This window comes from Podarcis pityusensis, assembly GCF_964106645.2.
Source record: "Podarcis pityusensis genome assembly, chromosome: 3".
Taxonomy (NCBI): domain Eukaryota; kingdom Metazoa; phylum Chordata; class Lepidosauria; order Squamata; family Lacertidae; genus Podarcis; species Podarcis pityusensis.
This window is the reverse complement of record NC_138026.1, coordinates 18,727,442-18,871,620: the sequence shown is the minus strand read 5'-3', so window position 1 is coordinate 18,871,620 and position 144,179 is coordinate 18,727,442. Positions and strand designations below refer to the sequence as shown.

The window sequence follows — 144,179 nt, the reverse complement described above, 5'->3', positions numbered from 1 at the left end:
AGCCGCCCACAGTGGCTGGGGAAACGGGTATTATTATTATTATTATTATTATTAATACCCCACCCATTTGACTGGGTTTCCTCAGCCACTCTAGGCAGCTTCCAACATATATAAAAACATAATAAAACGTTTTTTGAAAGCTTCCCTATACAGGGCTGCCTTCAGATGTCTTCCAAAGATTGTGGAGTTACTTATCTCCTTGGCTCAGGGGTCACATAACTCCATTTTCTTCAACATTTCTCCAGTGAAAATAGGGACACCCTAAGGAAAAGCTGGACACTCGGGGATCAAATCAGAAACCTAGACAGCTTCTGTAAATCCAGGGCTGTCCCTGGAAAATAGGGACGCTTGGAGGGACTGTTGATGCAACTGGTTTTCCTATCGCTGCATGTGGTATGGTGGGATACACCTGTAGAAGAAAAATGAATATGTTTCACAGAAGCAGGGAGAAGAAATGCAGAAAGGTAGCACCAAGTGAGAGAACCATCATGGGGGAAAGCCTGAACCAGCTGGCAGAAGTAAGGGAATCCCCCCATATGTATGAGGGGGATTAAATGTTCTGTCGCTTCATGGACTTTTCCAAACACTTCATCTCTGTACTGGGAAAGAGCATCCATGCACAGAAGCCATGCCAAGCAATGTGAAGGAAGATAATCAGCAGAATCGCCATAAAACAACATTGCTTTCCCTTTGCTGGACATCTGCTGAAGACCCTGAAAAGCAGATTAGGATAGAATTTTCGCAGAACTCATACTACTCAAACCCTTTTTTTTAAAAAACCCAGATCTTTGCTGTGTAAATCCTCTGTACACAGACCTTCCATTTACTCCAAGTTCTGCTTATTCAAGTGCCTTATTATCTGCGTGTTGTGAATCTCCCCAATTACATTTCCGTGGATCTCAATAAATAAGGCTTTTCAATCGGTTTTCGGTGACTCGGAATTTGGGTCCAACTCAAAAAGCCAAGAGGAAAGCATCAACAGCATTGCATTCGCACGCCATAAAAAAGTCATATATGAAAAGTAAATGTAACCACAATTTGTTTTAAAAACAAATTGAACTGAGGAGTGCGGAATCACTTCAAGGGTTGAGGGTTTTCTTTTTCTTTCTTTCCTTTTTTTTTACTTCTCCCTCCAGGAAGGAAAAAATAACCACCATCAAAGCACTCTTTGGGTACAGGTGCAACCAACATTTAAATTGCCACACTGCCAAAATTCCAGCTGGGGTGATGTCAGCTCCATTAACAGGGCACTTGGAAAACAGCTGATGGGAGGACAGAGAGGGGAAAACTAGAAAGTCAAGTTCCAGGGAGTGTGAAATGAAGCGATTGCCTGGTGACTAAAGAAATATCAGGACAGGGCTTCAGGAACAGAAATTAATTAACACCTTAGAAAGCTCAAGCCTATGTAGTTTACTCAGGAGAATACCCTAAATTAGTTCAGCCAAGCTAGAAGGCTCAAGAGAAAGGTAATGTAATTAGTGCTATAAGCACTTACGTATGTAATTTCTCAATGTAGATAAATGTGAAACAGAAAGAAACACGAAAAGAAAAAGTTTCTTGGCAGGCATGCAATATCAGAACCATTTGTCTAGGTTGGTAGTTGCACTGTTTTTAAAAGGGGTCCAGTTCAAGATAAGATACAGTGGTACTTCGGGTTACATACGCTTCAGGTTACATACGCTTCAGGTTACAGACTCTGCTAACCCAGAAATAGTCTTCAGGTTAAGAACTTTGCTTCAGGATGAGAACAGAAATTGTGCTCTGGCGGCACGGTGGCAGCAGGAGGCCCCATTAGCTAAAGTGGTGCTTCAGGTTAAGAACAGTTTCAGGTTAAGTACGGACCTCTGGAACGAATTAAATACTTAACCCGAGGTACCACTGTACCTTGTTGATCCTGGGAGGAAATGCTTTTACTCATGGACTGGCCAGACGCCGAGGAATGGTGTCAGGAACCAGCTGGGGGAACCCCCAAAGGAAAAAGGCTCAGAGCCTGGAGACTGGTCAGAGGGAGAAGATCAGGAAGAGGAGGAGGAGGAGGTATCATAATCTGAAGAGGTAACAAGGTTTAGTGAGCAGGGAGAGTCTGTGACAGAGAGTAATCCGGAAGCAGAAGCCAGAGAAGAGGGAAGCTAAGAGGCAAAGAGGAATTCACTGGGTGAAGAAGCCAGGGTGTCTCCCCCTCCTGCTCTGACAAGCTCCCCTCCCCACTGGTCTCCCAGGACCAAGAGAGGTATGAAGAGGACAGAACAAAGGCAGGTTGCACCGGCGTAGTCTCAGATTGCTTGGGAAGGACCTGGGAATGGAAGAGACTTAGGCAGCTGTGGGAAAGCAGTCAGCACAACTGCCTCACAGGGGCAAAACCTACCAAGAAGAGTTGGGCCTGACACTCCTGAGCAGGCCTTGTTTCTTCTACTAAAGTGTGAACTTCACTTGCTCTGTGTGATTTATTGCTGGCTCGCTCCTGTCATGTAACTAGGGTGGTGTTCTCTGGCATAGGTTACTTCCTTGACCACTGAATTAAAACAAGATGGAACCTACACCTTGAGAACCTGTTATAGTCTGCTTCATTCCACCCACTTAATTGAGGCCATTGTTCTGTTCATTCCTGGGTGTGTGTTAACCCACTAACCTTTGGAGGATTCTCATGCATGCAAATGTGTCCAACGTGTAAGGAAAGGCCCTTGGATTCAGGAAATAGCTATCTGATTAACAGAAAGACATTGACCCAGATCTACATATATGATTTTGCATACAATACTGAGCTGGTAGACATAGACATTTACCAAGACTGTCACCAAGACTGAATCAGGTAGGTAGCTGTGTTGGTCTGACGCAGTTAAAATAAATTAAAAAATTGCCCAGTAGCACCTTAGAGACCAACTAAGTTTGTTCTGGGTATAAGCTTTCGTCTGCATGCACACTTTCAAATTGTCACTATTTTGCAGAAGGGTTTCAATTCAAGCGGACTTAAGTACTCTGGTATTCTTGTGCAACAAACCCTCCTAAAAGGAACTTTTTGCAATAAGGTAACTGATTGGGAAATGCTCGAGAAAGCATGGGATAATGATGCTTTATTGATGGAAAGTCATATGTTCTTCCTACAAACAGATCAGACAGTAAATAGTTGATGTCATATAACCTTCACACAAACTACTCAGAACAAATGCTCAGTAAGTTGTCCAGAAGTGACCCATAGCTGCATTCCTATACCAGCTTATTTGAGAATTAGTCCCCCTGAACTCAATGCAGTTGTCAGCCTTATTATTGATCAACTTTCTTCGGGAGACTGAATTTATTCCTCTGTCTTTTCCACCCCAAGAAGTGATTGATACAATCTCTAGAAACCTGCCTTATGCTTCCTGTTGGTTGCCTACATGGTTTCATATTTCACAATGAATTGTGTAGAATTCTGTTTGTAGAAATAAACCGTCATCCAAAATGCAATATTTTTTCTATTTTAAAAATAGTAACCTTGAAATAGTATACAGAGCTGGAGATTTGTTTCCTAAGCCATTGTTTCATTTGATAGCCAATTCAGTTATTTAACTATTTGTTTGTTTTATATATCGCCCTTCATCCAAAGATTACAGGGCAGTTTACAATATAAACATTAATAAATGTATGCCCTCTTTTGTAGAGGATATCATACATTTGAATACAACATTAGGCCTTACGATTCTTGTGTTGATTTTTGTCTGTTGTGGTTCGAGGGCCCGACCCCCGCGATGTGAAATAAATACACAAGGACACGTGATATAAGGTTAATGGGCATGGAAAGGCCACAACTTTATTGGTTACAGCAGTGAAAAGGTATTGGCTTAGGCATTGGATCTCTAAAACAAGTGGGTTTATTCACCAGTAGGTGGAGCCTGTTGATGCTAATCCAACTATAGGCTCACCCCTGATGTCACCGAGGGTCGTGCCATGGCCTCCCGCCAAGCAGGCATCGGACAGAACACACGACCGCCAGATTCCTTTAACGGAATACCCAAAAATTGAAGGCATAGGCAATGGCCACACCTAGCCCTTCGACACACCACAACACATTATTCCAATGCCTAACCCCCTCCGAGGCACCTGGTTGGATGCCTGCAGAGGGGCGTGGGTGCCAGCCAGGTGAGGTGGAGGCAGGGGGCTATGCCCCCTGCTAGGGGCGGTGCTCGTGCTCCCGCCCACAACCACTCCCCTCTCTTCCAGGGAGGAGAGTCTTTACTTTAAAACAAGTCAAATAATCAGCCTTAACATTTATTTTAATGAGTAGTTAATCTTTAATTGACACATATCACCTTCTTTAAAAATAAAAATAAAAGGAGCACTCTTTTATGAGAAAGCAGGGTGGTTGTTATTGTTGTTTTTTTAATATATATTGAATCATTAAATGACTGTTTTTAAACACTTCCTGATAGCAAAATGTTTCTAATCTATATTATGATTTGTAAGACATGACTATATATGTGTGTGTGTGTGTGTGTGTGTGTGTGTGTGTACATATATATATATATATATATATATATATATGATGGTGTTGTATTTTTTCCAAATTATCTCTGTTTGCAAGCTGCAAGGCTGCCTGATAGAGCTCAGTGTAAATCATCTCAAATGAATGATGTGTAGACTAACAGGTTTCAACCAAAAGTGACTGCTTGAGAAGTGAAGAAGGCTGGAAAATTCATCCTGCCAGGCTGGCACAGCTCAACCCAAACAGCAAAACAATATTTACATGGAAAGAAAAAGCAGAAGAGGAGCCCCGCATGCCTAAAGCAAATATAGCTAAGCAGTGGCACATGATTTGTAAGGTCACACAACGCTAAATGCTTCTAGACAAACACACACAAAAAGAAGGCTTGATTCAATCAACATGCGGTGTGGAAATACATCTCTTGAAGTTGCAGTGGGCCTCTAGATGGAGGCATGAGTGCTTTCTCCAAAATAAAGGCAGAAGATGTCAAGGGAAGGTTTGCACGTAGCAGGAGAACAAAGAGAATCCTGTCTAAATTTTCTTAACATTATCACCAGGGCCAGCCCTATCATTGGGCAAACTTTTTTTAAAAAATGCTCCTTCCCAAAAAAACCTGAAGCCTTCCTGCTAGGAATTATGGGTAACGGAATCCCCAAAAAAGTTCAGGAAAGTCTTTATGTATGTTACAGTTGCTGCCCGAATTCTAATCGCAAAAGGCTGGAAGGGAGAGGATATTCCATCTAAATTAGAATGCCAGAACAAAATAAGAGAGTATTCTGAGCTGGCGAGATTATCAGCAAGATTTAGAGACGTTACAGATGAAAAATTTATCAGGGAGTGGGATATATACAGAGCATATGTAAAAGAACACTGTCCAAAGATCAATCCGTTGGCAAGTCTTGATTGAGCTTCGATGTGTAAGTAGGATAATTTTATAAAATAAAATTTATAGTAAGTCAAATAACATAGAGAAGGTAAAGTTTAAGCGTGTATTTAAGTAACTTAATTTGGGAACACAAGGGGAAGATCGGAGGTCTTTCGTCAAACTTCATCACAAATGGATGTACAAAGCAAGTATTAGTTAAAGAATGAATAATGGTTTATTTTGCATTTCTTGTTTTGCCTGTAACATCTATTGCGTATTTCTGTTATAAAGCTTTCAACCAATAAGGCATTGGGCAAACTTGAGCAGCCAGCAGGTGATGGATGGGAAAACAGAAGCTGGTGGGTGGTGGGAGGGAATCAGATGACTGAATTGTGTGACATGTGACCTGCCATCCACCCCCGAAACTAACTTGCTGTCTCCAGGTGCAAAGGCGGACATTGTCCGGGTTAAAATAAGATTACAGTGGTACCTTGGGTTAAGTACTTAATTTGTTCCGGAGGTCCGTACTTAACCTGAAACTGTTCTTAACCTGAAGCACCACTTTAGCTAATGGGGCCTCCTGCTGCTGCCGCGCCGCCAGAGCACAATTTCTGTTCTCATCCTGAAGCAAAGTTCTTAACCTGAAGCACTATTTCTGGGTTAGCGGAGTCTGTAACCTGAAGCGTATGTAACCTGAAGCGTATGTAACCCAAGGTACCACTGTAATCTGCAAGTCTAGTCAATTTCTATACATGGAATATGAGGGAACCATCTTGACTTGTGCCTCAAGCTGCAAAATTATTTGGGCTGGCCCTTATCTCAGTTCTGCACAGGTAACCAACAAATGCTGTCTTGATGTTGCTGGACTAAAACTTCCACAAGCCCTAGCCGGTGTGGCCAAAATTCGTGAATGACAGGCGTTATACTCTGACAACATCTTGAAGGGCACCATACAATAACTCATGTTTCAATACATATTTTATAAAAAAAAAATTAAATAAAAATGTTTTGAATGAAACATATCCCAAATTAAAGGTAAAGGACCCCTGTCAGTTAAGTCCAGTCACAGATGACTCTGGGGTTGTGGCGCTCATCTCGCTTTACAGCCGAGGGAGCCAGCGTTTGTCCCCAGACAGTTTTTCCAGGTCATGTGGCCAGGATGACTAAGCAGCTTCTGGCGCAATGGAACACTGAAACCAGAGCAGCGCATGGAAACACTGTTTACCTTCCCACCAGAGCAGTACCTATTTAGCTACTTGCACTTTTGGTGTGCTTTCGGACTGCTAGGTTGGCAGGAGCTGAGACAGAGCAACAGGAGCTCACCCCATCACAGGGATTCAAACCGCCGACCTTCCAACCGGTAAGCCCAAGAGGCTCAGTGGTTGAGACCACAGCGCCACCTGCATCCCTATATTCCAAATTACTTACTTTTAATTCATTTTTGAACATTTCTGAGCAAAGAACTGTATTGCAATATCTGGGGAAGTACAAATTTTAAAGTATAAATCTGTTCCAATCCATGGATTCATTTTAGAGGTGTGAATTTGGTCTGTTTGCTCTAAAATGCGGACCGTAGGAAAGTCTCCTCCATCCTTAAATCCTAGCCATGGGTGGAAAGATGCCTGGTCCCATTCCACACATCTCCACATTTTCTTAGGGATCTGCCCTTCTCAAATGCACTCAGAGTTCTCTAGATGGGATTGCTGTGGTGGACCAACACTGACGATCAAGGCATAGTATGGGTGAAAAAAATCTCTTGCTTAGACCCACGGTGACTGCTGCTTCATTACAGAGATTTGAGCCAGTTTGCGGGGCTGGAGCAAGGAAACACAGTCCTCTTTAACTTAGGCCACTCTGTGACCAATCCTACCTATTCTGAGCACAGGTCTCAGCACCATAGTCTGTATTCACTGAAACGTTCAATGTGGAAAGTATTAAAATAACTGTGCAACTTTACCTGATTGGAAGCACATTTTTTTTTTGCTGCAGATATGATCTGTATTACCAACAAAATAAGTATGTATAGGGCCTGTTTTAAATTAAGTTATCCTTTTGTCCTTTTATTCTCTGCTTATTGTTATGTAACAGTTGTGAGGGTGAAATGCGTAATGACTATTCCGGACAGTATGATAGAGCATCATATGGCATTTATATTGGACTGTAAAGCGCGGTAAACATATGAAAGTCATTTACAGTTACAATTAAACTTCTAAACAAAGAACTTCATAAATATTTCATTGGCGGATGAAGCATCAAACAACTACCTGAGGGGTGATGGAACGGGGAGGGCTTGGGTGGTTTAAAAAGGAAAACCCTCTCTCACACACAGCGCACGATAACGGTTTAATAATAATAAAAAAGGCAGCAACTCTGAGCACAATATGTTAACTGCCCTTGACAGTGGGGCCATTAAAATGTATCCTTCAGTCAGTTTCCTCTTAAGCTTTACGCAAAACCAAGGCCGGCCCACCTATGAGGCAACCGCCTCAGGTGGCAGGAACCACAGGGGCAGCAGATCTCAATGTATCAGTGGCGTGCAGTGAAATTTTTCTTTGGGCCAGAGGCACCAGCTTGCAAGGGCGATTCGGTGGGTGCAATGCCACACGTGTGGTGTCCCGATGTTGCACATGTGAGCATTGTGCCTCCCTAAGCCGGGCGTAAACTTCCTGGGCTTTGGGAAGGAGTCACAAGGCCTCTGACAGCATGTTCGAGCCTTCCTGCTTCCTTTCCTAAGCTGGCTGGGTTTTGGGAAGGTGATGGAAGGGCCCTTGGACCCCGTCGGAACATCGCACTTCCCTTCCTAAGCCGGGCAGAAGCTTCCCAGGCTTTGGGAAGGACGCGCCAGACTTTAATACTTTAATATCTAATTTACAGGGACACGGGTGGCGCTGTGGGTTAAACCACAGAGCCTAGGACTTGCCAATCAGAAGTTCGAATCCCCGCGACGGGGTGAGCTCCCATTGTTCGGTCCCTGCTCCTGCCAACCTAGCAGTTCAAAAGCACATCAAAGTGCAAGTAGATAAATAGGTACCGCTTCTGCGGGAAGGTAAACGGCATTTCCATGCACTGCTCTGGTTTGCCAGAAGCGGCTTAGTCATGGCTGGTCACATGACCTGGAAGCTGTATGCCAGCTCCTTCAGCCAATGAAGCGAGATGAGCGCTGCAACCCCAGAGTCGGCCATGACTAGACCTAATGGTCTTTACCTTTACCTTTTTACTCTAAATAAAAAAAATCCTTCCAGTAGCACCTTTAAGACCAACTAAGTTAGTTCTTGGTATGAGCTTTCGTGTGCAAGCACACTTCTTCAGATAACCTTTTTACTCTAATTTACACGGAACATTTAGGGGACTAGCCTAGTCCCCCTAGTCCACTGACCATACACCACTGATGTAGGCCTTTATTTTCCCCTTTTTCCTGATACAGATGTTATTTATTTATTTATTTATTTATTTATTTTCCGCCCAGCTGGCTGGGTTTTCCCAGCCACTCTGGGCGGCTCTCAACAGAATATTTAAAACACAATAGAACATCAAACATTAAAATCTAAACAGGGCTGCCTTCAAATGTTTTCTACAAGTCATGTTGTTGTTTATTTCCTTGACATCTGGTGGGAGGGCATTCCACAAGGCAGGCACCACTACCAAGAAGGCCCTCTACTTGGTTCCCTGTAGCTTTGCATCTCGCAGTGAGGGAACCGCCAGAAAGCCCTTGGCACTGGACCTCAGTGAATGATGGGGGTGGAGACTGGGCCGAGATCTTCACCCGCACCTTTTTCCCTGGTGGGAACATGGCTGCCCAGACCCCCCCCCCCCATTTGCTTTGCACGCTCAGCTTTTGCTTGGAGAGAGCCGTGCTATTTCCAGCTCTCCTGCTACTCTCTCCTTCTTGATTACATCTTTTATATGACAGGTGAGAGACCAGAGCGCATTGCATGGCCAGATGTCATGCCCCTTTGCTTCCCAACCCTCCCATGATTCTCTTTGGACAGACCCACCATGCCAGGACACAGGGAGGGAAGCCAGTGACCTGGACATGTCACAGAGGTCACCTCCTCAGAAAAGGAGACATATATGCATCATATCTGCAAGAAAAGGGCAGCTACAGAACGTAGAAATCTTCTGGGTATGAAGTCAGACCATATTTGTCTACCTAAACTAGTGTTTGGTGCTGGAGGAGACTCTTGAGAGGGACTCTTGAGAGTCCCATGGACTGCAAGAAGATCAAACCTATCCATTCTGAAGGAAATCAGCCCTGAATGCTCACTGGAAGGACAGATCCTGAAGCTGAGGCTCCAATACTTTGGCTACCTCATGAGAAGAGAAGACTCCCTGGAAAAGACCCTGATGTTGGGAAAGATGGAGGGCACAAGGAGAAGGGGACAACAGAGGACGAGATGGTTGGACAATGTTCTCGAAGCTACCAGCATGAGTTTGGCCAAACTACGGGAGGCAGTGGAAGACAGGAGTGCCTGGTGTGCTCTGGTGCATGGGGTCACGAAGAGTCGGACACGACTAAACAACCAAACAACAACAACAAACTAGTGTTGTTTTCTCTTCTGGGTCTCAGTGTGTGTAGGTCTGCCTTCTTCAACCTGGTGCCCCCTGCCCAGTGCTTCAGACCACAGCTCCCACACTCCCTGACCATTGACTATGCTGGCTGGGATTGGTGGGAACTGTAGTCCCAAACATTTGGAAAAGCTTGCATAGGGTCTTTGAGGCTGGAAATGTATTCCAGGGAAGCTTCCGCACGGAGATTCAGATCAGCAGCAGTTCATGAAAGGCAAGGCTGATTGCGCGTTTAATCAGTCTCAAAACACATGTGAAAGGCAACCGTTTGAATTCACAAGGGCAACTTGCTTCTTCTTGCTTTGAAAAAATAAATAAATTCCAGGGCCTATTTTTAAAGGCATGATGGATGGTCCCTCGGCATTGTCCAAACCGCACGTTCCTAGGGAAAAAGCCTTGCCCTCAGTCTAGAGCTCCCTATCAGCTCAATCTTTATATCCGTCCTATTATTTTTTATGGTGCAGTTTGTCCTCCAGATTTCTTAAGCTTCGCCAAACCAATTTGCGAGGACTGTTGAAATAAAGAGTGAACCATTAAATTTGCAACTGCTAATGTTCTTCCCAAAGACGGTGTCGGGATAAGTGGAAGAAGGAACTTTTTGCAAATTTGCGCTGTACTCAGTGGAAGAAAATTTCATAAGGAACCTGTCATTTTTCAGCTACACGCTCATATAATTCTTGTACAACTAATCCAGAATTCGGCAGCTAGACTGGTGACTGGGAGTGGCCGCCGAGACCACATAACACTGGTCTTGAAAGACCTACATTGGCTCCCAGTACGTTTCCGAGCACAATTCAAAGGTGTTGACCTTTAAAGCCCTAAACAGCCTCGGTCCAGTATACCTGAAGGAGCGTCTCCACCCCCATCGTTCTGCCCAGACACTGAGATCCAGCGCTGAGGGCCTTCTGGTGGTTCCCTCACTGTGAGAAGCAAAGCTACAGGGAACCAAGCAGAGGGCCTTCTCGGTAGTGGCGCCTGCCCTGTGGAACGCCCTCCCAGAAGATGTCAAAGAGAAAAACAACTACCTGACATTTAGAAAACATCTGAAGGCAGCCCTGTTCGGGGAAGTTTTTAATGTGTGACATTTTGATGTATTTTTAATCTTTGTTGGAAGCCACCCAGAGTGGCTGGCCAGATGGGCGGGGTACAAATAATAAATTATTATTATTATTATTATTATTATTATTATTATTATTATTAATAGTAATAGTAATATATTACTACTCTATGCCTTCAGGTTCCAGGTTCAATTCCCAGCATCTCTCGATAGGGCTGGGAAAGATTCCCTGTCTGGAAACGCTGCAGAGATGCTGCCAGTCTGTGTTGACGTTCCAGATCTAGAGCTCCTATCTACCACTGCATCCTCTTTGAAGTTCTCTTCTCATTATCTTCCTGGGCAATCATTCCTTGGAACCTTTTGAAATGAGTTGTCGGTTTGACAAGCACATGATTCTCCTGAAAGTACTCTGCAAGAAAGCACCCACATTCCCTGTGTCGTATTATCATCTCCAGGCTCTCAACTGCCTTGTGAATAGAAAAGGGAAATGTCGTTTCCTGCCGCTGTGTTTCAAGTCGTATTCGGACTTTGCTGTACACACCAGAGAGGGGGAAAGGGGTGTCTTCACCCAATGTACATCGCCTGCTTGGTGTCCCCGTCCCTGCACCCCCATAATTCCTATTCGTGAAGCTGTTGTCTGAGCAGGCCGTCTCAAATTTATTTGCTTCAGCTGAACTGCAGAGTTAATGCGGCTTATGTTTTCCTTTTGGACTGAAACCGGTTTGAGGGGAAATGCATCAAACAGCAGTATTTCTCAAGAAACTACGGGATATCTATGGATTGTGGCTAATGGCAAGTGTACATCAGCAGTGGAAGTGCACTTGGGCCAGAGGAAATGTTAATGTGTGCACAGCCTGTTTCTGGACTCTGAATATCCTTGATCACGACATACTGAAGAGGTGCTAACTCTGCCCCTTCTTAGGACAGCAGTAATCTCACTATGTACATCATCTTCTGAACTCGCCAGTATCCACTGAAAACTAAAAATCTCATTCTATATGCATGGCTCCCTACCCCTTGACCTGAATAGCTCCACACAGTTCAATTTCTTGCTCACTGAATGATGACAAAGAGACAAAGCTCAGAAACTGGCTTTATCTGTAAATGCCTGATTCCCCAGAAACTGTTTTTAAAAGGCAAACTCAGCACTTTCTGGATTTTCGGTGCGTTCCATCATATTTCATTCATGGTTTCACATCTGTAAGAAGTCCGGCAATGCATATTCCTTGAATTATGCTGTTTAGAAATAAGCACATGGAAACGATAAACAGTTAGATCATTACTGCACTCATTTCCATAATGCATGCATGCTTCTCCCCAATTTTCCACATGGAATGAAGCTAATTCGTGTAATTTTCTTGGGATCTAGCCTCTGTCTAATTTTCCACATTTTTTCACCAGTTGAGAAGTTGATTAATACTTTTAAGAAACGTATCACAATGGCATGCACTTATGGAAGAAGTTTATTCGGTTTTTGACAACAATTCAGTGAAACCAACAGGATTGTCCTGAATTACATTAGAGAGGTATTTCCACAGGGTTCCCACCTGCTTCAAACTTCAGGTTCATACGCTTCAGGTTACATACGCTTCAGGTTACAGACTGTGCTAACCCAGAATATTACCTCGGGTTAAGAACTTTGCTTCAGGATGAGAACAGAAATCGTGCTCCCGCGGCGCAGCAGCAGCAGGAGGCCCCATTAGCTAAAGTGGTGCTTCAGGTTAAGAACAGTTTCAGGTTAAGAACGGACCTCTGGAACGAATTAAGTACTTAACCCGAGGTACCACTGTACTGTCAATGAATCAGAATTTGGCGCAAGGAAACAAATCAAGTAATGTACATCAGGTGGAGATATAGAAATGCAACTTGAAATACAGAGAAGGAGGGGGTGCTTTTGCTGCCCTTCGAGCCGCTCGTGTGTACGTAGCGTTAGTCTCAGACACAGCTATGGCGAGCAGATAATTATGCAGGGGTTCAGTCATCCTTCCAATTCACACACCTAGTGAAGATGGAGGCCCACTCACATTTCTGATTGGCTGAAAGGGATGTGGTAAAATCTGATTGGCCGTGTGGGTAGGAGCTTCAGCTGAGAACTCACTTTCAAATGAAACAGCCTTAAATGAGCCCCAGCACTGATTATGCCAGTGGCAATTCTACCTTAAATATTCATATTCCTCCCTTCACTGATTTCAGTATCCCTCATAGCAACCTTGTAGGTTGGTGGTGCCAAGATGAAGTGATTGCCCAAGTTCACCCAGTGAGCTCCATAGCTGAGTGGGGATTTGAACCGTGGTCTCCAAGGTCTTAGTCCAACACTCTAACCAAGCTTTTCTCAACCTTCAATCTCCAGATGTTGTTGGACTACAACTCCCATCATCCCTGACCACTAGGTCATGCTAGCTAGGGATGATGTGGGTTGTAGTCCAACAACATCTGGGAACCCAATGTTGAGGAAGGCTGCTTTAACCACTACACCACACTGGCTCAAAAAAAATAGACTAGCCATGTCCTTCTGCTTGTACTCTTTATAAAGACTTGAGGAATCACCCCTCTTTTATTGTCCATTTCAGGTCGCCCAGCCACTGCCACAGTGTCCTTTCTCTTGGCAGATCAAGATGAGCAGGCGACAGCAAAGCTTGCAAGGTTTTTAGCTGGGGCAATCAGAATAAGATCCACTACTTGACTATTGATTCAAAACCCTAAAATGTATTTCATATAATCGACTTTTTATTTGTATTTCTATTCTTTGCATATTGTATTGTTGTTTTATTGCTTTGGCCGATGGCTGACGCAAATAAAGATTCATTCAAATTGGCCAAGAGAGGAAGGAGAAGGCCTCAGCATGTTTTGTTGTGAAAGGATAGGATTCTATTTGCAGGCTGTGGTGAGGCTTGGAGCAGGGCTGAGGGGTGTGTAACTCTCCAAATGCTACTAAACTCCAACTTGCATCAGTCCTGTCCATGGGTAACGGACCCCCTATATCTCTTTTCACTTAATGATCCAGCCAGCTGCCCCAAGTTATCGGCAATGGTATTTGTATATGATCAAACTACTCTTATCCTTGCCGTTTCACATGTTGCCTTCCTTGTGGCTTTCAAGTGTACAAAATGCTCATTGATGTTTATTTTTAGGCCACTGGTTTATTTTCATATGGTAAGTTTTAACGCAGCCCAAAGAATGAATATTTTATATATATATATATATATATATATATATATATATATATATGCCCTTCTTTTCCTGTGATCAAGTGCCAGTGGTCCTCCCAGCAAAGCATTATCTCTCTTCCCTACCATCCCTAAAGATTGTTTCATGAAAAGACTATAAAAATGTCAGCAAGGGGTTAGCTGCATCTCAGGGTTTAATTAACCAATCGGCTGCAAAGGACTTTGCTTTCCGCCTGCAATCGACTCTGCGGTCGCTGCTCCGCTCTCTTCTCCCGGTACTGCGTTTATTAAAGGCTGTGAAGTGGGAATCTGGTCCAGCAGCAGTCCTCAGCGCTGTGGCGAGCCGTTCGGCGCAGGTAGATGGAAACAATCTGACCACAGAGAGCTCCATTCAGGTGTTATGATATCATCCTTCCAAACACATGACCTTAGAAAATGAGGTTATGCAAGTCGCACGCCAACTGCAGCAAATTAAATGTCACATCATATTTTTCTCCTCCCATTTGGTGCCCCTTGCAAACGGGGAGGAAAAATAACCAGGTGTTTCAAGTGCGTTGGATTTTAGTGGACTTTTTTTGCCATTATTAACACTGATATAAACCATGGGCCTTCCCCTTGATCATGGATATGATCGAAGATAGAGCCTTTTATTAAGGATGGGCCTCGATTGATAGCTTCTTCCTGTTGTCTTTAAAAACGAAACAGTCATGTGCGGAATAATATACTTTTAATGTCGACTTGCTGCGCAGGTGAAGAAGCACACACTCCAACGGCGTGTGGATGGCATAAAGAGAAAGGGGTGGTGGCAGAAGGAGATAAAAGCAGTCAGCAAGAAGAGAAAGGAAAGGGGCTGGATGTAGAGAAATGGGAGGTAAAGGTAAAGGACCCCTGGATGGTTAAGTCCTGTCAAACTTGACTATGGGGTGTGGCGCTCATCTCATTTCAGGCCGAGGGAGCTGGTGTTTGTCTGCAGACAGCTTTCTGGGCCATGTGACCAGCATGACTAAACCACTTCTGGCACAAGGGGCACTGTGATGAGCACCAGAGTGCACAGAAACGCTGTTTACCTTCCTGCCGCAGCGGGACCTATTTACCTACTTGCATAAAGGTAAATGTAAAGGGAGCCCTGACCGTTAGGTCCAGTCACGGACGACTCTGGGGTTGCGGCACTCATCTCACTTTATTGGTCAAGGGAGCTGGCATACAGCTTCGGGTCATGTGGCCAGCATGACTAAGCCGCTTCTGGCGAACCAGAGCAGTGCACGGAAATGCCGTTTACTTTCCCGCTGGTGCGGTACCTATTTATCTACTTGCACTTTGACGGGCTTTCGAATGGCTAGGTTGCCAGGAGCAGGGACCAAGCAACGGGAGCTCACCCCATCACGGGGATTCAAACTGCTGACCTGTTCGGCAAGCCCAAGAGGCTCGGTGGTTTAGACCACAGCGCCACCCGCTCCCAGTAGTGGTGAGAGGCACCAGCTGGGGAACCCCCAGGGGAAGAAGGCTCAGAGCCCAGGGATTGGTGGTGGGACAATGATGAGCGGTCAGAGGGAGAAGAGGGAGCAGACTGGGAGGAGGAGGTGTCGGAAACTAAAGAGGCAACAGGGTTTCGTGAGCAGGGAGAGTCTGTGGCAGTTCAGAACCAGAGGCAGAAGCAGAGGCTGGAGAGGAGGCAGAGATGAGTCAGGCAAGTGAGGAAGCCAGGCTGTCTCCCCCTCCTGCTACAACCAGCTACCCTGCTTTCATTACAGTGGTACCTCGGGTTAAGAACTTAATTCGTTCTGCAGGTCCGTTCTTAACCTGAAACTGTTCTTAACCTGAGGCACCACTTTAGCTAATGGGGCCTCCCACTGCTGCTGCACCGCTATAGCACGATTTCTGTTCTCATTCTGAAGCAAAGTTCTTAACCTGAGGTACTATTTCTGGGTTAGCGGAGTCTGTAACCTGAAGCAGCTGTAACCCGAGGTACCACTGTATTATTTGGGAGGTGGGGTCTAGGTGAAAGTTATTTTAACCACAAATTGAAATATTGGTTTAAAAATTAAACTTGCTGACAAATGACATTCACCAAAAATAAGGAGGGGTAATAGATAAGGCCTAATGTGTTGAAGCAGATGTGTGGCGGTGGATTCACCCATCTGATGCATCAAACTGCACATCTCAAGCGCATAGCTCTTAAAAAGAGGGGCAAGGTTGTCTATCACTGTAAAAAATGCACAACTGCCCCCATTCTTTCCAAAGAAAGAAGCCAGCTTTACTGAGATTTGAAAAGATACTTAAGAGCCCAAGGGAGAACAGTGGTTTGATGACATTGTTGTCATCATTGATGGAGTTGCCTCATAAAAGGGGAGTGAGCAAACAAGAGACATTTCAGAGTAAATCTGTTGTGTGGAAACACCTAGAATATGACAATACAATTGAACATACCACGGTAGAATGTTTCTACTAACCTAGGGGAATCAAAAACAAATAAGTAACACTAATATTACAAAGACTTTTCTCCCCTCCACATTAACAAAATGCCAGAGAAAAGAAAACAGCAGAAGAGAATAACACTTCTCTGAGGAATTTTACAGAATTTGTGAGAATTCGTTCATATCTTCCAGTATTTGCCATTTGCCATTAGCACAGTAGATTATGTCTGTGGAAGAGCAGGGGGGGACCGTGACAATTTTATTAGGTGATTGACAGCATTCTGCAGTTATACCTGTTATGAACGCACAAGAAGATAATCACTGTTCTGACAGGAGTTAATTTGCCTTCTGCATCACCCAGATGGTAAAAAAAAATTCTTCCAAGAAACTATGCATTGAGTGGAGTTACGTACATAGACGTTTCAGAACAAAACCTCTATTTTGATTTTAAAGATTGCCTCATTTCTATGCTGAAAGCCACTCTTGTCTTCACTTGGTAGACTCTTCCCTAGGGAGGGAGGTGGAGATTCATTTCAGTTAGCATTTTAATGCAAAACTACCGTGATTTACAATCTGTGACCCAAAATACAACTATCTTTTCAAATTCACACTTTTCCAATTTTTGTGATGCAGTTCTCCATCCAAATAATGCATACATATGGGGAAAGTGTCCACAAAAATGCACATATTAGTAAAAACAAGTCACAAAAAGGGCATTGTGTTGGGTTGAAAATCACGACAGACGAGTGGCAGGTGTCATATGAGAGGCGTCTGCCGGGGCGAGCCCCGGGAACTCTCTTTTATTGAATATTACAAACATTGCCACAGGTGTGCTTGTGGCTGATTGGTTGATACAAACACAAAGCAACTTGTTGCTGATTGGTTAACATAGGTACAAGGCGGGAATTACCTATAACTATTTATCACTGATAGATCAAAGGCTGAGAAACGGAGCTGGAACTAGACAGGCATGAATCCTCCTAATTAAATTATAACTAAAGATTAATATTGAGAGAACATAACATGAAAGAATACAACAATCTTGTTCCGTAGATGTGGTCAGCAAAGCATTAAGAACAGGTCAGCATTAAGAACAGTTCCCATGAACTCAATGGGAACTATTCAGAACATTCTCAGACTCATGTGCAGAGGCAAGAACTTCCCAGAATGCAAGAGAAAAGAAGCAATAATTCTCATAGCAAGACTTAATGCCACAGTTATGTGCAGAAAGAGAACTGCAGAAAGAGAACTTCCCTTTATCATTGCACCAAGGGAAAGAGCTTGCAAAAATGTGTACATTAGGGGGAAATGTGTACTAAAAAAACTGGTGAATTTTTGTGATGATTTTTTTTTTTTAAGTGAAAACTGATGTGGAACTGAATTTAAGATTGGGAAAATGAGAAACAGAAACTGAAACTGGCAGACTCATTCATCCCTGATTTTTCACTAAGTATGGAAAACTGAACTAAGCTATTGTGACTTTTTGCTTTCTTTTCTGATTCTTAACACAAACACTTCCTAAGAATAAACCCTTGTGCATGAGTGCACATCATAAAAATCACAATGGAATCCACCTTCATATTGTGGTTTAATGTTCACTGGCCAAATTCAGAGCAGAAAATCTTGAGTCTATTAAAAAAAAAGTTAATTAAAAATGCAGTAAAATGGCTACATATAATTTCAACAAAACAGAGAATGCAACGCAAAGGAATACATAGTGTAAAAATAGCAGTTCCAAAGCAGCTCAAAAACCAGCCACAAAATATTGATTAAACTCTGACAAAATAAAACAGTTGAGTGTCAGTAGGCAAAGGATGGATGCTTTAGTATGAAGGCTTGGGGAGAAGCTGAGAGGCTCATTTCCCCCTCCTCTATTTTTGTATTTCCCCCAAATTCTTCACATCACTATTCCATATAAGACAAGATAAAACCTGGGAGCCGAGCCTAGATGGGGAAAATATTAAGAGCTCCTTTTTACAAAACCTCCCCTAAGGAAAATATTTCTTCTGTTTATACTGTAGTTTGCATCTGAATAGAGAGCCTATGTTTCCAACAGAAAGGGGTCCAATGATATTAAAAGTTGAGACATTCTGAAAGCTGTTCAGGAAAAGTTTCATAGTCACAGACAATTCATCATGATGATGGCAAAAGATGACTTTCTGCACCTGTTCTGAGAGTCAAGCATAAGAAACCGGGCCAGACATTCTTCAGCAGACCTGCCTTTGCAAGACAAAAAGCCAGTTTTGTTTTATGACACCAGTTATTCATCCATGGCGTGGCACAAGTGTGATACGTATAAAACAAGTTATGTAAACTCTAATGTCACTACACATTACACATTTGCTTAATTCCAACTTCTTATACTGACAGTTTGGGAATGTGGAAAGTCACCTCAAACTCAGTCGAGACAATGGTCCATATAGCTCTTCTGTTGTGTCTGACTCTTCATGACCCCATGGACCGGAGCACGCCAGGCACTCCTGTCTTCCACTGCCTCCCACAGTTTGGTCAAACTCATGCTGGTAGCTTCGAGAACACTGTCCAACCACCTCGTCCTCTGTCATCCCCTTCTCCTTGTGCCCTCTATCTTTCCCAACATCAGGGTCTTTTCCAGGGAGTCTTCTCTTCTCATAAGGTGGCCAAAGTACTGGAGCCTCAGCTTCACGATCTGTCCTTCCAGTGAGCACTCAGGGCTGATTTCCTTAAGAATGGATAGGTTTGGTCTTCTTGCAGTCCATGGGACTCTCAAGAGTCTCCTCCAGCACCATAATTCAAAAGCATCAATTCTTCGGCAATCAGCCTTCTTTAGAAAGCACGCTCAGGATTGCTTCCTGAGGTTACAAGCTAGTTTAAAAGGTAAAGGCAAAGGTACCCCTGACCGTTAGGTCCAGTCGCGGACGACTCTGGGGTTGCGGCACTCATCTCACTCTATAGGCCAAGGGAGCCGGCGTTTGTCCGCAGACAGCTTCTGGGTCATGTGGCCAGCATGACTAAGCTGCTTCTGGCGAACCAGAGCAGTACATGGAAATGCCGTTTACCTTCCTGCTGGAGCAGTACCTATTTATCTACTTGCACTTTGCCGTGCTTTCAAACTGCTAGGTGGGCAGGAGCAGGGACCAAACAACGGGAGCTCACCCCATCGCGGGGATTCGAACCGCCGACCTTCTGACCGGCAAGCCCTAGGCTCTGTGGTTAGGAGCAATTGCTTTTGAACTCAGCAGTTTGAACCATCACCTAGGGGCCCGAGCTCTTGCACCCCAATTCTCCTTAGGAAGCTGGCGCCTCTGGAACTCAGCAAGTCTTAGGTCTGAGTAACTATGCTTGGGATGAGGTAGCAGAAGTGTGAAATGATCCACGACGAAATAAAAAAATTGATAAGGACATCACACACAAAAAAGGCAGAGGCATATCTATTAGGAATTCTAGATAAAGATATCCCAAAAGCTAAAACTAACTTATTTCTATACGCGACAACAGCGGCAAGAATTTTGATTGCTAGCTATTGGAAAGAGGACAGCATCCCAACAAAAAGAGAATGGTTGGGGAAACTTTGCGAGTACCTGGAACTAGCAAAACTGACGGATATAATAAGGAGAAAATCCAAAACTATCGTTATGAAGCAATGGGGGTTCTTAAATGATTATTTACAAAACCAGGGCTCGGTTGCAAAAATCTGGTTGTGTTTAGAATAATCTTGTGCGTAATATAAAAAATACAAAGTGAGACATTAAGGAAATTCAATGGGAAAAAATGAAGAACAGAGGATCTGATGAACGGATTATTAAAAACGCGTGAGGCAAACGGTGAAAGTCTTTTTTAAAAAAACACACACTTTATTTAAGGTAGATAAGGACAAGATGAAACTATACAATTGAATATAAATATAGATGGGAAATGGCTATGTATTGTGAGTACTTATCTACTTTTAAAAAATTTCACCTATGATCTTTTTCTTTTACTTCTTTCTTTTTTCTTTTTTTTGATACCTTATCTTTCATTTCACTCCTTTATTGTGAATAGCATTTTATAGAGGTATAAATAACTGTAAAAATGAAAAGAGACAAAATATTCTCTAATTTTTTTTCCTTGGTTATATGTATTTTCTTTTTCTTTTGTATTTTCTTTTGTTGTAAATATGTATGTTTTCTAATTTTTACTTAATAAAAAGAAGAAGAAGAAGAAGAAGAGTTTGGATTTGATATCCCGCCTTTCACTCCCCTTTAGGAGTCTCAAAGCGGCTAACATTCTCCTTTCCCTTCCTCCCCCACAACAAACACTCTGTGAGGTGAGTGGGGCTGAGAGACTTCAGAGAAGTGTGACTGGCCCAAGGTCACCCAGCAGCTGCATGTGGAGGAGCGGAGACGCGAACCCGGTTCCCCAGATTACGAGACTACCGCTCTTAACCACTACACCACACTGGAAGCCACTGTTTGCTTGTGCTGCCAGCTCAGGCAGGTACTGTCGGTAGAATGAGATAGGCAACCATCTTGCCCTTTGCCTCAGAGAGCAAAATGAATTGGGCCAACCCTAGCTATGTGGCCGACCTACCTTAAAAGTCTGTGGTAATGATTACTGAGATAAATTATGCAAAGCAGGCGCGGGCAAACTTCAGGCTTTTGCATGCTTGTCATTTGTTTTTACTGGAACAGGGAGAGCCAATTAGTATATTTTTTAGATATGTTGTAAGCATCCCAGAGTGGTTGGGGAAACCAAGCCAGATGGACAGGATGTAAATAATGCAATTATTATTAACATATTGCAATAGTGCAATTATTATTCACATATTTCCTAAAACTGAACTGAGGTTGCAGTGTTATCATATGAAAACCCACAACCCGATAACTTCCTCGCTCAGAGGTATAAAGTCAGGGTGTGTCAGTTCCTTGCTGCTGTTACTGTCATGGGAGGAGGAAAACCTTGCCAATCTAGGAGTTCCTTATCTACCTCCTCCTCATTCTGCTGCAAAGCATGCTGAATGTTTAAACAGCTAGCACATGAAACAAAGGAAAACTGGGTTTTCATTGCATCATTGCATACAGCATTTTGTTTTATAGAGATGTTAAATTGATTGTGCTTCTCTTTGTCTAAAAATTAGGAGTGGCAAGGATCCTAATTGCTAAAAATTGGAAAAAAGAAACTGTGCCAACAAAAAAGGAATGGCAAGACAAACTGTTAGAGTATATTGAATTGGCGAGATTAACAGAGGCAATTAGAGATCACACTAGACAAGAGTTTCAAAAAGCATGGGGAAAATGCAGAGAATACTTCACACAACAGTGCCCTAAAATACATACCTGGACTTGTTTCGATTAATGTCTGTAGGAGACTTTATGGATATGTAAGTTATAATTAGAAAAATCTTAATAATTATTCATAAAGGAAGCAGCTTATAAGAAGTAAATAAGGAGGCCAGATACGGGATAAAGGAAGTCTTTTATTTGGTTGTTTGTATTGTTATATGCTATGCTCATTGTATGTTATGGTCACATTTAATGAAGGTGGATTTCTGTATTGGGGGGGTGGGGTTTATATTAGGTTGTAAATAAAATTTCCAATAAAAAATTATTTTTAAAAAACGAAAATGAAAGTTTTCTGTTGCATTTTATTGTGGTGGTAGTGATGCATTTAATTTTTACTTTGTATATTAATATTGCATTTTATTCTTTGCCCTGTAAGGTGCTCAGGGAGGATGGGTTGACTGGCAACATGTGCATGTCAAAGTTTGTTGTTGTTTTGCTTGCTTTTTTGCAGGTGTCCAAGTTGAAATTTGAATAGTCAAAATCACTTGTGAACTTCCTTTTTTTTACGCAGATTATCAGTGCATGTTACTGGTACCATAAAATTCTAGTTAGGATATCCTGAATTTAAAAATCGGGTGCGTGCAAAAGCCAAAAGAAATGCGCAGCCTTCAGTTCACCCTAAAGCACAGCACAATGGCTTGATATGTTCCTTTGAAAAATAAAACAATACATGCTGTGTCCCATCTAAGCTATGGTTTCCACTCCCCCACTCCAGTTGAATGGTTCCCCTGTTTTTCTCTCAAATTATCACTCCATTTCCTTCTTTGTTCATCTCCGTATTGTTTCCATATACCTTTCCAAAGCTGTCTGCAGGGCTACTAATCAAAAAAAGACTGAAGCAAGGAACAGTATTTGATAGCTTGCCCAGTGTATTAAGAAATATGAGTTTGACATCTTGCAGCATGTCTGAACAATTCTTTTGCAAATTACAGCATAGCTAAATACAATTAAATCCATTCCATTGTGCGCAATAACTGTTTCACATATGCGGCAAAGCTTGTACACAGATCGTAACGCTGAACCGTTCTTCCTTTTGAACAGCTGTTATTCTGCAGTCATCTTTAATGTGCTGAGGGCTCATTAGATTTCCTTAGATAAACAGGGATAAGCCAGGATTTGATTTTGTTAGTACAATGGAAGGGAGGAAAGAAACACACACCATGATATATTCAAAAGCGGCATTCCATAGCTAGAGCCCTTTCTTCTATCTTCCGTTAAGTAGGAACCACAGGGTGGTTCAGGATGCTGGTTTTCAAGATCTGTCCACACGTATGAAGTTGAATGCTAAAATGCATATAAAGCTGCAGTATCCAGAACTGGAACTTGGCACATCAAAGAAGTGCTTCAGTTAAATGCGTTGTAAACTTATACATGGAAATCCAGTTGGGAAAGATGGGACTCCACAGTGCCATCTGGTGTCACAGTGTTATATTGCATATAAAACACATATACAATGCTTTTACTTTACCAATCTAGCTGAGTTCCAGGTCTACTATAGCAGGGATGTCCAACTTCCAGTAGGCTGCGATCTACCACCCAGTATAAAAATCTGGCAGTGATCTACACATTGACATTGGAGGAAGGAGGCGTGCGTGTGCGGAAGGAGGTGACTAACTGGACATGGGAGGAGGGAGTTTAAGTGGGGGGGGAGGCAAATGTTCTCTCTCTGAGATGAAGATGTTGGACTTTTTGGAGCTAGCCAACCTGACTGGAAGAATCCGCAACCAGAAAGAAGAGGAATATCAAAAAGATGGAAGAAATTTAAGGACTATTTGAATAAATATTGTAATATAAATAATTAGAAGTCACCTGAAAGTACCAAATAGGCCTAGGATTAAATTAGGATTTGATTGTAAGTAAATTAGATTTAGAATAGTAAGAAATGAGAACAAGATAGTTAATTGCTGGAATTTTTTTAAAAAAATTATTTATTTATTTATTTATACAACAAGAAAAACACACACACAAAAAACACGAATATCAAATTACACACAAATTACAAAAATAACCATAGACACATAATTTTCTTGGCAAACAATAAAACATCTATTGGTCTTAACACTAAAGACCCAACTTCCCGTCTATTCCATATTTCAAATTCATATTACGTATTGCCAATACACATTTTTTTTCATAATTAAACTTATTCTCAATAAATCTAATTTCTTCTATCTACCTAGCAACTATCACTGAAGTTCCTCGAATGCTGCAACAGAATTTAAACTACTATATTTATTTTTCAGATATTCTTTGAAAACCTCCCATTTAGAAACAAATTCCTGTTTTGATTTATTCTTTATTTTTTCTAATAAACCATCTAATTCGGCATATTCTGTCAGCTTTTGGATCCAATCTTGTATAGAGGGGATTTCATTACTCTTCCATTTTGCTACGATCAAAACTCTTGCTGCCGCCGTCGCATATAAAAAGATACCCTTCCTTTTTTGTGGAATATCCAAATCTGTTATTCCCAGGAGATAGGCCTCTGGCTTTTTATTGAAAGAGATCTTTAGCATTTTTTGCAGTTCTGCATGTATACTCTCCCAGAATACCTGTATTTTCCTACATATCCACCACATATGGTAGAATGTTCCTGAGTCTCCGCATCTCCAACAATTACTTGACACATTTTTATACATTTTTGAAAGTTTCCATGGTGTTAGATACCATCGATGTTGCATTTTTTGAAAGTTCTCTCTAATTGTGTAACAGTTTGTGAATTTCCAATTGATCTTCCATAAATTTTCCCATTGGGCCATGGTTATTGGATGGCCAAAATCCTGGGACCACCTCACCATTGCCACTGTTACCTCCTCCTCCTTGACTGTCCAGTCAAGGAGGAGTCGGTAAGTTTTGGAAAGAGTTTTTCTTTTAGAGTTTACAAGATCAGATTCAAATCGGGAAATTTCTGCTGAGAACCCCTTTTGTTTGTCAGATTTAAATTTTTCAAATAACTGATGGTATTGGAACCAGTCTGAAATGTGTTCTCTTATCTCCTCAAAGTTTTTTAATTTTATTTGGTTATCCTCATTTTTTAGAAGTATTTTATATGTTGGCCAGCTTTCCTGAGTATTTTTCTGTTTTACTGCTATGGCTTCTACTGGAGAAGTCCACCACGGAACTTTAGGCTCCATCAGGTCTTTATATTTTTCCCATACAGCAAAGAGTGACTTTCTTATTATATGGTTGGTAAAATTTTTATGAATTTTCGCTTTTCCATATATTAGGTAGGCGTGCCATCCCCAACGGTTGTCAAAACCTTCCAGGTCCAGGAGGTCCGGATCCTGCAACGTGCACCAATTGTTTAGCCAGGTGAAACAGGCAGCCTCGTAGTAAAGTTTTAGATCGGGTAGGGAAAAGCCTCCTCCCTCTTTTATGTCTATTAAGATCAGGTGTTTAATCCTAGGTTTCTTCCCTTCCCACAAGAATTTGGAAATTTCTCTTTGCCATATCTTGAGACAACCTGCTTCACCCAGTATCGGAATCATTTGAAATAAAAAGATTAATTTTGGAAGCACATTCATCTTTATAATGGAAATCCTACCCAGAAATGTTACCGTAAATTTCGCTCTATAACACGCAGATTTTTTCTCCTAAAGAGTAAGGGGAAATGTCTGTGCGTGTTATTGAGCGAATGTGTGGACCCTGGCGCTGACTCGCCGGAGCGCAGGGGCAAAATAGGCAAAAATCAAGCAAAAAAAAGATCGGGCGGGCGGGCGGAGGGAAGGGGGAAGGCGGAAGCTTTCCTGCATTCTGCCTCCGGGTCTTACTGCCCACCGGCTTCTGTTGCTGCGTTTGCTCAAACTCAACAAAGAGCAGGGAATCCCCTGCCCTCCTGGCAAGCAGAGGGTTAAGGAAAGGATCGAGTCCTTCCTTCTAATTCTTTCCTAGTCACACTGCGTGCAGGCTCCAGCCCACCACTTCCTCCTCTCCGTGCTCTAGGGACTCGCAGGCAGCCGAAAAGCAAAAGCATGCAGGTGGGAGAGAGAGAGAGAGAGAGAGAGAGGGCTGGCTTGGGTGGGGGGGGGGACTTTTGCTTTACAATGGTAGGTTTCTCATTTCTTTTCCAAAAGCAGAGAGCCCTGCCCCCAGGCCCCCTCCAAATTACAGCTTCTCCAAGCAATGTACTGCTGGAGGGAGACAGTATGCTTGTTTGGAAGAGAAACCCTGCTTCCCTGCTCGTAAGTAACAGCAGGCTGGATTGCAGAGTGAGACATGGAAATCTCTGGATTTATATGCTGTATATCAAATATCTTAATCTATACTTTCTACACGCGGCTGGTAAATCAGAATCTCCTGAGCCAGGAGGATTACAGCATCTCTCCTCTCCCCTTCATTAAAAGCCTAATACTCTTCTTTGAAGTATAACGTGAGAATGTTTTTTATATATATTTTTTAAAGTTCTTTTCCTCATTGTGCGCTATACACTGATAATTGCTGCCACAATAACAATTGATTGAAAATGGAATTTAGTCTCCCCCCCCCCTAGAGAGCTGTTCTTCAAACGTTTAGCCTTAATACAGTGGCTGATGTAATACCCTTCTGCTTCACTAGGCATTTTATATAGGGACATTAAAATTGATTTTCTATATCTTGGCAGATGAAAAAAAGTGTGTTACATGCCCTATTGCCCAAAAGTGTGCAAGCACAGAGCAAAGGTTGCAGTGACAGAGGTGGCCAAAAAAGAAATACCGTAAATAAAAAAGAAATCATACTTCGTATATCCTGTCTGGCTTGGGGGGGGGGGCTTTTGCTTTCCTTCCCTCCCCATTTAAAACGTGGTGACAAAGCACGGATCCACATGGATCCTCAGGATTTTTGCACTGGGTCACCCCAAATTCACCATCAGATCACATTACATGTCCATGGCTACAGTCTGTACCAAAAAAATCACGCACCCACTGTTGCCTGGGGCTGCAATGGTGCAAAAACGTGGTTACAAAGCATGGATCCACATGGATCCTCAGGATTTTTGCATTGGGCTACTCCAAACTCACTGTCAGATCACATGTCTGTGGCCACAGCATGAACCACAAAAATCATACACCCACTGTTTCATTTAGAATATTTTTTTTCTTGTTTTCCTCCTCTAAAAACTACGTGCGTGTTATGGTCTGGTGCGTGTTATAGAGCGAAAAATACGGTAATTTTAGTTTGCTCCAGATTACCAAGTTTTTTCTAATCTCTAACCAAGTTTTGGTGTAATTATCCTGAAATAAGTTTATGTTCTTGGGGGTAATCCAAATACCCAAGTATTTCGCTTTTGAAGAGATTTTCAGGCCCAATATTTTTTCTAAGTCGTCCTTTTCTTCTGTGGTTACATTTTTAACAAGCATTTTTGTTTTTGTTATATTCAGTTTAAAGCCTGCCACATCTCCAAATTCTTTAATCAATTAATTGCTGGAATTAATTTTAGTTAAGAATGTTATTGGAGAGCTGTTACATGCAGATGTAATGAAATTCAGAAGGGAGGGATCCGAGGAAGTCAATTAACAATGTAAGAGAAATTGGGGTTTTTTTAAGCGATATGTGTTTAAGATCCCATTTTGTTTTTTGTTTTTTTGTTTTTGTTTTAAGTACTTAACCCGAGGTACCACTGTATTTTGTTTCCAGAGGCTGTTCTGTTTCATCACTTGAGGCAAAACTGGAAGCGACTCTCCACCCTGCCACTGGCGTGCCATGCCAATTGAGGGTTGTCATGTTTTTTAAAAAAAATGAAAATCCAGACACAAAAGTTCTTTTGTGTCTGGGAAATTCTGGACATATGGCAACTCTACAAGCCACTGAAACATTCCTTACCTAGGTAGCATGGCAGTGGCGGTGGCAATGAAAGTAGGTTCCAGCAAGATCTAGTGCAGGGTCCCCCAACTAAGGCCCACGGGCTGGATAAGGCCCAAGGGACTCATTTATATGGCCTGCGCGACCCCCACTGCCCGCTCTTACCAGCGCTGCACTGCGCTGCGTGGCTGCCCACTTCCAGGTCGGAGGAGCACCGGAAATAGCTTGTGCGCATGCGCATGCATTATTTCCAGTGCACATCCAGGTCAGAGGAGGACCATGCACAAGAGCACAAGCTATTTCTGGTGCTCCTCCGACCTGAAAGTGCGCCAGAAATAGTGTGTGTGCACACGTATGGGCACGCGCTCCCCTGCCCTCTGGCCCGCCACACGATCGGTGCTGGAGACACCGGCCCGAGGTGCAGTAAGTTTGCTGACCCTGATCTAGTGAGAGCTCACCAACAATCCGCTTGCTTTCTGAAATGAGGTAATGAAAGAGTCCTGGAAATGTGATTGGCTAAAACTGTATTCCTTTGTGTGTAAAACTTACAAAGGACCCCTGGGTTCCAGTCTTTGGGAGTGATCCCACTGGGATGCTTCACTGCGCAGGGAATAAAGCTTTGGATTCTCTCCTCACCTCAACTCGTGTCCTTCCGTACACAGGATCGGCAAGCTTTCTTGCAACATCAAGACAGCCTGTTTATTGAGCCATTGCTCTGATTTGTTTCCAACAATATCAGATAATGCTGGTTCTTTAATTGTCATTCACTTTGATTTGTGTGGCGGGATGCTTAGATGATCTTGCCTCAAAGCAAGTGTCAGCCCACGCTTCCCAGCACAACACTCTTCCTGTTTTGGCAGGAAGTGCATTCGTTGCACAAGACCGACAAATGAACTGTAATTACACAACCTGAATTTCCTGGAACCCCACCAGAAAAAGAGCAGAGGTTTGGGAGCACCCTGAGGCTACATTGTGGGTTAAAGAGCACAGTACAGTGACACAGTTTTGCATGCCTTTCTGTCAGAAGGTGGATAGCAGGCCTGGAAAAAGACCTCTGCATGAGGCCTGCAGAGTGAGACTCAAGCGAGTCACAGTAGCCAAAAAGGCTTAAAGAAGAAAGACAGTACAGTGGTACCTCAGGTTAAGTACTTAATTCGTTCCAGAGGTCTGTACTTAACCTGAAACTGTACTTAACCTGAAGCACCACTTTAGCTAATGGGGTCTCCTGCTGCTGCCGCGTCGCCGGAGCATGATTTCTGTTCTCATCCTGAAGCAGAGTTCTTAACCTGAAGCACTATTTCTGGGTTAGCAGAGTCTGTAACCTGAAGCCTATGTAACCTGAAGCGTATGTAACCCAAGGTACCACTGTACAAGTGGTGGACTTGTACTAAGGTCAAAGCCTTTTGGGACATTATATATAATGAATTGAAAAAGGTATTTAAGTACAATTTCAGTAAAAAAACCAGAGGCTTTTCTGTTGGGGCTAATTGATGAGGAAATTCAAAAGAAAGATGTAAATTTGTTTATGTATGCCACAATGACTGCAAGATTACTCCTGGCCCAGAAATGGAAGCAGCAAGAAATTCCTACAGTGGAAGATTGGCAGATAAAGATGGCTGAGTACGTAGAGTTGGCAAAGCTGACGGGGTAGATCCGGAATCGGCGTGATGAACTGTTTCAAAAGGACTGGAGCAAATTTATATTTTATATGAAAGAAAATTGTAAACAGTTGAAAACGTTTGTAGGTTTGAGTTGAAATGTTTGGTAATGTGAAAATAAGGAGCTGATTTACATATAAGAAGGTGAATGCTAAAAGATAGATACAGTATAAGGTAAAAAAATGGTAATAGAAATGTGAAGAAATTGGTAAAGTGGAAGTCAGTTAGAGGGAGGGAAGGAGGTCGATGCTTTATGCAAGCAATGTTTTAAGTTATGGATTTATGATATGAAAATGTAATGAAACATGGAAAACCTAATAAAAATCATGTTCAAAAAAAAATAAAGAAGAAAGACGGTAAGTAAGGCAATCCCAGTCCTTAGGCAGACAACCTCCAGTGAGGTAAAAGAGCTGTGCTGACCTGCCAAGTGTCCTTATTTTCCAGGGGCAGTCCCAGATTTACAGAAGACGTCCCAATTTCTAAGAACTTAGTGCAAAGTCGGATTCCTCCCTGTGTTTTCAGAAGCACTGGACAAAGCACACACCTCCAGTCAACCATGATTCCCCGAAACTAAAAGGCACCCAATGTTCTATTCAATATGCAAAACCAAAAGCTTAGAAAGGTTAGTAAATTAAAGAAACATGGGGATCCCAAGCTAGCTTTGGAAACGGAAGGAAGTATTATGACATACAATTTTGCAGAACACAGGATGTTTGGACTGGAGGTCTACTTTTAATAAAAGATGGCACGTATTACATGTAATTGCAAAAGCGTTGCATACAGCGCAGGACAATATCATACATAAAAGGTCATGTGCGATCTTTATGGAGAGTTTTTGTAATTTTTCGGATGAGAAACAGATATTTCAGTGATCTCCCGCAACTTTTCTTTCTTTCTTTCCTTTCCTAGCATGAGACATGTTGGTCTGGACCTTCAGTTGATGTCTCTTCAGCACTGGGGAATGGAAATAGTTCCAAAATGTAGGCTGCACCTCAAACTTAGTATGTTTGTCACATGGATTTCAGCAGGAGAGTTAAGGACATTTGGGTTGGATTTACATGAGCCCTTTGGTCCATTCACATGGACAGCTCTGACCTTGAAGTAGCCATTCTTGAACAAAGGAACTTCAGAGAGAGGCTCCAGCATGAAATCGCTGAATTACAAGAAGTTGTATCACCTGTGGCCTGAATAGAGATAACTTGCTTTTTGTTTATCCCACTGTGGGTGTTAATGAACTTACCAATGCTACGATATTCGTGTTATCTTCAATATTTCAATATTTGAATGGTCACTGTAACAATTTTACATACTTTAAAGCTTCAACTAAGAAGAAGAAGAAGAAGAAGAGTTTGGATTTGATATCCCGCCTTTCACTCCCCTTCAGGAGTCTCAAAGCGGCTAACATTCTCCTTTCCCTTCCTCCCCCACAACAAACACTCTGTGAGGTGAGTGGGGCTGAGAGACTTCAGAGAAGTGTGACTGGCCCAAGGTCACCCAGCAGCTGCATGTGGAGGAGCGGAGACGCGAACCCAGTTCCCCAGATTACGAGACTACCGCTCTTAACCACTACACCACACTGGCTCTCAGTGTCTGTCGTTTTTGCATTTCATCCTCCTTGCTTCTTAACCCAACTTGTATAATAAATATTACAGTGGTACCTCGGGTTAAGAACTTAATTCGTTCTGGAGGTCCGTTCTTAACCTGAAACTGTTCTTAACCTGAGGTAGTGGAGTCTGTAACCTGAAGTGTCTGTAACCTGAAGCATCTGTAACCCGAGGTACCACTGTGTAAGCACATTTAGTCAAAAATTAACTTTTACAGCTTCCCCACTGCAATAATACCACAGAACAATCACTCCAATCCTCAGTCCCTCATCACTGTCATGTTGTCTTCCCAAATACTCTTAATAGGAACACAACTACCAATCCGGTTTACTAGGTTATGTGGAGGGGATATATTTGATTGATAATGTCTAGTATAGGGTTACCAGATGTCCCCATTTCCCAGGGACAGTCTCTGAATTTGCGAATAAGTCTCCGGACAAATTCCATCCTCGGAATGGAAACGCAGCAGCAGCGGCAGTCTCAGCAGCCCAGAGCAGTTGGCTCTGGCTGGCTTCAGGAGCTGCTCGGAAGTCCCCATATGATGGTGGTGCAGCTTCCGGGCTGCCTCCACCTTCCCTGACCCAGCAACTAAGCTGTGAAGGGAGGTTTCATGCTGCCTATCAGAGCAGCCTCCCAACTCCTACTTGTGTGCAAGCAGGAGCGGGCAGGGGATCGCTCAGCTGTGAAGGGAGGCTTCACACTGCCTATCGGAGCTTGCGTGCAAGCAGGAAGGGGCAGGGGGCTGCTCTGATGGGAAGGGAGGCATTGCGTTGCCTGAGAGATCCCTGCCCCATCCTGCTTGCACGCAAGTAGGAATGGGATTGGGGCTGCTCCGATGGGAAGGGAGGCATGGCGCTGCCCAAGCCTCACCACCGCCACCACCACCACCACTCTTGGCCCTCCTTCTCACCCTTCCATGCCTGACCCACCACACACCGCTTCCCCACCACCACCACCACCACCGAAGAATCAACAACTCAGGGGCTGCCCAGGCTCATGGAGAAAGGAGATACAGTGGTACCCCTGGTTACGTACTTAATTCATTCCGGAGGTCCGTTCTTAACCTGAAACTGTTCTTAAACTGAGGTACCACTTTAGCTAATGGGGCCTCTCGCCGCTGCTGCCCCGCTGCTGCCGTGCTGCTGCCGCACAATTTCTGTTCTCATCCTGAGGCAAAGTTCTTAACCCGAGGTACTATTTCTGGGTTAGCGGAGTCTGTAACCTGAAGCGTATGTAACCTGAAGCGTATGTAACCCGAGGTACCACTGTAGAAGCCTTGGAGGAAGGGGAAACATGGCGGTTGAGGTCAAGTTGGCGGCCACCCCTCTGCCACCGCCATCGCTGCAGCGTCAACGTCCCGAACGTGTCATATTTCTTTCTTTATTTAAAGTGTCCCCGGATTCATTGGAAAAAATCTGGTAACCTTAGTCTAGTAAACATGGTGCTCCTGATGGAACATGGTGCTCCCCCTTTCTTGAGATGCCATCTGCCTGATCTCAGGTGGCCTGGCACCCAAAAGGCAGCCAAAGTAGGTCACCTCAATGCACAGGCTTATGCAAGCAAGCATTCCTTCCAGCACGTTCAACAGGCTTGGCAGCGGCATGAATGCAGTGGTGAGGGCAAGGGCACTGAGTTGGTGGCCTGGGAAGCCTCGGCAGGTTGTCAGTGGCGCAATGGTAGAGGCAGGGGCAGAACCGCCTCCTGAGGCATCTGACTTCACCTCACCTCGTGCACCTCTGTTAGCTCACTAACACTCACGTGTTATCTCACTAATCTTGTTGTTGTTTAGTCGTTTAGTCATGTCCGACTCTTCGTGACCCCATGGACCAGAGCACGCCAGGCACTTCTGTCTTCCACTGCCTCCCGCAGTTTAGTCAAACTCATGCTGGTAGCTTCGTGAACACTGTCCAACCATCTCGTCCTCTATCGTCCCCCTCTCCTTGTGCCCTCCATCTTTCCCAACATCAGGGTCTTTTCCAGGGAGTCTTCTCTTCTCATGAGGTGTCCAAAGTATTGGGGCCTCAGCTTCATGATCTGTCCTTCCAGTGAGCACTCAGGGCTGATTTCCTTAAGAATGGATAGGTTTGTTCTTCTTGCAGTCCATGGGACTCTCAAGAGTCTCCTCCAGCACCATAATTCAAAAGCATCAATTCTTCGGCGATCAGCCTTCTTTATGGTCCAGCTCTCACTTCCATACATCACTACTGGGAAAACCATAGCTTTTACTATACGGACCTTTGTTGGCAAGGTGATGTCTCTACTTTTTAAGATGCTGTCTAGGTTTGTCATTGCTTTTCTCACTAATCTTACAACAGTTTTATCTCAATATTGCAGGTGACTACATAAGTGAATGCTGTATCCTAAGGCACAAATTGCACAATTCACCTGTTACAAAATAACAACCTGCCTTTCTGTTGCCCTTCACACTTACCTGTCACAGATTTACAGTGGCCATTTGTCTCCACTCCTGAAGTGTTTGGACTTGGTGCTGACGGTTCTGTGGCAGAGATGGGGAAGGCTTCTTAAGTATCTACTGTAGCTGAGCAGATGGTGCCAGAAGTCATAATTTCAAGGCGAATAGGTTTATGACTTACTTTGCGATGTTCCAGACACATAGATGGTCAAGATGCCCTTGGACTGAGTTGGAAGGATCTGTGGCTTCTTTAACTATTATCCTCATTTCTGCACCTGCATAGTGTGTATCAGTTCCATCAGAAACTAACCACACAAACACCACCCAATGATCACCACAGAGAGTCAGGTTTTGTTGGACTATAGAAGTTAGTATCTTTCCTGAGCTGCACTAGATAGAAGCAGTTGTGTACGCATGGACATGGCAGATTTTAAAATCATCTTTTTTCCTTTGTAAAACTGTCATTTTAAGAGGTTTTCTGTTGTTGTTGTTTTAGTTTTTATGGCCGCCTACGACATTATTCTGCACATTTCATTCACTCATTTATATCCTTCCCTGGGAACCTTCAAATTGAAGGGCAGGTTATAAATAACAACGATGTCTATGATGATGAAAGGGAACAATAATGTGCTAAGAAACCGGCTGGAAATTTAATTTCCCTATGCCCAGGGAAAAACCAGACATCACTTTAATAGAGCGATTGCTAACCACACTTGTGGTTTTAAAATTATACTGCCAGGTGGGTTGTGCGATTTTCATCAGCTTCACAGTGCACGGGGAGGGAAGGTTTCAGTCGCCCCTCCTTAGCTACAGTATTGCCAAAAATCCCCCCACCCTTTGAAAAGCTCCTTTTCTTTTTTTCTTTCTTTTACAATTTCTTATTGATTTTCATACAAGTTAACAAATTCTATACAGTATTCCCTTAGTATACTTCCATGATGTAAGAAGTACTAAAAGCTCCCTTTCTGACTGGACTCCTCAGAGCCTATTTAGTTTCTCCGCAATCTCTGAGAGAACTAAATTTCTTCTGGCCTCAACCATGACTTAAGAAGAGCAGATTCTAAACACTGAGGTCAAAGATTTCATTCTGCCCACTTCCAGTGCTTTTGGGGGCAGGGCATTAAAAAAAATGAGGTTTTTGATATATTGATAATTGCCCAAGCACCCACAAGCCCCTGGAGTTAGCTCCTATGGTACAGTGGGTACCAGCACAAAATGGCTGCCATGGGAAGCAAAAAGAAGAAGTGTCAGTACTCCACACCAATAAGTGCTCACTCACATATATACACACATCCTCTGCCTACTCCACAGCTCTATAAATTTACCTTCTAGCTGCATGACCTCCTTCCACTTCCTGGGAAACAAAGCTTCAGCTCGCCTGGTCCTTCCTTGCACAGGTTCCCTGCTTCTGCTCTTCATAATCTCCTTCTTGCTTGAATCTCAAATGCTATTTTATATAGCAGTCACTGCAGCTTGGGTACACTGTTCGTTCCTGGCATCCCACCAACACCCATTTCCAGAATGCTAAGATTTTGTTCCGTTGAAATGACAACTCCTCTTGCAGCTGAACTAGGATTGTCTTTACCCCCCTATGGAATATAGGAAGCTTCCTTGTGCTGTTGGTCCAACTTAGTATTTATTGTCTACACACTGATCAGCAATGGCTAGGGAATGAAACTGGGATCATCTGCTCTCAGTGCTCTGCCACTGATTCCCAGATCAGAACCCTTCTCCAATTCCCAGAGATTAATGGCCTGGACCTTCATTCCACATACAAAAGATGTGCTCTTGTGCTGAATTAAGGCTTGCCCTGATACAATGTCCATGTTTATTATACAGTGGTACCTCAGGTTAAGAACTTAATTCGTTCTGGAGGTCCGTTCTTAACCTGAAACTGTTCTTAACCTGAGGTACCAAGTTAGCTAATGGGGCCTCCTGCTGCCACCGCGCCACCGCCTCACGATTTATGTTCTCATCCTGAAGCAAAGTTCTTAACCCGGGGTACTATTTCTGGGTTAGCGGAGTCTGTAACCTGAAGCATCTGTAACCTGAAGCGTATGTAACCCGAGGTACCACTGTATTTTCTCTGGACAAAATAGGTGATATGTGAGTGCTTTTTTTTGTTTTTTTAATTCAAAAATATTTCAAACCGAGAATTTTCTATTCCACATTTATTGAGAAACAAGTCTTACTCAGAGTTGCAATTGACTAAGACTCTTTAAATTAATTTATTAATTAAGTCATTTTTTTCTATACTACACTTTGTGCAGAAGAATCTCAGAGAGGTGCCCAAAAAACAAATAAAACAGGACATAAAACCAAACATTAATGGCAAAGTTCCACCTATAGAACAATTCAGCACCTATCAAAAGTAACAAAATACAACATCCTGAACTGCCTTTATTGCCTGCATGAACAGATGCCTCTTTAATTCCAAAGGTCATCAGTGGGGGCAGGGTCTGGGGCATTGGCAATCATATCTCCAGAGGAACAGAGTTCCACTGTCATGTGGAAGACCCCATCCCACATCACCATACATTAAGGTGAACTTATTGACGGCACTGCAAGTTGGGACCCTCATGGAAAATTAGGCAGATAAGGTAGGAGACAGTCCTTAAAATATTTGGGCATTAACTCATTTTAGGACTTTCCGTGCTGTTGTCAAATCCTTGAACTGAGCCAAATAGGCTGACACTGATAGGGAAGCGAGTGGCGCTGTGGTCTAAACCACTGAGCCTCTTGGGCTTGCAGAACAGAAGGTCAGAGGTTCAAATCCGCGTGACAGCGTGGGCTCCCGTTGCTCTGTCCCAGCTCCTGCCAACCTATCAGTTCAAAAGCAGTGCAAGTAGATAAATAGGTACCGCTGCAGTGGGAAGGTAAACGGCGTTTCCGTGCACTCTGACTTCTGTCACGGTGTCCTGTTGTGCCAGAAGCAGTTTAGTCATGCTGGCCACATGACCTGGAAAGCTGTCTGTGGACAAATGCCAGCTCCCTCGGCCTGAAAGTGAGATGAGCACCACAACCCCATAGTCACCTTTGACTGGACTTAACCGTCCAGGGGTCCTTTACCTTTACCTTTAGGTTGACACTGGAACTTACAAAAGTTAGGTGTTAGGTATTCCCACATTGCCATTCTATTTGGTAGTCTGGTTCAGAAGCTGCAGTAGCTACAGCCTCTGTACCATCTTCAAGAGCCGTCCCACATAAAGGTCTTGGGCTCACTGGAACATAATCAACACAGTCATGCTATCCCAATCTAGGAAGGGGCACAGCTAGTGAACCAGCCGAGGCTGAAATAATGGCCTCAGATGGCAATGTTCAATCAAGAAGAACTCCCAGGTTGTCTCCTCAACTCCCAGGCCTTAGCAGGATGTACCTTCAGTTTGTTGGCCGCCATCCATCTACCTCATTACTGCGTCCAAACAATGGTCCAGTACTGCTTGCACAACCACACCTGTTTCAGATGGTGTGGAAAGGCAAAGCTGGGTTTCATAATTATTGCAGATATTTTTCTGCAATATTTCAGATATTTTTCTTTCAATTATTGCAACCCAAATATCTTTCACATCAGATATCTTTCCCAATAGCTTCATGATCCAATCAGATACCACCTTAATCTTTTTACATATCTTACACATCTTGGCTTTAGAACTGCTCTTAAACATGCCCACACACTGTTAAGAAAAGAGCGCTTTACCAAGAGGATTTCTTCCCCCCCTGCCCAGTCGCAAATCAACCGACGCACATCCTAGCATCTCTTCTGGAGAGCCTGCTAAAAATCTTTTGCACTTTATGCATAAAGACCTCCTCAAACTCAAAGTAACATGCATGCAGTTGATCTCAAAGGCATAAAAACCAGAAACAACAACTGCACTAGATCAAACTCTGGGAGATGTAATGGGACTAGAAAGGGATATTTTCTAAAAATCAAAGTTTGTATTTCATCTGTGATATTGCTGAAAATTGAAATGCTACCATGTGAAATCTGAGCACATTTTTGGCTAGGGAAGCTACCTTATTTATGCAGTAAGTCTGGGTTGCATTGCTTGCCAGATTTAGATCATGCATAGATTAGGAAGGATTGCTTTTAATGTCCTAATGATCTCTTAATGAAATACATTTATAATCACAAACGTTCATGAGAACTCACTGAACATCTTTCATACCAGAACATACTGTTTTAAGTTTGTTTCTACCTTATGTTTAAGACATACAGTGGTACCTCAGGTTAAGTACTTAATTCGTTCCGGAGATCTGTACTTAACCTGAAACTGTTCTTAACCTGAAACACCACTTTAGCTAATGGGCCCTCCTGCTGCCGCCGCGCCGCCAGAGCCTGATTTCTGTTCTCATCCTGAAGCAAAGTTCTTAACCCGAAGCACTATTTCAGGGTTAGCGGAGTCTTTAACCTGAAGTGTATGTAACCTGAGGTACCACTGTACTCAAAACTTTCCCCCGAATATTATTGTTATAGCCATTATATTTAATGATGTATTCTTTCCCAAACCAACATAGAGTTTCTCTCTCTCTCTCTCTCTCTCTCTCTCTCTCTCTCTCTCTCTCTAGCTAGATGCCAGGAAATCCTAGATGGTTATGGTTGGCTTACACTAAGAATTCCTCTATGCAATCACAAACTTCTAACTTCCTCATAGAAGAGAGAACATACAGAAAAGCAGACCAAAGCAGATCTCCACCTGTGTCATCTGGGAAGATGCAAAATGGCGCTAACATAACAGCAGCAAGCACTGAGTAATCTGGCACATAATAACCAATTCGTCTAATGCTGTTCAGATATAAGTATGATAGATGCTGTATTTATAAGTCTATAAACATCTGATTTTTAAAAGTAAAATGTATAATAAATAGGGCATACCACGTGTCTTAATTCCCAAACCTGAATTTTAAAAAGTCTCTCATGCCACAATTTCCCCACTCCCTTCTCTTGAAACCATCAACCAGCTATACAGAGTATAAACACAGCTATCCTTTGCATTGCTTTCACATCTCCTGAACAAGGCGTCCGCTCACTGAAGGAAGCAGTTCCAGGAGATCTCCCAAATCTAAAGCAGGAAATTCTTTTCAGTACAGCTGTCAGCAACCCAATGACCTGCCAAATTTCTTCCCAAGAGCCTCTCCTGGAAAGTCAGAGAAGTTAATAATATTCTGTGTTCACTCCAGCCAAGCAAGTTGACTCGAACCCACCAATCTCCCTATTCTAAACTAGTAACAATTGCTGGCATGTTTGTCTTCCTCAATCCTACCAGATAACTTTCAAATGTCTGCATAAATGAAGTCCACTGCAACTACTAAATGCCTGGTTTCTAAGCTCACCTGCTGCTTATGGGCTTCCTATAGGCATCCGGTTAGCCAGTGAGAGAACATTATGCTGAACTAGGAAGCCTTTGGCTTGATCCTGCAGAACTCTTCATATAAGAATATGCAACACAGTGACAGCATCCTTCCATCAAATAAACTTTCCATTTTGTTTGTTTCCAAATATATTATTCAAGGCCATTCAGGCTTGAATAGCTAACAATTGTCTAGTACAGTGGAACCTTGGTTCTCAAACTTAATCTGTTCCAGGAGTCCGTTCGACTCCCAAAACTGTTCGAAAATGAGGACACAGCTTCTGATTGGCTACAGGAGCTTCCTGCACTCAAGCGGAAGCTGTGGAAGCCGTGTTGGACGTTCAGCTCCCAAAAAACATCCACAAACCGGAACACTTACTTCCGGGTTTGTGGCGTTGGGGAGCCGATTTGTTTGGGAGCCAAGCCGTTTGGGAACCAAGGTACTAAAAATATATCTTTGGCACTTTTTCTAATCTGCCGGAGGAGTGAAACTGCATCCGGGCCATGCCAAGGAATGTGGGCCTCCCCCCAAATGCTGATCTACTGAAGTGGCCATCCTAAGGCTGCCGCTATAGGCTCTATGGCCCATCTGCCCCAAGCTTGGCTTCTAGAAGAGATTCCATCAAGACTGCAGCCAGTGCCCAGCCAGAAGACAAGGCACTGCCTCTCCAGTGAGTCCTCCAAGTGGCCCATTTTATCTTGACTTTCTGGCAGGGAATCTCTCTTGGTACTTTTGCCAGCCGGGGAATACCTTTACCAGCCAGCCAATCCGTGGGCTTCAGCTGCTGGGGACAGTGAATGGTGTGAAGCAACTGCCGCCCACCTGAGAAGGGTGAGCTGCCATTCACAATGTGCAGAGCTGACTTGAGTCACCCTAAACCAGGGGTAGGCAACCTAAGGCCTATGGGCCACAAGCGGCCCATGGGGGTCGTTTAACCGGCCCATGAGCCTCCCCCGAACTGAGCCACCCGCTTGGCAAGTCCCTGCATGCTGTGCTAAACCATGGAAGCATAGTGTTGTTTCTAAAGCATGCAGCGTCTCGTTTCATTCAGCAGTTCTTTGGTATAAATTCAGAAAAGTTAATATACGAGTTGTTCCAGCACATGCAGCTGCGTTAATTAAACAGCAATCTCCACATAACTTTTTATGCCCCTGGATGCTTTGAAGCACCAAATGCTTCTCTCTACTGCTATTTTATTATGTATTTACTCAGTTCGAGCTCATTCTGCATGTTTCTTACTGCATATGTTCGATTCTCCCCCTGCCCAAGTTGCTTTTAAATTTATTTTCCACACATCCATGGGGCAAGATTAACAAAGAGACTGCCATCTGTGCCCAGATGGAGTTTTCTGTCACAACTGTTGACATGTAAAGGGAATTTTATATTTTGCTTGGACGCCACTTCTGCTTTTTTTGGATTAGGTATTTTGAGCTGGACTATAAAAATAGACTTAAATGTATAGGCTGTAGCAATTAATGCATTATTTACATTACTAAACTACAAACACATAGAGCCTATTGGCCCCCAGATCTTTGGCCAGAATAACCTATCTCCTGTCGATTTGATGCTTTGAGATACTACCAGCAAACTTCTGAAACTGTTCTGTATGCCACTGTGCTGATGGTTTGCTGCCAGAAAAAATACCCCAAAGCCAGGTTGTTAGGACACTGATGTTTCTCATGCCTTCATTGGTAGCGGAGCATTGAAAATGTTCACATCGAGCCCTGCTGACACTGAAGTCATGCAGAAATCCCAGTGGGCTGATGCAGCAGGAGTTGCTGATCAAGGAGATTAGGCCGGTCTCATTTCATTTCTTGTCTAATGCTGTGTTCCACATGGTCGCTGTAGCTTGAGAAGTGATGTGGAGCTCGGTGGTAGAACGAGAGGATAGCTGCAAAACAAGCTATGCAAGAGTGCTGCAGCCATAGAAAAGTGAACCCTGTTGATCTCCTGTCTTCTGATAAAAGCCCTGTTGTCCTTCACACCTGAAGAGATCCAATTTGGGCAAAGCAATACAAAATTATAGAGTCACAGAGCTGGAAGGGACCCTGAGGATCATCGAGTCCAACTCCCAGCAATGCAGGAATATGCAGCTGTTCCATACAGGGATCAAGCCTAGGATCTTGGTCATGCGATCAACACCATGCTCTAACCAGCTGAAATATCTAATTAAAAGCAAACCCCTTTGCTTTCAGTATGACCTACTTCAAGGAAGGAGCAGGATGTGTCCCCCACCAGAGGTAGTACCCCTCCCCTAACATCCTATACACCCTGCACTCAGCTGTCACCTGTGGCTCTTAGAAACTATCAGTACATGACAATGGCCGCACCCTGGGAAATGGCCAGCTAAACCAGGTGAGGGCAGCCTATGGGTCTCAAATCCTCGGTGACTTAGGGACTTCCCTTGCGTGCAAAGACAGGCTCTGGTGGACTCAGCAGATGAGACCAACGGTCAAGAAATTGGTTTCTGCAGATGATGAAGATGGAAGTGAAGGGCAGGTGAGGCTCGTCAACCTAGGAAGGAGAAGCAAAATTCTGATCCTAAACCTCTGCTGCCTTGTGGCTATACTCATTTGTGAGAAAGACTTTGGGAGTGAATCCTGGGGGGGAATCCATACCTCCTGCCTTGCAGGACATCTTTGAGAGAAGAAAAGGCTAAGGAGGAAAGCCTACACAAATCCCAAGTGGAGTCCCTAAGGCAGTTGGATGGCATCTTGCACACCAGCCTTACAGCAGCTTCTGCAGCCAAGCTGGTCCCAAATTTATTGCTTTCCTAAGAACCTTGGTGTTGCTAATGCAGCAAAAACAATGCAGGAGGCAGCAGTTACAAGTTAATGGTTTCTGCAGCCACAGCAGGTGCTGTGATTCTCCAGCATTTTGACTCCACACCCCAAGGTGAACACCATTGTTTCTCAAGACAGACAGATGCCAACTTCAAGGAAGCATGCTTTGAATAACAGCTAAGGCTGGAATGTTATTCTCAGCTACTCAGGGGTAAGTACATGATGAATTGGGGTGGGGTCCTGGGAGCACATTTCCCCTCCTCGCGATACTGAAATGGCCTTTTCCTTTCCAGTTTCCCATATGTGCAATGCCAACATAAAACGTGTCCTGGCCAGAATGCATATGCAGTTTAAAAATATCTCTCTTCTGCTTTCTGTCCTACATCAACAGTGTTCACATATGCATACAAGTAGCAGAAGTGAGCCTCAGAGATGCTTTTAGTCTCATGTGAAAATTCCTGTTGCCGCTCTGCTTTTGACAGATGTTGCATTAAAGCTTGGGAACAAAGAACTCCACAGCCCTGCCTAGGCTAGAGAACAATACCGGGAAGACAGTTTGGGGACTTGAATGTGTCTGGAAGAAAAGGCAGGCGATAAAACTCTTATAAACAACTACAATGGCAAACCTGTCAGCGGTTGAAAAGCACAAGGTGAAGTTTAGCTCCACAACACCAGCACGGCATATCCCCAGTTAGAATCCTCTGTTATGAGTCGGGGGGGGGATCATTTATTCCTAAAGGAAGGGGTTTTCTTACTTCAGTCCAGTTGTGTTCCAACTGTGGCAAAAGTCAGTTACTTATTATGGTGATGTTTGGGCCTGGAAGATTAGTATGGGGGGGGGGCTTGTTACATAAACATACCTCTGCTCCCCCACCAATTAAATGTTTGAGGGGGGTGCGCCCTCCCCCCCAAAATGATAGGCATTTTCATTCAAATAGTGTGCAGGTGCCGCGTCTTGTGAACGATTATGCGGGGCAGGGTTTATCTCGGTCCTCCTAATATTTTATTCAAGTCGGCACCCCTGCTCCCCATGCAAACAGCAGCTTTCAGGGGAATCGTTTTAGCCAGTTAAGGAGTAAAAAGTTAAACCCTGCCTGCCCTGACCTTGCTTATTTTCAGCTGTCTTCCTTGGGTCCTGCTTTGAGTGGCTACCAGGGAGACGTTTGGCTCTCAGGTGGGGATAAGGTAAAAGTAAAAATGTTAAGGACCCGTGGACGGTTAAGTTCAGTCAAAGGTGACCATGGGGTGCTGCGCTCATCTTGCTTTCAGGCAGAGAGAGCCAACGTTTGTCCACAGAAAGTTTTTCCGGGTCATGTGGCCAGCATGACTAAACAGCTTCTGGCGCAACGGGACACTGTGACAGAAGTCAGAGCACACAGAAACGCCATTTACCTTCCCTCCGCAGCAGTAGCTATTTCTCTACTTCCACCAGCGTGCTTTCTGCTAGGTGGGCAAGAACTGAGACCAAGTAACGGGAGCTCACTCAGAATCAAACCACCAACCTTCTGATCGGTAAGCCCAAGAGGCACGGCGCCACCCGGGTCCCTTGGGGATAAAGGAATGAAGGACAAAATACATGATATAATGCATGTGTGATCATATTTAACAAGGCACTTTTTGTCTTATTGCAAAGCTGCCACAGAGAGCGGATGTGCTAATGGTAATTACGCTGTAATGGATTTAGGGGTTGCTCGTGCGTAAGTTGCCGCCACTGCTGGCGAGGTTACCTGGTTAAACCCTTTCTGACTGAACAGCCTCCAGCATCGTGACTGTCTCAGTCGCTGGCAGAATCCGTCAGTGGGCGTTTCTTGAACCTTTTCCAGCATAAAAGTTGTTTGACGCCAAGTCTCCTCCTACTCTCCCTGCGCGGAAGTCTTCTGCGCAGGGAGGGTGTGGGCAGCGGAGTACCTGTACTCTCTCCGCTGGTCTCCGGCGAGGAGTCTTGGAGCCTCCTCTCCGATCCCCCCATCTGCCCTTCTCCACTGATTTCCTTCCCCAGCAGATGGGCTGCCTCTCTCCCTACTGGGACCCTCTCCTGCATCCCTCTGGAGCCTTCCCTCCGCCTCTAGCTCCGATGGCAGTTCCCTGATAGTTGCATTGTGGTCCCGACATTGACTTCCCCGTGGCTGCAGTTTAATGGCACCAAAGCAGACATATTAAATGCAATCACACATTTAATATAGCCTACAGTTCGGCCTAAGGCAGTTGAGTCAAAGGTTTCTTGGAAAGGTGGGTTTTGAGTGGAGGTTTGAAGGAATAGAGAGTGTTGGCGGCACTACATAAATGTTTCAGGAAGAAATTCAATGGAGCTGAATGAACTCACTTAAAAGTGGGTTCTTTGGCTGTATAAAATAAACCCAAGACGCTATAATATCTGGGGTTACAAGTTTGCAGTTGTTTCCACTGTTACTAGATTTGCCTGCTGGGTGTTTGCATGACATGGGACACATTAACGGTATGAGAAATGAAAATTTGAACTGCTGCATTTGAAAACAATATAACTTCATAGAGACCAAACTGTTATTTACATAGCAATCTACAGATTATGGACAGTTCTGCTGACAAGTACAATGTAGAAGCTAGAGGCGGTTAGAGAAATGATGTCTCAGAAGGCCCTTGAGCTATTGTGAGTGGAACGACTGAACGGGCCTTGGGTTATATATTTTAAGTTTAAATTTAGAAATTTTGTTGGGCTTTAGCAGGATTTTATTACTGTGTTTGACACCCTTGTAATACTGTAACATGAGCAGGCTGCCAATTTGATTTCAAATTAACATTGGATTTTAATAACGTTAATAACAGCTATTGTTTTTCGTGCCATGCTATAGGCAATTCAGTTGAGCTCACAGGGTGATTCATGGCTTTAATCAAGAAGCCATGTCATCAGATGTGCAACATTATCCTCTGTTGGGAGCAAGTAGGATGCACACACAGAAAGACACACGTGAGTTAATTTCACCTAAATTGGAGTTGCTGTAAAAAATTTAGGGTGCACACATAGCAGACACACACTTCACACACAGAACAACCCCAAAAGGTCGTCTTGGCTCTCCTACTTCCTCTGCAGAAAGAAATACCTTGGAGAAGAAGAAGAAAAAGAAATTATTATTTATACCCCGCCCATCTGGCTGGGTTTTCCCAGCCACTCTGGGCAGCTCCCAACAGAATATTAAAAACACGATAAAACATCAAACATTAAAAACTTCCCTAAACAGGGCTGTCTTCCCAATTGTTATTTCACTTCCAAATCCTTCAAATCCTGTTTAAAGAGCATATTTTGTGGAGTCGGCCCCAGTAACCTGGATTCAAGAACTAAGGTACAGTATATACGATCTCAAAAGAATGGCCAGACTGCCCAGGTAATGCAATCAGTAAAACATGATCAGGTATCTTGACAGACAGGAGAGAAGCCACACTCTCAAATTTCTGTTGTAGACCGCCTCTTTCTGTGACACATGTAAGGTATTTTTAGGTGGTCTTTGATTAAGGGGTTGGACTATGTCTAAATTCTTTAAAGGTTCTTGCACAATTTGTTCTGGTCCTCACCTTCTTGCAAGTGGCCACGGGGGAACTCTGTAGCAACAGAAGAAAACAAAATATATTCCTTGCTAGAATGGATAGGTAAGGTGATGGACTATGCAGAATTGGCAAAGTTAACAGCTAAAATAAGAAAACCTAATGCTGAAGGTTTCGTGGAAGAACGGAAACCCTTTTCGGAATATTTACAGAAATATTATTAAATGATGAACACTTGAGCAGGATTGGAACCTTGAGCATTAAAGAGATTAAAGGTTACAGTGGTTTTGTTAAGGTTTAAGAGATAGAAGATAGGCTGCAGCAAAGGGAGAGAAACACAAACACCATGGAAAAGGGAGTGGGATGTAAAAAGGGAGGCTATTATGTATTGAAAGGCATGTGGAAAAAAATTTGGAAACGTAATTTTAAAAAAGGCTTCTTTTTCTCTGACCAACAACGGACTTAGGGGACACTGCATCCCTTAATGGAGAGTTGGGCTGTAAATGTTAACCCCCCTTTTTTCCCTATAACAGGGGTTTAGCTAAATTGACCTAATTGGAATTTATTTCAACGCGGTGTTAAAATAAATAGCAAAATCCTGATAGCCCTCAACACAGCAGGGACTGGGAAGGGGGATCCCATTCTACACCTTTGCCATCTTAATTAATAACCTCTCAATGGGATTCCCTCCCACCCTCCGCCTCTAAGCGGTTTTAAGCCAGTGTTTCCCACGCTTGGGTCTCCAGGGGCCGTCGGACTACAACTCCCATCATCCCTGACCGCTGGTCCTGCTAGCTAGGGATGATGGGAGTTGTAGTCCGACGGCCGCTGGAGACCCAAGCGCGGGAAACAGGGGCTTAAGCGAATGGCGAAACTGCCCAGCTAACCCAGATCTCGCTAACATAGGGGAGATAAAACTCACCGCTGGCCAAAGGCTCCAAGAAGCGCCAACGGCGAGCAGCCAGCTCGGGGCGTTCCGCTTACCTCGGCGGGGGCGGGATGTCCGTGAGGTGTGGGCTCGGCATTGGCTCCGCAGCCCGCCTATCACTTTTCTCCGAGCCTGGCGGAAGAGCCGACGAGCAGCTTCCTTCCGACCGCTGTAGGGGAGTTGAGCTGGCCGCTTCGCTGCTTCCGCCCGGCCTGCGCAGCAGCTGCCCTGTCTGATTCTGTCAGCCACGGAAAGCGCCCGGAGGGACTGATCCGGGGAAGGTACGTGTTTGGTTTCCTGACCGCTGAGCTCTCTTCGGCTGCTGAAGGTTTCCTCCCCGACCCTTGGCCGCTTTGCTTTCTCTCTCTGTTGCGCAGTGGGGGAAAGCAATAATAATAATAATAATAATGTTGTTTAGTCGTCTCCGACTCTTCGTGACCCCATGGAGCAGAGCACGCCAGGCACTCCTGTCTTCCACTGCCTCCCACAGTTTGGTCAGACTCATGTTGGTAGCTTTGAGAATAATAATTAATAATAATGATGATTAATAATAATAATAATTGTTGTTGTTATTATTTATACCCCGTCCATCTGGCTGGGTTTCCCCAGCCACTCTGGGCAGCTCTCAGCAAAATATTAAAATACAATACAGTGGTACCTCTGGTTAAGAACTTAATTCGTACTGGCGGTCCGTTCTTAACCTGAAACTGTTCTTAACCTGACGTAGCACTTTCTCTAATGGGATCTCCTGCTGCCGCCGCGCCACCGGAGCACAATTTCTATTCTCATCTTGAAGCAAAGTTCTTAACCCAAGGTACTATTTCTGGGTTAGCGGAGTCTGTAACCTGAAGCATCTGTAACCTGAGGTACCACTGTAATCCATCAAATGTTGTGAAGGGCCAGACCAGAAATAGCCTCTCTGGGGTGGGGAGCAAGCCCTCGCCCATCCCCCAATTCATAGAATGGTAGAGTTGGAAGGGACCCTGTGGGTCATCTAGTCCAACCCCCTGCAATGCAGGAATCTCAGCTAAAGCATCCATGACAGATGGCCACCCAACCTCTGCTTAAAAACCTCCAAGGAAGGAGAGTCCTTCCTTGGATTCTCCTTCAGCAGCACAGGTTCTTCTTTGCCTTTTCGTTATGGGCTTCGCTGCTTCTTCTTCTTGTTTATTAGCATAGTTTTCACACAGTTTTAGGAACCTCGGGGGATTAAGCCAGAAGTTGCTACTACAGCGGCAATAATGTTACTTTTCCAAATGGAAAGAAGCAGAAGTCCCAGTAAAAGGGAAGAATGGATAGAAAAACTTACGGAAAATGCGGAAATTGCAAAACCTACCGGAAGAATAAGAAACCCAAGATAACAATATATATGTGTGTGTGTGTGTATATATATATATATATATGAATGGAAATTTATTGAATACTTATAGATAAATTATAAACAGCTACAATAATCCTGCCAATGTTTTTAACAACCTGCAGTTTTATAAGGGTGTATATATATATATATATATATATATATATATTTAAAAAGAGGAATAAATGAGCAAATTGGGTTAATTTGGATATGCCAGAAGATATTAAAAACAAATTTAAGGAACCGCAGAAAGAAGGGGTATGGAAGTCAAGTTTTGAAATGTCAAAATGAATGTAAAATTAGTGAAATGTATAAAATTAGTGAAATGTAGAAATTGGAAAAGTATAAATAAATAAATAAATTGAAAAAAGAAAAAGGAAAGCCAGGGGTGGGGGACCTCAAGGCTAGGGGCTGTTGGGGACTTCTGGCTTTTAGAATCTGGCTTGGTGCATTGAGGTATTAACATCGTTAGTACTTCGCAAGGAAAATCTATTCCTTTAAAACAGGAATGAGGAATCCCAGGCACCAAAAGTAGCCCTCAAACCCTTTCCACCTGATCCTTTGGACTCTAGACAGCCCATGTTCCCCTGTTCCTAGGCCATGGACTTCAATAGCCCTTCGAACCTGCTCTTTCAGGGAGAATGCAATCCCATCCAGCGTAGACAACTAACCCATTTCTCAGACAAGGGAGCTGCTCACCCACACTGCCTCTTGTCTTGCCAAGATTTGTTGCTGTGTCCACTGTTGCATCTGGACACCCTGTAATTTCCCTTGCATGATGGATTGGCCTGATAGTGACTGTGGAAATGGGAGAGAGCTTTTGCAATGTAACACTTTGTGTTGTCCACTCCTCTGAAAGATCAGGCAGATATAGGTCTCAGGGTGGTTCACAGAAAATAAGGGCGGTTCACAGAAAACACAACCTGAGTGTTTCATCATTTTATAGCTCATTTAATGATCTGTGGCCATGTTCTGTTGTAATACTGTTGAAGCAAAAAAACCTATGTGTAGTGATCAGGTGGAATTGCTATGAGGAATTATAACGAATATAGAGTAAGTCAATTCTGGACATTCCCACCTTTAATACAAGCTGAAATCCTAGAAAGATTAGAAACGTTAAGAAACAAGCTGGCTGGGAAAGACTTATATAAGGAAACTAAGGTGGACGTCCAAAGAAAGAGCAAGAGCCCTTCCAAAATGTTCATCTCACAAGAACTCGATTCAGCGGCTCATCGACCACGTAACCTTCAGATAAAGGCAGAGATTAATCTACCTGCAGTCAAGAAAGTACAACTTACAAAGGAGAACAATGCATTGCTCCCTATAAGGAAAAACATGCCCAAGGAAACCTCACTAGGCTTTTGGTCCAAAATGAGATACTTAGATGAAGCGGAATTAGGCTACAACCAGGTAGAATACCCCCAGGAGGAGGCCTTGTATAGCAAAGGCCCAGTGTCTACCAATGTGAGCACTCTACATTTACCATCTGACACCATAGAACACCTGGGCAGCTCTCCATGTAAGGATGACAGACGGCTGCCACGCAGAATGGTAAACTCCAACAGTACCTTGGAAGATAATTGACAAGGAGTGGATTTTGGTAAAGCCAACCTTAGCTTTTTATCATGGAATATCGCAGGATGGCAAAAAAAGGCAGCTGACCCATCCTTTGTTAAATTTATCCAAGGTTACGATATAGTATTTTTACAGGAGACATGGCTCACAGGAGACCTAGAAGTTAACGGCTTTTCCTCAATGTCCCTCACAGGATCCCCAAGCACTAAAGGGGGGAGAGTCAAGGGTGGCCTAGGCATTTTAATATCTACAAGGTTGAGGGCGTCCTTAGTAAAGCTAGAGACACTGAAACACCTGGCTATGGCCTTACTAGTTAAAAGTAGATTCTTCACCCTGCTACTGATTAATGTATATCTTCCCCCCCAAAGAGGCAAGCAGCAGATTAAAAACACCTGGCATGGGCTGGAAACATACATTGATGGTTTGATGACTCAAACCCCTGCAGCTTCAGTGCTAGTGGCTGGTGATCTTAATGCCAGAATTGGCCAGTCTGACGAAGCACTATATGCACACTTCCACGACTCGCCACCCATCGTGGAAGAAAACCACCTTATACCCACCAGACTCTCAAAAGACAAGGGATGTAATTATGCAGGTCTGTGCCTATTGCGTCTTTCTAACAAGCTGGACCTGGTCATACTAAATGGGTGCAAGAATGGGGAGACCTGTGGGGAATTTACTTTTATATCAAATGCAGGAGCTTCCACTATCGACTATGTTATGTTATCATTTAATCTCCTAAATAGAGCCCTTGAGTGCAAAGTGGAGGAGAGGGTTGATAGTGATCATTTACCGCTCTGCCTCCTCCTGGATGCAAGAAAAGACTTATTTTGCAACGATAAACTTGAAGCCCCCAGGTCCTCCAACATGGAGTTGAGATACTCACGTATTAGATGGTCCGAAAAGCTGAATGCCGAAACATCTGAAAGGCTATACTCAGACATATTCCTCATGAGAAGAGATAATCTCTTAAACCCACCATGTTCTGAATCTAGAATAATCTTGTTCCAGGATCTGATCTCACTTTTGCAACCCCACCTGATTCAAAAAAAGACATCGCGCCAACCTATATTCCCCAACAAATCCAAACCCTGGTTTGATCAGGAATGTATTGCTACAAAGCGTTCTTTGCTGGATAAGTACAGGAATTACAAATCAGCGAACTTACCCTTGCTTCCCGCGGAATGGTTCGAAGCCAAGCGTAAATATAAAGATCTGATTAAAAAGAAAAAGCTTCAGGCCCAAAGGGGGGAGTGGCAATGTTTATTAGAGGCCTCTCGAAGGAAAGACTCAGCCACCTTTTGGAAAATAGTCGCGAAAAGTTGGCAAGACTCCCCGATTGAAATTGATTATACTATACCAGTTGGGATTTGGGAGGCTTGCTTTCTATCTTTATATACATCAAATCAACATCTGCAGGCCCTGCCCCCAGCTCCGAGTGATATTGGCGCCGAATGGCCCCCAGTAGCAACTGAAGAGATCTATAGGCTCATCCAATCCCTTAAACCTGGAAAAGCACCCGGCGTAGACAACATTACACCGGAATTCCTTAAGGCTAATGTTGAATGGTGGGACCCTGTGCTAGCTGCCCTATTTACCAGCATAGACCAATCGGCCACTATCCCTGAGGACTGGGGATTAGCAATCATCATCTCTTTATTCAAGAAAGGGAGCCGATCAGATCCGGCTAATTACAGGCCAATCAGCCTCCTAAGTATCATTAGCAAATTGTACGCTGCCCACCTACGCGGCAAATTAGTGGACTGGTTAGAACAAGGCCACATTCTTTCAGAAGCACAGGCTGGTTTTAGGGCAAATCGGTCAACCTTAGACCAGGGCCTTGTTCTCCAACATCTTGCGGAGAAATATACATCAAGAAAAGGAGGTTCCCTATACGTGGCCTTTATAGATTTCAAATCTGCTTTTGATTTAATACCGAGGGACAGGCTTTGGGGAAAGCTAAGCGCCGCAAATATAAACAACAGCCTACTGTATCTCATCCACAGTCTATATGAAAATACACGGATCCGGGTAAGGTGTGACCGACAGGGCCACCTATCCAAGGAAATCCAAATCCATCAGGGGGTCAGGCAAGGGTGTGTCCTTGCGCCTACTTTATTTAACTTCTGTATCAACTCGCTAGTAGGAAATATGGAGAAAGAAAATGCCCATCCCCCCAAATTGGCTGGTACGCCCCTCCCGGTCCTTTTATATGCGGATGACACAGTTTTAATTTCTTTTTCTTGTGTTGGATTAAGAAAACTTTTGAGATCTTTCACCAAATACTGCAGCATCGAACAATTAACAATTAACTACAACAAATCCAAAGTCATGGTGTTCTCTAAAAAAAGGAGGAGGCACAAATGGAGAATAGACAATCGCTTAACAGGTAACAGGTTGCTAACAGGTAGCAACCTTTAAATACCTGGGTGTAACCTTCCAGGAAAGGGGCTCCTGGCGCTTTCAGATTAATAATACTATTGCAAATGCAGAAAGATCTACCAAAGCGTTAATAAGATTCTTCTATGGGAAAGGGGGCCAATACATACCGGCAGCCTCCCAGGTCTTTGCTGCCAAAATACTACCACAATTGCTATATGGATCCCAGATCTGCAGCTTTAAAAACCTTACTCTCTTAGAGGCATTTCAAACTAAGTTTTTCCGCTGCCTGCTGGGGATCCCCTCTTGCGTATCCAACCTCCGTTTGGAGGTTGGGCAAATTCCTATCAGTACTCGGATATGGATACTGAAGATCCATTATTGGCTAAAGCTTATTTTCTTCCCAGTTGGGCTGGCACCTTTAACCTTATTAGATACCTACCAATCCAAATGGAAAGCTACACTGCTGGAAAAGCTTAAAGGCTTGGGGATCCCACAGCAGACCCTGATAGCGACAGGCTTCGAGAAAGCTAGGACTACAATTCGCCAGCGTATCTGGGACGTAGAATTACAATGCCACATGAGCGAAATGATCAAACATCCAGCAATAAGGGACCATGGGAGAGGTTTCTCTCCAGCTAACTATCTGTCAGGTCTTCAGGTACCCAAATACAGACGGTCTTTTACCCTCGCCAGATTCAACGTTCTCCCTTCTGCCTTACTTCAGGGCAGATTTGAGGGTAAACCATACACAGCACGGGTTTGCCCCTGTGGCTCGTTGGAAGTTGAAACTGCTTCACATGTACTATTACGTTGTCGTCTTTATGAGGATATACGTTTGACTTTTATTACACCTGTTTTGCAAAAGTCCAGGAAAGAATCGGAACACCATAGTTTAAAACTACTGCTAGAGGACAAGAATCCCAAGACTACACCAAATGTAGCCAAATTCTGTGCGTCTGCAATTAATTGCAGGAAGCAAGTGGTATCCCATAATGACCAAACCCCCAAATGTTAATTACAGGGGGCACGCTAATAATTAATTTTAATTTTTTATATTTAAATCCTTGTTATACTCATATTGTCCTCTGTATTTTTTATATTTTTTATTATTATTATTATTATTATTATTATCATTATTATTATTTTATGATCTGTGATATTGTGTGTGTTGACGCTGGTCTGTGACCGTATTAATAAATTCATTCATTCACTGCCTCTTGTCTTGCCAAGATTTGTTGCTGTGTCCACTGTTGCATCTGGACACCCTGTAATTTCCCTTGCATGATGGATTGGCCTGATAGTGACTGTGGAAATGGGAGAGAGCTTTTGCAATGTAACACTTTGTGTTGTCCACTCCTCTGAAAGATCAGGCAGATATAGGTCTCAGGGTGGTTCACAGAAAATAAGGGCGGTTCACAGAAAACACAACCTGAGTGTTTCATCATTTTATAGCTCATTTAATGATCTGTGGCCATGTTCTGTTGTAATACTGTTGAAGCAAAAAAAACTATGTGTAGTGATCAGGTGGAATTGCTATGAGGAATTATAACGAATATAGAGTAAGCCATCTGTGTCAGCAATGAAAGCATTGCGTTGACTGGGTTTAAAGTATTTTGATATGATCCTTGATAAAGCCACACCTCTGCATCCCTGTTCCATTTCTCTGTCTTGACAAGTTACGTCCTTCAGGCAGGCATCCTGGGTCATCAAAGATAATGGGCAGCTTCTTTTGATGTAGCTTTTCTGGTATGTTAGGATGTTAATCTTAGGGCCACGAAACAGATCTCACCTGAAGTTGATAATGATCGCTGTCCTCCTGGCCATCATTCTTATTATGTATATTGCTTGTTTATCACCTCCGGGGTTGCCAGACGGCACTCCTTTTGTAGTTCTGTTTTGTTTACCCCAGAAATATGCGTGCTTAATTGGTTTTTGTAGTTTAACTTTTCCCCAGTGGGGTTTGTTGAAATGCTCAGAAGAAATCTGATTGGTTCTTACGAACACCCTGTAAAAAGTTCTTTTGTGAATAAAACGACCTGGGCCAAGGGGTAGAGGGAGAGAGATTATTATACGCACCCTGCTGGTTCAAGCTTCTGTGTTTATTCTTATTAATCAGAGTTCAATCCTTCCTTTACTTTGAGAACGCCTCGACCTATGTGTATAGCAATTGCCTCACTCCTGTTAGCAACATTCTACACTAATTGCAGCCATTGTGTGGGAGGGAACATCTGGCAGCTGCTCTGAACTTCCCAAATATATGGACGTTTGTTGAAACTCTTGCCGTGGTTGTTGCCTGGCCACACAGGAGCTACAAGTCGCTTCTTCCTTTGCTTACAAGAAAGCCCATGTTGTAGGACATCTTATTGTCTAGCTAGATACATTTCAAGGCTTTTTCTTATTGTTTTCAGCCGCAAGCATGAAATCAGAACCTGAAGTTCCGCTGCATGAAGAGTTCACCTATGTTTATGGAATGGCTACGCAAGTCATTAAGTGTGGCCCTTGGAAAGATCTCTGGAAATGTAAAAGTGCTCCCAAAGCCTTACTTCTAGTTATTCCAGGTAAGTTTTCTGACACTTGGGGTTGTTGTTTTTTGTGCGTGTTTCCTGGATTCCGAGAACTAAACCAAGCTATGACTTGGATGGAGGAAGACTTGGGTACGGTTGTGTTGAGCAAGTTAAAAAGGGAGGAAGGAATGACTTTCATTGATAGCTTAATTGAAAGACCTTAATAGAAAGCTTAATTGATAAGCTTGTGGTATTGTAGATGTGGTACAAAACCAGTCAGAGATCTGTTTGCCGAAGGATGACTTGCACCACAAACTAGGCCTAAACTGAAGGCTCAAAATGCAAGACCTGTGCTCCTTTACATTCCTAATAATAATAATAATAATAATAATAATAATTTATTATTTATACCCTGCCCATCTGGCTGGGTTTCCTCAGTCACTCTGGGCAGCTCCCAACAGAATAGTAAAAACACGATAAAACATCAAACAAAAACAAAAAACTTCCCTAAACAGGGCTCCCTTATAGCCACTTTTAACCATTTGTCCATGTTTTTATCTTTTTAAGTTATGTATAGTATAATCAGCTTTTAATTAGTAGTTTTTATCCCTTACCTGTTTTAAGTCTTATGTGTTCAGTTTATCCGTATGTTTTATCTTATGCTGGTCTGCGACCGAAATAACGTTTGATATTGATACAGTCAGAGATACTTTTATATTTAAATAAAAGTAACAAGATCTTATTCATTTGTTGTATTATAAACTATATCATAAACACTATGCTTCAATTTGTTTCTGTTTCTTTAATGCTTATGTTTCCTGTAATAAGGTCTTGTGTCTTTAAATGACAGTTGCAGGTTACATAAGGCTTTGATGGTAAACTCTACTTCTTAACCCAATTGATTTATTTCACAACACCGGTGTTCTACCCAGACACTGAGGTCCAGCACCAAGGGCCTTCTGGCGGTTCCTTCACTGCGAGAAGCCAGGTTACAGGGAACCAGGCAGAGGGCCTTCTCAGTAGTGGCGCCCTCCCACCAGATGTCAAAGAGAACAACAACTACCAGACTTAGAAGACATCTGAAGGCAGGCCTGTTTAGGGAAGCTTTCAATCTTTGATGTATTACAGTATTTTAATATTTTTTTGGAAGCCGCCCAGAGTGGCTGCGGAAGCCCAGCCAGATGGGTGGGGTATAAATAATAAATTATTATTATTATTATTATTATTATTATTATTATTATTATTATTTTATTTATTAAACATCACTTGATTCCTGCACCACAAGAGTTTAGACTACATGACCCTTCCAAATCTACAATTCTGTGATTCTATGTAAGAAACCTCAAAGTGGTTTAGCAAAAAAGACGTATTTTTTAAATCAAGACAAATTGACAACAGTACTTCAAAACATACAAAGGTTAAAACGCGAAAACAGATTAAAATTACCTCAGCTTCCTAAGCATCTGAGTAGGCTTGCCTAAATAAGGTTTTTGGCAGGCCGCCCAAAAGCGTACAGTCGAGACGCCTGCTTGATCTCAATAGGCAGGGAGTTCCAAAGTTCAAAGTGCTGCCACGCTAAACAATCAAGTTCTCGCAAATGTGGAGCAGGTATTATATGGCACCTGTAGCCATGCCAATTCCGCCAACCGTAAAGCATGTGGAGTAAGGCGAACTTGTAGTAAACGGCTTTTTTAAGGACCTTATATACTAATAGTAAGGGACGCGGGTGGCGCTGTGGGTTAAACCACAGAGCCTAGGACTTGCCGATCAGAAGGTCGGCGGTTCGAATCCCCGCGACGGGGTGAGCTCCTGTTGCTCAGTCCCTGCTCCTGCCAACCTAGCAGTTCGAAAGCACGTCAAAGTGCAAGTAGATAAATAGGTACTTCTCCGGCGGGAAGGTAAATGGCATTTCCGTGGCTCTGGTTCGCCAGAAGCGGCTTAGTCATGCTGGCCACATGACCCGGAAGCTGTACCCGGAGATGAGCGTCGCAACCCCAGAGTCGGTCACGACTGGGCCTAACGGTCAGGGGTCCCTTTACCTTTACTTTATACTAATAGTAACACCGTAGTAAATTGGCAGCTAATGCAGATCTCTGAGTGCACCTGTTATATGTGGCAAAGACCTCACTCCTGTCAGCAATTGTGCTGCAGCATTCTGCACTAACAGCAGCTTCCAGATCGAGCCTGAGGGGAGCCCCACACAGAGTGCATTGCAATCGTCCAGTCCTGAAATAACCAACACATGAGCTACCGTGGCAAGGCTTTCCTTGCCTATAGTAGTCAAACCTGTCACCTGCTTCCAGGGGCAGAGCTGGATCCAAAAGCACCTCCAAATTGTGAACCTGCTCTTCAATGTTGCAGGTTCGATTCCCATATGGGACAGCTGCATATTCCTGCATTGCAGTAGGTTGGACTAGATAACCCGCGAGGTATCTTTGAACTCTACAATTCTATTATTCCTTCAGAGAGAGTGCAGTCGGATTCAGACAAAGCCAGCCACAGTGCCTATGTCTAGAAGGCACCCAAATGGCTACCCGAAATCTAGACTTGCTTTTGAGAGCCAGCAAAGACCTGTTCTCTTTCTATTCAGATACAGTTGTATCTTGGAAGTCCAACAGCTTAGTTCCCGAAAGTTTTGGCTCCCGAACTCCGCAAACCCAGAAGTGACTCTTCCAGTTTGTGAACTATTTGTGGAAGCCAAACGTCCGACGGGGCTTCCGATTGACTGCAGGAGCTTTCTGCAGCCAATCAGAAGCCGCGCTTTGGTTTTGGCAGTCAAACGGACTTCCGGAACAGATTCCATTCGACTTCCAAGGTACGACTGTTGTTGTTGTTGTTGTTGTTGTTGTTGTTGTTGTTGTTGTTGTTGTTGTTGTTGTTGTTACTGTTTCAGTGAGAAGGCCCTGGAGTTTCAGTAGGGAGGAAAAGGTCCAACAGCTGCTGTTTTCTTTTGTTTTTAAAAAAATTGTGGCAGAAGCTTTCTTAACACTAGAATTTGGTGTGTTTACGTTTCACAAATCTTGCCATTCAGGCTTTGCGAGCAGCATTTATTACCAACCAAAAACAACGTAATTATGAAAACAAAACAATTGTACTTTCTGACTGTAGCATGGAAACAGAAGTACCAGAAGATGGTGCTGTTTTAAAGATAAGCATGGATGTGTTTTCTATATTGTTTTGATGAGCCTGTTCTCGGAATTAAAAAATATATATCTATGGTTAATTTTGAGATATAGTGAATTGCAGCATATGTTCTTGAACAAACTGTGATTTTTGTTGTAATTTATTACTCATTATACTTAAGAGCGGTCCTTTGAACCTTGCCGCTCTCTTCCAGAAATCTTTATTGGAAGTGTTGCCATTTCAGTGTTCTTCCACATTTGATTGGCACACAGGAAGGTGGGAATTTAGGCTAAGGCAATGGTCCTTTGAGCTAGTGGGTAGCATTCCGGCATGGGCATGAAACAAAGTATTCTGCTTTCAAAATCTAGTGCTCTGCTCTCAAAAGTGTTGTAGGTGTGTTTTAGAGTCAAATAGGTAACACTTTAAAAAAGCAGGACCTTGCCCTGCTGGTTTTAGCACAATAGCTCCTGACAACCGTTATTTGGATTTTCAGTAAAAGAAAAGGTAAAGGATCCCTGGACGGTTAAGTCCAGTCAAAGGTGCCGAGGGGGCCGGCGTTTGACTAAACCGCTTCTGGTGCAATGGAACACCATGATGGAAACCAGAGCGCACGGAAACGCTGTTTACCTTCCCGCTGCCGCAGTACCTATTTATCTACTTGCACTGGTGTGCTTTCGAACTGCTAGGTTGGCAGGAGCTGGGGACAGAGCAACGGGAGCTCACCCCGTTGCGGGGATTCAAACTGCTGACCTTTCAATCAGCAAGACGAAGAGGCGCAGTGGTTTAGATCACAGTGCCTCTTGTGCCAGAATCCTGGGAAATCTAGTCTGTTTCACATTAAACCCATAGGAGACTGGCATTCCAAGAAGTGTTCATTCTTGCTTTAGATTCATTTTACAGAAATGTTGTTTTGGGTCCCTCTTCCCCATTCTGTCTTCCAGTTAAGTCGTCTCTAGGCATCTCATTTTGCCCTTTGCAGTAGGGAAGAAGCTTGTCCTATGGCACCGTGGCGAATCATTATTGATCACTGCAAATCACTGCTGCCTGTCAAGGGATCTGCTTCTGTTCTGGCTTGATTTAACCTTGTGAAGAACCATGTTCTCAAAACTGGCATAATGAGCATATCCTTCCATTGAACTAAAAACTTTGAGGTGGAATGGTGATGAAGAAACTGAACAAGGAACTGCCAGGGCTAAACCTTGCCTCTGCTGTGAACTCACTAGGTGGTCTTAGGACAACTCACTGTTCTCTCATCCTGTATCTGAAATATAAGGATAATGTTGGTGCTATTCTATTATCAGGAGTTCTGTGATTGTTTGTGGTGTATGGTATTTCAGCCCCTTTGAACACTGTACGACTCTGTGAATGGCATAATTTGTTAGTGACTAAAAGTCTTTTCTTAAATGAGAGATGATGCAATTAGCCCATTGCAAGAAAACTCTTTTGTTGGGTATTAACAGGAAACAAAACATTTGAGAGTTTCTTCTGCACACAGCGCTCTTAACTGTGGACTTAGATTTTAGTCCTGTAGAACAGGACAAATAAGATTGCATTACTTTGATCCCTTTCCAAAAAAATCCCTATGCAGATGATCAAACTACTGTAGAATGAAGTTTCTTTGCTTGGGATTAGCTTGCATATCACACTGCCAAATTCTGAAGATGATTTGCTCACATATTGGCTGTAGAGATACATGGCAGAAACGCTGGAAAACCTTGGTCCAACCTCAATAAACAGTCTGGTAATTCAATAAGCAATGTATTATGGGCTCGTTCAGTTTTCTGACAGCATTATTTTTGGTCTCTGCTGGCATTGTCTGTTTGGAGTGGTTTTCAGGGTCAGTAGCAATTCTAAGGAATAGCTCAGTCAGTAGAGCCTGAGACTCTTAATCTTAGGGTTGTAAGTTCGAGTCCCAACTTGGGCAAAAGATTCCTGCATTGCCTGGGGTTGGACTTGATGGCCCTCATGGTCCCTTCCAACTTTACCAATTTATGATTCCACAGCAGGGATGGCTAAACAGTGGCACTACAGATGAGTGGTGATGATGGGAACACTGTGTGTGTGTGTGTGTGTGTGTGTGTGTACAGCGGTACCTTGGGTTACATACGCTTCAGGTTACATCCGCTTCAGGTTACAGACTCAGCTAACCCAGAAATAGTGCTTCAGGTTAAGAACTTTGCTTCAGGATGAGAACAGAAATTGTGCTCCGGCGGTGTGGCAGTAGCAGGAGGCCCCATTAGCTAAAGTGGTGCTTCAGGTTAAGAACAGAGTCAGGTTAAGAACGGACCTCCGGAACGAATTAAGTACTTAACCCGAGGTATCACTGTATACACAAACACAAACAAAAATACATATATTTGACTAAGCAGATGCTGTCCAATTGTGCCTGTTTTTATATGGTCTTAGCTGTTTCCTTTCTAAAAGAAATTTTAGCAAGAAATTTCATTTGAATTTCAACAACTTTCTGAAGATTTATTCAAGTTGAAAAAGCCGATATTGCCACCAGTTGACAATTCCAATATCAAAGTGATGTTTATACAGAATTAGTCACACTAGAAACACGTTTTCCAAAGCAAGAAGTAAAAAAGATAATCCAAAATTCAAAGAAGATCTCAGGCGGTGACTATTTGCCCCAGGATAACAGTATTTCACCCACACACACCCTTAAAAAAAAACCTCACAGGTGCCATAAATTGCATGCATCATTGAACACAAAGCTTATGAGGATTATCTAAATACTACTTAACAAGGATTATGCAAACACTTCTTCCTTTCACTGTTTAACTGATGGTGGAAGTGAGAGAATATTCAATATACTGCCCTATAGAATTAATGGTAAAGAGTGAACCGATGTGGAAAGCTTTGGCAATGTAAACCTTAATAATAATAATAATAATAATAATAATAATAATAATAAATTTTATTTATATCCCGCCCTCCCCAGCCGAAGCTGGGCTCAGGGCAGCTAACAACAATCAAAATAATCCAGCATTCGAAAAGCATTCATTATAAAATTAATTAAAATCAAATTGATGGCAACCATTAAGCAAAATTCTGTGCAGATTGCCAGAGGAGGGGGTCAGGCTGCGCCCTGACCAAAGGCCTGGTGGAACAGCTCTGTCTTGCAGGCCCTGCGGAAAGATGTCAAGTCCTGCAGGGCCCTAGTCTCTTGTGACAGAGCGTTCCACCAGATTGGAGCCACGGCCGAGAAAGCCCTGGCTCTAGTTGAGGCCAGCCTAACCCCTCTGTGGCCTGTGATCTTCAGGATGTTTTTATTTGCAGACCGTAAGTTTCTCTGTGGGGCATACCAGGAGAGGCGGTCCCGTAGGTACGAGGGTCCTAGGCCGTATAGGGCTTTAAAGGTTAAAACCAGCACTTTAAACCTGATCCTGTACTCCACCGGGAGCCAGTGCAGCTGGTATAGTACCGGATGAATATGATCTCGCAGCGAAGACCCCATAAGGAGTCTCGCCGCGGCATTCTGCACCCGCTGGAGTTTCTGGGTCAGTCTCAAGGGCAGCCCCACGTATATTTTCTCTGGTGCTACGAATACGATTGAAATAATAATAATCTTCAGAAGATGCATGAATTATTATTTTTTTTAGGAGAACACACCAGTTTGCAGTAAACCCAGGGACAGCAAGGATGCACTTTTGATACATTTTTTTTTAAAGTGTCTTTCACTCTTGGACGCTTTGATTTTCCCTGTCACTGGAAGAGAAATTGCCTAAATATTACATGAATCCACAGGTTTTGTTGCATATTGGTAGAACAACCTTGCAAGATCTTTATTGAATCCAAGTATGTTTGGCTAAATAGAGGTCTTTGGAAACACGTGTGTGTGTGTGTGTGTGTGTTTAAAGAAAAGGCTAATTAAAGCTAGTTGAACTTGTCTAAATGAACCAGAATATCACATGCTTCAATACCAGAAAAAATGAATGGAAGCCATTCTTTTATTAAAAATGGGGAGGGGGATTTTAGTGTTACATGTCCCTGTAGTTAAGCCCAGAATTTTATTTGTTGGATATATTGTTTTTGAGTAATTACTTCATTTTTTTTCTCATCTAGGAGGCATATTCTTCAGCGTAAATGCTTTCAGTAGACTCATCACCTAGACGAATGGTTAAAAACAGCCTCAGTTGGTTAGAGCACAGTGCTGATGATACTAAGGTTGCAGGTTTGATCCCTGTATGGCAGGCATGCCCAACAACTTTGACTCATCCTCCCCCCAAAAAACTCTGGCCAATCCAATGGGTAGATCACTGCCAATTTATTTTTAGTGGGAGTAGATCACAGTCTCTTGGAAGTTGGACGTGCCTGCTGTATGGGACAGCTGTACATTCCTGCATTGCAGGGGGTTGGATTAGATCATCCTCAGGGTTCCTTCCAGCTCCACAATTCTATGATCTAAATCTGACTGACGATGTAACATCACAATTTCTATGATCTATGGTATATTGGTTGGCTTAACTTTAAAGTGAAACATCTTACTCTCTGTGAATGATAGTATACAACTGAGGTGTTTCTTGCTTCAGTAGTTGAATTCAAGTACAGTGGTACCTCGGGTTACATATGCTTCAGGTTACACACTCCGCTAACCCAGAAATAGTACCTTGGGTTAAGAACTTTGCTTCAGGATGAGAACAGAAATTGTGCAGTTGTGGCGCAGCAGCAGCGAGAGGCTAAAGTGGTGCTTCAGGTTAAGAACAGTTTCAGGTTAAGAACAGACCTCCGGAACGAATTAAGTTCTTAACCCGAGGTACCACTATACAGTGGTATCTCGGTTTACGAACTTAATCCATTCCGCAAGTCTGTTCTTAAACCGAATCCGTTCTTAAACTGAGGCACGCTTTCCCTAATGAGGCCTCCCGCCGCCTGTGCCCTTCCACCATTCAGATTCTGTTCTTAGACGGAGGTAAATTTCTCAAACCGGGACACTATTTCTGGTTTTGCGGAGTTTGTAATCCAAATCGTTCTTAAACTGGAATCTTCTTAAACCGAGGTACCACTGTATTAAGCACAAAGGGGTCAGCATTGTGAAAAACATGTGGCGACGATGCATGAGTTGGCTGCAAGTCCAAATGGTCCATTAGCAATGATGTGGCTTTTGCAGTCTTTCGACCATTGCGTTTCAGTTTATGACCTTTAGTCTTAATAGACCTTCCTCTCTGCTTTTCCTCCAGGTAATCCAGGTTTACCAGGCTACTACCGGGCATTCTTGAAAAAATTGTACTCTTGCCTGAATCAACAGTATCCGGTCTGGGTTGTAGGGCAAGCTGGACACTGTAAACTCCCCCAAGGCATGAAAATGATAGAAGGTACTGTGGAATTGACTTGCTAACACGCTGCCATCTTGCAATGCTAGTACTTGCTCCATTGACATCCATGACCGCTTTGTGTGTGCAAAACGATAGCTATCTTTTTTTTTTTTACTGTGCTATGTGAGAGTTGAAGCATACAGTGGTACCTCGGGTTACATACTCTTCAGGTTACAGACTCCGCTAACGCAGAAATAGTACCTCAGGTTAAGAACTTTGCTTCAGGATGAGAATAGAAATTGTGCTCCGGCAGTGCAGCGGCAGCAGGCGGCCCCATTAGCTAAAGTGGTGCTTCAGCTTAAAAACAGTTTCAGGTTAAGAACGGACCTCCGGAACAAATTAAGTACTTAACCCGAGGTACCACTGTACTGTAAATCTTATAACAGTTCCTATTTATATGCCCAAGACTATCCTCCTTAGAGAATATAAGGACGTAGACTATATATTCCAAGGTAAGAAGGTATCGAAATGAGAATAAGTATCTTATAAGCAACATTAAAATATTATGCAGTTGGCTCACCTTGGAGAACTCTGGGACGTGATTGATTTATGTTTTAAAGAAAATCAGTGTTGGGACAAAAGTGTTGAGTTGTCCATAGGTTGATAGTACAGTCAAACCTTGTTTCTTGAACGCCTCTGTTTTGGAAAGTTTCGGCTCCCGAACACTGAAAACCCGGAAGTAAATGCTCCGGTTCTCAAACGTTTTCCGGAAGCCAAACATCCGACACGGCTTCCACTTGAGTGCAGAAGGCTCTTGCAACCAATCGGAAGCTGTGCCTCGGTTGTCGAACATTTCGGAACCCAAACGGGCTTCCGGAACAGGTTACGTTCGACAACCGAGGTTTGACTGTAGCAGGTTTTTATTATATACTTAGTAGGTTGTTGATGACTGCATTATTCCCCTTTTTTCCATGTCCTTCTGGGGTAAAGATGACACTATTCATATTGAAAGGGTGTATGAGGTGTTACGGGAGGGGTAGTATCTCCGGTTATGTTTCTTCTGTGGTGGTTTGTCCAGCTTTGGTCCCCACCCTGCACTCAGCTCTCACTTGTGCCTTCTAGAAGCTGGTAGTATGTGACGAAAGGGACGCAGGTGGCACTGTGGGTTAAACCACAGAGCCTAGGACTTGCTGATCAGAAGGTCGGCGGTTCGAATCCCCTTGACGGCGTGAGCTTCCGTTGTTCGGTCCCAGCTCCTGCCCACCTAGCAGTTCGAAAGCACGTCAAAGTGCAAGTAGATAAATAGGTACCGCTCCGGCGGGAAGGTAAATGGAGTTTCTGTGTGTTGCTCTGGTTTGCCAGAAGCGGCTTAGTCATGCTGGCCACATGACCAGGAAGCTGTATGCCGGCTCCATCAGCCAATAAAGCAAGATGAGCACCACAACCCCAGAATCATCCACGACTGGACCTAATGGTCAGGGGTCCCTTTACCTTTACCTAGTATGTGACAACAGACACACCCCGGGAAACAGCTTTGACTGGCCGGCTAAACCAGGCGAGCAGATGGGTCTCAAACCTCAGTGAGTTTGGGACTTCCCCTGCATAAGAAGACAGGCTCTGGTGAATTGAGCGGAATAAACCAGTAGTCAAGAAGGCGGTTTCTGCGCAAGCTGTAGATATACGATGGTAAGGAGCAGGTGGGGCTCGCTAACCTGGGAAAGTAGCCCATCCAGGAGAAGGGAAACTCTGATCCTAAACCTCCACTGCCTTTTGGGATATCTTCGGGAGAAGAAAAGGCTAAAGAGTTAATCCTTCACAAATCCAGAGTGGCGCCCCTAAGACGGTTGAATGGTGCCTTGTACATCCTTCCGGGAACTCCTGCAGCCAAGCATATTGCTCTGCTTTCCTTTGGACCACAACAGCAAAGGCGAGAGGCTTCACCCCCCCCCCCCAAGGGAACACTCCATTGTCTCTCGAGACAGACGGCTGCCAATGATTCATGTAAAAGCAGATGCACAGTTGTGCATGAAATAACTGGGGAAAGGAGGTGCAGTGCTACTTCGGGTTACATACGCTTCAGGTTACATACGCTTCAGGTTACAGACTCCGCTAACCCAGAAATAGTACCTCAGGTTAAGAACTTTGCTTCAGGATGAGAACAGAAATCGCGCTCCGGTGGCGCGATGGCAGCGCGAGGCCCCATTAGCTAAAGTGGTACCTCAGGTTAAGAACAGTTTCAGGTTAAGAACGGACCTCTGGAACGAATGAAGTACTTAACCCGAGGTACCACTGTATACCAGCTTGGGACGGGGGGAATACTTATTTGGAAGTGCAGAGACCTTTTTGCATCTTGAAGGAATGACAGAAATATAAAAAGCAACAAGATTACGGGAACCCACAAGCAGCAACTGCGCCAGCGTGTAGGAGAATTCTCTTTCCTTCCTAGGTCTGTGTGTGTTCTGTAGATTTTCAAAACGGGTATAACCATGCAAATCCATTTTTGCATGGCTATCTACAGAGTTTCCTAGCTGTGGGCTCAATCAGCTTGTGTTTGCTGCTGACCCATGAGAAAGTAGTAGGCTCTTGGCTGCAGTGAACTTGAAAGTCTAATTCAAGCCCCAAGGCTTGCATGTTAGACATGTATAATCAATGCATGTCAGCTTGTGTAATCCAAGCGGCTGCATGCCACAGCTAAAAGAGCAGCAGCAAAGCAAAGCATCATGTCAAACTTCATACAGCACAGATAGACTCAAATTACTGGCACAGGTCAGCCAAGCCAGACATTTGGCAGTAGAAGGCAAAACATAAAATATGAAAGGAGGTGGGGGGTTTTTTAACGTGAGAGGGATTTTTATAAATACAGTGATCAGCTACGATTGATACACACATGCAATGATCATCTACAGCCAGTGTATAGTATTTTTCTGTGTGTAAGACAGATTTTTTTACTAAAAAAAAATTAGTTAAAAATTGGGGGTTGTCTTATACAGTGGTACCTCGGGTTACAGACACTTCAGGTTACATACGCTTCAGGTTACAGACTCCGCTAACCCAGAAATAGTACCTCGGGTTAAGAACTTTCCTTCAGAAATCATGCGACGGCAGCAAGAGGCCCCATTAGCTAAAGTGGTGCTTCAGGTTAAGAACAGTTTCAGGTTAAGAACGGACCTCCAGAACAAATTAAGTTCTTAACCCGAGGTACCACTATATTGATCAAATTGCTTTGAAATGAATTTTGAATATATATTTGCTGTTTCGTAGACTGTTTTCTGTCAAAGGTAGTGCAAAGCTGCAGTGGTGGGAAAAAAGTTAGAAAAAACCCTCAAATGTGCTGTAGTAGTAGTAGTGGTAGTAGTAGTAATTTATTTATATGGCACCTGTCTGACTGGGTTTCCCCAGCCACTCTGGGTGGCTTCCTACAAATTAAAACACAATAAGACTTCAAACATTAAAAACTTCCCCATGCAGAGCTGACTTCAGATGTTCAGAATAATATCTAAACATGAGACTGACTGATTTGCTCACTACTTAGACGGTTGGTCCTAATACAGGTATTAACTTACTGTTGTTGCTAGAATCTGTGAAACTCTCAGAACTAGTGTCTTGTTCAAACCACTTATGAGATCCAGTTTCTGAAGCGAAGCGCTAATATTTGACATTAGCTTTTTTTTCTTTACCACTTGGCTCTTTGCACCTGAACTCTTCCTCCTGTGGCTTCAAGGCTGACAAGTGAAACCCGATACCTCATGATATTTTAGTCAAATTGCTGCTAATCATTGTGGTCAAATGTCAGGCTCTAAGGCAAACATTAGCACTTTGGCACTGGGAGGCGGTAGGGGGGAGAGACACCCCCTAGGCTTCAAACTATTAGCAGATCTTGAGAATTAATGTTTGCCGGTAAGCCCATGACCCCACACACAGTGTAGAAAAGCATGATACTCTGACCTCAAGCAAATTTTTCATGTGACTTTCACTTTTAGGTGGGTTTGTGTGTATTTATCAGTTGTGTCAGTCCTCGAAAAATACCTCAGTGCGGAAATAATTGCCTTAAAATAACCTTTCCTTTTTTGGTGGTAGAACTGGTGGATTGTTCAGGGACAAAAGCTTTGAGGTGCTCTCAGAGGAGGAGAGCTTGAGTTGTAGTCTTATATATTTCCACTCTTTGCTCGACTGGTGACTTTAAAAGCACAAGAATAGGTGCACACAAGCATTTTCTATAAGCTTCCTTCCCCTGCCCACCCACATAATACCTGCAAAGGGGAAACTGGCAGTCAATAACACTCTGGCAAAATAGGCAGTGGTTGACTGAAGGGCTGTCCTCTATGCTGCCTGAGTAGTTCATCAACTTTGGCAAAGTGGCAGCAGAGCAGGCATGGGATCATGGGAGTCAACCTCACCCATTGCCAATTCCAGAATGACCACGTGTCTTCTGGGGTCCTTTGCCTTGGGGCAAGGCATTTGGCAACCTGGAGAGCCTTGATATGTCCGTGGCTGGGGCAATCCAACCAAATGGGCAGAATAATATTAATGTTGTTGTTGCTGCTGTTATGTTGCAGCAGCAGAAGGGAGAAATAACAATTTGAACTAGTTTCTAGGTTGTGTTGTAGTTTTTCAGTTTTCTTGTTGGTTGCGTACCATAGGTTATGTAGTATAAACACCAACAACTGGGAAACACTCGCCTGCAAGCACTCCAATTGGAGAAAGTATCATGGGCTCTGAAGATGCTCGAACTCAGGACGAAAGGGAGAAATGTGCTGAGAGGAAAGCACGCTTGGCAAACCCTCACAGTGATCAACTCCCGCCAGAAAACCTATGTCCCCACTGTGGATCCAGAATTGGCCTCCACAGTCACCTACGGACACACTGTTAAGACCGTGTTCATGGAAGACAATCTTACTCGGCTACGAGTGATCGCCAAAGAAGAACAATCTGCTGGAGATGAGTTTTTAATGGTGGCTTTCTTGCGTACAAGATTTTAGTAACTCATGGGAGAGCCAGTGTGGTGTAGTGGTTAAGAGCGGTAGACTCGTAATCTGGGGAACCGGGTTCGCGTCTCCGCTCCTCCACATGCAGCTGCTGGGTGACCTTGGGCCAGTCACACTTCTTTGAAGTCTCTCAGCCCCACTCACCTCACAGAGTGTTTGTTGTGGAGGAAGAAGGGAAAGGAGAATGTTAGCCGCTTTGAGACTCCTGAAGGGGAGTGAAAGGCGGGATATCAAATCCAAACTCCTCTTCTTCTTCTTCTTCATGGGAGATTATTTGCATCACACAGACTGTATGTATTGATAAATCTTCCAATTCCTCCTAATGCTTTCCATTATTGGGCTCTAGAAACTTGATTATAACATCTACTGAGCGCATAAAAGGGCTCAGGAAAACTGATAAGCAGCCTCTGTGGCTGGTGGCCTGACTGTTAGAAGAGATCTCATGGACAACTGAACAATCTTCCAGTTCACAGCACACCACAGAACTTGACCACCAGTAAAGGGCTTTGGGGAAGGGGGACAAAAGAATTTTAGGAATAATTGTATCCTGTTGTATTGAGAACAACCAACCTACAAAGTGTAATTTCGCTGCTGTAGCTAACGAAGGTGTGTTCAAATGTAGCTAAAGATGCAATGGAACCTCTTTGTTCAACATTTTTTTCAAATAATTAGGATAGTAATTTGCTGGAAATTCAGCGGCAGAATGTGATTTTTTTTAAGTGGCTGTTGGTTTAAAGCTTCTCAGCACCCTTTTCTTAACCAGTTCTTTAATTATTCCCTTTGGAATAGTTTAAGCAGTGCATATGTATTTACTTAGCCTCAAACTCTGAAGTTGATTGATTGATTGATTGATTGATTAAATAATAATAATTTTCCGCCACTAACACGTTCCAGCCAGTTACCAGTTTCTATCCCAAATGCATCTTCTAGCTTCACCGGCAACATGTGTTATTGCACATAGAATGCTAGTTATGGAGCTATAGGATATATTAGTTGTATTTTTATACACATCACTAAAGTTCTGTGTGTGTACACGTGTGCTTGTATTACATTATTTAGGATGGCAGGGGAGAAAGGAACTTGCCAACATTCTGTTATCCTGCTTAAAAGCAAACAATCTATACATGCTGAGTAAACATTAGCAAAATCTTTAAATGTTGTTTTTTCCTTTTCGGTGCCCAATATTGACACTTTGACTCATAAGTTTTCCTAAGGTTTAGTTTGCTTGAGTCAATGTGCAGATACTACCTCTGAACAGCTTCTTTTTTATAATCTTATAAACACCAAGTTCTTATTTATATCCTGTAGTTTTGTCCATTACAACCAGTGTATTATGGGGTGTTTTTTAAGGGTCACAGAGGAAAGGGAAAGCTGAGTGTAGTCAGGTGAATTTAGAGAAAACGGAATTCAAAAAGCTTAATGAACTACTAATTAAAAAATACTTAAAAAGAAGGGAGGTCATCATGAATGAAAGTTTGCTAAAGGTGAAATATTGAAGGCACAGTCACAAACAATTCCACTAAGCAAGAAAAGTGGGAGGCATCTAAATAAACCCGCGTGGCTGTATAAGGAGCTTTCAAATGAGCTGGGATTTAAAAGGAGCATGCAGAGGAAATGGAAGGAGAAAATCATAAATGAAGACTATAAACAAGTAATCAACACTTTCGGGGAGAAGGTCAGACAGGCTAAAGTTCAAATGAAAAGTTTAAAATGTTAATAAAAAGGGGCTGGATATGTTCGAAACAGGAGGAAGAAGGAAGAAGTAGGTCTTCTGTAGAGAAGATACATAAATGTTTTTGGGTGACAGAGAGAACATGGAATTGCCTCTGTCTTCACCCAAAAGGAAAGCAGTGATAACAGAATAAATGATGCAGAGAGAGAGTTACAGCCCAGGATTGGAAAAGAGGCGGTGAGGGAACACCTAGCTACTTTGATTGAATTCAGATCTCCTGGTCCTGATGAACTGCATTCAAGGGTGCTGATGGAACTTGCAGGCATCATCTCAGAGCCTCTGTGTTTGAGAATTCCTGGAGAACAAGTGAAGTCCCTGCAGACTAGAGGTGGGCAAATGTTGTCTGATCTTCAGAAATCGGATGGGTGGGGAAGGACCCAGGCAACTACCGACTGTTTCAGCTTGACTTCAGTACTAATAAAGGTCCTAGGCAGTGCTATTTTTCTAGAAAAAGAGGAGCCGGAACTCACCATGAATACCTCTCTTGTTCTCTTATAATGGCAATGGTGCCTACCTGAGAGGTGCCAGAACTGAATTCCGATGAGTTGCAGCTGAAAAAAAGCCTTGGCCCTAGGATAGATGATTTAACAGTTGGTCTGTGAACAATTAGGGTGCTGTGATTATGAAGAGCCAGCATGGGTTTCTCAAAAACAAGTCTTGCCAGACCTACCTCATTTTTTTCTTTTGATATGAACTTGGTAGATCAGGGGAATGCTGTGTACAGAACATATCTTTATTTCAGTGAGGCTTTGAACGAAGTCCCCCATGATAATACTTAAGGAGAAGCTGGTAAAATGTGGGCTGGGTGATGTTATTGTTAGGTGGATTTGTAGCTGGTTGACTGTCTGAGCTTGAAGAGTGGTTTGTCAGCATGCTGGGGAAAAGTGACAAGTGGAGTTCTGCAGGGATCTGTCCTAGGGCTGGTGTTGTTCAACATCGGCATAAATGACTTGGATGAAGGGGTTGAGAAGATGCTTCTTAAATTTGCAGAAGACACCAAACTCGGAGGGGTAGCTAATACTTCAGAAGATAAACTCACATTCAGGATGACCTTAAGAGATTGGAGAATTGGGCGAAACTAAAGGCAGGCAAAATTATTATAATATAACTCTCGAGTTATATTATAAACACAATATGGCAATCCCTGCCCATGCAGCTTAAAATAAACTGCTGAACCTTACCCACAGCACACTCATTCGTCAAATTTCTTTTTCAGATTCTGATGGTGCTATTCTTGATACGTTAGCAATTTGTGTATCTTATTTTATTTTTTTATTTTTTAAAAAAGGTCTACCTTTTTTTTTACATACTGTGTGCCACAAATATATGGGGGGTGGGGACAGATTTTCCCTGCAAAATACTTCTGTAATTTCAGTTCAGAGGGTGAGCTTCCTGTTTATAGAACCGTCTGCAAGAAGCAATGATTCACTTTGAGCATTTTGTAAGATATTCATCAACATTGAGGTATCCCACATCAATGTGTGTGTAGAGGAACTGGTTGTTTTCCCTTGTGTGTCTCAGGAACTATCTCAGCACAGTCGTTTTTGTCCATCTTGATGCTTCAGCGTTTGCTGGGCAGTTTGCCCCTCCCTTCGGAAGGTTAAAGGGACACTTCAAAGTGCAAATACTCATAACGCATCATTATTTCACTTTCTTGTTGGACTTCATTACCAGACGTCTATTTTTAAGGAAGTGGGCAAACATTTTTGTCCCAAGAAGAATGTGTGGAAGCAAACAGCCTGCAAAATGCTACAGGCCTTCATTTTTTCATTATTATTAATTTTTTTTGCTTTTGTTTGTGTGTGCATCTGTTTAAGATTTATTTATTGTAATCGACGTGGTAAAATTATTTCAGTGTCAGGCATGCAAAACTGCCATTGAGGTCTGTAAATCGCACGTATACATTAGCATAATGTTTACCATAGGCTTGCCACCAAGAGAGGAAGTAGGTTGAGGACTTTGCACAGGCTCCAGTTTTAATATGGTTAAACTGCTTTAATCCCACTGAAGTCCGTGGGGCTTAAGGAAACTTGCTGTGGACAGGATGTAGCCATAGGAAAGAAATTGTCCCCCCTTCCTGTTTTTTTTAAACACCCCCACCACTCCTGCTTTAAAGTAACATATGTGTTCACATTAGGACAACAAGCCCTTAAGGCAGTGTTAGAAACTCAGATATATAATTTAAGGAGCGCCAAATGACTCCTTAAACCAGGGCTACAGTCACCAAAACGGAATGCCGGGTTGCCATTTTTGATGTCTCAAAAGTCGTATTTTTCAATGCGGCTTTTTTGGTTCCTGAAATTCATTTTGATTGTGCAGATAAATTATAACGGACCTGTCTGTACCAACATATTGGCGTCTTTTTACCAAAGCCAGATTACAGAGGTACCTCAGGTTACATGCGCTTCAGGTCTTAGTCAATTGCAACTCTGAGTATGACTTGTTTCTCAATAAATGTGGAATAGAAAATTCTCGGTTTGAAATATTTTTGAAAAAAATAAACAAACAAGCACTCACATATCACCTATTTTGTCCAGAGAAAATACAGTGGTACCTTCAGGTTACATACACTTCAGGTTACAGACTCCGCTAACCCAGAAATAGTGCTTCAGGTTAAGAACTTTGCTTCAGGATGAGAACAGAAATCGTGCTCCGGCAGTGCGGCGGCAGCGGGAGGCCCCATTAACCAAAGTGGTGCTTCAGGTTAAGAACAGTTTCAGGTTAAGTACGGACCTCCGGAATGAATTAAGTACTTAACCTGAGGTACCACTGTAAATGTATTTCCATCAGAAGTGCTAAATGGCAGACTGAGAGGCATCTCTTAATCAGAATAGGCTCTGTGTATGCTCTCAGGATGTCGATTGTATGAGGCATCTCCTACTTCATTGCGGACAATATGAGCAAGCTAGGGATCTATTGATTAAACCCCTACTGGCAAATCGGCCAGGTAAATCTGAAGGGGTTGTCTGTATGAATCTGTATTTTATTCTATGTTACAGGTCTTTGGACCGTAATAAAGATTTATCAGTATATAATGAACAGAAGGACAACATTAATTAGGAATGTTATAAAGAGACCAAAATCTAAAACTTAAGGATTGCAATGATAGTATTGAATTTAAAATATAAGGAAGTGGAGGTGTGGTGGTGGGAAGTCGTGGGGTGGGAAGGATTTATGTCTGTGTAAATAGTAGTTTATTTTCGTGTGTTTTTTATATCGGCAGGGTGTATTTTCCTTTCTTTTTCTGTATGATGAAAAACTCAATAAAATTAAATATATACAGTCATACCTCTCCGAACGTCCACCCCCTCGATCGTCCATTTCGGCAGACGTCTGCGGCAAACCCAGAAGTACCAGAATGGGTTACTTACAGGTTTGCCGCTTCGCGCATGCAAAGAAGCGCTACATCGTGCTTCGTGGATGCGCAGAAGCACAAAACCGCTCCACATGCATGCGCAGAGCGATGCTCTGTCGAGCGTCTCTTCCGTCGAACATCTGGGGCTCTGGAACGGATCCTGGACGCTCGACGAGGTACCAAGTGTATATATACAGAGGTGCCTCGCAAGACGAAATTAATCCGTTCCGCGAGTGTCTTCGTCTAGTGGTTTTTTCGTCTTGCGAAGCAACCCACTTAGCGGATTAGCGCTATTAGCGGTTTAGCGGCTATTAAAGGCTTATCGGCTTAGCGGATTAGCTGCTAAAAGGCTATTAAAGGCTTAGCGGCTTAGATAAAGGGGGGGGGGAGCGAAAAAAAATCTCAAGACTCGCAAGACATTTTCGTCTTGCGAAGCAAGCCCATAGGGAAATTCGCCCTGCGAAGCAACTCAAAAACGGAAAACCCTTTCGTCTAGCAGGTTTTCCGTCTTGCGAGGCATTCGTCTTGCGGGGCACCACTGTGTGTGTGTGTGTGTGTATATATATATATATATATATATATACGGACAGAATTCTACAGGGTATGTTTCTAGTGTGTGAAAACAGTCCAGACCCAAGGATCCCGCAGGCATACACCTCCAGATGTTGGAGGCGTCAGCTGCCATCCTTGCACCCAGGCATCTTCACTTGTTTGCAAGTGGCCGATAGCAAAATGCACCTAGCAAATTTCAAACACCTACCTTAAAGTAATGTCAGGTTACTATCTTGGCTACCCTGCCCTGCACTGCTGGAGGAGACTCTTGAGAGTCCCATGGACTGCAAGAAGATCAAACCTATCCATTCTGAAGGAAATCAGCCCTGAGTGCTCACTGGAAGGACAGATCCTGAAGCTGAGACTCCAATACTTTGGCCACCTCAGGAGAAGAGAAGACTCCCTGGAAAAGACCCTGATGTTGGGAAAGATTGAGGGCACAAGGAGAAGGGGACGACAGAGGACGAGATGGTTGGTCAGTGTTCTCAAAGCTACCAGCATGAGTTTGACCAAACTGCGGGAGGCAGTGGAAGACAGGAGTGCCTGGCGTGCTCTGGTCCATGGGGTCACGAAGAGTCAGACACGGCTAAATGACTAAACAACAACAAGTTACTGTGTCTCAGAATGAGTGCTATGCAGTGCTTTTTGGGGGGTACACAGGGGTACGGACACCCCTAAATATTTTGTGAATCTTTGTACTTTTGTCCATTTACTGTATTTCTCCTGATTTGAACTATAAAATGGTGGTTTTCTTGAGTCAAAAGGAGAGTACCCCTGAACATTTTTTTAGGGAAAAAAAAGAAGAAGCACTGATGCTATGATATGCTTCTGCATTAGTATATCTGAGCGTAACTGTGAGAACCATTTTTGGAAGATCAACCACGCCAGTATTCTTCTGGTCCAGAAAATGTGTGGCTAACTTACTTGCATGTTGTGGGCTACCCAGATAAAGAGGTCCACCACTTCTCCAAACCATTTTCTTTTCTTAGCTTTGTCTTGCTTGCACCTTCTCCAAAGCTGTTACACATTTAGACATTTTAAAAGGAATTATGCATAGCATGCAGTTATGCATATTAAAGGAGCCTTTTAAAGTTCAGCCACTACTGCAAATCTATAATGTGTTTCTTTTCATATCTCTGAGACCTGCATTGCGTCTTAAGGAATGTGAAGTGATATTCTTACAGTTTCTAGAAATATGCCTAATTCAGAATTGCCTTTTTTCTTTCTTGACTAAGGTGCCCTACTTGCAAATCCACCCATGCATAAATCCAAAGACAGATCTGCTTGATTGTCTTCATTGCAGATTATTATGGTGATTAGTCTTTTTAAACAGTTTACTCTAGATTATCTCTTGTCATATTTCATTTCAAACACACAAGCCATCTTGTCTCTCCCCCAAAAGCAATTCTCCTGGCGTTCCCTCCACCATCACATCCACACTTGTGTCTCTTTATCTATCACTAGAAGAAGAGGAGTTTGGATTTGATATCCCGCTTTATCGCTACCCTAAGGAGTCTCAAAGCGGCTAACATTCTCCTTTCCCTTCCTCCCCCACAACAAACACTCTGTGAGGTGAGTGGGGCTGAGAGACTTCAGAGAAGTGTGACTGGCCCAAGGTCACCCAGCAGCTGCATGTGGAGGAGTGGGGATGCGAACCCGGTTCACCAGATTACGAGTCCACCGCTCTTAACCACTACACCACACTGGCTCACCACACTACAGGATAGTCCCCAGATCCTGAGTTTGAACTTGAGCAAAATGGACAACCACAAAATAAAACACTAGTATTTGGGGGGGGACACACACCAGTTATTTTCCCAGACACTTTTTTAAAAAAGCAACTCAGATGGACGGCCAGCAGGTAGATTGCGATCTACTGGTAGATTGTGGGGGTGTCTGTGACAGATTGCGGGAGATCGCAGGACCCCTCCCACCCCTCCCCAAAAACAACTATGATTTGCCAAAGAAGCTCAACAACGTTACAACTTTGACTTTCTAAAAAAGCTCAACAATTTTGGTCAATTTTGTTATAGTGGGAGTAGATCGTGGTCTCTTGGAAGTTGGACAAGCCTGGACTATATAATTTGCTAATTCCTGAGTTAATAAACTTTGGTTCCCAAAATTAAGGGCCGTAATCTGGTTACCTGTTTGTGCTATCCATTTGCTTTTGTAGTGGGTAAAAAGCAAGAATCAAAAAGCAAGATGGCAGCACAAAGTTGATCACGTTCGCTTCAGACAGTGGCAGGAGGTGCTGCAAGGCCTCCTCAGTGGCTGCTCTCAGATAATGGAATTCTCTCCCCAGAGAAACTAGACTGGCTCCCTCCTTGTTCTCCCTCTTCTGGCAGGTGAAGACCTTGTTTTTCCAACAGACTTGTGGGAATGGGCAACTTTTAATGAAAAGACTAGTGCCGTGCTGTTTTTATTGTTATTATGTGTGTGTTTTTAAAAGTCTCTCTCTGTATAGTTTTAATTGTATCGATGCTTTATTGTTTTAAAATTATTGTTTCCTTCTAGGTTTTCAGCTGTTTCTGTTTTTATCCGTAAGCCACCTTGAGTCCCTATCAGGGGAAAAGCTGGAGGAGTAATAATAATAATAATAATAATAATAATAATAATGGTCTTTAAGTTCTCCCTTAAAGTAATTTGTGGGTATCATGATATTTGTGACCATTTCAGCTGGTGTCATGGAGTTGAAATAGTTGGTAAAACTCCATCCTCACACTTATGCATTTATCTGTTAACTTGGAATACAACTTTATGCCTTGTTTCATATTGCATTTCCTCTATTCTAACAAGAAGATTTCTTAGGGACAGGGTGAGAATGACCACACACACACACACACACACACACTGTGGGTGTGGGTGTAGATAGGTATATATGTTGGAGATAATTGCTCATGAAATAATATATTACACATCTGAATAATAAACAATATCGTTGGATACCCAAGATACAAATTCTTTGCTAAAACAGGGGCATGCTTATGTTAGTCTAGCCAGGGGGTGAGGGGGAGCCGGGAGAGAGAGAAAGAACAAGAACACTGGATGGTTCCTAAAGGAATTACATAGGATAATAAATAAACTGAATTCCTACTGAACCTTGAATACCAAAGTCAGATTCAGGAGCTGAAGCTAGGAGATAATTTATTTTCTTTTTTCTCTCTCATCCAGCTGGTTTAAATAACTCCTCTGGCAAGGTACCTATGTAATGAGATACCAAATGAGAATTATTCTTTTCAAGTGGAGGCACTAAGATTGAGAAATGACATATAATTGCATCTTAGCTATGTGGCTTGTTTTTTAATTATTGTTAATTACACTCTAGTGGCCACTGCCAACTTGCTAGACCAGGTCCTTAGTATGTAATTCCTGTACTTATCTGCTTTCTGTGCAGATAAATGATACAAAGGAAGCACGATTAACATATTTTAAAAAATAAAAAATCTGGGGCAACAGATTTATTGCCTTGATGTGGTTACTCAGGAAGGTTTTTCCTTAGCATATTGTTTGTCTTCCCATGCTGCAATGGTGAAGACAACCCTCTATGGGAGTAACATCGCTAAACTAGTAAGAGTTAATCTGATCTGGACACAGTGCTATTTTTATAGAAAAGAGGTTCCCTTATAATGGCAATAGTGCCCACCTGAGAGCTGCCAGAACTGAGTTCTGGTCATAGGTGCTGGTCCCGGGCCCTGGGTGCCCAGGCACCCACAAAATTCCCCATGAAGGGGCCAGGCACCCACAAATTTTGGTGCCAGGGCCACGCACACCGCATGGCACCCACAACCCTGGGCTCTCATGGTTGCAAAGCCAAGGTGGCACTCCTGGTTCTGGTGAGTTCTGGCTGGGGGAAAAAAGCCCTGTCTGGACAATATATTATTATTATATTATTGGCTTGGAGCCTTTTGGAAAAGATGTATGAGATTTTGAGGGCAGAAGGCTGACAGAAAGGACATAAGTAAGAATAGTTTGGTCAACATTACAACAGAGGTGTCTAATCTTCTTTGGAAGCCGTTTGTGGTTGAAACTGCACTCACTTGAGCTGAGCTGTTTCTTTTTAACCTCTCAGCATTTGTTACTGCTTATGTAGCATGGGTGCTGTGGTCTAAACCACAGAGCCTAGGGTTTGCCGATCAGAAGATTGGCAGTTCAAATCCCCGCGACGGGGTGAGCTCCCGTTGCTCAGTCCCTGCTCCTGCCAACCTAGCAGTTTGAAAGCACGTCAAAGTGCAAGTAGATAAATAGGTACCGCTCCGGCAGGAAGGTAAATGGCGTTTCCGTGTGCTGCTCTGGTTTGCCAGAAGCGGCTTAGTCATGCTGGCCACATGACCCGGAAGCTGTACGCCGGCTCCCTTGGCAAGTAAAGTGAGATGAGATGAGCGCTGCAACTCCAGAGTTAGTCACGACTGGACCTAATGGTCAGGGGTCCCTTTATGACTAGCACAATTTTAAAATTGTTTCTCTTTCTACCCCCCACCATCTTGCTTGTAATCGTAATAAAAATAGGAATGAGCTGACTTGCCCGACGAGGAGCCTTTGAGTGTCAGCCAATGTGAGAATATGGCTGTGTAGCTGGACCTCATAGCTGTTTCACCTTCACAGAGCACTTTATGAGGAGCAGCGATTTGCAGCTGAAAGGGAGGGAGGAGGGTGCTTGACACTTTCCCTCGCAGTCCCATTTTCCTTTGAAACACTTTCTCCCCTGCCCACAGTTGCATGCCAAGGGTGAGATGGAGAATTTGATGGAGAGAACTTGAGATGAATGATGGTAACAGGGTTAAATCACAGGTTCCTCTCCTGCTCAATCTGTGCTGATCATCTCATCCTGAGGCTGCTTTCGCAAGGGAACCATTGTAAATAGCCACATTGTAATGTTGCCTTAGCTCTTGGTTTGTTTGCCTAAGTACTTGCACAAGCCTTATCCTTTGATTTGCCAGAGCTGGTATGTAGCCCATGTACTGAGATCCAGACCTCCTCTGTTCAAATTTCAGCCATGAGCTAATTGGGTAAACTAGATAGTCACAATGTAATTTGTTTCTGCATGCCTCATGCGAAGCTATTAATAAATGAAATAATTATAGTGTTGTTGTTTAGTCGTTTAGTCGTGTCCGACTCTTCGTGACCTCATGGACCAGAGCACACCAGGCACTCCTGTCTTCCACTGCCTCCCGCAGTTTGGTCAAACTCATGCTGGCAGCTTCGAGAACACTATCCAACCATCTCATCCTCTGTTGTCCCCTTCTCCTTGTGCCCTCCATCTTCTCTTCTCATGAGGTGGCCAAAGTATTGGAGCCTCAGCTTCAGGATCTGTCCTTCCAGTGAGCACTCAGGGCTGATTTCCTTCAGAATGGATTGGTTTGATCTTCTTGCAGTCCATAGGACTCTCAAGAGTCTCCTCCAGCACCATAATTCAAAAGCACAAATTCTTCGGCGAATAATTATAATATAGTGATAATATATAATAATATGAGCTACTATCTATCATTGTATGGAATGCTGAGTTAATCCAAGTCCTTTGAGCACACAAAGAAAGCTGTCTATATAATTCCAAAGGAGTACTATCAGTTTGGAATCTCCCTGTATAAGTTAGCTATTGGTGCTGAACAGTTGTCACCAATATCGCAAACTGAAGTTTATTGTCGATAACAGAGGTTAGTAAACTTAAGGTCTGCCTTCAGCAGTAAACAATTCTCTTAGCACCCTGTTTGAGAATCCTGAGCACATGTTCGTTTATTTGTAGAGGATACTTTTACCAAAAGTAATTACCCCAATAAACACTAATGAAGTGGGTGTTTATATTGGAAGTCACAGGAACATTTCCCAAGGGTGGGGAGGCTTTTATAAGGTCTCAGGGTTAATCTAAAACACAGTGCTTTCATACCTTGCCCACAGATATCTGTAGGGGTTTTTAAAAAGTTGATTGAAAATTCTGTCCTGGTCCCCAACCAACTGCCCCATGATGATAGATAGAAATTAATCAACATTCAATAATTGAAACAGTGGTTAGTTAAATACAGCCTGATTCTTCAAGGGGAGTGCTGCCCATTCCAAAACAGATGGAATTCCTAGTCCAGAATCTGCTTGTCTCCTGACTAGGGACAGTTTGCATCTAAATATGAACTCATCAAAGTTCCTGAACCAAGACACAAACCAAAAGACAGCTCTCCTTTGAACTTCACGCTTCTCTGAATTCTGTGATGCAGAATGTGTAAAAAGGCAAATCTCCATAAAAGCGGTATACACAACTGCAATTTGGGGAAAATAACTTGCAAAAATTATTGCACAGGGCTGCAGCTTAAAACTCCTTTTTTACCTAATTATCTGATTGTATGGCTGAACCATGTATCATTCAGCTAAATGATATTGCTGGGTTGATCAAGCAAAAGAGGTTGGATGAGACTTGTCATCATTAAAGCATGTACGGAAATTGTTATCTTCCGTGACTCAATGGATCTTATGTATCATGTTCCATCCTTCACGTATACTTTGAATGGGATAAATTATCAGGGTTTCCCAAACTTGGGTCTCCAGCTGTTTTGGGACTACAGTTCCCATCACCCCTGACCACTGATCCTGCTAGCTAGGGATGATGGGAGTTGTAGTCCAAAAACATCTGGAAGCCCAAGTTTGGGAAACCCTGAATTAGGTGGTGAGCGAATTTGTATGCATGACAAGGCTATGGAATAGATTTTTTAAAAAATGAAGCAACTTGGGCTAAAAAATAGACATTAGTTTGAAAACAATGTTTCAGCCGTAGGCCCAGAACTAACCTTTTCATTTTCCATTACCTGTTTAAAGCCTCGTAGATGAAATGTTGCTTCTCATTTTGCGGCAGGTGTGTGCATTCTTATACTTGTTTTTCTCCATGCCCTTATCCACTTTGCCAGTATTACTTTAACAAGACATAAATACTGCCGCGATGTGACAATGAACAGCTTTAATAACTGGATTAATTGGCCTGCTCAGAGCTCTTTCTGTAGGAACCTCACTTCCTTTGCTGAAGGTTTAAACTGAAAACCAGTCATTAGAAGACAATATTGAAACAAAGGGAGATCATTCCATGGGCCAAGTAGAAACGCTTGTGCTGATGGATGATCATAATTATAATTGACTTTATATTTCTTCATGTGCTGAATATGGTATTAAAGTTCCAAAAAATTTATCACAGGCAGACCTGTACAACTGGTTGCAGCAAGTCATCTCAGGGCAGGTTATGTAGTTTCTGTTGGCTTTTTTGCAGATTTGTTGCGCTGCAAAGAGCATGCTGGGGAGACCACACATTCAAGAAACACAACATAACTTTTGCTAGGTTTTAATAACAAAAACAAAAACTTCTTTTACACTAAATTACAATATATCAATAAGCATGACCCATTCCCCAGGGTACTGAGAGAGCTACATGCTGCTCTTTATATACCATAAAGGTAAAGGGACCCCTGACCATTAGGTCCAGTCACGGATGATTCTGGGGTTGCGGCGCTCATCTCGCTTTATTGGCCATGAGAGCTTCTGGGTCATGTGGCCAGCATGACTAAGCCGCTTCTGGCGAACCAGAGCAGCGCACGGAAACACCATTTACCTTCCCGCCGGAAGCACTTTGACGTGCTTTCGAACTGCTAGGTTGACAGGAGCAGGGACCGAGCAACAGGAGCTCACCCCGTTGCGGGGATTCGAACCGCTGACCTTCTGATCAGCAAGCCCTAGGCTCTGTGGTTTAATCCACAGCGACACCCTTTTATATAACATACCCAACAGCTTAATTACCACAACTTAACAGCACCTGCTATACTGCTTCACAGCTGTACAACTAGGTCACGTTATTTGCTCTGGCCTTTAAAGAAATACACATCTTGTAGAACAATAATGAACCTTCAAATTTAAAGAGACCATTCAACAGTTTCCTCCATGCCCCCCACCCCACAACCACCAATCCCCCCATAAGAATTGGTGGCTAGCCCTTATTACACTCTGTGAGGTTTACGGCATAGTTGAGATCTGAACCTGGGTCTTAACAGCATAATAATCATAATCATAATCATAATCATAATAATTTATTTCTACCCCGCCCATCTGTCTGGTTTTCCCCAGCCACTCTTGTTCAGAAGTAAGTCCCTTTGAATTCAAGGGGGTTTGCTTCCAGGTAAATGTGTATAGGACGTTTATTAGTCTGGAATTCCATCCATTATAACACACTGGGTAATTCCTTTGTGAGCATTGCTAAAGGGGGGGTGAGAGTTTTCCTCGGGAACAAGGAGTTCGTGAGTCAGCCCTATATATGCCCTTCCATGGAATGTAATTCCATGTGGGGAAGAAGTCACAGCATGGAGCTGCCATAATTTTAGGTAATGTTGTATGTCAGAGGTAGCCAACATGGTGCCTTCCACAAGTTTTGGACTATGGCAACTCTTATCCCTGATCATTGGCCGCGCTAGCTGACGCCGATGGCAGTTGTGGTCCGCTCTTGATGGAGGGCACCCTTGTTGTACATGGAATCCCATGGCATAAAGTTGGCCTTTTTCAAGAGAACTTGGTCCTTTCGTTCCTTAATCAATCACCCATCACCGCTAATGTCGTTTTAAAATAAGTTGCGAAAGGTTTTGGCCGTCTTTTCAAAGAATGGTCGTAAGAAACTAGAATGAATGAGATTAAACCTTTTCAAAGGGAAGGAAATGAACTATGTTTTGGCGTTCTTTGCAGAGACGGATGTTAATAAACTAAATGATGGCTTTGGACTTCGTGGACAAATAGAACACAAGTTGAGCTTTATTCGAAAGAATGTACCAAAAGATGTGAAGCTTGTGCTCATTGGCCATTCCATCGGTGCCCACATGATCATTGAAATGATGGAGCGCGCACAAGATGTGGAGGTATGTCAGAGATGCCTGAGCTTGTTGACCTCTTGCCATCCCCTCCCCTCCCCTTGACCCTTCTCCACACACTGTGTAATTTTCTAGCAACTGTTTTTGTTTGCTCAAGATGAGAAATCTGTTGGTTTATTTGATGGTTTGGTAATGCTTTTGCTGATGTTTAGTGCAGACGCCTGATGATCTAATGATTAAAGGTAAAGGGACCCCTGACCATTATGTCCAGTCGTGGCCGACTCTGGGGTTGTGGCGCTCATCTCGCTTTATTGGCCGAGGGAGCTGGTGTACAGCTTCCGGGTCACGTGGCCAGCATGACTAAGCCGCTTCTGGCGAACCACAGCAGCGCACAGAAACGCCGTTTACCTTCCCGCCGGAGCGGTACCTATTTATCTACTTGCACTTTGACGTGCTTTCGAACTGCTATGTTGGCAGGAGCAGGAACTGAGCAACGGGAGCTCACCCCATCAGGGGGATTAGAACCGCCGACCTTCTGATTGGCAAGTCCTAGGCTCTGTGGTTTAACCCACAGTGCCACCCACATCCCGATCTAATGATTACGTAGGGTATAAATGCGAAAAAGTTGACATCACAATCTGTAAATGATTATTATTACTATTGATATTTATTCCATTTATATACAGTGGTACCTTGGGTTACAAACACCTCGGGTTACAAACACTTTGGGTTACAGACTCTGCTAACCTGGAAGTATTATCTTAGGTTAAGAACTTTACCTCAGGATGAGAACAGAAATCGCGTGGCGGTGGCACGGCAGCACCAGAAGGCCTATTAGCTAAAGTGGTACCTCAGGTTAAGAACAGTTTCTGGTTGCACTCAAAGGTTAGGATTAACCCTTTTGTGGTAACTGAGCTTGCAAACAGGACTGACCTATTTTTTATTTATTTGTGTTGCATTTTTTTAAAAAAACCCTTATTATTTATTTATTTTACTTATTTCAGAACTTATTTTACTTATTTCATAACGGATTGAGGTTGAATCCCAACAAGATGAAAGTGCTGTTTCTTGGGGACAGGTGTGGGCGGGGGGGGGGTTTCCCTGGCCCTGAATGAGGTGACACCTCGGGGGTTATTTTGGACACACAACTGCCCATGGAAGTGCAGGTTAATTCTGGGTCCAGGGCAGCTGTCTACCAGCTCCATTTGGTATGCCAGCTGAGACTCTAGCTGCCTAAGCAATGTCTCACCAGAATGGTACCTGCCCTAGTTATCTCCCACTTGAACTACTGCAATTCAGTAACCCGGAAACTACAACTAATCAAGAATGCAGCATCTAGACTGGTGACTGCGAGCGGCTGCTGGGACCATATAACATCAGTCCTGAAGTATCTTCATTGGCTCCCGGTATGTTTCCAAGCACAATTCACAGTGTAGGTGCTGACCTTTAAAGCCCTAAATGGCCTCAGCCCAGTATACTGGAAGGAGCGTCTCCACCCCCATCCTTCATCCTAGACACTGAATTCCAGCTCCGACGGCCTTCTGGCGGTTTCCTCACTGTGAGAAGTGAGGTTACAAGGAATCAGGCAGAGGGCCTTCTCAGTAGTGGCGCCCGCCCTGTGGATGTCAGATGTCAAGGAAATAAACAACTATCTGACTTTTAGAAAACATTTGAAGGCAGCCCTGTTTAGGGAAGTTTTTAATGTTTGATGTTTTGTCGTGTTTTTAATATTCCTTTGGGAGCCGCCCAGCGTGGCTGGTGCAACCCAGTCCTATGGGTGGGGTACAAATAATAATTAGTAGTAGTATAACCTGTAAACACCATTTGAATGTAAAACAGACAAACAGGCAACCCTCAAAGCAGCTTACATGGAACCCTGGGCAGTGAACATGTCATTACCAGTGCTTACCCATCCCAGCCCTGACCAGATCTACAAAACATTGTATCATGACCATATCATATATTTTATACATAATACATGATGGTCAGTCCAACTAGAAAGCTTAGGTTTCCACAAAACAGTTGTTTTTGTAACCCTCAGGGGGCGGGGAAGTTAATAATTACATTCAATATTAAGCAGTGGAGTAAACTAGAAAATAAGAATGCTTCTTTGGCCAGGATATTTTGCTCACATAGTACTACCTGGTTTCAATTATATTTGAATGGTTGAGTTGTCTTTTCTCTCTCTTCTACCTGGCTCCATGGATGCTGCTGGCAGAGTAATGATTTGCTAGTGTGTTGAAACTATAAGGTATGTTTAGGACACTTTGAGAGAGCCCAGTTTGCTTGAAGTTAACTTACGACACGCCGCATTTAAGATGTGCTCAACAATAGAAAATATTTGTGTAAGCCAAATTGTTACGCAAGTCCTGTCCCTTTGCCAGAAATAAGTTAGCTGTTATGTTTTATGACATATGAAGTGTGATAATAAGAAACTTGTGTTTCTGTCTCTTTTCTTATTGTTACTGGAATATTTTATTCCCAGTAGAGCTCAAGCTCATATGTGTAGTTTAGTAGCTGGATCATTTGTTTGTGTGTTTGTGAGTGCTTTTACTATATTCCTTTATTATAGTATTCCAGTTTTGGTTTAGTCTTAAATGCACTGTGGGTTTGTTTGTTTTTGTTTTGTTTTTTTAAGCTGCTGCATTTTAATTTTCTGAACTAGAATGTAACATTATTTTAGTCACTCTCTAGGTTTCTGTACTCATTGCACTACAGTGGTACCTATAGATGCAAACGGGATCCGTTCCGGAGCCCCGTTCGCATCTAGAAGCAAATGTAACCTGTGTCTGCGCGTGTGCGGGTCACGTTTTGGCCCTTCTGCGCATGTGCATGACGTCATTTTTGAGCATCTGCGCATGCGCAAGCGGCGAAACCCGGAAGTAACATGCTCCGTTACTTCCGGGTTGCCGCGGAGCGCAACTCGAACGTGCTCATCCCGAAGCACATTCAACCCGAGGTATGACTGTACTATGAAAAAGCATAATTTGGGGGAATTATAGAACATTGCTGAAAGCTGAAGCTGCCTTTTGGTGGGTGATATGGAAGAAAACAATCCTTTGCATAGTTGGGGTAACAGAGACGAATCCTGTCTTTATTCTGAGTGACATGCAAGTGTTCTATCTGAATTATTTGGGCACTGTGATAACGCCAGCTGTCCCTGCCCCCTTTCAACGCCCCTGACATCTGCCCATCTTACTTACCATATCTACATGGGGGGCATTTGTACACTAGAGTTGCACAGTCTATACACTTCGGAATGGGGATGCGCAAATGAAGCTTCCATGCAACGAGGTTTACACAGGTTGCCATAATTTGAAGAGCAAAAAAGAGGACAAACTTGCAGACTCCAACCATACCAGCTGAAATTCCCCTTGCCACAAATGCACCTTCTGCTAAAGCTCCGCCTTCTCACCTGGCAATGCGACTCCAGATTCCCCCGGTCCTCTCTCATTCCCTAAAATCAAAGCCTTCCAAGCCCTTTTTAAAAAAATATTTTTTATTAATTTTCCGTTTAAACATATATAATCACATCATTATTATCCACTTTAACCTCTTTAGAGCCTATCGACTTCCTTCCCTCCCACCTCTTGGCTTTCTAAATTAACCTTTATATCACAGCATTTTCTATATTTTCCAGTTCTAATATCACAAAATACCTCAAAATTTGAATAAATATAGAAAGGTAAAAAAATTCTCATTACAAATCTTCAGATAACCCTACTAGTGTTAATTGCTTACAACTGATCTTTCAAATATTGTATAAATTTACTCGTCTTTTTGGAATACTTGATCATGCTGGTTTCAGATTTTCCCCGTCAGCTTTGCCAGTTGTGCAAAGTCCATTATTTTCATCTGCCACTCTTCTTTTGTTGGTACCAAAGCCTTCCTATCCCTTAGTAGAAGTTGTTTCCCCCAGCTGCTGGCGACTCCTTGTGCATCGTCCTTGCCCCACACAAAGGCCCCACAGCCCCGCTTCCTCCTCCCTCCTCCCTCTCCGCTTTCCAGGGCCTCTGGCCCACCCTCTCCAGCACCCTCCTAGACAAACCCAGGGACCCTCTTTCCGCACAAACCCTAGCTTTTAGCACCCAGCATACTGCACGTCCTTCCCCATACGCCCCTTGCAGCGCCGATTGCTCCAAGCATCCATGACCAACCCTCGTGCATCTCCCCCCCCCACTACGCAAGGACCCATTAACACTCCCGCCCACCTGCTGTCCCCTCAATCAGTCACTGATATTCCTCCACGCACCACAGTCTCCTCCTCGTGACCGGGATCCAAGCAGCTACCCCCGCCCGCTGCCCCTGCCCCTTCCTCCTGCCAACCTATTTTCAGTTCTGCTCCCTCTCTCTCAGGCCTCCATCCTCTTTATCCTGCCACCGCCGCTGCTGTTGTTATCTCCAGCCCCTGCCACCTCCGTTGCTTGCCTGCCTGCGTTCCCTTGCCGCCGCCACCAGGCCAGTCAACAAAACAAAACCCCCAAAACTGACATTTTACTGTATCTTAAAAATCCGCCCAGAAAGAACTTTTAAGCATGAAAAAGAGGATGTATCCGGGAAAGTCCGGATGTATGGCAACCCTAGGTTTATCATCATCGTCATCATCACCATCATTGTTATTATTTATTCAACTTGTACACCGCCCTATACCCGGAGGCCTCAGGGTGGTTCACAACAAGACCACAACATATAAAATCAAACCAAAAGCAGTAACCCAATAATATCCCCCCCCGCCCGCCCCCCAAAGAGCCACATTTTTAAAGGGTATAGGATGTTGATCAGGTCAACCAAAGGCCTGGTTAAAAAGGAATGTTTTTGCCTGGCGTCTAAAGGTGTATAATGAAGGTGCCAGGCGAACTTCCCTGGGGAGAGCATTCCACAGATGGGGAGCCACTGCAGAGAAGGCCCCTTCTTGTGTTGCTACCCTCCGGACCTCTTGAGGAGAAGGCACACGAAGGAGGGCCTCAGAAGATGATCTCAGGGACCGAGTAGGTTCATATGGGAAGAGGCAGTTTACACCTCTAAGGCCTCGTGAAAATCGGACATCCAACAAGTGGGTATCGTCATGTGGGCGGATCATTACATCAAAGCTGTTGCTGCTGCTGTTAGGATAATCCCGGCTTCTCTTTGCGGTACTTTAATGCAGATAAGGAAGGATGGGTGTGATTTCGTCACATAAATTACTGGTTGCCTGGAGCCAAGGATTGAAGTATGTCTTCAGCATGCTTCCACACATTACTTGAAAGCATTCCCGTAACAGAGGCACCGTCTTGCGTCCAAGATTGTGGGTGCCGGGGGTACATTGCGCACATGTGACATCATGCACGTGATGCGTGATGTAGCATCGTTGGGAGGAGGCCAAGCCCAGAGCGCAGAGTGGTGTGGCTTCCTCTCTTGCACTCAGGAGAAGCCAGCCTCTGAACTGCACCATGCTCAGCCTCCTCGACATTGAGGGGCCCCGGCCCCCTGCCAGCAGATATTGGGGGGGGGGGGGTCCTGGGAGTTGGCACGCCTATCCAGTAGGAAGTTACCGTATTTTTCGCTCCTAAAAAGTAAGGGGAAATGTGTATGCGTTACCAGTGTTGTGTAGTGGTTAAGAGTGATAGACTCGTAATCTGGTGAACCGGGTTTGCTTCCCCGCTCCTCCACATGCAGCTGCTGGGTGACCTTGGGCCAGTCACACTTCTCTGAAGTCTCTCAGCCTCACTCACCCCACAGAGTGTTTGTTGTGAGGGAGGAAGGGAAAGGAGAATGTTAGCTGCTTTGAGACTCCTTAAGGGCAGTGAAAGGCGGGATATCAAATCCAAACTCCTCCTCCTCCTCTTCTTCTTCTGGAGCGAATGCAGGAGGGAGGCTCTGCTCAGCACTTCATTTAAAAAGTCGCGTGGAGCGTGTGTGCGGCTCTTGGGGGCTTTTCTCCGAGGAGGGAGAAGGGCAGCCCGTCAGTCCCTTCTCCCTCCTCGGGGAAAAGCCCCCAAGAGCCGCACACACGCTAGACGCAGCTCTTCAAAGGGAGCTCGTCTCTTGGGGGCTTTTCCGGGAGGTGGGGGAAGGGACTGACGGGCTGCCCTCTGTCCCTTCCCAAACCTCCTGGAAAAGCCAACTTCTGATTGGTACAGGCACCCCAGAAACAATAGTCACAAACGTTCGACTTCCAAAAAACGTTCGAAAACCGGAACACTTGCTTCCGGGTTTTCGGCGTTTGGGAGCCAAGGTATTTGAGTACCAAGGCGTTTGAGAACCAAGGTACATTTGTATCACTGTTCCCATGTCTGTCATCAAAGGTGTTAACTGTGTATGTGATCATAGGTCACCTTTTCTCATCAATTAAATTGATTCATTTTAAAGCCTTGTGATATAACCCAGGCTTAAAGGATTATCCTGCCCTCCTACGTGTCTGTCTCCCAGAAACACATGATCTCATTCTTAAAAATTGTATCACTGCACTCCTTGCGGAGATGCAGAAATACATTTTAAACATGTACCCATTCTTGTGATGCTTGCATAATTTTTCATTTTGGGAAATGGGTAATATTTGAGTGTGAATTGAACCTACTTCTTTCAGTGAAGTGTGAACTCAGTTACGCAGCGATGTTAATTAATGCTAATTATTTAGCTTCTAAACAAGACATATTAAATGTTCGAAAAAGAGAATCCAGTCCCAGCAGCTACTGAATCTCAGTCTGCTTTTTATCTCTTCCACTTGCCAATTTTTTTAAAAAAATGATGAGAGCTTAAGTTAAATATAAATGAGAAAGAACATCAGTGATAAAAACATAATAAAATTCCCAAACCACAGTGTAGTTCAAGTATTTGCCTCAAACAATTTCTCTCTTTTAGAGTTCCCCAGATTGTGCCATTTGTAGCAAAAATGGATGGATGCATATGCTGCTGTTAATATTTCATGCCTCTGTTTCAGCTGTGTGGGGTATTTTTCCCCCCATTTAAAAATAGTTTATTTGCCACAGCATATATTTCATACATTCTCAAAATCTTAAAAGTCTCTAAGAATAATAAAAGCTCATGCCGATTCCAACAGGCCGAAGTTTGCTTTTATGTGTGCCTTATTCCTCTCCACTGTTGTCTTCTTTATGTAGAAAGCAAGTTTAACCATGGTTCCTATGCAATTGTTGTGGAACATGGACTAGGGCTTCTTGTCAGCTTGTTGGGCTTCAAGCCTGCTTGAAGATCTATTGAGAAATACACTGGCAGTTCCCGAGTGGCGCCAATTCACCGAAGCAGGTTGTCGGTTTTTTGCTTCGCCTCTATAATTCACTTAGGAGATTGAGGGAAAATCCATCTTGAGTTTCCCCTGTCTAATATTTGCCCACGAATCACAGTGTTAAAGATAGTGTGTCTAATCCAGGTTTGGTTCATCTACACCTACACTAGGACTTGGCTTTAAATGAGGATACAGTGGTACCTCTGGTTACGTACTTAATTCGTTCTGGAGGCCTGTTCTTAACCTGAAACTGTTCTTAACCTGAAGGACCACTTTAGCTAATGGGGCCTCCTGCTGCCACCCCGCTGCCGGAGCATGAATTCTGTTCTCATCCTGAAGCAAAGTTCTTAACCTGAAGCACTATTTCTGGGTTAACGGAGTCTGTAACCTGAAGCATATGTAACCTGAAGCGTATGTAACCCAAGGTACCACTGTATTTAGAAACTTTCCCAAGAAAGCTATCTAGCATCAGCAATGTACTTTTGAAAATTTGGATTATTTGACTACGTCAACAGTAAAACACAAAGCTCCTCACCATTTGACCTCAGTAGGTGAATGCCCTATACATATTTTGCTGTGAAAATCTATGGTATCTAGCCTTGGAGGGTATAAACTTCAACCAGCCTCCCCATGTCTTCAGATCTTCTGGAGAGACCCTGCTCTATTAGTAGAGGTATGTTTCAATTCCACAAAGGAGTGCATTTTAATTATACATGATATCTGGAATTATTTCATTCTATTTTAGCTTTATTGGGTTTTTTATTTTGTCTTTTATTCTGTTGCGCATGCTTGCTGGTTTTAAACTATATTTGTATGTTGCATGAATTAATTTTATTCACCTTTTCCTGTTATCCTGCAACAGTACATCCCATTTCAGTCAATCAAATTTCCTACTAAGTTATGTGAAAGATTGCAGCCTCTGTTTAATTTGTTTGGCTTAAGTAATGTATATTTGACTTAGTCTGAAAACTTAGTTATGACAGTAGGAATTATTTTAGAGCCATGGCAGAAAAGTCACTAAACTATTTGGCAAGCAAATAAAATTCTTCAGTGAAGAATTTCTTCAGGCACAAAAGAATTCTGTAACTATTGTGTATCCTGCCCTCGAGATTTCAATAAGATAACACTGTTAGTAGCATCAGATGGAATCAGTGGCATAGAAGAAGAGTTTGGATTTGATATCCCGCTTTCTCACTACCCAAAGGAGTCTCAAAGCAGCCAACATTCTCCTTTCCCTTCCTCACCCTGTGAGGTGAGTGGGGCTGAGAGACTTCAGAGAAGTGTGACTGGCCCAAGGTCACCCAGCAGCTGCATGTGGAGGAGCGGAGACGCGAACCCGGTTCCCCAGATTACGAGTCTACCGCTCTTAACCACTACACCACACTGGCTCCCCCACATAGTGTGGGCAGGGCCACAGCGCTAGTTGCCTTGGCTCAAAATTTCAAAAGGGAAAAGAAAAGGTAGTGATAATTCAATAAAAAGTAGTACACCTTCCCTCTCACACAGAAAATCTCCCAGTGTTTGTGTGAGCGAATTGAGGAGCAGATTTTGGTGGCGACCGGTTGCTAGGGTGCCCTCTGCATGGGCTTTAGAAAGATACCCACCCCTGGCCAATCCCCCATCCCGCTCTCCACTGTACTCTACACTTACGGGATGCCGTGGCTGCCACTCAGGTAGGCCGCCAAGCTATTGCCCCTTCGTTCCAGCCTATTAGCGGGTGGTGCTGAGGATATTTGCCTTGCCCTGACTGCTGGCAACCCATGCTATGTCACTGGATGGAACTGAACCTTGTGTTTTTCTATATTTTCCATCAGCTGAAGCATTTCAGCTTGCCAGATGAAATGATTCCACCCCACACGGATGTGCTGTTCTGGGGTTTTTCCTGGATGCTCCCAGCCAAATTGGGGGTGCAGGGAGAGAGGGAGGGGGGAATCCGGTTGCACAAGTGGAAGTTGACGGGCTGAATGGGTGGACCTGACCCATAGACAAATAAGCAGAAGATTATGTGAGGTTTTTATCACCATTTGCAATAACAAATTCAACTCTTGGTTTGGACATATGCTAGTTCTTGAGACACAAAGGAATGCTGAAAGGAGGTTTGAAGTGGCTAAATCCCACTTGAAACTGATAGAAAACATTTTCTAGCTTTTGAGGTTCTTTTTAACTTTACAGCCCAGGGCAGTGGAGTTCAATCAGCCAGAAGAGTCACAGATGTTGGAGCAGATTGACCACCTGTGAGCTAGCATTTATTTATAGATAACTGAAGATGACTTTTAGCATTGTGAGACAGATGTTATTGACTGGGTTTATTACTTTATTCTTCTCCAAGCTACTCTCACAGAATATATTTATTCTGTTCTCATATCTTTAAAGGCTATCAAGTTTGGTCTTGATATTCTACGGGGTCCAATTAAAGCAAAACTCTTAAAACAGGAATTTTATCAGAGGCTTTACTTATTTTACATCCTGTAAATCAAAAACAATTAGATTGTGGTTCACCAAATGAGTTGGGAGCGAGCCTCTGTCTCATTGATTTCACTGGAATCTAGCAAATACCCTTTATCACTTCTTTGTATTTCAGCTCAGTCAGGAAAAAAAAATGCATGGTAAAAAGAATATCACTACAGCTTTTGGAAATACCTGCATTTTAAAATTTGCAGTAATTGTAAAGCCTAATAAAAAGGGCAAACACTTTAGAAATAGCTAAAGCACCTCAGTGAAGGGGATTGGCCCTCTCAAGTTTTTTTCAATAAAATATTACTTGTGATTCATCTGGGTGCTTTTTTTAAAAAAAAAAATCTACAGAGTGAGATTTTTTTAAAAACCCACTTAAAACACTTCTAGGAAGTTACATGACATTAAAATAGCAAAACATACCAAAATAGAACATAAAAGTAAAAGTCTGTTATTCCGCTGCAGTAGTCCAAGCGCAACATTACACTGAAGGGGAAATGAAGAATTAGAATCCAAATGACTGGTAAAATAAATAGTAGTAAGCAGAATTCATTAAGCAATCTGTTTAACAACCACTTTGTGTTGTGTTTTAGTGACATGGATGAGATTATTACAACATTGGTTATAATATTACTTAGGCAAGAGGGAATTCATTTATCTGGATATTCGATTTATATCAGGGTAGCCGATGGGGTATTCTCCAATTGCTTATTTGTTTGTTTATTGCATTTATATCCCACCTTTTTCTCCAAGGAGCTCAAGGGGACATGGTTCTCCCCTTCCTCATTTAATCCCTGTGTGGTCGGTTAAGCTGAGAGGTACTGACTTGCCCAAGGTCACCCAGTAGTTTCATGGCCAAGTGGGCTTAGTGGGGATATCAACCTTCCCACATCCTAGTCTGACACTAAGCATATTGGGCTTCAACTCCCCTTATCTCTGATGATTGACTATGCTTGATGGGACTTGTGGACCTTCTGGATATTGTTAGGCTCCCACTCCTGGCTTATATTGTTTTTTGCCTCCACATTTTAGGCAGCCATCTGTCTCAAGAGACAATGGAGTGCACTTCCAGGGGTGAAGACAAACCACTATGTTAGCAGCACTGAAGTGACCTCCCTGGGGTGCAAGCCTGGGCAGTGTGTATGGAGGTCCTGGCCTGTCCAGACGACAGCCTTGCTGATGTGGTCCAAAGGGAAGCAGAGCAATGTGTTTGACACTGGCTTGGCTGCAGGAATTGCCTTAAGGAGGCACCATCCAACCGCCTTAGGGACTCCACTTCAGATTTGTTCAGGGTTCACTCCTTGGCCTTCTCTTCTCCCAAAGATATCCCGTAAGGCAGGGAAGGTTTAGGATCACAGTTTTCCTTCTCCTAGATGGGCTACCTTCCCAGGTTGATGAGCCCCATCTGCCCCTCACTTCCCCCTATAGCACCTGCAGAAACCGCCTTCTTGACTGTTGGACCCACCATTGGTCTCATCCTCACAACCCACCCGAGCCTGTCTTTGTATGCAGGGGAGGTCCCTAACTCACTGAGGGTTTGAGACCCATCGGCTACCCTCAGCTGATTTAGCCAGCCGGTCGAAGCTGTCCCCAGGGTGTGGCCGCTTCCACACAACTTTTAGGAGCCGCAGGTGAGAGCTCAGTGGGGTGCAGTGGGGACCAAAGGTGGACATACTACTCCAAAAGGAGCATGACCAGAGGTACTACCCCTCCCTTAACATCCCAGACATCCCATGCAACTCTCATTATACTTGACGTTTGACTATGCTGTCTGGGATTGCTGATGATGATTTTATTATTTATACCCCGCCCATCTGCCTGGGTTTTCCCAGCCACTCTGAGTGGCTGTTGTTAGGCTCCCTCTCCTGTTTTCTCTCTCCACATAGCAATAATCAATAATCTAGCAACCATCTATAATTGTATATGCATTAATTTATTTGCTTTTGTGGCTTTCTGCTGTTTTCTTCATGTTAGTACAGGCTTAACATAAGGGTATGTTAAATATAATGCTCGGGTTTCAATGATGAAGGATATATAATTGCGCCTTTTCTAGGTCATCAGTCTGTTTAAGGCACACTTACACATTCATTGCATTTTCGCGTGCTTTGCAAACACCTGAGAACTTACGGGGGGAAACATTCACATTGCTGACTTGTAGGTCTCCTGAAATGAACCCCAGAACACATGCATCTGACAGCAGCTGAGATCAGCATGTCAGCAATTCAGATCTTGCATTATTAATCAGGATGCAGATGTGAGGATCACTCCGTGCCAGATAATAATGAACTGTCCAAATCGGTTGTTGAGTAAGTGTGATTAATACAAGATCCTTGCCAGCTAAAGCTGAAGGAAAAACTGCAACTGCTCAGCTCAGCAAAACCTCAGAGAAGCAAAGTCCCGGAAGGACAAGGGTCCACTGATTTCTCCAGAGGAACCTTTGAATGGCAGCCTCGTTGAACAAGCGGCGTTAAGGAGCAAAAAGGTCTTCTAGATGCAGGAAAAGACTCCAAGCATAACACTTGAAGCTAGGGAAATGACCCCGGAGCAGAGGGGGCTTTGAAAGCCCTGTTTCCCACTCTTATCCATCACAAAGCCTTGCACTTGCTGGGACGTGGGTGACGCTGTGGTCTAAACCACTGAGCCTCTTGGGCTTGCCGATCAGAAGGTTGGTGGTTTGAATCCCCCAACGGGGTGAGCTCCTGTTGCTCTGTCCCAGCTCCTGCCAAGCTAGCACTTCGAAAGCACACCAGTACAAGTAGATAAATAGGTACTGCTGCGGCGGGAAGGTAAACGGTGTTTCCGTGCATTCTGGCTTCCATCATGGTGTCCCATTGCACCAGACTTAACTGTCTAGGGGCTCTTTTACCTTTTACCTACACTTGCTAGAAATTGGTGGGCAAACCAACAGATTGTGATTGAGAGCCTTAGTTGCAAATCATAGAATCATAGAGTTGGAGAGGCCCCTGAGGATCATATAGTCCAACCCCCTGCAATGCAGTAATATGCAGTTGTCCCTTATGGGGATTGAACCTGCAACCTTGGAGTTATCGGCACCAAACTCCCAGCTATCCATGCTCAGTTCCTCAGCTTCTTGCCATCAGCTGGGCAGCAGGCTGACCATTGCTGCTGCTTCTGGGTAACAGTGGTGTGTTTCTCACCACTTTTTCTTACACACACACCACCACACCCTTTGGACCATGTGAGGGTGTTTCAAAGTGACCACTGACCACTGATTGCTGAATTTCATGGAAGTCTTTGGAGGGAAAGGAAAGGTGAGACAATAATGTGGCACAGTGGAGGAAACTTCTTCCGTGAGTCTTCCTTTTGAGAGCCCATGCTTCTGTTCCTCTTTGGCACAATTGCATATTCCTCTTAAACATAATGAAAGAGGCTTTATTCGCAAGCATCTTTGCCTCACTCGCCAACTCCAAAAGTGTGTCCCACCTAAATTGCTATTTGAAATAATCAGATTTTAGTTTTTCTATGCAGGTCAGCCAGGGGCGCAGGCAATGTGGGGGCGCAAAAATCGGCTTTAAAATATGTCCATAAATATAAATATTGATTATTGCCTCATAAGAAATGGTTTTAAATAGAGGGTGAATTGAATGGGGGGCGCTGGGTTGGAGGAGGGGTGGAAAGAAGAGCTAATTTATCCGTGGCTAGGGGACGCAATCTGGGTGGTTCTGCCAGGGACACAAGATCACCTAAGTATGGCTCTGAGGTCGGCAAAAGAGCACTCAGAAAGCAGCTTTTTGGATATATGCATCAATTTTCTCTTTCCCAGGCTAAACAAACCCGTCCTTTTCAGTCTTTCGCTGTGTCACTTTCTAGTGTTGTGAAATGGTTCTCTTCCCGCTTCTCTCTGTATTAAACAAATAATTTTGTTCTAATTGCGAGTGGGAAAAGGCTGCACAGGGTGCTCATTTTGTGGGGAAGGCACTCTTTGTATGCACAAAGGCATTCTCTCCTTGCCATTTAACATGGCACTGATTTGAGGGCTTAATCGGTGGCCAATACTCCCATCTACAGGAAGTTGTGTGGCATTATTAATGCTCAGCACCATGTATACTGAACGCAGTGGTGTATGGGATGAGTGCATGCATGTGTGAAAGAGAACTTGCCTTGAATTGGTTCCCCTTACAAAAGTGTATTGTGAAAACTTTTCCATTGGGTGCAATGGAGAGGCTCAAGGTCCAACAGGAAAGTGATGGTTGGTTTTCTTTCTTTCTCGGACTTCCGTAATGAGAGTGACCGAAAGTTTTAAGGTGTGCAACTGTGATACCACAAGCTTCTATGTGTCCATCTTCCAGCCTATAAACTACCATCCCTCCCTTCCCCCCCCCCCCCACTCTGTCTTCTTCCAATCATTTTGCTGCTTTTGATTAAGACATATAAACCCCTTCGCAGTTGATATTATCATACCGTTGTGAGTACCGGCCCTTTTCTCCACAGAATGGTGTTGTCCGCTTTAGCGGGGGACTTAGCTTTGAATGTAAAATCCCCTCAAAAAGTGGGCAACTTTGGTATGAAAGCAGGGTCAGGGCCTTCCCCCCCCCCCCCGGAACTCACCAGAACCCGGCACCTCTCAGTTGGGCGCCATTGTCATTATAAGCGAACAAGAGAGACATTCATTGTGAGTTCTGGCATCTCTGCTTTTTTTAGAAAAATAGCACTGAGCAGGGTCATCAGATCAGTCTGCCCATAGCATAAGGCAGTGGTTTTCAACCAGTGTGTTGTGGCACCCTGGGGTGCCTTGAACGATGGTCAGGGGTGCTGCAGACAGCACTGGCCTCTGTCCCTCTTTCCTTCCTTCCCTCCCTCCTATGATGCCCTCTTGTGTCTCTGCCTCCCAAAGGCTTGCGCGGCTGTTTGTTGCAGCAGCCCTGGCTACAAGCTCCCTAGTCAAATAGTGCCTTCGGGGCTGGCCACGGGGGTGCTTCCCAGGCCTATGGGGAGCAGTGGGAGGAGGCACCTCCCTTTGGGACAGGGGGGCAGCTCAGAGAGTGGGGGCAGCAGCATTGGCTGCCCAGAGGACTCCCAGGGAGAGGGCAGAGGAGAGGAGGCTGAGGGAACACTCCACAAGGAAGGGTGTTCAAAAAAGGGTGAGAGGCTACCAGCCCTGCAGGCAAGGGGTGACATAACTGGGCTCCTGAGCCCCACAGGAATGACACAGAAAGGATATACTTGGTCAAGGGTGCCGTAAACTCAAAAAGGTTGAAAACCTCTGGCATACGGAATTGCAAAATAACTTGGCTTAATATGTAAGAGATTCTAAAATTAAACTGACTGTGCCCCGGGTACTTTCATTTATAGTGGTACCTCTAGTTACGAACTTAATTCGTTCTGGAGGTCTGTTCTTAACCTGAAACTGTTCTTAACTAGAGGCGTGCTTTCGCTAATGGGGCCTCTTGCTGCCGCTGCGCTGCTGGCACACGATTTCCTTTCTCATCCTGTGGCAAAGTTCTCAACTTGAGGTAACTCTTCCAGGTTAGTGGAGTTTGTAACCTGAAGTTGAGGCGTTTGTAACTTGAGGTACCACTGTACATGGTTTTGTTTTGTTTGGTTTTTTAAAATATCTCTATAGGTTCCCTCACCCACCCACCCCTGACCTCTTCATTTGTGTATTGAGCCACCCCAGATGCTTGGATTTCAGATATTGTTAAGAATGGTTGCCACACACATGGAGCTTTGTCTTCAGGGAAAGGGGTTAAGGAGTGTACATTCCCGTGTGTGTAAAGCTCCCATACACGACTGTTGTATCACATACACAGAGGTTGGTACTGATGCCCCAGCAGGCTAGAAAGAGAAAAGAAGCCCCAATAAGGGCACTCTCTGGTGCTTTCTCACTTTTTTGCTCCTTCTCCACCTCCTTCTGGCCAAACCCCATTGGCAATTATTTCCTGCCTTCTTTTATATACACTGCAGGCTTCACTTTGCTCTTGGGAGCAGGCAGAGGTTACCACTATATTCCCATGCTATTACTACTGATCTCCCAGAAGCATAACCTTCCTGTTACCTCCCCACCCTGTGGTCAAAGCCTTGCATACTCTGAAAAACCTGTGCAGCTATGGATTAGTTTCGCTGCTCCAAACGTCTGATAAGTCTTCCAGGACTCCCAAGGTTTTCCCAGGAACACATTTTGAAAACAACAGACCTTGCCCCCATTATTCACCTCATAGTAAAATGCCATTGTTTGGGTTTATGGGAAGAGGGGTGGCTTAATTGTAGGATGCACCATTTGCAAGCAAAAGGCCGTAGATTCAATCCCAGGCAATCTCTGAACAGGGCAGTGAAAGAGTCCTATCCAAAATGCTGGAGAGCTGCCCCCTGTAGACCAGGAGCAGGGAGCCTTTGCCCCTCCAAATCATAGAATTATAGAACTTTAGAGTTGGAAGGCAATCTAAGGATTATCTAGTCCAAGCCACTGCAAAAATATGCAACTGTCTCATACAGGCATTGAACCTGCAAACTTGGCTTGAATGTTGTTGAACACCAAGTGCCATCAATCCCAGTTGCCATGACCAGTGGTCTGGGTGATGGGAGCTGGGGTCAAGAAACATCTTAAGGGCTACTTATCTGTAGACCATCTTGAGCTAGATAGACCAACGGTAGAAGATGGCTCTCTGTTTTCCTACCTCTGACCCCAGACAAAGAATAGATAGCCCAGAAGCGGCCAGTTGGAAGCTTTGATTGTGTGTGCTGTGCAATATAGCAGAGGAATGTGTTTTCTTCTTCCGTTGACAGCATGCTGTGTGTTGCACGCTGGTTTTCCCAAGAGGAGCAGTTGACCTGAGTTTGGCTACCACCTCCCCTTTCCCTGAGCTGTAGTTGAGTTTGCTCTTGTTTGACCCTTAAGTGACAGGCTTGCCAAAGAAGAACAATGGGAAGTTTGTGAAGACAGTCAACATTTCAGCTTTGCATTTGTAAGATGCATACTGGTCTATTGTTTGCTTATTGAAAGACACTAAAGGTTGGCTGCATTATATATATATATATATATATATCTGCAACAGAGAGGAGGAGGGTGAAGGAAATATAACAGCTTATTAATGCATATATCTTCTCCCTGCTCATCGCAGTCCTATCTGCTTAGTTTATAGGTGGGTGCAGAAATCCCACACATTTTTTTTGCTTGCCTGTTCCTTGCTCAAGAAGCTTTGCAAGGTGTTGGAGAGCAGTTTTTGCAAGTGCAGGAGGCAACAGGCCAACTCAGGCAAATGAGAAAATGCAATCAAAGCAAACAAATGATTCCAATTTACTTTAAATATTCCTCATGGTGATGTTGTCCTCGGTATAGTTGTCCTCAGATGAAAGATGCATTTACTCTTTACCTGAGGCCTTTATATGCAGGTTGGTTAGAAACACTGGGAGGAAATTGGCCTTGATAGGGAAGGGGGACATTTGTGCAGACCTATTTAAGCTTTTTTCCCCCCTTTCTGCAGAGAGATCATGAAATATATATTTAAAATATTTCCTTATACTCACAAAGATTTCTTTTTTCTTTCTCATATATCATTTCAACCCAGGGCATTCTCTAGCATCTCAATTTAGCGTCTCAACATGTTTTGAATGGTTTTGATTGATGGATTACCATTAAAACGCCTACTTTCTCATTTGAGAGGTTCTTAGAAGTACAAGGCCTTCTGGTTTGATTTGGCTTTTATCATATCCATCAGCCATTATCCAGAACATAAGAATGGAACGTGCTGGATCAGGCCCACGGCTCATGGACTCAGTACAATTTTAGAGTTTCACTAGAGATTCATCTAGTCCAGCGTCCTGTTCCCATGAGATAAAATTTTATTGCTCTTGCCAAATAACATGGCATCATCCAAAGACAAAAAAACAAAACAGCAATCACTACATATGCAATAAAACCATGGTCAAATCCACCAAATTTTCTTATTACACAGAATAACAAGTAATTCTCAAATGTGCAAATTACATCTCTGAGTCCCCTTTGCAACTGACCGCCATCCCATCCAGTTCTTTCTTTCTAATCTTCCTAGCTGCCAAGGCACAGAGAGCCACCTTATAAGTCACAGGGTCATCAGTATCACCCAGCAGCCATTTCACCCTCTCTGCCCTGGTTAGATTTGTTTCCTTTGTGCATCCTGTTTTCTCATCGGCCAGACCAGATGCCTATGGGAACCCCAAAAATAGGATCTATGCTATAAAGCTGAATATTTAATTCTAAACTTAGATTTATTGTAATGGAATTTTTCGTGTGCGTATTTCAAATGTTGATGCAAACTTAAACTTAGGTACCGAGTTCTGCTATTGGTGCCGGTAGATAATAGTACCTGTTACTCCATTTCTCTCGCTTACGTGCAGAAGTACAGACACCACCGCACTTGATTGCATTGTGAAGAGAACATGTTTGGTTTTCCCTTTTGCGTAAGGCAAGGGGAGTATTAAGCATCTTGCTACAGGTGCTCGAGTTGGAGCCTTGAAAAGTTGCTTTGGCATTTGCTGAAGCACTGCATTCATGGAAAGGTGAAATTTCACTGCAGGGGGAATAAAAGGAATTTAGTGGCTGCAATTAGGAAATTCTTCTGAGGGGTGCCTATCTGTAGCTCGTGGACCGTGTCCACAAACATTGACCAAATGCAAAATGTTGTTTCTGACTGTTAATCAGAGCAGTGACATGGCCCTCTGGGATGGGAAAGCAAACTTTGCTTTACTGTGAGATTTTAGGAAAACACAGTTCTTTTTCCACACGGGCCGTTAAAAGCATGACTTCTAATCCTATTTTTAATGGCAGGCTTATTCTGCACTGTGCCTATGCCTTGTGCTGCATCACCAAGGTTCGATGACTGCTGACAACCCGCAAGGGATCAGAGGGAATCTTTGCTGTATAGGTCGCCAGTAGGCAAGATGAACCTCCTGCCACACCCCAGTCCAGTGGCTCTGACGCTTGGGTTTCCAGCTGTGGTTGGACTACAACGCCCATCATCCCTAGCTAGCAGGAGCAGTGCCCAGGGATGATGGGCATCGTAGTCCAACAACAGCCGGAAACCCAAGTTTGAGAAACTTGTGCTCTACCGACTCGGCTACCCTAGAGAGCAGCTTTTTGCATCTTTCCTCTGTTTGGAGTGAATGGGAGGGTGTCTAGTTCCAGCATCCAGTGAAATAGGATTTTAAGGGGAGTGTTTTAGGTTGCAGAGACAGAACAAGTGCAAACAACTTTTTCCATTTCCTTCATAAAGTAAAGGGTTACAGCAGTTAACATATGAACATGCACAAAAATGGTGAGTTTGTGTGCCACACAGGCAGATAAAATATACATTAGCTCAAAACCCATATTGGTTTGAAAAACAAAAATATATATAAAGTTTCTGGGAATAAAGCCAGGGTTCAACATACATTTAGGAATTGTGAGGCTGCAAAGTTCGACTTACGAACTGCCTGATTTCGAGTTTCTGCGGTATCACTAAGTAAAGCTAGGTTGTAATGCCAAAATGCAGCATATCTCCTTCGGTTTAGTTACAAAACACATTTGTGGTTTGCAAGGAAGCCTTTCCAACAGAAGATTTGTTTCTTCTGTGAAATAAATCATAGTCGTTTTAACTTAATACTGAAATAAGAATGGAAACCTTTCAGGCTTTCTGTCAGATTCCAAGAGAGTTGATTTTGTGCCAAATGTTTTTTTCCCTTTCTTTCAAGTGATGCTAGTGCAGGGTAGCAAATGTATTGTCAGAGGTCTGCTGAAACACAGGTGTGTATGTCCTAAGGGGATCCCAAGAGATCTAATCTGAGTTTTACATATTGTACAAAGATGGGCTGAAAGAAAATCAAATAGCTGCACCTTCTAGAAACACAAGGGGAACGAGGGGGTGAATAATTGAGAATGACTAAGTCTGTTAACTGGTTTGGCCTGCCTTAACAGTAGTAAATGTTTCTCTTTGCATGGAAATCTTCGCTGATTGCTTTCGAAAAACAAACAAGGTTTCTTTAGTTGGATGAACATGTTCTGAGCACATTAAGATTTGCATCACTCATTGGCAGAGTAAAGTTGGGCTGACTTATTGTTTATAAACATGTCTTGATAGCCTAGCGTACGAACCCAGATGCAAGTGCAATTTTTCAATTTATGCTTATGGGGTGGTATTGATTTATTTATTTACACAGAGACACCATTCAGCTTGTTTCTCGTATCGCATGTAAAAGTGAAGACAAGCGAGTACAAGGAATTTATAGCCTCAAAGGCCCACAGGAGAGAGAGCAAGCGCTGAGATATGCCAGTAGTTTAATTTGATATTAAAGTAGTATTCGTAAAAAACAAGAAAAGTTATTCAAACAGTTTGCTGTGAGCTTTGTAAAATCTGCTGTGTACTATGCACCTGGCAACACATGGTCCTGGCATGCGTCTTCCATATGCAGTGAAATAATGGCATGTTTATTTATTTCATAAAATTTAGATACTGCTTGATGGTAGGGGAAACCCAAATAAAAAAATAAAATTATCACTAAAAACGCATACAGAAAGTTAAACACCCAGACCCCAATAGAATAGACTAAATAAATAATGGCATGGTGCCTAGTTCCTTTAATATGTAAGAAGCTGCATGCCCTTTAGTGCCCATTAGATAATTCCTTGCTCAGGAAGGGTAAGTATATGGCTTGCTTCTCCATTCTGTACTCTTGGTGGCAGATGTGGTCACTGGCCCATAGGCCTGTTGACCTGAACTACTGGATTAGTAAGGGGTGAGATGAAACTTCAGGTTACTTCCCTTACTCAAGCCTGCTCTTGAACGTCTGTTAGTGAGGAATAGTTGGTGTAGCTGTGACCATGGGAAGGTAGGGTTAGGCTGTGGAACAGAAGGACCACAACAACTCAATGACTGCCTCTCTCCATATGAACCTACCTGGACCCTGAGATCATCTTCTGAGGCCCTTCTTCATGTGCCTCTCCCATGAGAGGTCCAGAGGGTCGTAACATAAGAATGGGCCTTTTCTGCAGTGGCTCCTCATCTGTGGAATGCTCTCCCCAAGGAGATTCGCCTGGTGCCTTCATTATACACGTTTAGGTGCCAGGCAAAAACGTTCCCCTTTAACCAGGCTTTGGGCTGATGGACATCCAATGCCCTTTCAAAATAGGTTGTGGAAGGGGGATTATTGAGTTCTTCTTGTTTTTATTATGTATTTTGTGTTTTATATTGTGATTTTATGTTGTGAACTGCCCTGAGACTTAAGAGTATAGGAAGCTATGCAAATTTTAATAGTAGTAGTAGTAGTAATGTGCAGTGCATTTGTGGGACTGACTGGATTCATTGTGAAGTCATTTGTTTGTTCTCTAACTGGTGTGATTGGTTTCTTGTATTCCAATCTATATAATTACAAGCTTATATAAATGGCAAGGTCAGGTTTAAGCTTGCTTTTGATCTACAGTAATCTTGACCTGATAAAGGATCAGTGTGGGAGTTCTTTTATGATATAGAAACCTTCATGTTACATCTCTCATAATAAAATGTTTTCTCTTGATCCTAGTGATGTTGCCTACTGGTTTCTATGTGCCTTAAACAAAAAGGTGATTTGTGTGATACGTTAAGTCAAAAGTGGCCCATAAACTAGCACTAAATACATCATTACATTACCTTTTAAAACTGCATCAGGTTTTACCTGACAGATAAGGACTTTCCTGCTGCCAGCGCAGCTGGTGAACATGGAAGTGAATGGAAATAGATCAAAATTAAGTGTTCTATCTGACAGACACAACTTTTTTGGTTTCCATGGGTTTCTTCAAAGAGTTGGCAATCGCTAGTGATCTATTATGAGCGCTTGTGAAATTTCTACACTGTTATCTCCCCCCCGCCCCGTGCAAGCTGTCTTATATTAAATCTGTTTCCCAAACCTGGATCTCCAGCTGTTTTTGGACTACAACTCCCATCATCCATAGCTAGCAGGACCCAGTGGTCAGGAGTGATAGGAACTTTAGTCCAAAAACTGCTGGAGACCCAAGTCTGGGAGACACTGTTTTAAATTATGCTTTTTGTTTTACATGCAGACGCTTTTTCTTTTATATGGATCGGTGCTGAGCAGCGACAAGCGCTGCATTTGGATAAAGCTTTTCTTTCTGGGGTCATCAGTTATAAAAATAATGGATTGCTTACTGTTCCTGCCAGCTGATTTGATCAAAGTCTGAAGTTCATTGGGAACTGCAAGTTACATACATAGCATGGAATCCAATCCAAGTCATACATTCTTGTTGGTTGATGTTGATTACATTAACTGTTTGTGCGTACACACCCGCCCCAATAATTCAAAGCAGGTTATTCCGCAAAAGCAAGCGAGCAAGCTCCAAAGTTATTTCCTCCTCAGGAGTGGAAGTGAACCTCAACCACCGTTGAATCTGTTGCTGACGTTGCGTGAGCCAACAAGCTATTTGGCTCTAGTGTCTGATGAAGCATTTCAGTTTCATCAGTGAACTCGGTAATTTGGCAGGTCTAAAGTTCAGTCCCGATGCCTCTAGATTGGCATCGGTGACATATGGTTAGTGGACAGAAAATCTGCCCCTGCCCCAGTGCTATTTTTATAGAAAAAGGGGTGCTGGAACTCACCACGAACGCCTCCCTTGTTTGTCCCTTTTTTCTGAGAAGTGAGAAAGCACAGTATGAAGAGAGAAAAAACATGCACACTCTTTCTCCTCACTTCCTCTTGCGCTTGCCGATCAGAAGGTCGGTGGTTCGAATCCCCTCGACGGAGTGAGTTCCCGTTGCTCTGTCCCAGCTCCTGCCAACTTAGCAGTTCGAAAGCACACCAGTGCGAGTAGATAAATAGGCACTGCTGTGGTGGGAAGGTAAACAGCGTTTCCGTGCGCTCTGGCTTCTGTCACGGTGTCCTGTTGCGCCATAAGCAGTTTAGTTATGCTGGCCACATGACCTGGAAAGCTGTCTGTGGACAAATGCCAGCTCCTTCGGCCTGAAAGCGAGCTGAGCGCCGAAACCCTATAGTCGCCTTTGGCTGGACTTAACTGTCCAGGGGTCCTTTACCTTTGTTGTTGTTGTTTAGTTGTGTCCGACTCTACGTGACCCCATGGACCAGAGCACGCCAGGCACTCCTGTCTTCCACTGCCTCCCGCAGTTTGGTCAGACTCATGTTTGTAGCTTCGACAACACTGTCCAACCATCTCGTCCTCTGTTGTCCCCTTCTCCTTGTGCCCTCCATCTTTCCCAACATCAGGGTCTTTTCCAGGGAGTCTTCTCTTCTCATGAGGCGGCCAAAGTATTGGAGCCTCATCTTCAGGATCTGTCCTTCCAATGAGCACTCAGGACTGATTTCCTTAAGAATGGATAGGTTTGATCTTCTTGCAGTCCATGGGACTCTCAAGAGTCTCCTTTACCTTTACCTTACCTTAAGTTTAAAAGGTTCCTCCAGAAACAAGGCTGGCTAGATTGCTTCTTCTACAACGTGTTCTGTGAGGAAAATCTCTCCCTGCAGACTCCAAAAGATGAACACCCGCAGGAAGAACACATAGTTCTGTTGGGCTTAGGGTGGGTTGAGTTTTCTCATCTACCACCCCGCCTCAGTTATAATCTTCTAGCTTTATTTCTCTTCCATGGCTTCTAACAGATTAAAAAGGGCAAATGTCAGTAGAATCTATTGCCCTGCCCAAGCCATTTCTATGGAAGAGAGATGCTAGACACAGGTGACACCTGCTGGTAATGATCATTTTGATTGGTAAACAGAGGAGATAGGCAGAAGCATTATTATTTTTAATCATTTTTATTAAGTTTCCCATTTTAACAATCCAATCAAATCACATTTAATGTTCCACATTATACAAATACATATCAAATAGTCCAAATATTCTACCTAAATTAAATTTTTTTTTGTTGGGACTTCCCATGCTTCAAGTTCAAGGCAGAAGCATCTAGGAAGCCTCTCAGTCAGTGGAAATACGTTAATAATGAGTGTGGGCAACAGGAGTAAGCCTAGACTATGACTTTTAAAGTTCAGAATCTCGTGAGGGATCCTGCACTGGTTCATAAGAACATAGGTGGTGCTATAGGTGGTGCTATAGATTCCTTATGTTAAAATGAAGAGCTAGATCTGAGATCCACCCCAAAATATGCCAATGGTTTGAAAGAGTAATCTATAATCTTCTTAAAGCTTTGTGGGGGTTTAGAAGTGGCAGTTAACTGGCTGACCTAAATATGCAAATATTAAAGGAATGTGTGGGGTTCTGAACATGATTAAATAAATACTATATCAAGTTTTGAAATATCTGCTTAGGATATTTTATAGACTCGTGGTCTTCTGACTTCATCTGCAATGAGATGGAAATATAACATCTATGATTAAAAGAAATGTCTTCAAAGAAACTTGGGCATCACTGTAGGTCAGAATAGTTATGCTGCATTTGTTAAAGTCAGAAAGCTAAAATTTGGTGTAATTTGTGTAAATTGGTGTAAAATTTGGTCCAAAACATATTGATTACTAAGTGAAACGTTTGTACAGTGGTACCTCGGGTTAAGTACTTAATTCATTCCGGAGGTCCGTTCTTAACCTGAAACTGTTCTTAACCTGAAGCACCACTTTAGCTAATGGGGCCTCCTGCTGCTGCCACGCTGCCGGAGCACCATTTCTGTTCTCATCCTGAAGCAAAGTTCTTAACCTGAGGTACTATTTCTGGGTTAGCAGAGTCTGTAACCTGAAGCGCATGTAACCCGAGGTACCACTGTACTAAGTGAAACATTTGTACACTGAATAGTCAAAACACATGTAGCAAAGCCTAGCGTCAAAGCCACACATGAGACGACACGCAATGGTGTGTTACTTGCCTCTTCACATCTTTGAAACATCCTTGGAAGAGGGGAAGAAAGAGCTATGTCGTATTCAAGAATTTATGTATGCTGGTAGATTGCCGGCTGCATTCATAATTAAATAGAACGCATTAAATATTAATATTTTCATAGAAATTTTATCATTCCTATTTAAAGTTAAATGTGATCCAAAAGCGCTTTCCTGGCAGTTTTCTTTTTGCATTTCATTTCCACCTGACCTCACTCACCTACATTCCTCCCCACGGACCCTGTACCCCAGCCATGCGTTTATATCCTTGCCAATTCAGGATTATACTTTCATACCCTCCAACATTACTCAGATGAAAATAGTGACATTTTTCACTCCCCCCCAACTGACCCTCCTCAACCCTCCATTTTTGTCCCCTGCTGAGCATTTCCATCCCCTTGCTTTCTGCCTGTACCTCTTTTGCCTATTGATGTTTATTGGTTTTTCCAGTTTTTTTAATGAATCAATGCCAAGCTACATCATACTACATCAAATTTAATACAAGAAGTTGACTTTTCTCTCTTCGTCCTAGACGCGTTCCTGGTTTTCCCCCATTACAGCTTAGTATTGCACATTTATCCCTGATTCACGATCTGTTCCTTATGTTCAACTCCCATTATCCATCAACTGTTGATTTATCCATTCCTACTTGTATATTTTGGGACACAGGTGGCGCTATGGGTTAAACCACAGAGCCTAGGACTTGCCGATCAGAAGGTCGGCGGTTTGAATCCCCGCGATGGGGTGAGCTCCCATTGCTCGGTCTCTGCTCCTGCCAACCTAGCAGTTCGAAAGTACGTCAAAGTGCAAGTAGTTAAATAGGTACCACTCCGGCGGGAAGGTAAACGGCGTTTCCGTGCGCTGCTCTGGTTTGCCAGAAGTGGCTTAGTCTTGCTGGCCACATGACCCGGAAGCCATACGGCGGCTCCCTTGGCCAATAAAGCGAGATGAGAGCCACAACCCCAGAGTCAGCCATGACTGAACCTAATGGTCAGGGGTCCCTTTACCTTTACTTGTATATTTACCAAACAATATTGTATACCCTTATACAACCCCTTGCCTATCTGTTCTAAATCATTGCTTATTATTTCTATGTTAATTTCCCTTTCCTATCTTCTTATCATCTTGCGTGTGCAGCTTTTAAAAAAAAAAAGTTGACTTTTCGCTCTTCATCCTAGATATATATCAGGTTTTCCCCCCCTTTGCTTCTTGATATGGCATCTATAATTCACATGGCATCTATAATGGCATCTGTAATTCACAATCCATTCCTTATGTTCAATTCCCGTTTCCCATCAGCTGTTGTTTTACCGATATATCATATACCGTTAAAGAGCAAAAGAGGTTACACATTTCCTTGCCTATCTATTTTAAATCACTTAGCTTTCTGCCCACACCTAAGAGGCCCATCAGCCTTTCCTCCTCATTGCCCTCTTCTATGAGGTCACATAAAAAGGCAATTCTCACTTTGCCACTTCCGTTTAAATGGAATCTCTCCCGACGAAGACGTGCAAAAGCTCCATCATCTGCAAACTGGCTCTCAGTGAGCATGGTTAAAAGGATGCCCGTGAGTCTCTTAACTTCAGTCATTCAAGATGCATTGTGAGCTATTAATTAAGAATAATTTTTCTATTTAAGTTTCTGTGATTGGAAGGAGTCGGCTAAAGATCCAGATACAAAAATATTTCTCTCCTAAAGCACACACATTTCCCATTTTGTTTTCCATTTTGTCTAATTATAAGACCTCATGCTTGAAAGCTGAACCACAAAGCAGAATACCTACTGAATTTCTGTTACCCTGGAGCCCCACCCTGCTCTCTCCAAGCTCTCCTCCAAAAAAAATAGTAGTTTATGCAGCCTTAAAATTTAGTATACAGTGGTACCTCGGGTTAAGTACTTAATTCGTTCCGGAGGTCCGTTCTTAACCTGAAACTGTTCTTAACCTGAAGCACCACTTTAGCTAATGGGGCCTCCTGCTGCTGCTGTGCCGCCGGAGCACGATTTCTGTTCTCATCCTGAAGCAAAGTTCTTAACCCGAGGTAATATTTCTGGGTTAGCGGAGTCTGTAACCTGAAGTGTATGTAACCTGAAGCGTATGTAACCCAAGGTACCACTGTAATTGGCATTATTATTTATAACTACATTTTCAATGAAGAACATGCCACCCAACATTTGATGAATGGGCAGGAGAGGAAGCAAAGGGCGAAAGCTGAATATGTTCATTTCTCCAAGATGGTGGTGGTCTCAAGCGAAGAGTCCAAGATAACAATAAGAATAAGAATAATGTTATTATTTATACCCCCACCCATCTGGCTGGGTGGTCCCAGGCACTCTAAAAGAAAACATTCGTGCAGATTCAGAAATCTACAAACATTAAGAATTTCATATCAGTCTCCAAGCGTTTTCAACCACCTGCCAGTCAGCTCGTAACAAAAGCAGGGCTTTGCATTCCCTTCGATGAGAGGGAAATGATCTGCACACCCACATATGTTTTCTATTTCATATTCAAAACAGTTTGCTCTTATAGAAGAGAATAGACACGCATAAACACACCATGTGCACATGCATGATTGTGGCTGCCGAAGCTTTGATGAGCAATCTGTCCTTGGTGCCAGCGACCCCTGATAACATGGATTGCCTTTCCCTGCCTGCCAGTTTTCCCAGGTCATTCCGATGGACATGGTCAAGCGATCCCTCGCTGCGATATTTGCATGCCATGCTTACTTAGGTGTAAGGAAGGCTACTATTGGCTGGATTTACCAGGGGCAAAGCTTTGACTGTCACCAGCTAGGAATTCCGAAGCTCTTATTTGGCAAGAGTCTGTGGGACAAATTGAAAAAACTGATAACAATAAATGAAAAATACATTATGATGATTCTTTTTTCTGACTGTATTTCAGAATTTTGAGTTACTAGGTTGAAGAAGGGGATTTTGCTTAGATCAAGGAAAGAGAATTCAGTAAAATAGGGGGGAAGCCCTTTTTCAAACCCTTGAATGGGTGATCTGCATTCACGGCCCCATAGACAAGAAAGATGTTTTCATGTTTGTACCTTGACTTCTGGGATGCGGGTGGCACTGTGGTCTAAACCACAGAGCCTAGGGCTTGCTGATCAGAAGGTCGGCATTTCAAATCCTCACAATGGGTGAGCTCCCATTGTTTGGTCCCAGCTTCTGCCAACCTAGTATTTCGAAAGCACGGCAAAGTGCAAGTAGATAAATAGGTACCGCTCTGGCGGGAAGGTAAACGGCGTTTCCATGCACTGCTCTGGTTTGCCAGAAACGGCTTAGTCATGCTGGCCACATGACCCGGAAAAACTGTCTGCAGACAAACGTCAGCTCCCTCGGCCAGTAAAGCGAGATGAGCGCCGCAACCCCAGAGTCGTTCGCGACCGAACCTAACGGTCAGGGGTCCCTTTACCTTTACCTTGACTTCTGGTTGCGGAGGGTACATATTTTCCCAGGAGAAAGTGAATCGAGTTTGGGAAGGGTTTGTTTCTAAGAACTCAAAGAGGCACAGTGACCCATTGTTATCTGAAGATTGGAAGAAACCTTAGTGACTCTAGGGAGGGAGTTTGATGTTTTTGCTACTTTACAACGCAGTGAGATGCATGTCTACTCAGAAGTAAGTCCCATTGAGCTCAATGGTGCTTACTCCCAGGTAAGAGTATATAGGATTGCAGCATAAGCTTCCATTCAGGAATATATTCATCCGTGGCAGTGGGAGTGAGAACTAGTCAAATTCTGCCTTTTCTCTGAGTCGCACGTTGTTTGACCATTTTCCCTTTCATGTCTTTTCAGATTCTCCGCAGTCTGCTGCTGTTTCCTACAGTGGAACGTATGGCTGCGTCCCCACAAGGCAAGATCATGACACCCCTGCTCACCTGGTTTCGTTATCCCTTGTACATGCTTTCCTACTTCGCATCGTTTCTCCCAGACAGAATAAAACACTTCATGTTACGTTTGGCATCTGTCATACTGCACCTAGATGACGCTACACTAGCGACTACTATAGATTTTCTCAATTTCGATTCTGTTGGTAAGTAGAAACAGCGAGTAATACTTCCTCTTTCCCCCTAAATATTCCTGTCTAGCATGCTGTTTTGAAGGATATGGATGTTAAGGGGACAATAACCTAGTGATAAGAAGTTTTTAAGGATTTGAGCGTATAGCGGTGGTTCTGGTTGTTTTCCTCAGTACAGAATTGAAGAAAAACGAAAATGCCTTGTCTCCAAAAAAAGGAATAAATTGCTGTTTTAGGGAAAACTCATGGATTTTCAGAATAGCCTTCTGAGTGCCGTTCTTTCCAGCGTTTACCTAAGAAGAGCCTTGTTGGATTAGACAAAACCTCATGTAGTCCTGCTTTCTGCTTTCACAGCCAAGATCTGCCTGGATAGCTCCATAGGGTAGAGCACGGTGCTGATAAAGCTAAGGTTGCAGGTTCGATCCCTGTACGAGACAGTTGCATATTCCTGCATTGCAGGGGGTTGGACTAGATCAGGGGTCCTCAAACTATGGTTCGCGGGCTGGATCCGGCCTGCCCGGGATCGGAAGGGGATTGCAGAGGAGAGAGGCACCCCACGTGCCCTGGACCCCGTGTGCCCCGTCTCCTGCTTGCGGCCTCCTCGCCCGTCTGCCTGCGCACCAACTGGGCAGCCCGGGCCTCTTCCTGCCCACCTGTGCAGACCTCTCCCCACCCGCCTGCCCGCCCACCTCCCCGCCCCAGAGGCCAGCAGTGCGTAGTCAGTGGCCCTGCCTGCCTGCCTTGACCACTGCCTCTGCCCACTGCGCTGGGGAAATGGCTGCAGCCGCGGGCGAGGACAGGCCCAGCACGAGGGACTTGCTGGCACTGCAGCACACCACACCCCTGCCGCTGCCTCCGGGGTGCCCACCTCGCCTCCCAGGGCCTGGTGCCGGCCCCGATCCCCGATCTGGCACGCCTGCAGGGCTGCAATGTGGAGTTTGTGATGCGCCAGGCGACGGTGACGATCGGGCGCAACTCATCGCAGGGCACCGTTGATGGAAACATGGGCCACTCCAGCCCCCGCATTGGAGTGCAGTGAAAATTTCATAACAGTCAGTAATAGAGAAACCAGAAGAAGCACACCCAACTTGGCTTTATAATAAAGATATGGCAGTTGTGTCTCAAACATCATCAGATAGTGTTACGTCATCAATTGGGATGGCAGAGAAAGAAACCTGCATTCAGAAAGACCACATTTGGCAGAATGCATGCAGACTTACTGCTCAAGTGAAATCGAGACATGCTGAGAGGAATTGTCTTTTTCAACACCCCTTGATTAATTTATTTTTAAAATAAATTTTATTATGGTTTAAAGAGGAAAATACAAAACTTAATATATTTTCCTTTATTTTAACCAAACCAAGACTTTTATCTAAATGCAATACAGTGGTACCTTGGTTCTCAAACACCTTGGTACTCACACAACTTGGAACCCAAACACTGCAAACCTGGAAGTAAGTGTTCCAGTTTGCAAACTTTTTTCGGAAGCCAAACATGCTCCGTTTTGAGTGTTGTGCTTCCTTCTTGAGTGCCACACTTCTGTCTTGAGTGTTATGCTGAGGTCTCTCTGTTTTTGCTATTTATTTTGTATTTTTGTTTTTGCGGCTTTTTTGTTTTGTTTTTGTGACTATGTGGAACCCAGTTCAGCTACTGATTGATTGATTCTGCGACCGCAGTACATTGTTTACTGCTTTCATTTTATGGATCAATGGTCTCGTTAGATAGTAAAATTCATGTTCAATTGCTGTTTTAGGGGTTGTTTTTAAAAGTCTGGAATGGATTAATCCATTCTGCATTATTTTCTATGGGAAAGCATACCTTGGTTTTGGAATGCTTTGGTTTTGAAACAGACTTCCGGAATGGATTAAGTTTGAGAACCAAGGTACCACTGTAAAAATACAAAAAGGGAGGGAAGGGAGAAAGAAATGGAGGGGAGGGAGAAAGAACTTTTTTTAAAGTGTCAAAAATAGGTTAAAAGAGAAAGATAGCAAAATAAGATTGAGAAAATAAACAACTCCCAGTTCTTCATCTGTCTGCTATATAAAGACAATATTCACTTTGTCCAATCTAGTATAACACCCAGCAAAACCGTGTGTGTGTGTGTGTGTGTGTGTGTGTGTGTGTGTATTTCATGCAAAAAGTCTATGAGAGGTTAATTATTAATTTTGTAGGAAGGACAAGGTAAAGCCTATATGGCCAGGTGAACGTTCTTCCGTGACAATTTTGGGCCAACAGTTCTCCATCCATACCTGAGGTGGGACTCACAGGCCAGAGACAGACCTTATTTTAAGCAACCTGGGACTCAGAAATTGCTTTGTTCTGGCTAAGGGAATGATTTCAGGCACAAGGAGAGAGAACGCTGTGGTATTTGGGCGAAGCACTGGAAACTTCGCTGTTGCAATGCAGCAAAAGAGCTCCTTTGGCTCCAATAGCGTTACACCATTTTGGGATTTGGTCCCCTCTCTGACAGCTTTCGAAATCTCTTTACGTAATTAGCCAGTATTGAGAGTGACTAGTTTTATTTGGCTGTACTTTGCTAGCTGCCTTTAAATAAAATTAAGTACCCATTGATTTCAATGAGTGGCCTTCGCTGGAAATGAATCATTGTGGTTGACTGAGTTCAAAGGAAATGCCCACAAACATTAAGACTTTGAGAGGGAAAGAGTTTTATATAGCAACAAGCTCTTAGACCTTCCTGTATAGGTAAGTAATCTAGGAAGTGGCGTGGCCCGTAGCATATGCTTCGGATTAGCAATAACTGACAGTATCTTGGTCGGCAATCTTGCCTATTCTAACTCCACTTTACCTCTGTGAATTTGTACGGGGAAAGAAAATGGGAACAAACTTTGTTAGGGCCATATCCTCTTGCCCTTTAATAACCTGTTAGGTATGGCTCAGAAATATTCAGCAAATGAATTTATTCCTCCTCTCCAGGAAGTTTGTGTCAACTCATTAAAAAATGTATGTGTGTTACCTTTGGCACGAACATCTGCCTCATTGCTGTAATTGCAATAAAAACCACGATGAAGGGCAGAAAAGATGGTAAAAAGTTTCCTTAAAAGTTATGCATCTGTCAGAACAAACTAACCTGCCAGGGACTCGTTACCACGTCCGGAGCTTACTCACAACAATATGTTTTCTCTCCTCTGAAAAGGAAATGAGATTTAGAAAACTTAATTATAGCAAGACCTAAGCACCCAGCCCTATTTCCACCCAGGCCAAAAAGCAAAGCACCATTAAGAAAAAGCGGGACCTGGGGCATGATTCTGGTTGTGTTGTTGGTTAATGGGAGACTTTTGCTAAAATCAAGATTTTGCTCCCAGGTACATAGGAAGACTCAACAACTGAAATTGCATTAGCCTGTGCTCCTCACTACACAACCCTGGTGCTGATCCAGATAACACTCACATTAAAAAGATTATTTCCCTTTGAAGAGGGATTGATTCTTATACCTCTCTGAGAATTGTAGTTTTGTGAAAGAAATAGGTGTCTCCTAATGAAATATACTCAGAGTCGAGAGTGGATTTCATACTCTTTATTCAGCTCATAGTGGTGAGGAGGAATGGAAGTTCCCCCAGAATGTCTGCTTTATATACATTATTTACACAATGGGCCCCACGTGATTGGCTAATTCCGGGATTCTCCTGTAGGCCAATCAGGTTGCGGATTCACTTCCACCTGGAGGACCAATCATACTGCTGCATTCTGAATCCTATTGTTCTAGGACCAATCAGACTGCTGCATTCTGAATCCTGTTGTTCTAGGACCAATCAGACTGCTGCATTTTGGATCCTATTCAACTCAGTACATAACACCTAAGAACTCTGAGCATCCTTAACAAACTGCAGCTCCCAGAACTCTCTGGGGTGAAGCCATGACTCTTTAAAGTAGCTTCTTCAGTAGACATCTCCAGCCTTACACTTTTACACAGATTGCTACACAGATGAAATCCCCAAGCATTTCCCCTTGGAAAATAATGGAACTTCCCAACTTGGTCTATTCAGAAGCCTTCAGATTTTTCTCCAGTTGTAGAAACAGTATAAGCTGCTAGATGCAAGCTCTTCTAGAAAGTGGGCTTCTACAAAAAGAAAACCGTTTGCAATGTAGTTTGGATTTTATCCAACCAAGTCATCCTACTCACAGTAGACCTGCTGTAATCAATGGACCTTATTTGATCATGTCCATCGATTGCAATGAGTCAGGTATGACAGCTTGGTTGAATGCAATCCATTGTTACTTTGTAGCATGCTTTAAAAGAGCAGTACATATTTCTATCAATTTTATTAATGTACCACCTGAAAAAATATTTTCCGGCAAACGTGTATGTATTGGTTTTTAAGGTGAGGGCAGACAGGCCTGTGTCTATACAGCACAGGATTTATTGTCCACTAGCTTGACGGGCAAACTTCCTCCATTTGTTTCAGTAAAATTTCCACAAAAGCACAGACATTACATAATGGATAAACATTGCGAGTCTTTCTCTTTTTTTGAGAGGCAGGCTTGTAGGTCAGAGGTTAACTTCTGGATGACAATGAAGATACAGATAAGCACAGTAAGCAAAAATGAAAAAACAACAACCCTTCCCTCTGAATAGCCTATACGTGGCTGGTCTTTGCAGTCTTGAATCTGTGGCTTCTCTTGAGGAATTTCCTTGTTTGTTTAACCTGTTTATTGACCAGGGGAGTAATGGAGACGGTTTATTTTATGATACTTGGAAATGGTGGAAGAGACCAGGGAGCGGGGAGGAATCTTATCTTGGGAAACAGCATTTGAAATGGTTTCTTTGCTCCGTTTTGTTTTTTTCAGTAACAGTCTTCTTCTTCCTGCTGTATATTAAGAAAATCATATTGATGGGTATAAAAGCCTAATAGTTGGCAATTAGAGGGCCAGTTTTGGGCAGAGCAGCAAAGCTTTCTCATTTCCTTTCCTCCTCCTTTCACTTTTGGCCTTGGGGAGAGGTTAAAAGCCAGCGCAACGCTTTTCCAGGGTTGAAGACAGAGTCTTCAGAAAGAAAGTCCTGGCTCTCTGAAGCCTGTAGTTAAGAGATTCGCAGAAGCTAAAAGGTCCCTTTTGATTTGTTACAAGATTTGAGTTAGTGGTGGTTTTTGCACACAGGCCACCGGTTGTCTATTACTGATATTAAGCAATGAGTGTTGAATCAGGAATGGAACTTGCTGTTAACACAGTCTAAGGTCTGATTTATTTGTAATATTGAAATATGTGTCTGAGGCACCATAAACTGTCCACTTGGGACAGTTAAATTTTTCCACTGCTGGTCATGTGTGGTATTCAATTTTATATATATATTTAAGTTTACTGACCCCTGGTCTAGTTCAATTTAAGGCAGCTTCCTACATTCCTAATATGTCCCTACTTTATATACATTACACAGCATTTTGATAATAAATGTGGGTTAACTTACATATTGCCGATGTGACAAGACCATTAGATGACTGCTTCATCTAGTTCTGAGGGGATCCATTCAGCCCACGTTGAATAGGCCAGTTTTGTAATATGAGCTGGTACTTTTCATCATTCAAGGCCTTCAGATACAGATAATTCTGGCTAGAATGAAACAATGGTGGGTGGGATGTTATCCTTTCTAGTTCGGAGCTTTTTAAACACCGCCAGTGCTCAGATAAGATTTTAAGCTTCAGGAGCTGGTTAAAAATAATAAAAATCCTTCCATGGCACTGCTGCTGCCACCATTAGGAAATGGTCAAAGTAATTATGGTAGTAGATATTTTAAATTTTATTCTTAAGCATTAAATTAGGGTTGCCGTATTTGAAGAAGTAAAAATCTGGACACAAAAGAAGTTGTTGGGCTTTTCTTGGGAGGGGGGGAGGGAAAATTGCCAAAAAAGTTGTGCCGATTTTTCAGAATTCCCCCTGGACACATATTGTTGTCTTTTCAACACAGACCTCTTGTTTATTTCAGCTGAACCTCAACAAAAAGAAAAGCGGAAACCCAGGAGTGTATCTTGTGTGTGTTAAGCATGATTCATTATACAGTACTGTGCATCACAGTGATTCATGCATGAATTAGTAATGCACAGCTGTTGTTTGGTTAACACTAAGAGCTAACAAATAGGAATTGTGAAAAGAGTGGGTATGAGAGTGATGCCCTGATCCTCAGTAAATTCACTTGGACATCGGTTTTGCTTATTTCATTGGAACAACTAATCTCAGTTCCAAAAATGAGAGCTCTGACAGTGTCAAAGCGTGGATCTAATAAGCTTTGTACAACCTGCTACAAAAGTTTTGTGGAAAATATGTACAAACTTTCATAATCGTGCTGTAAATGGTCCTTTCCATGGTGGTGTAGAAACATTCCCGTGCTACCTTTTTCATATGTCTTCCACTCAGATATCCTATGGTGCCATAGATGCCAACTTCCTGGGGCTAGGCACCCACAAATTTCGGTGCCAGGGCCATGCACGCTGCCTGGCACCCATGGCCCTGGGCACCCATGGCCGCGGGGCCAAGCTGGCACTCCTGTATGGTGCCCTTTCACTTTGAGCCAGTGTGGTGTAGTGGTTAAGAGCAGTAGTCTCGTAATCTGGTGAACCGGGTTCGATTCCCTGCTCCTCTACATGCAGCTGCTGGGTGACCTTGGGCCAGTCACACTTCTTTGAAGTCTCTCAGCCCCACTCACCTCACAGAGTGTTTGTTGTGGGGGAGGAAGGGAAAGGAGAATGTTAGCCACTTTGAGACTCCTTAGGGGTCTCAAAGTGGCTAAAGCGGGATATCAAATCTAAACTCTTCTTCTTCTTCTTCTTCTTCTTCTTCTTCTTCTTCATCATCATCATACTTTCTGAATGGCATGGTATATGGCTGAGCTCCAAGGTACATTTGAGCAAAGAGAGAAGTTGTATAAGCATAGCGAGTCATTGCCCCAGAACAAGCAGATATGCCCACAGTCTTCTGCAAATTGGAATGCCTTCTTTGCAGCTCCTGTCTTTTTCTAGCTTGCTAGAAAACCCAGTGACAGCATAGCTCAAATGTTCCTGCGCTTGCACAGTTGTTGTTAGCTATGCTATTTGACGTTAGGAATGATATTCCATAATATATAGTTTCAGGAGAGTGTTTCCCTTACCTGTGGAAACACATTATATTTTACCACCTGCCTTCCAGGAAAGGAGGCCAAGGAATAGCAGCCTCTACTATTTTCACATTTCCTCTGCTACTGTTTATTTTCCTGTGTGATGCCTGACTAAAATGTTTGCTTAATGTTGTCGGACAACTCACCTTCCCAAGACGGCACTTAAGTGTGGCTTGAAAGAAACTCCATGTCTGCTTTGTCCCCCCTCCCTCCCTCTTTTTTTTTGCAAGTGAACTAAGGTTTTCCCTATTTAAGAGTGCGATGCTCATATTAACTTAGTGAAGAGAAGTGAATGGCTTTTAAAGGATTTATTATGTTTACGTACCTATTCATTTGTCAAAGTGACTCTGCTTTATAATTTGCCCTGTTTCCGAAATAGAGAAAGAGGGTAAAGTTTAACAAGGTCACTTTATTGCTGGTAAGAGCTTTGATTTCCCTACAGATGCCCTGTGTCAAAAAAACAAAACAAAACCCCGTTTTGGTTTGGTTTCCATAATTATGGGGTTTTGGGTTTTTTTTTTTCTTCAAATAAAAAAATATTAAGAGCTGTCAGTTTTATTTCCATCATAAATATTGCTCATGAAGCTTGAATGCTTTGATAATGAAAACGGTTCATGACTTCCAAGAAATATTAAGCACAGTTTGGGGGTTTCTGACATCCTTCCTGAAGTTCCCGTTTGAAGGAGAACTCAGTTGCAGTGAGTCATGCAACGTGCTGGAAGGAAGGAAAGAAAGAGGGGTGAGATTGAGAAGATATTGAAAAAGACCCATATGCGGAAATACTTCTGTCAGATATGGGTCATTAGGCAGGACCAGCCTAACTGCACCCAAGCACCCCATACAGTCTCTAGGGGCAGTAGTATTTAGGGGAAATAGTGAAGTAGCATGTCTTCTAAGAGTTTTGTGTGCCAGCATATCTGCAAAACTGTAAGACGTCCCAAGGCAGCACATCTACAGAGCAGCAAAATTTGTCTCACCTTTAATGTATAGGCTTCAGTTTTCAATTTTTTTACTCCCAAAATTTCTTGGCATCAACGTTAAGAGATAATAGAATGACTAACCGAAAGCTTGCAGATCCTTAAAGAAGCATGTGCTAATTTAACATTTCTGAGTTTTGTAGCGCCGGAGGCTGCTTACAACATTGATTAATTTTATTTACAGATTTGATAATTTTCATATGGCTACTGGTTTTTTTTATTTTAAAAAATTAGCGAGCGGAAAGTGCCTGGTGTTCGGGAATTCTAAGACTTAAAAAAAAAAAGTGCAGTTTTGAAAGGTCTAGTCTGCCATCCTGATTCAAAACAGAATCACATTGACATAAACTTGCTTCTTCATCTTAGGACCACCATAGAGTATAATATCTTTGATCCTGACTTGTTTTTAGGAGGTAATTTAATTATTGTTTGATTTTATACCAGTGTTATATATTTGTTGTTAGCCACCCTGAGCCCGGTTTCAGTCAGGGAGGGTGGGATACAAATAAAAATTTATTATAATAATAAATTATTATTGATAATTATTATTAAGAGGTGTGCAAATGCATACAGCAGAAAGCACCAAAAAAAGCTTTCCAAAATATATAGTTGATGAATATACTGTTCTATAGTAAACTACTTAGTGATTAATGATGATAACAATGTTTTATTTATACCCCACCCATCTATTAAAAGTTATAAATCTTGCCAAATAAAATAACGAATTGTGTTAATGACAATTGAAACATCATGTTCAATGAGTTAAATATAAGGGCCGGCCCCTAGTGCCAGGTGTCAAAGCATGGGAATCAGCAGTCCTCAGTGCCTCAGGCACAAGGGAGTAGTGCTATAGCAAGGTCCCATTCAGCAATGCTGATGCTATTTGGTGTAACCAATTCAGATAAGGCCTCATTTCCAGCAACTAAAATTTCCTGTTGTGGAGGAGGAGTTCATCTGAAGAATGACCCTTTCTACCTTGGGATTTGCCCTATCCCTTCCGCTCCAGATATCATAAATTTCATGTCAAGAGAGAAGCGAGGTCAAGATGGAAGGGCTTCTCAGTCTCGCCTCCTCTGGGCAGTGGTGACTTAGCCCTTCCTCTTCCTACCAGCCCAAGTCAGATATGGGCTTCATTGTTCGGCCGAACAAGAACAACAAATTATTATTTATTTGCCATGCATCTGACTGGCTTGCCCCAGCCAGTTTGGCCGCTTCCAACAAATTAAAACACAGTAAGACATTGGTCATGAAAAATGTCCCTATGCAGAGCTGCCTTCAGATGTCTTCTAAAAGTCAGGTGGTGGTTTATTTCCTTGACATCTGATGGGAGGGCGTTCCACAGGGAGGGCGCCACCACCAAGAAGGCCCTCTACCTGGTTCCCTGTAACCTCACTTGTCACAGTGAGGAACCTCCAGAGTTCCCTCTGGTAACAACAAAAAACACCAGTAAGGCCATATGGCTTGAATGGGTTTGTGAAGACTCGAGTAAAGCACAAGGAGATGGCACAGAAAAAGGAGGCAGGAGTCAAACATTGGCCATACTACCTCGTCCAAAGCCTATATCAAACATGCTATTTAACCACAACCACTCCAAGTTATAACACCTGAGGTTGCTTTCGGGGGGAGGGGGGTAAAATGCCTTTATCGCCGCCAGACTCCTAACTACTAAAGGACCAGTCCAAGGATGAATTCAAGAATTCCAGGGACTCTTTCGAGAGATAGGGATGACGTGGATTATTACAGTGGTGCCCCGCAAGACGAATGCCTCGCAAGACGAAAAACTCGCTAGACGAAAGGGTTTTGCGTTTTTTGAGGTGCTTCGCAAGACGAATTTCCCTATGGGCTTGCTTCGCAAGACGAAAAACGAAAACGTCTTGCAAGTTTGTTTCCTTTTTCTTAACACCGTTAATACAGTTGCGACTTGACTTTGAGGAGCAACTCATAGTAAACTCCCACAATGAGGTCACTGTTATTCTTCTCTCCCTTAATTTTGACCCAAATGCTCTCACTTTGGCTTTGAGGTTCTCAAAGCAGAAGCCTCAATACAGTGGGGAAACTCAAAACAGAAACCGTGTACCACATTCAGCGTTCGAAAACCGGAGCAGTTACTTCTGGGTTTTCGGTGTTCGAGATCCAAAATGTTTGAAAACGGAGCTGTTCAAGAACCGAGGATTGACTGTACTCAACTATGGTCTCAAAAGCGGGGCTGTTTACAGCTCTGGTTCAGATTCAGCACCATTTGACAGAAATGCCAATTTGTTCCGACTTTGACCGTGTGAAAATAGGAATGGGAATCCGTCCTTAGGCGGAAAGTTGTCAAGTACAAATCTCATGTTAGCAAAGAATAAAAAATTCAAACAGGCCCAGGATGAATCAAGGGAATGCTTCAGTTTTTCCATTGTTGTTCAACAGTTGAATTGTGGCGTTCATAAAACGCTCCTCCCGGGACTGTGTGACTTCTGAACATAAATGGCGGCGGGGTGGGGGAATCGTATGCTTATATGCCTTCCCACATCAAAACCCTGTAGAAAGCTAGCATATAGAAGAATTATACCCTTCCTGACTTGCTAGTTTTCTGCTTACCGGGGGGGGGGGGATGTATGAGGAATGGCAAAGCATGCCTTCCTGGAAGCAAATAATAATCTGGAAAGAAAACTAGTGTTACGCTCCTCTGAAAGAATTTTACAATAAGATGGGCAGCTTACCAGGCAAAAATGTTAGCAGATGGTGGTACGTTCCCCCTAAGAAAACTAATTTTTGAAAGTCTAAGGGTGCAATCTTATACCAATGTTGCATCAACAGTGAGGCTGTGGGAATCCTACTGCACTGGTAGAATGCAAGAAACACTGGCATCGTTGCAGATATGCGGGCAAAATGCATTTCCACTGGAGCCGTTCTCCCAGCAGATATGTGCCAGATAGACGGCTAAGACTGAGCAAAGTCAAAGGCAGCACAGAAGAGGAGCACCCTCGTGCTGTATCCTGTGCCATTGATGATGGGGAAATATAGGGAAAGGGGTCCCATGAAAGAAGCCTTTCTGAGCTGATCAACCTGAGATCCTTGTTATCTTGAAATGCTGGAGCTTGGGACCTGTCATTGAGCCTACCACCCACAGCTACTTGTCTGCATTCAACAACTTTTAGTGCAACGTTTTAACCATCATTTGACTGTGCTAGTCAACCCAGCAGGGACGCAGGTGGCACTGTGGGTTAAACCACAGAGCCTAGGGCTTGCCGATCAGAAGGTGAGCTCCCGTTGCTCGGTCCCTGCTCCTGCCAACCTAGCAGTTCAAAAGCACATCAAAGTGCAAGTAGATAAATAGGTACCGCTGCAGCAGGAAGGTAAACGGCGTTTCTGTGCACTGCTCTGGCTCACCAGAAACGGCTTAGTCATGCTGGCCACATGACCCAGAAGCTGTATGCCGTCTCCCTTGGCCAATAAAGCAACATGAGTGCCGCAACCCCAGAGTCAGCCGCAACTGGACTTAACGGTCAGGGGTCCCTTTACCTTTAGTCAACCCAGCAATAAAGGTAAGGACACAGCTGATTCCAAAAAAGAAAAAAAACACTAAAGAAACAACCTCCTAGAGAGGTTGCCTAGAGAGAACAGTCTCCGAAACACCAAATTTGCACAAAGGGAAATTGATAGGCTGCTGTTTTTGAGTAGCTCTTTGGTTCCCCACATGCCTGTAGTCTATAGCGCAAACTTTCTAGGTTGTCTGTATCTGCAAGAATGACTTTATAAAAGGTGGCAGGCTGGAGCTATCGCTGTGAGCATCTTTGTTGGAAATTTCTTTGTGTTTTTCTTTCTTCATCGTTTCCCCTCTGCCCCTCAGATGCTTTGGCTAACCAAGTGGAAAACAATCTTACTTGGAACTTCTGTATTGTTCCATTAGTGTGACATCACTTCGTATCCATGTTTTATGTCACAGAGGAATGCAGATGCTTGGCTTAGGAATCAGATATGATTTTGTTTGTTTGTTTGTTTCTTCGTTGTCTCTTGCGCCGCTGTGCTGTGAGGACCAAGAGCTAACGGTTGCGGTATCATACATTTTTTGCCTGGCGCAGGGCTCACATCCACTTCTAAATTTAAGTCTGTCATGCCGAACCCTCCTGTATTCCTAAATTGGTTTGACATGTGTACACCACATTTGTTTGGAATCCCCACCCCCCCTTAACTGACAAATTTCTAACTTAACAGTGCACATAGCCGCAAGCAGCACATTATGACTGTTCAACTTCCAATGAGAGTTTTCAGTTAACTTCTCCGCTAACAATTTTCTCTGCTGCAGACCAGCGACCAGGTGGCATTGGGAAGTTGCTCTAATCAAGCAGAAACCTGAGGGCTTCCAGAGAACAAACATGTGTACTGTGGCTGATATAACTATGGACCATGGAAGCGGGTTCAGATTGTAGATTAAATTGCTAGATGAATCCCTCTGTCGATGGTATGAAAGTTACCACTTCTCCCAGAGGAAGAGAAATGGTGATTGCTCCTTTGTGCAAGTTGCTCTAATCTATGCAAATTGAAAACTATCCATTGGCGAACTTTAAAGTTTGGAAGGGTGGGAATGCAGCCCTAGAGGGAATGGAATAGATTTCTTGTTTGGTCTGTGACCAAGAACATGATTTTTATTTTTTTAAAAGGCAGTCCATCAATGTCTCTCCATATATACATAAAGGCTATTCCAACTGAAAATTTGACCGCTAAATCTTTATTTACTAGACCGTTGCTGCCTCAAAGCAGAAGTCATTCTTCATTTAATCTTAAATTAATTTTTGAAATTGATCTAATATGGTTTGAAAATGTCGAGTTTCCTTGCCTTGTTGTGTAGTCTAAGTGTATGAATGGTTTTGAACTTCAGTGCTGTACATGCAACTTTGTTTGTCGGACAATTGGTGGTTAATTGAATTGGTGTCAAATAGCCCTAAAGACTAAGGCTGGGGGATTTGATTGATTTCAGTCATTATGCTTTGTTTGGGTGGGGTGGGGGAAGAACTATTAATTTAGCTGATGTGGATATTAAGCTTTGGCCGTGACACTTTGGGTTAAATAGCTACTGGTGATATAAAGCTCTCTTTTCTTCTCTTGGTCCTTGATTCTGAGTCCCATCAACGTTGCGGCATCAGGAATAAATCAAGTGCCTTTTGGCACAGTTAGCCATCTCTGTTTAGCAAAGGCATGTGACTAAACCGACACCAATGCTTAATCACCTCCGTTTGTCAGGGTGTTGGGGAGAAAGCCAGCAATCTCATCTTCCAGGTCAGAAGAGAGGTCACCGGCAGGATCATAGTGTGATTTTTTTCCCCCCCTATAGCTAAGTGCACTAGACCTGACCTAGGAGCAAATGAAAACCTTCAAGCTCCTAGTCTTTCATTGCCTCCTCCCATATGACACGTATAAATGACTAGAAATCTTCCCAAGTCTTATCAGTTCAAGATAGCTTTGTCAAGCTGTTGGATTGCCCAAGCCACAGACTGATTAATTGATACCCACAGACTGATTAATTGTTATATTACAATCCTGATTTTCTCAACACTTCTGTGGGACCAGACCCTCCAAGTGTTCCCGTTTTCCAGGGACATTCCCAGATTTACAGAAACCATCCCGGTTTCTGATTTGATCCTGGAATGTTCCACTTTCCCTTAGGACATCCCTGTTTTCATCGGAGAAATAATGGAGGGTATGATAAAAATATGAGGATCACAATCTAGTCCAAAATCAAAGTAGACATTCTGTGAAAGAAAAACCCCACAGTCCTGGCCCTGGTTTGTTTGTTTTTTTAAACAAATTTAAAACACTTTTTTCTATTGCTTGGGGCAGACAAATACTGTCAACCCAGGGAGGCCCACCTGGCACTAACATTGCATGACTTCGTGTGCCAGATGAAAGTCTGGCTTTTCTGGAATATTTTTGAGAGGAGCTGAGGCTGTCCCTGGGTGCCAACTCCCTGTTACTGGCTGTGACATTAACATATGAGAGTGCTGGAGGTGAAATAGTTAAACAAGTTACCCAATCAGAACCCAGGGGGTGGAGTCAGAGGGACTATAAAACCAGCTCTGGGAGGGGCAAAGGGGGAGTTTGTTGGGAGTTGGGTGGTTGGTTGGAGTGGGAGTGAATTGGGATAGAGTCTGTAGGTAGGTTGAGTTAGTGTGGCGAAATAAGCTGAGTCAGGAACAGTTAGGGGCTAGGAAGACAAGTAAATATCTGAGAGGTGGTTTAGTGAGTGAGAGCAGGTAGCGGAAGTTATAGGTCTGGATTGGCAACCCATGATTGTAATTGACCGATACCGTTTATGAAACCACACACTTGTTAAACTGCAATAAATAAACAGAAGTTAACGTTCCATTTTAACCCTGACTGGACTCAGTATTGTACCAGGTAGGGCCTGGGTGATGGCAGCGAGAAATAAAATGGTGGCACAGGGATCAATAGACGGTGAAACGTCCGGGGACCCTGTGTGATCGCCACACTGGCATTTTGGGTTAATTCAAGAATGGGAACCCTGTGGCTCTAGAGGTATTGTTGACTCCAACTCCCATCATGTAGGTGTCAATATTAGATTAACATCTTCCAAGATAATAGTGCCCACTCACATCATAAAGAGCTCATAAGCCACCTACACTCACCAGCCAGAAGCATCATAGCCAGACACTGGCGAGACCTGTCAGGAGTAAGCATGGACCAATGGTATCAAATAGTATGGGAAGCAGCCTTATTAGAAAAACTAACCAATAAACTGAAACTGACACGGGGACAAATCAACCTTTCTCGCCACCAAAGGAATGCAAGCGAATAGTAAAGGGAACCCGCACAAGCGATGCTGACACAAAACCCCACACATACACTAAGTAGAATAGAAGCATTGTCACCCGACCCCAACCCCACTCCTCACCATGCCCCCCTCCACCTCTTTCCCCCTTTTCTTCTTAATGCAGGCGTGTCCAAAGTCCATTTCGGGGGCCTAACTTTAATCAACAACTCCAACCCTGAAAAAAGGTCAACAACTTTGGTTGGCCCCCACAGCCCTTCACTTCATCAAATCCGGCCCTCTTTGAAAAAAGTTTGGACACCACTGTCCTAATGTAACACTAATGTCTCAACAAATGAAAATATAACTTGAAAAAAGAGGCGTTGCACATACTTTTGTAAACTAAGAAATCTTTAATAAAAATACGTTAAAAACAAAACAATGCAATCCGAACCGCCTTCTCAATCACAATCCTGATAGTTTGGGGAAGGAACATCCAGGAGAATATCTAGGTTCTTCCTCAGTGTCAAAGAAACCAAGGAAAAATTCTACCCAAAGAAGAAACTGACACAGAAAATAGCAACTCTTCTGGTAAATAACAGATAACAGATCTGGGTTTCATGCATTGCTTATGATTATGCAAAGTCACTCAGTTGTCTAATGCCACCTTAGCTTCAAGCACCTTGTTCATTTAGCTTTTGATCTGGGTTCTCCAACTGTGTCTACAGAAAACTTTCCCTTTTGGCATGGAGACCTCTTGAGCTCTCACCTCTCCCTCCTTAGTGTCATTTGCTTCCATTTCCTCCAAGTGCTTCAGGAATTTGCTCAATGTAATGTTTTGGGGTCACTCAAAAGGATCTGTCTGATTGCTGTTTCCTTTTTCTCTGCCTGTTGGGACAATGTGTTGCTCTTGCCCATACCAGTGACGTACGATTTGAAACTCTGCTAGCTGCTGCTCCCAGGCATATGGCATATGCCGTGAGAGTTCATGTCCTCCCACATTTCTCTCATGAAAATAGGGACGTCCTATTCCATTATTATTATTATTATTATTATTATTATTATTATCCCAACCCATCTGACTGAGTTGCCCCAGCCACTCTATATGGCTTCCAAAATATATAAAAACATAATAAAACACTTAAAAGCTTCCCTATACAGGGCTGCCTTCAGATGTCTTCTAAAGGCTATATACCGTATTTTCCCCTCTATAACACGCAGATTTTTTCTCCTAAAAAGTAAGGGGAAATGTCTGTGCGTGTTATTGAGCGAATGTGTGGTCCCTGGAGCCGACAGGCGCGAGTGAAGGCAAAAATCAGGCAAATATCAATCGTCCGGAGAAGGGAAGCCTTGAAAAGAGGAAGCTGCTGCTTTCCTGCATTCTGCCTCAGGGTCTTACTGCCCACCCGCTTCTGTTTGTTACTGTGTTTGCTCAAACGGAACAAAGAGCAGAGAAAACCCCTCCCCTCCAGGCAATCAATGGGGAAATCCGTTTAAATTTCCAATGTTTCAAGGCATCCTTACCCATTACATGGCAAGCACAGAAGGACTTGTGGGAAGCTAGTTACCTTGAGATCACGAAGGATGATCAAACCCTTTAATTCCGATCAATTAATTCCCTTCGGAAAGCAGAATTGATAGCATTCTCATTTGAGTAAATAACCAATTTAGGCTATAAACTATATAAACATATGCTGCACTTCACAAGTGATTTCCATCCATGCAACAGATATCCTACCCTCTGCCCCCCAGATCCCAGAGGGTTCCCTCAATTTTAAGGGTGTGCTAGAGATGGCAAGAAAGGGAATCTGCTCCAAGAATGGAGCTGCAGTGTTGGATACAACCCATAGATTTATTTCACAGATTTATTTCGATTTCTATTCATACATCTGTAGGGCCTTGGAGTAGGTAGCAAGTCTTAACAACGCATATTCAACTATTTTAAAACAAACGAAAGATGCTAAAATCAATTTGAAACAATGCAATGTGGAACTCCCCTTTGAAAACGCTGCCTTATGCCGTGTTGAACCAGTTAATTGTTTTATAGGTCAAAACTGGCACCACAGCCCTCACATAATTAAATGAATAACAATAACCATGGTTTCTGTTGCAAGGCCAATCGCACACGGTTGAACTCTGACTGTGCATGACGTTCTTTCTTCTTTGCCAGTTGAGGGTTGAGAAAGCCACACGTCACGTGTTACCGAGAAGCGTCCAAAGGCAAGCATGGTGGGAAAGCATGGGTGCTTCCACTCTCCTGCGGTGTTTGGTTGGATGCCTCTTTTATGACCAATTGATTTGTGCCATCTTCATACACCCCTGTCCATGAAGCAGAAGGAGGGTGGTGTGAAATTGCCGTGGCGCACATTGCACTGTCGACATCATTCACAGTTCCCTGCAATGAGTACAGAAGGTCCACTCACTGTCTTTGAACTGAGCTGCTGTTGTTAATAATGATGGATTCACTAGGGTTGCCATATGTCCGGTTTTTAGATAGATGATAGATAGATAGATAGATAGATAGATAGATAGATAGATGATAGATAGATAGATATAGATAGATAGATAATTATTTTATTCAGTTTTACCATTTACATTTGAATTCAAACAATAATCATAATCATAAACATATAGGATTCTCTGAAGCCTTATACTTCCCTCTACCCCTCCATGGGTTCCATTGTAAATCTTTTTCTACTGCATCATATAATTTCTGTTTTTTTCTTAAAAATACACATATGTTCGGTTTTTCCTGGACATGTTTCCAGGTTTCCATGGACAAAATTACCATCGGGGGGGGGGGGGTTTAAATGGGCGAAATTCACCCCAAAAAAGCTCAACAACCTTTTACTTATTGAAAAATGGCAACCCTAGATTTGGTTGCATTGCCAATATGGCAAGCCGCTACGGGACTTCAGGTCTAGAACAGTTTCTTTGAGGATAGACGTGTTTTAGACTCAACTTGACTTGGAAAATCTAGCCAGCATCTTTTGTTTTCTGCACAAGCTGTTTTTATACTGCCATAATTGCATGTGGGTCTCTTATTTTTGCAGTAAACGCTGTATACCTGGGAAATCAAGAGATGAAGGTGGTCGTAGAGAGAGATAACACTGCCATCAGAAAGCATTTAAAGAAGGTAATTCTTTACTCTTCCCAGTTCTAATGAGTTGCCCATTTGCAGATACTTCACTGTCTCACTTTTTAATACCCAAATGATCCTGTTCTGATCTCAGGCCAGTTATGTATAGTTTGTCTGCATTTATTGGTTAGAAAGAGTTTGCGCCTCTGGCCTTATTCCACATAACCTATAATAAATATTTTTAAATATCACAAAATAAAAACGACAAAATAACAGAAATATCTGACAAAGTCCAGAAAGTTCAGCTAAATGTCTAAATATTTAGGTGCTCTATCTAAAACAGTAAGCCACTATACTACCCATTAAAAAAAAAAAAAATCTTAAGAGAGCCAGCCTAATCAGCAACACTTTATACTACTTTCTAAAGGTCTTCTATATACCTTCCAGCATTTCTTTGATGAAAATGGGGCCATCCTACTCCATAATAATAACATTATTAATTTTCATTATTTATACCCCGCCTATCTGACTAGGTTGCCCCAGCCACTCTGGGTGGCTTCAACATATATAAAAACATAATAAAACATTAAACATTAAAAAACGTCGCTATACAGGCTGGCTTCAGATGACTTTGAAGGGCTGTATCTCCTGGGCTCAGGGGTTGCATAACTCCATATGCCCTCCCAAAATTTCTCAGATAAAAATAGGGACGTCCTAAGGAAAAGCGGGATGCAGGTGGCACTGTGAGTTAAACCGCAGAGCCTAGGGCTTGCCGATCAGAAGGTCGGCGGTTCGAATCCTTGTGACGGGGTGAGCTCACGTTGCTCAGTCGCTGCTCCTGCCAACCTAGCAGTTCAAAAGCACGTCAAAGTGCAAGTAGATAAATAGGTACCGCTCTGGTGGGAAGGTAAACGGCGTTTCCGTGCGCTGCTCTGGTTCGCCAGAAGCAGCTTAGTCATGCTGGCCACATGACCCGGAAGCTGTACGCCGGCTCCCTCGGCCAATAAAGCAAGATGAGCGCCGCAACCCCAGAGTCGGTCACGACTGGACCTAATGGTCAGGGGTCCCTTTACCTTTACCTTAAGGAAAAGCAGGACATTCCGGGAACAAATTAGAATTATTTGAATAGCACATTTCTTTGGTGCTATGTTGAGATCAGCAGCCCCGATCAGAATTTGCAAGAGAACAGAATGTTGCTTTTTCATGGGGCTGATATGCTATGCATATACACTGACATTCACCTGATATGAGCTGGTTAACAATTGTTCTACTTCAGGGGTAGGCAAACCAAGGCCCGGGGGCCGGATCCGACCCAATCACCTTCTAAGTCTGGCCTGCAGACGGTCTAGGAATCAGCATGTTTTTACATGAGTAGGGTGTGTCCTTTTATTTAAAATGCATCTCTGGGTTATTTGTGGGGCATAGGAATTCGTTCACTTTTTTTTCTTTTCAAAATATAGTCCGGCCCCCCACAAGATCTGAGGGACAGTGGACCGGCCCCCTGCTGAAAAAGTTTACTGACCCCTGTCTACTTTCTCAATGATACATTCACCTCAGAATATCTCTATGCAAGATGTGCGAGCCAGTTTGACCTTGGCGCCATTCACCTTTTGCTCATTATACTTGTAAAATATGCTTACTTTCCTTTCTGAATTAAAGGCTATGGCAGGCAGCAAGTGCCTCGCAGGTGCTTCTGTCTATTTCCATCTGTTTTCCTTGACTACGTCAACCTGAGCAATGCTTTTGCACCTGGAGGCCTACTTTGAAAACCTGTGTTTTATTTGTTCCTCTGTGTCATTGCACTTTTAAAGTGGTGTGCTCTACCCAGGGAATTTTTATTTTATTTTTAATTTTTTTAATTGAGACAAAGATATAGAAAGCTGGCAAGACCAGGACAGAGTAGAAGTGTGGAGTTAAATACCTCTTCTTCTTCTTCTTTTTCTTCTTCTTTTTCTTCTTCTTCTTCTTCTTCTTCTTCTTCTTCTTCTTCTTCTTCTTCTTCCCTCCACCCCACACTCTCAACTTTCCCCCCTAATTCTTCCTTCTAATAATTTCTGGGAATGTGAAAATTAGGGGAGAAATGTGAGTTGGCACAGACTTCAACCTGAAGTGTACTGACGTTAAAAGTAGGGCTTGACTAATAAAGGGTTGGAAGCCGACGAGAACAGGAACTGGAGCCCAAGTTGCGATAGAGTTGGCAAGTTGTCACTTTGAGAAATTTATGCTGCTTAGTAGTCAGTGTGATCATAAGTGTAAAGCCAATCTTAACACCTGACGGTGCCAGCTGCTGGGGAAGAGAAAAGTTATTTCTGGATCCCATTTGCATGTTGTGTGTTGAAGGAGGTGAGAGAAAAGAGACACTAAATTATTCCTGCCTTTTCAAGCCCAGTTTTGCAGCATAATTAGTAGGAGTCAAGGAGGGAGTAAGAGAAAATATGGGCCTTTTCGGAGCTGGGCGTCTCAGGTGCAGCAAATGCTGACAGGTAAGGGGGCTGGAGGCGTTTTAGCAGAAGTGGGTCACTAGGTTTTAAACCCTCGGTTTCAAATGCTAAACGAAAAGGAAGAGTCGCTGCCCTGTTTCTGGTGCAAAAGCAGACAATTTAAAGTCCAAGTGTTGATCCCGCCTCTCAGAGATCCCGAAACAAATCATGTGGGGCAGTGTTGGCTGTTTCACATGCTTGAGAACATTTCACGCCCTTATTAACTGGGGGTCCTGTCCACACCGTAGGCAGCAGTGCACATCCCACAAGGCATAGAAAATAACATGATAAATGAGCACTATTATCATCCTCATCATCATTTACCTGCCCTTCACTCTAAGGTCCCAGGTTACAGCATTAAAACACTATACAGTGGTACCTCAGGTTACATACGCTTCAGGTTACATACGCTTCAGGTTACAGACTCCGCTAACCCAGAAATAGCTTCAGGTTGAGAACTTTGCTTCAGGATGAGAGCAGAAATTGTGCTCCGGCGGCACGGCAGCAGCAGGAGGCCCCATTAGCTAAAGTGGTGCTTTAGGTTAAGAACAGTTTCAGGTTAAGAACGGACCTCCGGAACGAATTAAGTACTTAACCAAGGTATCACTGTATTTAAAACTGATTAAAACAACTTTATTATTCTTTTGTTTCTTTAATTTGTATACCGCTTAGGGTGGTTCACAACATAAAAGCACAAAAATAAACTGGGTCCTAAAAAATATCCTCCTCAAAGCCAGGGTAAAGACGGACACCTTCAGCCAGCTTGCTGTGATTCAAACGTACACAATTGTGTTTCTCTCACACACAAAAATGTGTCCGTGATGATGGCAAATGTATATGAATACACATCGTTGTGTATACACGGTGTTAGGTGCCCCTCCAGCCGTGCACATAGGATCCCTAACTAGCCTCCAAGAGACGTCTGCATTTACAGGCGTGAGTTTTTACCTGGTTTGGGCAAATTCAGTGTTTCGAGTATTATTGCATCATGGTTGTGTAATGTAAACATCCTCTCCTGGTTCAGAGTGGAATGCAGTTGGCTTCTTGCACACAGCTACAGGCTTCGGGTTTCTTCCATTTTGGAAGAAAGCACCTTCCCCCATCACCACCTCACCACACAGAATTTGAACCAATGGTCTCCAATGTAACTCCAAAGTAGAACTCATGCCGAGTATGCAGACACTTGCGGGTTCGATCTGTGCCGCCTTCAGGTAATAGACGGCAAAAGATCCCTGTCTGGAACTCTGGAGAGCTATTGGCAGCCCAAATGGGCATTACTGATATCAAAAGGCCAATAATAATTTAATAATAATAATAATTTATTATTTATAACCCACCCATCTGGCTGGGTTTCCCCAGCTACTCTGGGCTGCTCCCAACAGAACATTAAAAACACAATAAAACATAAAACTTCCCTAAACAGGGTTGCCTTCAAATGTCTTCTAAAAGTCAGATAGTTGTTTATTTCCTTGACATCTGATGGGAGGGCATTCCACAGGGCAGGCACCACTACCGAGAAGGCCCTCAGTCTGGTTCCCTGTAGCCTCACTTCTCGCAGTGAGGGAACTGCCAGAAGCCCCTCAGAGCTGGATCTCAGTGCCTGGGCTGGACTGTGGGGGTGGAGACGTTCCTTCAGGTATACTGGGCCGAGGCCAATGGTCTTGAGTCAAGATAAGGCAGCTTCTGACATTCCCTGATGGAAGTGAGAAGGTAAACCCTCGCTGCATGTGTAGAAGCCCTTTATGTTCACGTTCAGCCTGGATGTGAAACCCAAGATAATTGCTGCTGGTATAGAAAATATTGAGATATATGGAGCAATGGTCTGATTCAGTATAAGGCAGCTTCCTGAGTTTTCTAAGCAGCTGAGGAGTTCTTCTCAGTCATGAGGGAAAATCTTTCATAAATCCATTTATCCATTTTGCAATGCAAAAATGTATTAGCTATTTATTTGTGTATTTCTTAAATTTATATACCGCCCTTTAAGGATCTCAGCCAAAATGCCTTTGAAGAAGCCCCTCTCTCTCTCTCTCTCTCTCTCTCTCTCTCTCTCTCTCTCTCTCATTTCCTTCAAATTAACGTCACTCAGGTTTTTTAAAGCACAGGCTCATTTTGTTTAAACCAGCTTGAAGAAAATTGCAAACCAAAGCAGCCAAAACCAACCTTGAGCTGGTTTTATTGAAACAGCTGGCCTGGTGTTGCCCAGTTTTCTTGACCCAGTGTCCAAAGCTGTCCATAGCAGTTTAATAGTTATTGCCCTTGAAAGGTTCACAATCTGGAAGGCAGCAGTACGGAAGACACCACAGATGCGGTCTCTCTGCCCACAGCCAGAGTAAATCACTTGCCTCCAGTTGTGGAAAATCTTTCAAATACGCCGCATGAATAGGCCTGAAATGCTCTCAGCAGCCAGGAACACCTTTTATTTTGGCAGCCCTCATATGCTTTTTGGACTGAGTTCTGCTGAAGTTCAGAATGGAAGTTAGGAAAGCTGCACATGAGGGTTTTGTCGCACATAGCATTTAAGCATGTGCTCTGGCACATGCGGCAGTATCCGAAATTTCTGCACCACATGCTCAAATTAGTCCTTCTGTGACATACACAAGATTTGAAAAGCAGCATTGGAACACAAGGGTAGGCAGAAATCGAGCTCTTGGGAAATGGAAGAAAGTGGCTATTGTTGAGTTACCAAAAAAGAGAAGAAGTTCTAGTTTTTATGTTTCTTGTAATTTCTTTTTTAATGTTGTGGTTTAAATGGGTGCGACCACCTAGGGACCTTAGGCTGAAGGGCAAGTAATAAAGCAAAGTAATAATTATTCCCAGTCCTGCACTCTCTTCTTGCAGTGGCCAACCAGATTCCAACAGAATCTGAGGTTCCATGCAGAAAGTATGTCCCAAGCTTGGAAATGTTGGATGCAAAAAACAAAAAAAAACCCTTCTTTCCATATCACAGTATCTACCCCCAGCTACATGTCATATTTTGAAAACCTTCTTCTTCTTCTTCTTCTTCTTCTTCTTCTTCTTCTTCTTCTTCTTCATCATCATCATCTTTGGCAGTCCCTCGTAGCCGAGTAAGATGGTCTTCCATAAACACGGTTTTAAAAGTGAGTCTTTAAGGGAATGTGAAGACCAATTCTTGTTCCACACGCCTTTCCACAGTGGGGTCTTAGGTTTCCAGGTGGGAGTTGATCACAACGAGGATTTGCCAAGCGTGCCTCCCTCTTAGCACATTTCTCCCTTTCGTCCTGAGTTCAAGCATCTTCAAAGCCCATGACACCTTTGGTAAAGGCTGTTCTCCAACTGGAGCACTCGCAGGCCAGTGTTTCCCAGTTGTCAGTGTTTATACTACATTTTTTTTAGATTTGCCTTGAGAGAGTCTTTGAACCTCTTTAGTTGACCACCAGCATTATGCTTTCCATTTTTATGTTCGGAGTAGAGTATTTGCTTTGGAAGACAATAATCGGGCATCTGCACAACATGACCAGTCCAACGAAGTTGATGTTGAAGAACCATTGCTTCAATACTGGTGATCTTTGCTTCTTCCAGTACACTGGCATTAGTTCACCTGCCTTCCCAGGTGATGTGTAAAAATTTTCAGAGACACCATTGATGGAATCTTTCAAGGAGTTAGAAACCACCCAGTAACAGGAGCCATCTAATCTAGTTGCCATGTGGCTTCATGTCTGAATCGAGGACACTTAATTCTTAGGACTATGCTTGCCGTACATTTAAACGGTTGCTTTCTTTTTCCACCTTGGATCTGTGGCAGACAGAATTGTTTGGTCAGTAACTTGCACTTTCTCAAGCTGTCATAACTGTAGTGCCAGTCAGAATGAACTGCAGGAAATCTTCATTATTTTCTTAGAAACTCTTTAATCTAAACATCCTGTTGATAGCAATCTCTGATTCCTATGGTGTTTTCACAGCATCTGCCATCATTGTGTATATCTGAATCCTCATGCCATATTTTATGGACATTGCATTTGATAACGTGACCCAACGCCAAAAAGTGGGGGAGCATTGAAATTGCGCTCTGGCAAAAAGAAAATAGATGGGAATAACTGGAATACAACAAGGTCTAAATTAAAAGCAATTTTCTGCTAGCTAATCTTTATCGATGGCACTGAGGCATGAACTGCTGTACAGACTGAAAATATGTCTGGCTATTCTTATTATTCTTATAGTGTATCCACATGGCTGGGTTTGTAGAGCTATTTGCATACTTTCAAGATTTACATAGCAATCTAAACCCAAGATCCGTCAGGATTTGGAAATAGGCAGATCTAAATCGGTCCCAGGTAAGCCAGGGCTCAGTCAGTTTAGTTTAGTTTTCCTTGTTTTTAATCCTGTTTTTTATTCTGTGAACCACAACTGGCATCTTATGATGAAGGGTGGTATATAAATCTTAATAAAGAATTAAATAAAAATAAAGTAAGTCAGGACCACACTCCCACATCCTAGCTAAGATGAGGCTCAGCCAGGAGAACTTTAGCTGGTGAAGTTTATGCTACTCGATAAGTCCCCAAAAAGGTGCAGGATTGGGCAAGGAAAGACTTGCACCTATTCCAAACCTCTTTTAAGCTCAGTCACATGATCTGGCAACTTGGCATAACTTAACACCAGCAGAAAAGGGTGGTTTAAGTCAAACTCTCTTTTAAATCTTTGCATTTCCTCTGTTAGGGTTAGGCCAGCTCAGGCAGCAGTGGCAGTAACTGAGCAGAGTTTATAATACAGTAGGGGTAACTTCCACCCAGTGGCATATCATGGGTTGCCAGTGTCGGGGGCCATGCATTTTCAATGGAGCCCAACAACGGAAGCGAACAGCTGTACTGAGGCAGCACCGGGTGGTGAAATTTTGCGCCCCCTAACAATTTTGCACCCAGGGCAACCGCCCCTGTGCCTGCCCACCCCACCCCCCACGCTATGCCACTGCTTCCACCAGCTTAACTGTCTGCCTCCTCTACTTAGGATTGCTCTGCCCAGCTGCAGTCCTAGCCCTCTCTCACCTGGGAATAAGTCCTATTGAATTTAGTAGAACTTATTATATCTGAGTAACCATGGTTAAGATTAGAGCAGTGATGGCCAATCTTGGCCCTCCAGCTGATTTGGGACTACAACTCCCATCATCCCTAGCTAACAGGGCTAGTGGTCAAGGATGATGGGAATTGTAGTCCCAAAACTGCTGGAGGGCCAAGTTTGGCCATCGCTGGATTAGAGCCTTTGATTCTGTTAGATATTTCTTAGATTTATCACCTCTAATGGAGGGGCTGAGGAAAGTTTCTTTTTTATATAAAAAATTGTATGTGCGTTTTTACATACAATTCAAAAAGAAGAAGGAAAGGGGGCTGGGAGAGTAAAATGAAAAAGAAACCATGACAAACTAAGGGCAAACAAACAGAACATGTAAGGACTTCCCTTCCTGTCTTTCTCTGGAATATTTTGTTTTCCACCTCTCCCTGCGTACTCTAAGTTACCAAATTCTACTCTTCTTACTCTTTGTCTCCTCCTTCCTCTTACCATGCTGGACATTAGTCGGGTCCTGCTAATCTGTTCATTTGTTTATACAGTGGTACCTCAGGTTAAGAACTTAATTCGTTCTTAACCTGAAACTGTTCTTAACCTGAAGCACCACTTTAGCTAATGGGGCCTCCTGCTGCCGCCGAACCGCCGCCGCACGATTTCTGTTCTCATCCTGAAGCAAAGTTCTTAACTCGAGGTACTATTTCTGGGTTAGCGGAGTCTGTAACCTGAAGTGTATGTAACCTGAAGCATATGTAACGCAAGGTACCACTGTACTGATTTTTAAAACACTCTACAAACATTTTCCAGTTTCCTCAGGACTCTGGTGGAAAAGGAAACCTCCCCTCCCCAACACCCTGCTGTCATTTTATCATTTCATTCATTTTAATTTTTAATTGCGATAGCAAACAACCCATGTAGCATCATATATGGTTGAGCCCAACATGCCAAAGGGGAAGCATAGAAATATCCTATCCTAAGCAGGTTTGCTTGATGCAAATCCTATTAATTTCCCCCCTTGTTGTGCCTTGGCATGCAGCCTTGAGATCCAGCACAGCATGAAAGAACCGCAGGCTTCTTCTTGTGGATTTCCCTTGCTGAGAGCATAATTTTGCATGCGGACTGGACCCTTATCCATGTGCAAAGGACTCAGCAAAATCTCCATCTGCAGTGCAGGGTGGCGGGTAAAGACAGGCAAACTTGTCTGTCCTACAATGCAGAGTTGCACCCACACCTGCCCTTCCAGGCTGCTGGCCCTGTGCAATATGTGTTTGCCTCCTGGTTGGGGCCTTTGCTGAAAAGCGCTCTACGCATTTCATCTTCTTGATCTGAGAAATTTTGAGCATCATGATGCTATAGAATTCCTAGTATGCCCACTCTGGAAGAATGGCAGATGAAGGTGATTGACTATATGGAATTGGCAGAAATGACTGGCAGAATCCGAGACCAGGGAGAAGAGTCGGTGAAAGAGGACTGGAAGAAATTTAAAGACTATTTACAGAAATATTGTAAAATTAATGAATTTTAGAAGGGTGTTGGATAGAAACTAAGTGGTTTGTAGCTGTAATGCTTTAAGAGATATGGAAAAAAAGATCCACAAATGGGTAAAAGCTTAATGGTAAGGATTTGCTGAACTAACAAATTGAACTGGAATACAAAGAAGGGAGGTACGAGGAGGTTCGGGGAAATAAGGGTAAGGAGGATATGTTAGAGAAAATTAATCTGTTTTTAATTGTTTTTATTTTGTATGTTCCTTTTTTTTATGTATTTTATGTATTTTTTTTTTCTTCTGTATTTTGTATTTTCTTGTATTTTTACTTTTTGTTTTTGCGTAATTTTTGTATTCTCTGAAATGTTAATAAATATCATAAAAAAAAAATAGAATTCCTAGTATGCACGATGCTTTCTGATCTTCCCTAGAGTTCTTGTATAGGTCACTGTTGTGATCGGATTCGAACCACCGACCTTCTGATCGGCAAGTCCTAGGCTCTGTGGTTTAACCCACAATGCCACCCACGTCCCTCAATGAGTCATAGAATCATAGAATTGTAGAGTTGGAAGGGACCACCAGGACCTCTGCAAGTGCAATACAGTGGTTACGTACTTAATTTGTTCTGGAGGTCCATTCTTAACCTGGAACTGTTCTTAACCTGAAGCACCACTTTAGCTAATGGGGCCTCCCTCTGCTGCCACGCCGCCGCACGATTTCTGTTCTCATCCTGAAGCAAAGTTCTTAACCCGAGGTACTATTTTTGGGTTAGCGGAGTCTGTAACCTGAAGCGTATGTAACCCGAGGTACCACTGTACAATGCAAGTGTGGCGCTCAAAATGGAAGTGTGGCACTCAAATAGGAGCATATTCGGCTTCCAAAAAAAGTTCGCAAACTGGAACTCTTACTTCCAGGTTTGCAGTGTTCGGGTTCCAAGTTGTTTGAGTACCAAGGCATTTGAAAACCAAGGTACCACAGTACAGGCATCTTTTGCCGAACATCTGGCTTGAACCCACAGTCCTGAGATTGAGAATCTTGTGCTCTACCAACTGAGCCATCCCAGGGTGCCAAATTTCCATTTCCCGTCTGACACTTAGATTTATCTCTGTCTTTTCTTCTGATATATTTACTTGGTTTGTGTGAGGGGTTTGCTTGTTTTTTCTCCTATCCTATCTCTGTTTTGTTTTTCAGCTGACTTTTTATTACGGAAGTATAGACCGCTGGTGTCCCCTGCAATACTATGAAGAGATGAAGAGGGATTTCCCAGATGGAGACATCCGATTGTGTGAGAAAGGATTCCGACATGCTTTCATGATTGGTTCCAGTGAGGAGATGGCTGAAATGGTTGCAGACTGGGTGCGAGATGATCTGGCTAGGCTGCAAACAGGGAAGTGAAGCAAGTAGCAACATATCAGGAAGTATTTTAACTGTTTTATGGGTGTGTGATTACCGTATTTTTCGCTCTATAGGACGCACTTTTTCCCCTCCAAAAATGAAGGGGAAATGTGTGTGCGTCCTATGGGGCGAATGCAGGCTTTCCCGGGCTTCCTGCAGCTCCGCGCCACCCTCCCGATCCCGGGGCGAAGCCGCGCAGGGCTCCGGAGGGTGGCGCGGAGCTGCCTGCGCTCCAGGGCTTCTTGCAGCTCCGCGCCACCCTCCCGATCCCGGGGCGAAGCCGCGCAGGGCTCCGGAGGGTGGCGCAGAGCTGCCTGCGCTCCAGGGCTTCTTGCAGCTTCGCGCCACCCTCCGGACCCCGGCGCGAAGCCGCGCGGGACTCCGGAGGGTGGCGCGGAGCTGTCTGCACTCCAGGGCTTCCTGCAGCTCCGCGCCACCCTCCCGATCCCGGCGCGAAGCCGTGCGGGGCTCCGGAGAGTAGAGCAGAGCTGCCTGCATTCCGAAGCCTGGTGCGCGCTGAAGAGCGCGCCCGGGCTTCGCGCACCTCTCCACAAGCCTGGGCAGACCGGCTCGGTTCCCTAGGCTTGCGGATAGCAGGCTGTTCTGGGGGCTGGGGTCGGGGGAAGCTCGGGCTTCCCCCGCGCCTGCCCCGTGCCTGGGGAGGGAAAATTTTTTTTTTCTTTATTTCCCCCCCAAAAAATTAGGTGCGTCCTATGGGGCGGTGCGTCCTATGGGGCGAAAAATACGGTATACTTGAAAATGTTTGCTCCTCATTACATTTCTACGTTGCAGCTGGTTTCCTCTAAAGGATGTGCCACAAAGGAACTTTGTGGCCTGAAAGATAGTCCCATTGACCCTCTGAATCCCAAAGGAGTGGTTGTAAGTGCCTCGAATGGATTTTGTCAAATGCAAAACAATACCGTAAACAAGAGTATGCTACCGGCCTTGGCTTCTGAACACTAAACTAGCATGAGATAAATCACTGCTACCAGTTGGGAGCAATCCCCTCTGTGAAAGGAGTGGTTGAGGTTGAGTTTCAGACATGCATATGCAATTATGTGTTGTTGTTTTCCTCCAACCTCAAGAGACTTGAGTGAGAAAGTCAAGGCAGGTCAAGCATCACAAACAGAGCTTTCATATCCCTTCAGATGCAATACTGTGAATGTATGTGTTCAGGAGCAAATCACTGATGTTAATGAATGTAGCTTCATGTGTGAATCTGCCCTGAGATCAGAATGTTAAAATACTTCAGTATGGTGTAGCAAAATCCTGATAAAGCTAATCATTTGCTGGTCACAGCACCAAGCTCTAAATTCCTTTTTATCTCACGTTTTAAAAAATTGTTCTCAAAGAATGCCAAGGAGATTATTTTTTATGCAAATACTTCCTTGAAAAGTTTTTTTGTATAATTTTTTTAAAAAGGCATGGAGGAAAAAAATTTAATACATGAATATCTGAAACAGTTCTGAGTACGTATAAGCCACAAATTACTGGGTTGTTGTTGTTGTTGTTGTTGTTGTTTTCAGTCTGCTAATTCCATTCCAAACTCTTTCCTATCAATATTCACTTTTCAGGAGACCCAAGAAAGAAAATTAACTGGGTGAGAGAATAAGCCTTCTAAACTGCCCTTGATTCTTAAGGGCCTCTTTTCCTTCAGAATGTGAGAAAAGAAACCAGTTTCTGGACCATAATACTTGGGACTGCAGTAGCAGACTCACATGATGGATTGAATGCTCCTCCATACAAAAATGTGGCCTTGCAAATAAAAACCTAGCCATCAGGGGTTTTTTAAGCTAGTTTATTGTTTCTCCCCTTACCTGCTAGTTTTCCAAATGCAGGGGGGAATTGTTAACAAGTAGTAGTAGTAATAATAATAATAATAATAATAATAATAATAATAATATAAATAAATAAAAACGAAGGTCTCCTGTCAGTTTCATTAACAGGTTCTTACTTGTCTGGGGAAAGCAAGCTGAAAAATTAAGAATGCTGAGTAGCTTTCTCCTGAAACCAGACTGTGGTTTTGTATACCTTCCAGATCACTTCTTCCCACTCTCAAAAAGCTGGCATTGACCATTTGGCACATGGCATTGTATATCATTGCTCATTCATTTGGGGAAGAATAATAGAATCAGTGCTTTTTTTCTGGAGGGACGCAGGGGTACACATATCCCTAAACATTTTGTGAATCTTTGTACTTTTGTCTATTTCCTGTATTTATTTTTCCCAATTTGAACTATAAAATGGTGATTTTCTTGAGTCAAAATGAGAGTACCCCTAAACCTTTTTAAAAAGAAAAAAAGCACTGCATAGAATCATAGATTTGTAGAGCTGGAAGGGGCCCAAGGGTCATCTAGTCCAACCCCCTGCAATGCAGGAATCTCAGCTATAGCATCCATGACAGATGACCATCCAACCTCTGCTTAAAAACTTCCAAGGAAGGAGAGTCCATCACCTCCGGAGGGAGACCATTCCACTGTCAAAAGAGCTCTTACTGTTAGAAAGTTTTTTCTGAAGTTTAGTTGGAATCTCAACTTTTTGTATCTTAAAGCCATTGGTTTGAGTCCTCCCCTCTGGAGCAGGAGAAAACAAGCTTGTTCCCTCTTCCATGTGACAGCCCGTGAGATAGTTGAAGACGGCTATTATATCTCCTCTCAGTCTCCTCTTTTCCAAGCTAAACATGCACAGCTCCTTCAACCATTCCTCATAAGGCTTGACATCTGGACCCTTGGTCATCTTAGTTGCCCTCCTCTATACTCATTCCAGTAGTCAGTGGTTTATCTCTGGAATTCATTGTGACTCTAAAAATAGACCCTAAAAATGTAGTTACCCCAATATAACAATACACGCACCCACACCCCAAACACCTTAAAACCTTGTATTAGTATTTGCAATAGCCAAGATGCTCTTGTTAAAAATCTGAGAATGGAAATAATTTTGGACATCATAAATAGGAATTTTGAGAAAAATCATCGTTGCTTAAGACCGAATATTTTGAAATGGTTGCCAGCAGCGGCACTCAAAATGGCGGGCAGTGACATCACGAGCCCAAAATCCCGTGTGGAAGAAAGGAGAAATCTCTGTAGGCACACATAGCGATTCAACCCATGACCATTCATCTCATGCCCCATTTCCAGCTATTGTTGTGCCACTTCACAACAGTGTGAGAGGGCCCAGTGGTGTGGCACTAGTCATGTGTCGACAATACTGAGCTAAATGGTCTGACTTCATGTGCAAGCATCAGAAAGAGGATTAAGGGGGTTCCTTGTCCCTTCGTAGCGGTGCTGAAATATTTATGATGATAACTTGCACCTGTGCTTCACGGGGACATAATGTTGGACCAGGTGATATGCTTGCTGTCTTAAATGTTCTGATTCATCTCTGTAAATATTGTTGCTTGTGCAGATAAGAAGGCTGTTGGTCTATTTCAGGAATAGGCAACCTAAGGCCCAGGGGCCGGATGCGGCCCAATCGCTTTCTCAATCCAGCCTGCGGACGGTCTGGGAATCAGCGTGTTTTTACATGAGTAGACTATGTCCTTTTATTTAAAATGCATCTCTGGGTTATTTATGGGGCATAGGAATCCATTCATTTTTTTCTCCAAAATATAGTCCGGCCCCCCACAATGTCTGAGGGACAGTGGACCGGCCCACGACCGAAAAAGATTGCTGACCCCTGGTCTATTTCAGCAAAATCTGTTGCTCGAAAAGAAAACCTACTAATATTTTGTTTTAATTTGATGGAGGGGGTTTTTGGAATTTAAGCGTGTTGTTCTTCAGTGTAGGAATTGACATTTACACAGCTGCGTGCATTCCTACAATATTTCTGTGTGTCAGATGTAGTCGGCAGAGAAATATTTGTGTGTTCATAGTAACAGAGTTGCCTACCTACAGCACCAGAAGAGGGAAATCCAGCCCTTAAAATGTTTCAACAATTAGTTAAAAACATCCTGCCTACGTAGATTTTGATTCTGGTATATTGAAACAGGAAAATTTTGTCCTTTTGCAACATTGGCCAAGAAAGCCTTATTCAAGTATGTGGTGGTTCTGCATTTTTGCTACAATCCCATCATCTCAGTGAACTTAACTTGGAATAATTGCAGGATTTTAGCTATAAGCCTCTACATCTAGATTTCCAACAAATTTAATCATAGGAGTACTTCTGTTTTCTTGACATGAACCACAGTATAATGGCGTGCTTACTGTGGGTAGGCTTACTGAGATGATTCAAGTTACACGCATTGGATTGTTCATAGATTTAAGCCTGTTTTGCAAATTATACGCAAGAAATGCTAAATCTTTGGTGCATTTTTCACCCCTTGGGGCTGTCGTTCATCAACAGTCCACCCTGTGTCCTATTCAGTGGGTTTTTTCTGGAGGGACGCAGGGGGATGCATACTCCTAAACCAGGGGTCAGCAAACTTTTTCAGCAGGGGGCCAGTCCACTGTCCCTCAGACCTTGTGGGGGTCTGGACTATATTTTGAAAAAAGAAAGAAAGAAAGAACAAATTCCTATGCCCCACAATTAACCAAGATATGCATTTTAAATAAAAACACACATTCTACTCATGTAAAAACACCAAGCAGGCCCCACAAATCACCCAGAGATGCAATTTTTTAAAAAGGACACATTCTACTCATGTAAAAACACGCTGATTCCCGGACCGTCCGCAGGCTGGATTGAGAAGGTGATTGGGCCGGATCCGGCCCCCGGGCCTTAGTTTGCCTACCCATGCCCTAAACATTTTGTGAAGCTTTATGCTTTTGTCCAATTACTGTTTTTATTTTTCCTGATTTGAACTATAAAATGGTGATTTTCTTGAGTCAAAATGAAAGTACCCCAAACATTTTTTTTAGAAAAATAAGCGCCGGTCCTATTTATTAGTTTATTCTGAAGGCAATTTTTGTTATTATGGAAATGGTTTAATAGTGGTTTTGAAAGAACACGTAGTGCCCGGTGGGGGCTTCAGACATTAACTCTCCTAGCCCACTCACTTCCCTGCAAATTCTGAGATTTCAGAGAAACCGATGAGATATCTCCTCTAGGTGACCAAGAAGCCATGTGATATGATGATGGAAGCTGGTATGGAAAGGGACCAGACCAATTTATGGAGGAATTTCTAAATCTCTACATCCAGAGGGAGTTTCCCAAGCGTGGTTTAGACCACAGCTCCACCTGCATCCCTAATGCAGAATATATGGAGCAAAAGGTAAAGGGATGTGGGTGGCGCTGTGGTCTAAACCACTGAGCCTCTTGGGCTTGCCGATCAGAAGGTCGGCGGTTCAAATCCCCGTGATGGAGTGAGCGCCTGTTGCTCTGTCCCAGCTCCTGCCAACCTAGCAGATTAAAAGCATGCCAGTGCAAGTAAATAAATAGGTACCGTATTTTTCGTTCTATAGGACGCACATTTCCCCCTCCAAAAATTAAGGGGAAATGTGTGTGCGTCCTATAGAGCGAATGCAGGCTGCGCCGCTAAGCCCAAAGCCAGAACAGGAAGACGGAGCACTGCGGAGCGCTCCGTCTCGCTGCTCTAGCTTGGGGACGGCTGCCCGCAAACCTCTGCAGGGCAGCGGGGTGAAGGCACCCTGCTGTCCTGCAGAAGCTAGCAAGGCTGTTCCCAAGCCAGAACAGCAAGACGGAGGGCTCCGTCTCGCTGCTCTAGCTTGGGGACGGCTGTGCGCAAACCTCTGCAGGGCAGCGGGGTGCCTTCACCCCGCTGTCCTGCAGAAGCTAGCAAGGCTGTTCTCAAGCCAGAACAGCGAGACGGAGGGCTCCGTTTCGCTGCTCTAGCTTGGGGACGGCTGCGCGCAAACCTGTGCAGGGCAGCGGGGCGCTGCGCTCCAAAGGCTTCAGGGATCTTTGAGGCTGGTGGTGGGGGAAAGCAGCGCTTCCCCCCACCGCCAGCCC

General features: G+C 43.4%; 1 protein-coding gene and 1 long non-coding RNA gene across 4 annotated transcripts; one reads left to right on the top strand and one right to left on the bottom strand.

Moving 5' to 3' along the window:
* Positions 1-44,154: 44,154 nt before the first annotated feature.
* Positions 44,155-56,494, bottom strand: LOC308473727. 2 transcript variants are annotated; one of them, XR_013984253.1, is made up of 3 exons: positions 56,270-56,494; positions 45,914-46,219; positions 44,155-44,986 (listed from the first exon to the last, which is right to left on the bottom strand). It is a non-coding gene; the product is annotated as an uncharacterized lncRNA (long non-coding RNA). The 2 variants fall into 2 exon arrangements; XR_013984254.1 differs by lacking the exon at positions 56,270-56,494 and having other exon boundaries at positions 45,852-45,917.
* On the top strand, positions 46,009-138,320 carry LDAH (lipid droplet associated hydrolase). Of its 2 annotated transcripts, XM_080999315.1 has the most exons (7): positions 46,009-46,138; positions 53,580-53,729; positions 61,982-62,116; positions 81,378-81,547; positions 109,767-110,004; positions 127,870-127,952; positions 138,069-138,320. In XM_080999315.1, the coding sequence occupies exons 2-7, from the start codon at positions 53,588-53,590 to the stop codon at positions 138,270-138,272; spliced, it is 972 nt and encodes a 323-aa protein (XP_080855441.1). In that variant the 5' UTR covers positions 46,009-46,138; positions 53,580-53,587; the 3' UTR covers positions 138,273-138,320. The 2 variants fall into 2 exon arrangements, with proteins under 2 accessions (XP_080855441.1, XP_080855440.1); XM_080999314.1 differs by lacking the exon at positions 46,009-46,138 and having other exon boundaries at positions 53,441-53,729.
* Positions 138,321-144,179: the final 5,859 nt, after the last annotated feature.

Bases quoted from the DNA above. Each gene is read 5' to 3' on its own strand.
- LDAH (XM_080999315.1), top strand. From the start codon at position 53,588: ATGAAATCAGAACCTGAAGTTCCGCTGCATGAAGAGTTCACCTATGTT. The intron at 62,117-81,377 runs GTACTGTGGAAT...CGTTCTTTGCAG, and splicing joins AGGCATGAAAATGATAGAAG to AGACGGATGTTAATAAACTA. The intron at 81,548-109,766 runs GTATGTCAGAGA...ATGTCTTTTCAG, and splicing joins AGCGCGCACAAGATGTGGAG to ATTCTCCGCAGTCTGCTGCT.